This window comes from Mustela putorius, unplaced genomic scaffold (genome assembly GCF_011764305.1).
Source record: "Mustela putorius furo isolate JIRA1106 unplaced genomic scaffold, ASM1176430v1.1 tig00003853_pilon_pilon_pilon, whole genome shotgun sequence".
Classification (NCBI taxonomy): Eukaryota; Metazoa; Chordata; class Mammalia; order Carnivora; family Mustelidae; genus Mustela; species Mustela putorius.
Window position 1 is genome coordinate 36,693,221 of NW_025422005.1, and position 133,927 is coordinate 36,827,147.

Sequence of the window (133,927 nt, forward strand, 5' to 3'; positions counted from 1 at the left end):
CTGTAACCAATTGCATTTAAGAACAGGATATTTCCTTGATAAACTGGGAGGCCTAATCCCCTCACTGAATAGCCTTAAGAGCAGACGTTTAGAAGGTAGAAAATGCAAGAGAAGAGATTCTCCCTTAGAGGTTCTGTAACACCTTTGTTGTGCCAGGGAGACCCATTCCCTATTTCTGATCAGCTAAGCTACAGGATCATCAACTTGTGCTCTTTTAAGGAGCCAAGTCTGTGTAATGTGGTTAAGCAGCAAGGAACACAAAGCAGATAGAAAGGAACAGCAACGGGGAGAGGGCAGACAGCCTGGGGGACAGGCCACTGTTCATGACTTACATGGATAGTCAGAGCTACAGCTGGGTAGGAGAAAGGTAACGGGCAAGCAGGTGAGAATCTTGGGAAAGGTGAGATGGAGAAGGACAGACATCTGATGCACAAGGGGAGGAGAACAGGAGGCTGGCAGTGGGCAGAGTGAGAGCAGGAAGTAAGCAGAAGAGAGCAGACAGGAGAGACTGACAGGAAGACATGATGGCAGGCAGGAGGCTCTCAGGGCTCATTTTGTCCCCACAAGGGTTAGAGGAGCTTCCTGAGATGCAGGTGGATCCCATTCTTGGACATCAACATAATTCTTGGAGTGGGAACAGGGACCTTAAAAGGATGTGGTGCCAGCTCAAAGCGGAGCAGGGTCAGGGCCACTGCCACCTTCATCTCGTTCATGGCAAAAGTCTTCCCGATACAGTTCCTGGGTCAGGGAGGGAAAAGGAAATGAGAAGTGGCCTCAAACCCCCTGGTGGGAATAGCACATACAGGGCCCTCTTGCACGGACCCAGCCCAGTTCCCTTCCATCAGGACACACACACATCGCTACACCTACCCCACCTTGCTTATTTCACACTCTCCCCTTGACCTTTGACAAAGCCTACACTCTTCCAGGATTAGCTCCTACTCCTATCTGTGCTCTTAGTAGGCCTGAAATTCTGTTACAAGAAGGTCAGCACCTTGAGCCTCAGGACCAAGTCAAGGGATCACTAACATAGTTTATTATTAAGTTGTTCGCTCTCTGCAAAGCCAGTTCTGGTTTCACAATGGGGAGAGCAGGACAGGGCACCATAGGGGGTGGGCTGGGTCATCCTTTAGGCCCTAACCATCTGGGGCACACAGGGGTCCAGATTCTCAGAGTAAGGACAAGACAGAGCTGGGTAAGGAGATCATAATGGCACAGAGAAGCTTCTGCAGAGGCAGAGCCTTAGTGACGCTCAACCTGCTACACCATCTGCTTGCCAGGTTGGGTCCAGACTCCTGCCTCCCCCTCAGCCCCTCAGTCAACCAGCTGCTGTAGTCTTCCAATTCTACTGCAGAAATGTCTCTGCTGCCATCCTTCTACCTCCTCACCCAGACTTTTCTGTCTCCTGCCTCCATTCCCGCTCCTGAAGCCCCAGCCAAGCTCAGAGCCTCCCTCACCCTTCATCACAGGTACAACATGTCCACATGCCTCAGCTGACATCAAAGTCCTCTCTGGGCTGTTGGCTCACTCACTTGTCACCTGCTCAACTCCTTCTCCTCCCAGCTCAGCTCCTGCTGAGGAGATACCAGAGAATGCCCTCCCTCCTCCTCTGCCTGCCACATGCTCAAGGCTAAGGGCAATGCCAGGCTGTTTTCACCGCCACCTCTGCCCACTTTGCCTCTTCATTCCTGGACCCTGACATCACCCTAATAGTTTAATCAAGGACATATCACTTTCTAGAATAGGACATTGCCAGGAATATGGAACTTCCTACAGAGGGTCAATTAGTAATGAGCGAATGAAGATAAGAAAGAAGAAAGAAAGAAAGAAAGAAAGAAAGAAAGAAAGAAAGAAAGAAAGGAAGGAAGGAAAGAAATGATAGATAGATAGATAGATAGATAGATAGATAGATAGATAGATAGATGTCTCTTTTGAGTGGTGGCATATATTTCTTGACTGTGAACTCCTGGAAGCAAGAGCAGTATGCCATCTCATAGCAGAGGACTTGGCACACAGAGACAGGTTTAATAGGAAGTCTTATAATTGAATGATGTCTATTGAACTGAAAAAAAACCGTGAATGGAATAAAATATGAGTAATCATTAGTTCTGAGCTAGGAACTGAGCTGTGTATCCTTTTCCTGTCTCTACTGGCAGTCAGTTGACTTGTACCAATGTCTAGAGGAAGGTCTCAATCCCATCGAGAAACAAATCCTGGAGCCAGTATCTGGAAGCACAATTTGCTTAAAGATGTTGTGTGAAAGTGGACTGGAGGATATTATGCTGAGTGAAATAAGTCAAGCAGAGAGAAAGCCAATTATCACATGGCGTCACTTACTTGCAGAACATAAGGAATAACATGGAGGACAGTAGGAGAAGGAGAGGAAAAGTGAATTGGGGGAAATTGGAGGGGGATACAAACCATGAGAGACTGTGGACTCCGAGAAACAAACTGCAGGTTTTAGAGGGGAGAGGGATGCAGGGATGGCTGAGCCTTTTGGTGGATATTAAGGAGAGCACATATTGCATTGAGCACTGGATGTTGTACATAAGCCATGAATCATGGAGCACTGGGTCAAAAACTAATGATGTATTTTATGGTTACTAACATAACACAATAAAAAAATTGTTTTTAAAAAGAAAGTGGATTCATTTTGTATGTGAGGGATTGACAGATTCCTGTACTTGGAAAAAAAACAGTTTTCTAGTAACTACTTACAGAGTTTCCTGCAGTTACTATTTATAGAACACTTTCAGCAGCACTGGAAGATTTCATAGCAGCCACTCTGGACAATAGTCTTCCCACTGAACAGCCACTTCCGTGTGCTTTACATTTTACAGACCAGGTAATGTTTAAATGCCAATACAAAAAAGTGTCACATACAAAATAGTAGGTTTTCTTCAAAGGAGTTGATTGTCCTCAATTTTATGCTGCTTGCCAATGTTCACTACGTATACTGTGGAATATGATATGCCAGTCCCATTCAAATAAAGAATTTTGCCAACTGGAAAAGTTGTCAATGGTTATAAGAATATTAATGGGTAGTAAACATTTTGTTGAATGAGATTGAAAAAATAAAGAAGACAGCCATTGGTGTGAGACTTTGTTCAAACCATTTCTGTACACAACTGGAATGCTTATAAGAACCCAAAGGAAGTCCAAACACAGGCAAACATCACTGATACTATGAGTGTAGATAATGAATTAGGTACAAAAGACAGTGGCCTGGATTAGTGGTAATTGAAAAAGAAACATCTGAAATATTTTAAAGGCATCCTCCTAAAGTGAGAAAAATACTAGAATATACTGAACTTTGGAAAATTGTCACACTAAACTGTGGTTAACCATTGGGTAGAGCAACGGGTCCAAGTCTTCATGGCAAGCGATGATTGCCACCTTCTTTTTGAACGCAGAGACACACACCTCTTTCCCTACACACAATAATACAACACTAGTAACTGCAGACACTACAGATGAACAAAGAAAGTCACAAACATCAGGTATTCACTCAATTCACCCAAGTGATACCCCCACCCAAGTACAAGTGCTTCACCTTGATCCTCCTGAGAAGGGCAGGAAAGCATGGCTGTGTTGAGAGGAACCCGGTGCAAACCAGGAAGGGTCAAACACCTACAGAAGGAGCACTAGGGTAATGACAGGTGTAGTCAAGCTCTTCCTTCCAATCATCCAAGGGACAGCACCACCAAAGCTGGGACAGGAAAAGGGGTTGTTCAGCAGCAATCATCCCATCCTTTCCTCCCAAGGCCATCACACCTCTGCGTTTGGCCATATCTTTGGGTTGTGGTGAAGGGCATAAAAGGAGAGCAAGACTAAGAATCCAGTTGGGCAGAAGAAAGAAGACAGATCATACCTGCCTGTGGGGCCCAGGTTTACCCACACACAGTTTGGCAGCCACAGTGAGAGCCACTTCTCCTCACTATGAATGGAATGATGGTGTTACAGGAGAGGTGGGGCAGACATTGCCCAGCAGTTGTGCACATGTGCATAGATTAGTAGATTAACCATGACCAATCTGAAAAGCAGGGAAGAACTGGAGGCTTACTTTTTGAAGCATCTCAAGGGAAAACTCACATTTATCAAGTACCATCCATGAACCCTCAGGGAATATGCATGGGCTCCTCCATCCTCACAACAACCCTCCAATGAAGGCTCACATCTCCATTGTTCCATGAGATACATGAGGCTCAGAGAAGCTGAGCCACTTGCCTCTGACCACCCAGCTAGGATGTGATAGGGTTGGGATTCAGAGCAGAGAGGAGCCATAAGGCATCCTCTATCCATAGCAGGGATCTCAGATCTGGTCATTAGCTACTCTCTGCAATCAACCTGAGGGCTCGCCTGGAGACTGGACCATCTTAGCTATGATGATGAATTCTCTAATCTCTCTCATTAGCATAGAGCATATAAGGAAAAACCTCATCTCCCCCTGCCCCATCTGATTGTCTCTCATATCTCAGGGAATGAGAATATTAGCGCAAAACCCAAAGCCACATTCAGAGGCTGTCAGGTCTTTATTTCTTGGATTACTAACTCTGTGGGAAGCACACCATATACCTCATCTGAACAACAAAGGAAATCTTGATTTTTCTTGAGGGGCAAATGAGTCTGAAAGACATGCACAAACTGCTCCAGAACATGTCCATCACTGGGGCCACCCTTCTCCTTAGATCCAGTACAGGGACTGCATCGTGGGAGACTCTTACCACGAAGCTGTGTTACCTCATCCTCTAGGATCCCTCAAACCTGTGCAGCAGGGCCCCCAGAGGATCCTGTTTTAGCACAGCTGTATGCCTCCTTTCTGACTGCTTGTTCACCAAGCTAGTCGGCTTCCAGAAACTCCTGCTCCTGCATTGTGTCAGTAGTTCCTCTGGAGACCCCAAGGAGCTAGATGGTATTCTGCCTGGCTTGTCCTCTCACTGGATCACTCTGACACCCACTGGTATGTCAGCTTTCCAGACAACCACTTGGGACAGCCATCTCTCCCTAAGCAGGTCTGGCCAGGACCAGCTGAGACTCTGGTAGAGGCAGTGGTGCCCATAGTGGCAGTGGCAGTAACTCTGTAGGCTGATACTCAGTGTCTACTGGCTTTCAGGCTGTGGCCGCTCACACAGGCAGCATTCCATGACAGCCGTTTCACCTGGCTCCTCCTGGGAACTTGGGTCACAAAATATGTCCCCAAAGCGAGATACCAGGACAATGGACAGAAAATAAAGGGTCAGCACAGGCAATGAATTGTCAGGGTGCTGTGGGCTATGCTGGCCTGTGGTCTCCCTGAGACAGAAGGGAGGTTCAACATTATTTTGAAATTATTATCATTCCAGGTGAGGGTCTAGCTTGGCAGAGCCTGTTTTACCTTATAAGGATATTACTTATGTGATGCTCAAAATTATTATTTTTGAATTGCTCCCAATCAAACAAGTGTGAGGGATGACTGAAGGCATTTAACAGACTATTGAGAATTGTGATCTATTTAACTTGATATTATGCCAAGTATACTTTTATCAGATGACTTATGTACTCTTGAATTCAACTCTTTTGAGTGGTACATTTACATGAAGAAAAGAAGATGGAGACGATCTCGAAATTGTTAAACTAAGTGTATTTTAAAGATTTTATTTATTATTTGACAGACAGAGATCACAAGTGGGCAGAGAGGCAGGCAGAGAGAGAGGAGGAAGCAGGTTCCCTGCTGAAAAAAGACCCCTCCGACCCCCGACCCCATGCAGGCCTTGATCCCAGTATGCTGGGATCATGACCCGAGCCAAAGGCAGAGGCTTTAAACCACTGAGCCACCCAGGTGCCCCAAACTAAGTGAATTTTAAATTAATTCAAAACTGCCTATGATCTGGAGATCTTTTTATGGAATTTATATTTTTTTGCTATTCTCTGTTGTGATTGGAAACACCACAAAACGTGAAGCTCTACATCTGTCCCAACCTCTCCTTTCTTTTAGGTCAAGGCCTAGAAGATCCTAACCTCTCCCTCTTCTAGGAATGGGGTGGAGGGAGGCAGGGGGTGGTATAAAGAGTCCTCCCCATCTTTCCACTCTGGAATCCCTGTTCCCTTATCTGGTCATATCATAATTCTCTGCTTTTTCATAGCAAAGCTTTTTTGAGTTGACAATATTTTCTCCATAGTTAAAAATCATTGGCATGATTTTACCTTACCAGCCCACTTCATTTTGGCTTCTATATCTGTCACTTCAACAACTCTTTCTATGGTTATATCTGACTTCCATGTCACTAATTCCAAGAGACACATTTCAGCGTTGACCTCTGTTGTCTCAGGAGCACTTGACATCCATCATTCAACGTGTTTCAACAGTGTCTCCTTATATCCCACAATACCTGGTATTCCTCGTGTTCCTCCAATGTCTCTGTTTGCTCCTTTTCCTCATCTAGAAGCTCAAACTTCTTGGCAAAAATTTTTTTTTAAATATTGGAATCACTTAAGGTAACAGACCAACACTGCTAGACACATTTGATGGTTTGTGACGCACGGATTGTGTAATCCGAAGGAGTGGAGAGATGGGCACAACTAGTGTGGCACACAGGCAGCAAGGATGAAAAGAGAGTAAACCTTGGAATTCTCAGACTAGAGAGAAGGGGCTCAGGGCAAGCTGTCTTTTAAAATTCTTTTTATTGGGGCACCTGGGTGGCTCAGTGGGTTAAGCCTCTGTCTTCAGCTCAGGTCATGATCTCAGGGTCCTGGGATGGAGCCCCACATCAGGATCTCTGCTCAGCAGGGAGCCTGCTTCCTCCTCTCTCTCTCTACCTGCTTCTCTGCCTACTTGTGATCTCTCTCTGTCAAATAAATAAATAAAATCTTAAAAAAAATAAAATAAAATTCTTTTTATTTATTTTCTTTATTTGTAAGACCAGATGAGGTCTAAATAATCCATTGGGGTCTTTCCAGTCATAGCAGCTATCCATTATACCTTATCTATCTGTCCCCTCCCCCAGACAGTGAGCTGTCCCAAGGGGAAGCCTAGCCTCGATTCTTCTTTTCATCCTGCCATTGTCCAGCACTGGCTGGTATACAGGACACAGCAATGAGGGCAAGGATTGGCTCTATGTCTCCTTTCTGAACATTTCAATTCTCTTACTTCAGACTATTGTGGGAGAAAATACATGATGGAGCCATGTGGCCTGGGCCCTCTGCATGGAATTACTATGTAAATTCCACTGGTTCCTCAGTCTCTTAACAACTGCTTGCCAATGCCCTCAGCATCACCCCATCAGCTGCTCTGAATCCCCACCCCTCTAGGCACTCAGTCCTCTTTTTCCTGTCAGGGCAGAAGGTGCCTCAGAATCCTCTGAGAAAATTGAGGTTATCTGGCATCAGAGATGTAATCTGCCCACTCCCTCCCTCTATCCTGCCTCCTATGCCTCTAACATGTTGGTGTTCCTAGTTGGACCCCTTCAAAACTGCAACTAATGTGCTGCCAATTAAGAGCAGATTGAAGGGATCATTGCTCAGTCTTGATATTTTCATAAAACTGTTTGGGACTGGACATCTATGAAGTTTCTGTGCCCCATCCTATCCAGGTCATTCCTTCTATTCAGCACCCAGCTCACCCCTCGGCCCTGTTTTTGCCTCTCATTGCCCTTCTCTCAGCACCTTCCATCCTTCAGCTCTCTTAGCACCATCTCCCTTAGGAACAGTCCCCATGTTCCCCCACTGTGAAAATAGCTGTCATTTTACTTTATTCTTCCTCTGCTCACCTCCCTTCCTACCCCCTGTCTTATGCTTATTCTCTTAGTAGATGAGTCCCCTGATCTGGGATGTCTCCATTCCTTCACTGTCCTCTTGTTTTGTGGATCAGATAACTACATCTTATATTCCTCATCCTGCTCTTTCCTTAAAGTCCCCAATATGTCTCCCTAGTTCATAAATTGAGTAACTGTTTCTAAAATATCTATGTGTTTAGCCCAGAGCTGGGCTCCAAGGAAATCTGAGAGATGTGGGAAAAAAAAAAGTGTTTGCACTACCATGGACTTTTCAGACCTAATTAGGAACATAAGTTGAAAATGAAAAGAGATACATAACTAGGTTTCATAGGGTTGCACTGACTATGGAATGAGTCATAAACAAAAACATAAATAAATGAGTATCAAATGAGAGGTATGAAAATGAGTGTTTCCATTGTTCATAGGATGGATTCCCATGGGTTGGGTGGTTAGAGAAGCATTTATAGAGGAGGTAAGTCTTGAGGGCAGGTTCAAGAAAAGCAGAAGACACAAGGGATGGGACAGGGGATGGAGCAAGTGGAAAGAGTGATTGTTTTTGCTCTTTCTACCTCAGTGAAGAGAAACACAGAGATCAGCCTAGACTTCTTCCCTACAGGGGCCACATCCAGTCAGTTACCAACTCCAACAAAAACACTCTCCAGTATTTCTCCCACTTATTCTGCCTCTTTGTCCCATGGCACTCCCCCTCACCAGGCCACCATCACATCTTATCTGGATATTATAACAGCTTCAGAACTGGTCTTCTAGTGCCAGTTTTTCACCACCCCATAGACATATCATTTGCTCCTATAAATGTTAAGATCTTAGGATCTAGATTCTTGAGACTGACTGGATTCAAATCCTGGTCCCTCTTCTCACCCTCTGATGTCCTGGGCAAACTTCATAATCTCTCTGTGTGTCAGTTTCCATATATATACAATGGGGATAATGGTAATATCCACCTCAAGTTTTTATTATGAGGATTAAATGAGTTAATACATGTAAATCCCTTTAAAATAGTTCTTTAAATACTTTAAAATAGTACTTGGCATAAGCACACAGTAAATATTTGCCCACTATTATCTCCCAAATAGCTGTGATATACTACCTAACCATGTCACTTTCCATCTTAAATCCCTTCAGTGGATTACTATCACATTTTGTAAAGTCTGAAATCCTTACCTGGTCTGACCACATTGATGGGGTTTTTTCAGTGTCCCTATCCCCATCCAAGCAAGCAAATTCAATTCAGCCAGACCTGAAATCCTTACCTTGTCTGACCACATTGATGGGGCTTTTTCAGTGTCCCTATCCCCATCCTACAGCAAAGCAAATTCAATTCAGTGAACATTTGCACAGATATGCCAAGAGAAGGAAGGGATAGATGCTCTGCTGTTGGTCTACAAAATGGGATTTTTGAGTTGAAATAAGTTTTGAAAGCCAGTCTTTGGCCAGAATAAATATTTTTCTAGCTTCCTGTATGTCCCATTATCATGTCCTATTGGAGTAGGCTGTAGATTTTCGGTCTCAATCAAGGGTGAGAGGACACATAAGGAAAGTTTCTACTACATGAATGGAAATTGTGAATCCCCACCTCCACCTTCCAGCCTGGTGGACTAGGGTAAGAATTAGCAGAAGAGGTAAAGCCAGAGGTTAGGAAAGCATCTAATTTTTCCCCTCTAGGCTGAATTTCTGGAAATGAAGATTTGGATAGATTTTGCCTTGCTTCCTTTTGGAGAGGAACCAGAGTGAAAATGGCAGTGAAGCAGGGAGAAGAATTGAGCTAGCATCCTCAAGCCTTTCTTAGGCTCCTGGGTATAGTGCAAAAAGTGCTGATGTTTTTTCTTTTCTAAGGAAGGGCAGAGAATGCCAAAGATGGACCAGAACGTCTCAGGAGATATTAACATCTCCAGCAAGAGCCTGAGTAAGACTGGGACAGCTAAGGAGTCCCCAGGCCCTGACCCTGCTGGAAGAACTAACCAGAAGTTCACCAGTCCCACTCTACTACTTGTCAGTCAGCCCAGAGGACCCCAGGATGAGAGAAAGACTAGACGTCACAAAGCCAAGACCCACCTGGATCCTGAAAGCAGAGCATGGATCTGAGGTCCTCAGCTTGATCACCATGATGTGGTCATATGAAGGCCACCATACACTTGCTATGATTTGGAGAAGGGAGAGGGTGCCAAGAAAGAATCTGAGTTACTCAGAGGAGACTGCATAAACAAGAAGATTCTGAGACACAGTCCAATAACAATAGTTGAAGGATGGAGGTAGGTGGACATAGAAGAACTGTAACAGGTAAGGTGTGGGACATAATGGAACATACCAGGACCTGGTACTTAGTCTAGATGAAGTTATCACAATTAGAGTTTGTCTAAACTATTAACCCACCAAACAAAACCTGGAATGGAGACTGGGGTGGGGCTTAAGGAGTGGGAGCAGGGACAGGGAGGAGAATAGGGAGTTGTAGCAGAGATTGAGTTTATTGTTCAAAACGGTAAATCCAACACCTAACGTGCCTTTCTTAGCATAAATAAATGAATGAATAATTGAATTTTGGGCAAGGGGGACAGCAGCTTGGGAAGTCAGGTCTGCTGGATCCTAGTTCACCACCTAGTAAGTAATAAGTACCAAAACTGCATTAGTTTCTAATTATTTTGCTACATTTTCCTATTATCTATGCTCTCAAAGTTATGAATGTCTCTTGGATAGATCTGGCTTCATAGGCATGAAACAAGGCCCCATACTCAGAAGCATACTCACATGCTTGGTTTAATGCTTCTCTGTCATCATCTTGAAATTGTTAATGAATTTTTAGCAAGGGGCCTCACATTTTCATTTTGCCCTGGGATCCACAAATTATATAGTGGGCCCTGATCGTATCTGTAGCATCTTCTGTAGCTTGAAATAACACATGGTGGACATTGGCAAATGCTAAAAATCCGAGTGAAGATCAACTGTAAAACATTTACCGACACACCACTAGACAAGTCACACTATGTAAGTGTAATGATTACACATGTCCATTCCCAACTCCCAGATCCCTGTGGGTTCTGACAGAGTTTCAGAGAGGGAAAGGTTTTTGTGTTTGGGTTTTTGTTTTGTTTTTATTAACATATTAGCATATTAACATTTATCTGTGGCCTCAACCTTGGTATTATTTTGAAACCTAAATTCTGACCTCCCATAATTGAAAACTGTCACAGCTGAAGTGTGACACTCCAGAAGGGCATTAAGAAGTTGCCCTGTGGACTCTGAAAAACAATCTGAGGGTTTTGAAGGGGCGGGGGTGGGAGGTTGGGGGAACCAGGTGGTGGGTATTGGAGAGGGCACGGATTGCATGGAGCACTGGGTGTGGTGCAAAAACAATGGATACTGTTACGTTGAAAATAAATTTTAAAAATTAAAAAAAAATAAGTTGCCCGGTGTGGTGCATAAACAATGAATCTTGGAACACTGAAAAAATAAAATTAAAAACAAAACAAAAAAGTTGCCCTGAATGAAGATTCGCCTCAATTGATAAAGGGTTAGAAATCGGAGAACTCGAGACTGCCTCCTCTGGCCAAGCTGGCGCTTTCCCTCCCAGATGTCCTCCTCCCGGGGAAAGAGCGGAACTTGCTGGAGGGCACAGAGTCGCGGTGGGCTGGGCAATCCTCTTCAGGCGCTGGGCGGGGAAAGCCCATCCCCTCCGGAGCCCCGGAGGCCGCCTGCGACCGCGCAGCGCACAGCGATGGAGTCCTCCTGGCTCGAGACGCGCTGGGCGCGGCCCTTGTACCTGGCCTTCGTGTTCTGCCTGGCGCTGGGCCTGCTGCAGGCCATCAAGCTCTACTTGCGGAGGCTGCGGCTGCTGCGAGACCTGTGCCGCTTCCCCGCGCCTCCCATCCACTGGTTCTACGGGCACCAGAAGGTAATGGAAGGGAGGGACGGAGAAGGATGCTTCCGAGGATACCAGGCGGGCGGAGGGATGGGCTGCTTCCTCCCTTCCCTTTCATTGCTGCATCCTGCCCTCTCTGGCTCAGCCTGTGGCTCTCGGCATCTTTTCACTACTCTGGGCTTGCTCCCTCACCAGGTTGCAGGTAAAGAGAAACAAGCCTGGAGCCCCTGGATTGGAAGCTTGCGGGGGGCGGGGGTAGGGCGCTGCTGGGAGGACGTATGTAGAGACTGCCTACAGAAAAAGATCCTCCTGTAATATAGGGCAGTCTCTGTTGCTTCACCTATCTCTTGCATTTATGCACTGCATCTTAAAAATTCCACACGTTGGGGGAGGGTTTGTGCTATGGTGAGTGCTGTGAAGTGTATAAACCTGGCGATTCACAGACCTGTACCTCTGGGGCTAATAATACCTTATATGTTTATAAAAAATTTCTTTTAAAAGCCTTCCACACGAATCGCTTAAAAATAGTTATGTTACTCTAAATATTGCTTATTAACTGCAGAAAATAGGCAAAATAGAACACAATTAGTTGCCACCCTTAGTGCATTACAACCAGAGAAAATGAACTTTTCCCAAGATTTGGGGAAGTAAAGAGCAGCCCCCACCAATCACTCAGAAAGTGATGGCAAATTGAAATGTGTAAGAGGGAGACCTTTACTTTGTGGTCCTCTGTTGTCCAAATCCAGTCTCACCCCAGATTCCTTGTTTTATTCATTCAGCCAGGTTTGAGTGGAATTGTGTGATGGGTGCTGGGATTACAAGCAGAACGGTACCAGCCCTCAGAAGCCCAAGTCAGCCGGGGGAAAATTGGAGGGGGAGACGAACCATGAGAGACTGTGAACTCTGAGAAACAAATTGAGGGGTTTGGAGGGGAAGGGGGCTGGGGGATTGGATGAGCCTGGTGGTGGGTATTAAGGAGGGCACATATTGCATGGAGCACTGGGTGTGATGCATAAACAATGAATCGTGGAACACTGAAAAAATGAAATAAAGTTTAAATTTAAAAAAAAAGAAGAAGAAGAAGAAGAAGACCAAGTCAGATGCATACTTAAACCACAAAGAGAAAATGCAAATACAGGGTAATGAGTGCTTTGATAGAAGCCTAGGGACAGGGGATCTTGGAAGGAAATAGGCTTCTCTACCTAGGGAAGGAAGGAAAGTCTATGGAAATCTGGGCAGAATTTTAAAAGATGGCTGGTGTGGGGAGGGGGGTCCCCAGCAGAGCTAGTATATGATCCTTTGGCTCCCCCACTCCCAGTCGTTCTGCCCAAAAGCAACCACTCTCAACTGCTCTGCCTGTTTATTTCAATCCTTACTGGCAAAATAATATTACTATGTTGGGTTTCTTAATTTAATGATTTTAGATATCCTTTCATTAACTCTCTCATGATGGGAGTAATCACTTATACCTCATCTTTTACTGTCCCAATATAGTTACATTGTGTTTTTTGTTAAATAGAATAATTAATATTTAGATTATTTTGATTATGTAAATGTTTACTTACCACTGATCTAATGGTTGATTTTGTTTCTTTTCTCATAGAACTTTATTTCTCTCCTGGTGTTATTACCTTCCTCCTTTTCTCATATGCTGTTTTTCAAAATCTATCACTATTTTTCCCCAAATATTTTTAATAGATCTGTCAAATACATCTCAACAATATTTCCAAATATTGAAACATATTGAAAAGTCTGTCAGCCTATGTGCTTTTCTGGAGGCATTTCTCCCAACAACCTCACCTCCCCGATCGAAATCAATGTTCTCTAGGCTCGGTACCCAGATAATGTACTACCCTGTGTCCTATATTCTGTTTCCTGGATACTGCGTCTTTTCTTTTTCCTGATTTATTTCATCATTTTTATGGGTAGCTTCTTGAGATTGAGTGAAGGAATGTCAGGTGAATTTTTTGAGCTCTCGAATGGCTGAAAATGTCTGTTAAAATTCATAACTTAATTGATAGTTTGGCTGGGTATAGATTATACTTTGGATATAATTTTCTCTCAGAATTTTGAAGGCATCATTCCATTGTCTTCTACCTTTCAGGATGATGTTGAAAATTCTGATACCTTTCCAATTTTTTTCAGAACACATTTACTGTAGTACAATGTCCATAACATAAAATTTACCATCTTGGGGCACCTGGGTGGCTCAGTATGTTAAGCCTCTGCCTTCGGCTCAGGTCATAGTCTCAGGGTCCTGGGATCAAGCCCCTCATCGGGCTCTCTGCTCGGCGGGGAGACTGCTTCCTCATCTCTCTCTCTCTGCCTACTTGTGATCTCTGTCTGTCAAATAAATAAATAAAACCTTTTAAAAAATTTACCATCTTAACCATTTCTAAAAGGGCACAGTTCAGTGATATTAAATACATTCATAATGTTGTGCAGTCGTTAACACCATCCAACTCCATAACTCTTTTCATCTTGTAAAACTGAAATTCTGTGCCCATTAAACAATAGTTCCCCATTTCTATCTTTCCCCAGCCCCTGGCAAGCACCATTCTATTTTCTGTCTCTACAATTTTGACTAGTCTACAATTTTGACTACTACTATTTCATATAAGTGGAATCGTGTAGTATTTATCTTTTTGTAACTAGCTTATTTCACTTAGCATAATGTCCTCAGGATTCATCCATATTGTAGCATATGTCAGAATTGTCTTTTTTTTTTTAAATCTGAATAATATTTCACTGTGCCTATATACCTTATTTTGTTTATTCATCCATCAGGGGATGTGATTGGTTGTTTCTACATTTTAGCTGTTGTGAAGAAGGGTGTACAAAAATCTCTTTGACACCCTATTTACAATTCTTTTGGATAAGTACCTGGAAATGGGATTGCTGGATCATATGGTAATCCTATTTTTAATTTTCTGAGGAACCGCCACACTGTTTTCCACAGTGGAAGTACCATTTTACACTTCCACCAGAAGAGCACAGGGGTTCCAATTTCTCCACATTCTTACCAACACATGCTGTTTTCTTGGGGGGGGGGGTGTTTGTTTGTTTGTTTGTTTGTGTTTTGTTTTTTCTGACAGTTGTCCCAATGAATCAGAGGTAGTATCTTATACTTTTGATTTGCATTCTCCTAGTGATTAGTGATGTTAAGCATCTTTTCATGTGCTCAGTGCCATTTGTATGTCTTCTTTGGAGAAATGTCTAGTTAAGTTCCTTACCCATATTTGAATCAAGTTGTTTTCTGTTGTTGAGTTTTAGGAGATCTCTATGTATTTTGGATATTAACCACTTATCAGATATTTGCAAATATTTCTCCCATTCCATGTTTTTTACTTCTTACTCCATTTTACTGTCTTTTCATACACAAAATGTTTTAATTTTCATAAAGTCTAATTTGTATATTTTTTCCTGTGCATTTGGTTTCATATTCCAGAAATCACTGCCAGATCCAAAGTTTTTAAGAATTTGCTCTGTGTTTTCTTCTAAGAATTTTACAGTTTAAGGTCTTACATTTAGGTCTTTGAACCATTTTCCATTAATTTTTGTATATGGTGTTAAGTAAGGAAGGGCCCAACTTTATTCGTTACCATGTGGATATCCAGTTTTCCCAGCAACTTTTGTTGAAAAGACTGTCCCTTTCCCTGTCCTGCCACCTTTGTCAAACATCATTTGACCATATATTTGGGGGTTTATTTCTAGACTTTCTATTTTATTCCATTAGCCTGTATGTCTCTCTGTGCCAGAACCACACTGTTTTGATTACTGTAGCTCTGTAGTAAGTATTGAAATCAGGAAACATGAGTCCTTCAGTTTTGTTCTTCTTATTAAAGATGTTTTGGCTATTCAAGCTCCCTTGATGTTCCATATAAATTTTAGGATGGATTTTTCTATTTCCCATTAGATTAGAATTTTCATAGGGATTATATTGAATTGTAGATCACTTTGGGTAGTACTGACATCTTAATAATAAATCTTCCAATCCATAATCATGGAATGTATTTCCATTTGTTTATGTCTTTTTAAATTTCTTCAGAAATACTTAGTTCTCACTATATAAGTCTTTCACCTTGTTGGTTGGGAGTATTTGGTTTTCCAATACTTGGTTTCACCTCCTAAATAGTTTATTCTTTTTGATGCTATTGCAGATGGGCTTGTTTTCATTATTTTCTTTTCAGATAGTTTGTTAGAACATCAACTGGTTTTTGTGTAGAAAATGTAGATTTTCTACATTTTAGTGTAAAAATGCTGCTGACTGCCAAATCTAAGGTTAATTCTTTATGTTTTCTTCTTGGAGTTTTATAGTTCTAGCTCCTTCATTTAGATCTTTGATCCATTAAATTAATTTTTGCATGTTGTGTAAGGTAAGGGTCTAACTTTACTATTTTTTGTGGCTATCCATTTATCCCAGCACCATTAGTAGAAAAGACTATTTTCCCCTCATTGAACTGTTTGGAACCTGAGTTGGAAAAACCCAGTTCTTTTCCTGTGTTTCCCCTTTACTCTCACACTAGGACCATATTCACAACACTTCTGACACCAGGTGTTGGGTGAGTGCCCCCACCTCCAGGCTGCAATCAAGCAATCCTGTGAAACAATGCAATTCTGACACTGTCTACCCAGAGAAAGCATCAGATCTCACAGATTAAGAACTCAGGCCCACAAGACTACCCCCCACCCCATTTCAGATGCCAATGGCAAGTCCAGATGGTTACTGTGCTTCTGACCAATCACCTGTAAGTTGGAGATTCCTGTGACCTCTTCTTTGGATCTGGTTACTATGCTGGAACAGCTCACAAAACTCAGGAAAAAATTAATTTACTGTTTACCAGTTTATTATAAATGGATATGATAAAAGATACAGATGAACATGCAGTTCGAAGTGATGCATTGGGTAAGGTACGTGAGAAGGGGCACAGAGCTTCCGTGCCCTCTCCAGATGCATCACTCTACCAGTACCTCCACATGTTCACTAAACTAGAAGGTCTCCAAACCCTATACTTTTGTAATTCTTACAGAGGCTTCATCATGTAGGTATGATTGAACATTAATTCCATTTCTGGTCCCTCTCGCTCTCTGTAGAATGGGAACTGGGACTGAAGATTCCAAGTTTCTAATTATTGCTTGGTCTTTCTAATGAGGAGCCTCCATCCAAGAGCCCACCAAGAACCAGCTCATTGGAACAAAAGACACTGCAATCAGTTGACTGTAAACATGAAGTTTGTTTCTAGATTCTTAATTCTATTCTATTGATCTATATGTCTGTCCTTATGCCAATACCACACTGTCTTAATTATTTTTGCTTTGTAGTAAATTTTGAAATTGGGAATCATAAGTCTTCCTATTTTGTTCTTTCTTTTAAAGATTTTATTTCTGTGTGTGAGAGAAAGAGCATGAACAGGAGGGAAGGGGCAGAAGGAGAGGAAGAAGCAGACTCTTCTCTAAGCAGGGAGTCTGAGGCGGGACTCTATCCCAGGACCCTGGGATCATGACCTAAGCCGAAGGCAAACACTTAAACCTTAACCAGCTGAGCCACCCAGGTGCCCATATTTTGTTCTTTTTCAAGATTATTTATGTTATTCTGGATACCTCTAGTTTCCATATAAGTTTTAGAATCAGCTTGCCAATGTCTACAAAAAAGCCAGGTGTGATTCTGACAGGGATTACATTGAATCTATAGATCAGTCTGGAAAATATAGTCATGTTAACAATATTAAGTCTTCTGATCTGTGAACATGGGACATCTTTACATTTACTTGAGTATTTTCAAATTTCTTTCAACAATGTTTTATAGTTTTCAGAGTATAAATTTTACATTTATCTTTTTTAATTTGTTTCTGAATTTTTATTCTTTCTGATACTGTTATAGACAAAATGGTTTTATTTTTATTCAGATTATTTGCTGCATTCATAATGTTTTAAAGTCCATAACCTCTTGACTGTCAGTAAATTTCTTGTGTGTGTTTTAGAGAAGGGCCTCTACCAGAGTTTTATAGATGAAAGATGGCTAATATATCAAGCTGACTAATAATACCAACTAACTCTACCTGTTTACATTATTTTATTTTTTTTACCCATTATGTTTCTTTTGACAATTTGCCACTTAGATAGTCACAAGGAACAGCTGGAACTGTTTTCCTTAACCTCCCTAAGGTCCAGTTTGCTCAGATGTAAAATGTAGGTTCTAATCATATCAGCTTCATAGGGTTCCTGGTATAAAGATTAAATAATATAAATCATGGAAAGCCTGATCGTGACAGTACCTAGCTCATAGTAGTGCTTTGTAAGTGTTAGCTATTACTATTTGTCTGGGGACTAAGCATTTTCTGAATATCTCTAAGCAGTGTTTCCTAAATATATGTAAGACATATTTTCAAATGTATTAAGATAATATTGTGGATGAAGAAATATAAATCCATATATTATAGGAGTCACAATGGCTTTCCCTCCTTTTTTGCCCAGTCAGAAGTTAATAAAAGTATAAACAAATGCTTGTGGCTGAGGGTGTCCGTAACAATTTCTAACCTAAAGAAATAATCCTCATATTAAACTGTAATTTCCATGAGGGCAAAGACCTTGCCTGTCTTATCTTGCCCTACATCTCTACTGCCTGGCATATATAGTAAGCCCTTAATAAATACTCACTTGTCTATGGTTTACAAATGAATTAATGAAGGAACATTTGTTTTGTTGGGAGACTTCATTTGCATTGTCAGTGGGTGCTTGTCACTGGCTTGACTGTAGTTAGCAAAAATGAGTCTGTACCATTTCAGGAGCTAGGTTTCAAGAATCTCAACCTCCTCGGGGCCCTAAACTTTCCAGAGAATACTTCATGGGATAAAGGTGCTAACTGGTAACAGAGGAAATTGGGAGCCAAAATTTTCCACTTTTTTCTGAGAGTAAGACAAATCACATGGCAAACTCTGTATGGTTGGTCACACAAGGAAGAACTTGCCAGCCTTAGGGATTCTTTGCAAGTCATGACCCCCACAATCAGGTGTCACTGGGTACACCAGACACACACATACAGGTGCCCCACACACACTCTGGTTATACAAGAAGTGGATATAAATTTATCTTCTTGTCAATGATTTAGAGGAACTGTTTAAATGAGTCAGTAGTAACTTGCTTGCTCAGGCAAAAAGTTCATCTTTGATGGTGGTATTTGTACTCTGGTTTATAAATGTTGGAAGCTGAGAATTTTATTTAAACTTGCTTCAAGATTCACACACCTGTATAAATGAGCCATCTGCTGTTGTGAGGGAAAAGAATGGGATTTTCTTTGTAGATGGAGTGGGCAGGTTTTTAGGGAGAAGCTTTTACTATGAAGTCACAAGAAAGAATCACTCCTCAATAATTAGAAAAAGGAAAAGGGAGAGGAAATAGTGAGCTGGATCATGGGTTATATTCAGTCAACTATCAACTAGCTTCCTACATAGGAAAAATATCTCAGCTTCCAGACTCCACTCCAAATCAGAATGCATGACCTTGGCAGGTGAGGCAGATTCAGGTCTCTTCACCTTCTCATTCGGGAAAACAGCTTACCATAGATGTCATTTGACAGGGACTTATTCTGGGGATGCAACATACATTTACATTGAGAAGATAAATACACAGAACTTCATTAGGTGCTTGGGTGGCATACTCAGTTAAGTGTCTGACTCTTGGTTTCAGCTCAGATCATGATCTCAAGGATGTGAGAATGACTCCATGCTGAGCAGGGAGTCTACTTGAGATTCTCTCCTTCTCCCTCTCCCTCTGCCTCCCCTCAATTCTCTCTCTTTCTCTCAAATAAATAAATAAAATCTTTAAAAAAAAAAAAAAACAGAGATCACAAGTAGGCAGAGAGGCAGGCAGAGAGTGAGAGGGGAAAGCAGGTTCCCTGCTGAGCAGAGAGCCCAATGTGGGACTCGATCCCAGGACCCTGAGATCATGACCTGAGCCGAAGGCAGAGGCTTTAACCCACTGAGTCACCTAAGATTTATAATTTTAAATCTTTTTTAAAATTATACTCCAAGCTTGGACATGCCAAGGAAAGCATGTTTGTGTGAACTTATTGAGGCCCTACCTTCAGCTTGCCTCTGTAAGAGGAGAGGAATCCAGACTGGTTCCTCTAACTTCCTTCACTCTTTTTTTTTCACTACAGTTATTTCAGGATGGTAAAATGGAGAAATTTGAGGAGCTTGTCGAAAAATACCCTTGTGCCTTTCCTTGCTGGGTTGGGCCTTTTCAAGCATTTTTCTACATCTATGACCCAGACTACGCAAGGATTTTTTTGGGCAGAACAGGTAAGAAAAGGGATGAATCTCAGGAACCTAATCCTCCTAGGAGTGATATATAAAACTCACAGACAGGATTCTAATGAATTCCTGAGGCAAAGATTAGAACTCAGCCTTTAAGGGGCCTAGGGACACAATGATGGCTACCAGAGCGGGGGATGGGTAAAATAGGTGATGGGGATTAAGGAGTGAGTGCACTAGTTGTGATGAGCATAGGATGATGTATGGAATTGTCGAATCACTACATTCTACATCTGAAACTAATACAAATTAGTTTCACTGTGTTCACCATCCTGGAATTAAAAAAAAAGAAAGAGAGACCTGGAGAAAGTGGGAGAGGTTTCTGACCAATCCTGAAAGGGACTATAACATGCCACCCAGTCCCTTATCCACCTCAGACTCCCATGGGCCCTTGAGGATGTATCTTAAAGCCAGGCTGGCACCACCAGATCACCAAGGGCTTCCTTTGCCTCTTGGATTTGTGACTTCAGTATCAGTAATAATCCTCACCCCCAAACCCTGCTTGAGCGTAAGTTTTCAGGGGAATTCAGAAGTAGCTCAGCCTCTGGCGTTTCAGGATGTTAACCTGAATGCTAGGTCATTAATTTACCAGTATAACCTCTTGATGGTGGTTCCAATTTTGGTTTTTTGTTTGCATATGTTTGTTTCCTTTTGGGGCACAAGTCACCTAACATCCCTATCCAAGCCTTTTTCAAAGCCTCCGTGGTGGATCATCTCATAGCACAAAATTAAAATATTTGGTATTTGCTCCATCAGCTTTAACTAACTTAGTTTTAACTAAGAGCGTATATTCTAATCTTTCTTCCCTGTCCACTGTTTCCATTACTTCTAGTAAAACCTAATAAAGGAAAACAGCCTTTCCCTGAAACTCTATGTGTCCCGTGCCCTCAGCCCTGATTTGTTTCTTGCCCACCTCTTAAAGGACAAGAGCTGTAAAATACCTCCATGTTAGAATTCATGTGAACCCCAAGAGGCATTCGTCCCCCTTCCTCTGTGGTCTGCCAGCCCCTGCTCTAATCCCTAATCTATTTTCTAAGAAGGATATAATATAATGTCCCAAATCCTGTTCTGGAAATTTGGTAACCCTCAAGGCAATCTCTGTTTCTGTTGGAGAAAGTGTAAATAAAGGAAGAATCTGGGTTTGTGTTCCTGTCTGCCTCCTGGGCTTTGTTGTTCTCTGGTTCCTCAACCAAGACTTGTGGTCTTCCTATGCCTGCCAGGGCTATAAGGGGTGAGCCCTGGGCTCCCTTTTGCTAATTATGCTTAGTGCAGGCAAATGAAGAGAACCTTCACCAAGGTAATTCCCCTCTAATGTTGTCATTTGTTTCCTCTACTTGACTCTGCAGATCCCAAGTCCAAGTACCCACACAAGTTCTTGATTCCGTATCTTGGTAAGTATGTGCAAGAAAGCAGAGTGACTCACTCTCTCATCTGACGTCCCCTTACTATTGTAGAGCATTCCAAAGAAACAAATCAGAATGCTCAAAAGCATTTAAGAGGATGGTAGTTCTTTACTACAAGTTTTCTAAGGGGAAGATCAAGAGGGAGTGCTCAGCCAACACAACACAACTTACTAGGAACACTCTTTGTCCATTTTTCTCTCCAAAGTCTCATCTCAAGGCACATGTATGTGAATTGGTCCCATCTCTGTCTTTAAAACTGCAGCCTCATGTCTTAATTCTTTATTTTATCCTTTCTTCTCTCTTGTTTCTTGGTTCTCCCAAAAGAACCAAAACTTCCCCAGTGCACTTTTGCTCTGAAGTATAGTTTGACAGTATTTAATGAGCAGATAAATTAAGACTTTTAGTCATGTAATTAGTATTTATGTTAGACAAAGAAGGAAATAAATGAAAAAAAATTGTAGGTTTGGGGTTCAGAAGTATTTGGATTTGAGTACTGCTTCCCACTGACTAGTTGAATGTGATTTTGAGGAAAACATCTAATGAGTGTTACATCTCTGGGCCATTGTGAAGATTAAGTGAAGCACATATTTTCTACACTTAGTGTAAAGGCTGGCATTGGACCAGCGCTGGACCATGCACCCCAAGCCTGACATGTTGTAAGCTCTCAGTGAATGATGGAAATTACATAACAATAAACTTCAAGGTCATTTCAAAGCCAAATCGTTAATGATCTTTCTTGCAACAGAAGATTGTAAAACATTGGTCTTCATGAGTGTTTCCATTTCATATCATTTATAGGTGTAAAGCACAGGCTAGGACTCAGGAGGAGACATCTTGGGACAGAGTGGATATTCAGGTCTAGTTCCTTGCAAATTTTGCGTTTAAAGCATAGTTTATGGATTGATTTGGAGTCAAGAGGAGATGAATATTGTTGTGTTTCTACCACAAGCTAGAGGATGGTTTAGATGCCTCATATATACACCTTCAATTAATCTGCACAGCAACACAATGAAGTAGATGCTTGTTATCATACTTATCATTGAGAAAACAAAGGCTCAGGAAGATTAAGTGACTTACTCAGTTACTATACAGGTAGTAGCTGGTAATTTCAGGATTGGCACACTCATCAGGCTACAAAACTTGGAGTCTTCCTCACAATGTTAAATACATCCATCCCAGATGTATGTATCAAAACTCACTATATGAGCACTGCTCTGATTTCCACTCTGTTATGACTACCTGTGTGCCACAATCACCCCATGATGTTGTGTTCCTCACCTCTCCTTCTTCATTTCATCTAATAAAATGGCATGAGGTTTTGTTCCTTTTATTTCTCAAGGAAAAGGACTGCTGAGTCTAGATGGACCCCAGTGGTTCCAGCACCGTCGACTACTAACTCCTGGGTTCAGTGTTAATATCTTGAAATTATATGTTGAGGAAATGGCCCATTCTGTGAAAACAATGCTGGTAAGTGAAGGGACAAAAAGTGCTCTGGTGTGGTGCAGAATGCTTCCAACAAGGAATGGGTTTAACATGTGTACTGGGTAGTGAAAGTGAAAGTTGAGGGTGGTTCCTAGAAATTACCCAATGTTTAATTACCAGCTGAGCAAGAGGTGTCTATGTAAACTTCTGCTTTGGTTCTTTGGGTGATTAAATATGATAAAGATCTGGCCATCTGACTTAGATGTATTTTGAGACCCTGTGGCAGTAAACCAAGTACCAAGTAGTGAGATTCAGATGGTGAGTGCTATAAATGACAGGCAAGGGAACCAGGGCCAGCTATAGTGACTTCAGATTCAGAGGAGACTCAGATTTGCCAGGAAATGTATAGCTGGACTTGATTATGTAGATAATATGGGTAAGGGAATTCTGGGCAGAGTGAGTTAGCATGAACAAAGCATGGAAGTTAGAATGAACTTGCCTGATGGACACAAAGACCCTAGCAAAGTATAAGTGTCTACATGAAAGTTGCAGTTGTGAGTTTCTTCTTGTGGATAGTGGTGGATCATTAGGAGCTGACTTAAGCCTTTTCTTTTTTCTTTCTTTTTTTTTTTTTAAAGATTTTTATTTATTTGACAGAGACAGATCACAAGTAGGCAGAGAGGCAGGCAGACAGAGAAAGGAGGAGGCAGGCTCCCTGCTGAGCAGAGAGCCCAATGTGAGGCTCGATCCCAGGACCCTGGGATCATGACCTGAGCTGAAGGCAGAGGCTTTAACCACTAAGACACCCAGGCGCCCCTGACTTGAGCCTTTTCAAAGCAGCAGGAGAATGTTGGCAGGGCAATATTCCTGTGGGTGGTCTCTGATTGATACATGAGCTCATTCCAAAACTCCACTTGTACCTGGTATATTTTAGATTTTTAAATTTGTACTTTTTAAAAAATCAGACAAGTAATCCATTAATGAAAGTTTTATTAGAAACACTTCAAACCCCACAAACAAAGCTAGAGTTTCCCTCCATCTTTATTTGTAAACCCATCCCTTTTCCCAAGAGAGAACCACTGTTACCCAGTACCAGATTGGTTGGGTTGTCACAGAAACGGATTCAACCTAAGTGGCCCTGGTTGGAGTAAAAAAAAAACAACCCATGTCTCAGCTCTTGGCAGAGAACCAGAGGTGCAGGCGAGGGGGCATAGGGCGGAGGCCATGCTCCTTCCATTCCTGTGCTGCGCAGCATTGTGCACAACTGCAAATTAGCCAGTGGCGGTACTAGGTTTATCTCTGTTTCAATAAAACCCTTCCTCATTTCTCTGTCCCACCTATGCCTGAGACCCCATTCTTGGCTCCTATCCTCTGCTGAACTGTGCTCAAGTGCCTCCAGCCTTGAGCCCCCCACTCTTTGCTCCCATTTCTTCTAAATTTACTTTATTTACTCAGTAAAATTTACATAACTCAAGATGAAAGCAATTGAATAAACAATTGACATTTGGGTAAAAGCTTTTAAAAAAAAATCTCTGCCTTTTTCTTTAGACTTCAAAATGCATAACAGTCCTGAGCAATGGCATAGGTGCTCAACAAATGTAGGTTGAGTTCACTTTAACCATTCAGATTTATTTGTGTTTTACACAAAGAATGCTTATGATGACAAATACATTTTCAACAGGGAAATTTATGGCAGTTTCAGCCACAAAACATCTCGTGTCATGTGAGTAGGTCACTTGGGGAAAGAAGTGGACAGAGGCAGCACTGGACTGGAAGTCACTCCCCAAAGCTGTTCCTTTCATGGCTTCTCTCTGTCCCCCACTTCTGAATTGAAAATGGATAAAGAAGATCCATTCATATAATTTACACACACAATGGAAAATTACTCAGCCATCAGAAAGGATGAATATCTACCATTTGCATCAACATGGTTGGAACTAGAGGGGATTATGCTAAGTGAAAGAAGCCAAACAGAGAAAAACAAATATCATATGGTTTCACTCATATGTGGAACATAAGGAATAGTGGAGAGGACCATAGGGAGGGAAAACTGAAAATGGGAAGAAATCAGAGATGGAGACAAACCGTGAGAGACTCTGGACTCCAGGAAACAAATTGAGGGTTACAGAACCGGGGGGTGGGGTGACTGGGTATTAGGTATTAAGAAGGGCACATGTGCTGATGAGCACTGGTTGTTATACACAACTACTGAATTGTTGAACACTACATCAAAAACTATATGTTGACTAACTGAACATAATAAAAAATTTAAAACTAAAACCAACCTGAGTCAAGGGGCAAAAAAAAAAAAAAAAAGAAAGAAATGTGTTTGGTTTTTCAGTTTGGGTTTTTGTTTTGTTTTGTTTTAGAAAGAGGGTGGGAGGATCAGAGGGAGAGAGAGAATCTTAAGTGGGGCTTGATCTCATAAACCTGAGATCATGACCTGAGCCGAAATCATGTCACACACTTAACCAATTCAGCGACCCAGGTGCCCCTGAATTGAAAATGTTTTTTACAGTGTTCCAAGTTTAAGTGTGGCTATGGTGGTTGGCAGTAGTGATGGTGGGCTAGAGTGTCTAGCAATTTGGGGACTGAAGACGGAGGAAGCCCTGGGAAAATCCTTTGTAATTATAGGTCTGTTTTCCTAGGACTCCGATCTTCTTTAATGCCGTTATGGTAATAACTGAAAGGTCAAAGATACTTAACTCAGCCATTTACCAGACCTGGTTTGCTCCATGCTCCTTCTCTCCCAGCTGGGTGCAGTTTTTCTTTCCTCATGCCAAGTAAGCACTTGCTTAATTTACCTATTTGACCTCTGGCTCCTCCTAGGCCAGCACTCTACCGTACATCCTAAGATTAGGATCAGGGAGGAGCCTTTGGATAAAGGCAGTTTGATGATGATGATGATGTCCTTGATCTTGACTTCCTGTGCCAGGGTAAGTGGGAGAAGATTTGCAGCTCTCAGGACACAGTTGTAGAGGTCTATGAGCATATCAGCTTGATGACCCTGGACATACTTATGAAATGTGCTTTCAGCCAGGAGACCAACTGCCAGATAAGCAGGTCAGTGACAGCAAAGCAAAAAAGACACCTGTCCGCCATCATCTAAGTCATTCATTGACATATTATCCCTGCTTTCTCTTCTAGCACCCATGATCTTTATGTTAAAACAATGTTTGAAGCCAACAAAATCACCTTTTACCGCTTATACAGTTTCTTACATCACGACGACATCATTTTCAAGTTCAGCCCTCAGGGCCACCGCTTACAAGAGATGGCCAAAATTCTACATCAATACACAGGTATTTCTTGCATTTGGGTGGCCCAAGTCTATACACTGTCATAATTGCTTTGTATCTGTCTAGAGGAATAGGTCTCAGTGTGAAAAAAGAAAACATTCTTGTTCTTAATGGAGCTTTTATAGGGACAGTGCTGCTTTAGAAGATCTTACTCGATCCATAGTAGTGGTTCTGTTAGAAGTTTTCTATACCGTGTTCATTATGTACAATTGTTATTAATACAGATATAACAAGGGGACATTTAATATCCCAAAGCATACAGGGCATATGGCTTTTTGTGCAATGTTTGCAGGAGTAAGAACACACCAAAAACACTCAAGCAACATAGGAATGAATACGGGAGCAGAGTGAGCATGGACATGCATTCAAAAGAAGGGGGAGATTGGGTTTGGTGGGCATAGAGTTTCAATTACACAAGATGAATAATTTCTAGAGATCTGCCTGTAAGTTAACAGTACTGTATTGGGCATGTAAAAGTTTGCTAAGTGGGCAGATCTCATGTTAAGTGTTCTTACTATAATAAAAAATAAATAAATAAAAGAAGCTCCATTTGGCGTGCCTGGCTGGCTCCGTCAGTAGAGCATGTGACTCTTGATCTCTGGGTTTTAAGTTCAAGCCCCATGTTGGGCATAGAGGTTACTTAAAATAAAATCGTTTAAAAAAAAAAAAAAAGCTCCATTCAAAAATGGTTTTGGCAAGACTTATACATAAAAGTTGAAATAGATTAAGCCTTTTTTTTCAAGATTTATTCATATTAGAGACAGAGAGACAGAGAGAGCACAAGCAAGGGGAGAGGCAGAGAGAGAGAGGGAGAAGGAGGCCTCCCACTGAACCAGGAGCCCAATGCAGGGCTCGATCCCAGGACCCTGGAGATCATGACTTGAGCCAAAGGCAGACACTTAACCATCTGGGGCCCCCAGGCACCCCAAAAGATTCAGCTTTTTAAGCAATTCAACATTATTTTTCATCAACACCATAATAGAGAGTATTTATCAAGAAGTTAATGAATCCTTCCTTGGCTCCACGACTTAGTGGCAGTGTGACTTTGGGCAAGTTTACTTACTGCTTTGTCTCAGTGTCATCTGTAAAATGAGGATAAAAGGCAACCTATCTCCTAGGTTTGTGGTGATGATTAAATATGTTAACATACATAAAGCACTTAGACCATTGCCTCACACTGAATAAATGTTAAACATAAAATGTAGTTACTTTAGCAAACATATATGCCTCAAAGAAATTTACAAGACACACCAACACATGCACAGCTACACAAACATAGATACACAGGAATGTAGATATTATGAGGAGGACACTCAGGAAAGCAGGTTAGGTTAACAATTTAAGACACAGGGGTGCCTGGGTGGCTCAGTGGGTTAAAGCCTCTGCCTTTAGCTCAGGTCATGATCTCAGGGTCCTGGGATCGAGCCCTGCATTGGGCTCTCTGCTCAGTAGCAGGCCTGCTTCCTCCTCTCTCTCTGCCTGCCTCTCTGCCTACTTGTGATCTCTGTCTGTCAAATAAATAAATAAAATCTTAAAAAAAAAAACAGTTTAAGACACAGATGAACATTATATATAGCAGTAGTTCCAAACTTGTCCACATTGTGGCCCAACAGAATATTCTAAATTTGTATGGCTCATTAGAGTGGATCTGGGAACACCTATGAAGGGCTTGGTGAAAAAATTCTTTACTATTTCTTTATGTTACATAATTACGATGAAAAAACAAAATGCAGAGTATTGGGGGAAAATGTTAAATTTGTTCAAAATAAAACCTTTTCAAAATTCTTATTTTTTTGTTGTTAAATTTATTTTTTTTTATTGCATCTGGATTTTAAGTAGTAGTCACTAGCCTTCCCTTGTTCTAGGTTATCTCAGCCCTTGCTCTAATGACAGTTTGGGCTAGGTATGTCTTTATTATATGGGGAGCTGTTCTGTGCGGTGTAGGACTTCTAGCTGCATCCCTGATATCTACCCTCTCAGTGCCAGTAGGACTCTGATAGTTGTGGCAACTGAAAATGTCTCCAGACATCGCTCAATGTCCCCTGGGATCAAAATTATCTGCAGTTGGGCTGCCAGAGTGACTGAGTTAGTTAAGCACCCAACTCTTGATTTTGGCTCAGGTCATGATCTCAGGGTCGTGAAATTGAGCCCTATGTTGGGCTCTGCGCTGGGTGTGGAACCTGCTTAAGATTCTCTTCCTCTACCCTCCCACTTCCCCCACCCCCGCTTGTGCTCGCTCTCACCCTCTCTGTCTCTCTCAAAAAGTAAAAAACTATAATAAAACGTTTTTTAAAATAATCTGCAGCTTAGACCCACTGCCTTATACCCAAACTGTAGAGACGTTCATCCATGCTTTTCTTCGAGTGCTTGTGTGATTTTGTTCTTTTTGCATTTAGATCTCTGATCCCTTTACAGTTTATTCTTATGTATGGTTTGAAGTGTTGATCTAACTTTTCCAAATAGTTATCCAGTTGTCCTAACGCCATATATTAAAAAGTTCCATCTTTTCTGTGATATGTGTATCAATAAATATATATATCTCCCACGGAATATTACCCAGCCATAAAAATATTGAGATCTTGCCCTCTGCAACAACATGCGTCCATACCTAGAGGGCATTATGGAAGTCAAGTCAGACAAAGACAAATACCCATATGACCTCGCGCTCAGATGTTTTGATTTAAGAAACAAAACAAATGAACAAACAAAGAAAAAAGAGACAAAAAATCAGGCTCCTAAATATGGAGAACAAACTGGTATTTGCCAGAGGACAAGTGGATAAAGGGACGGATGAAGTAGATAAAAGGGATTAAGAGTATACTTACTCATCATGATAAACACTGAGCAATATGTAGGATTGCTGAATCATTATATTGTACACCTGAAACTAATATAATAATGTAATAATACTTCAATTAAAAATTTATTTTATTTTTTTTCATATTTTACATAATATTTTATTTTATTTTTATTTTTTTAATATTATTTTTTATAAACATATATTTTTATCCCCAGGGGTACAGGTCTGTGAATCACCAGGTTTACACACTTCACAGCACTCACCAAAACACATACCCTCCCCAATGTCCATAATACCACCCCCTTCTCCCAAACCCACTCCCCCCAATTTAATTTAATTTGAAAGCTCCATCTTTTCCAGTGATTTGAGATAACTTCCTTTATCAGATACTAAATTGAGATATGTCCTTGAGCTTATTTCTGGACTTTCTTTTCTATTCCATTGGTCTATTTGTTTATGTACTGAATCACAATGATTTACTTAAAAAGACTTTGTAGTATGTTGTTTTTTTGTGGTGTTGTTTCTTCTTCTTTTATTTATTTATTTATTTATTTTTAAACAAACTAGGGATGCCTGGGTGGCACAGTCAGTTAAATGTCCAACTATTGGTTTTGGCTCAGGTTGTGATTTCAGGGTCATGAGATCGAGCCCTGCTTAGGGCTCCCCACTCAGGATGGAGTCTGCCTGAGATTCTCTTTCCCCCTCTCTCAGCTCCTCTACCCCATGCTCACACACACACTCTCTCTCTCTCTCTCCTAAAATAAATTTAAAAATTAACAAGCTATTTTTCAGAGAGTTCTAGGTTTACAGGAAAATCAAGCAGAAAGTACAGAAAATTCTCATATGCTTTCTCCCTTCCTGGTGAAATCCGTAGTTTACATTAGTGTTCACTATTTATATTTGCACACTCTATGGGTTTTGAAAAATATATTAGGATATGTATACCCCTCTATTCCTAGTTTTCTGAGAGGTGTTTGTTTTTTTAAATCATAGACGGGTGTTAGATTGTGTTAGATCTTTTTTTCTGCATCTTTTGTGATGGTCCTATGATTGTTCCTCTTTAACTTATTGATGTGATAGATAACATTAATTGATTTTTGAATGTGGAACCAGACTTGCATATCTGGAATAAATCCCACTTGGTCATGGTGTATAATTCCTTCTATGCATTGTTGGATTCAATTGGCTAATATTTCGTTGAGGATTTTAGCATCTATTTCATGAGAGATACTGGTTTGTAGTTTTCCTTTCTTGTAATGTCTTTGTCTGGTTTTGATATTAGGATAACGACTGGCCTCATACACTGAATTAGAGAGTATTCCTCTGCTATTTTCTGGAAGAGATTGTAAAGAATTAGTATGATTTCTTCCTTAAATATTTGATAAAATAAACCAGTGAAGTCATTTAGACCTGGTCCTTCCTGTTTTGGGAAGGCTATTAATGATTGATTTAATTTCTTTAATAGATATAGGCCTATTTAGATTATCTATTTCTCTTGTTGAGTTTTGGTAGATTATGTCTTTCAAGAATTCAGTCCATTTCATGTTGGTTATCAAATTTATGGGCATACGCTTGTTTATAATATTCCTTTATTATCTTTTTTAATGCCCATAGAATCAGTACTGATGTCCCCTTTTTATTTCTGATATTAATAATTCGTGTCCTCTCTTTTTTTTTCTTGGTTAACCTGGCTAGAGATTTATCAATTTTATCCATCTTTTCAAAGAACCAATTTTTGGTTCATTGATTTTATCCCTTGATTTCCTATTTTCAGTTTCACTGATTTCTGTTCTAATTTTTATTTCCTTTTTTTTAATTTACTTTGGATTTAATGTGTTCTCTTTTTAGTTTCCTAAGGGATAAGATTATATTGCTGATTTTAGATCTTTCTTCTTTTCTAATATATTAATTCAAAGTTATAAAGTTCCCTCTATGATGAATTCACAGACCTGTGCCCCTGAAACAAATAATACATTTTATGTTAATTAAAAAAATAGAAAAATAAAGTTCCCTCTAAGTACTGCCTTCACTGTATTGCATAATTTTGATTAGTTGTATTTTAATTTTCATTTAGTTCAAAATATTTTAAAATTTTTCCCTTGATATTTCTTTGGCCCATGTGTTATTTAGTAATCTGTGGTTTACTCAATAACTATTTTGGAGTTTCCCAACTACCATTCTGTTATTGATTTCTACTCCATTGTGGTCTGAGAGCACACTGATATGATTTATGTTCTTTTAAAATTTAGGGTGTGTTTTATGGACCAAATGTGGTCTATCTTGGAGAATGTTCTCTGTTAGCTTGTAAAGGAAGTGTATTCTGCTGTTGTTGGATGATGTGTTCTATAGAAGTGAAATAGATCCAGTTGACTGAAGATATTGTTCAGTTCAACTATGTCCTTGCTGATTTTCTGACTATTGGATCTGTCCATTACTGACAGGGGAGTGTTGAAGTCTCCAACTATAAGAGTAGATTCATCTGTTTCTCCTTGGAGTCCTATTATTTTTTGCCTTACATGTTTGACACTCTGTTGCTCAGTGCATTCACATTTTTTTTAAAAAGATCGTATTTATTTATTCATTAGAGACACACAGAGAGAGGCAGAAGGAGAAGCAGGCTCCCCTCAGAGCAGAGAGCCTGATGCAGGACTGATGTGGAGCTCCATACCAGGACCCTAGGATCCTGACCTGAGTCAAAGGCAGATGCTTAACCGATGGAGCCACCCAGGCACCCAGGTGCTTTCACATTTTTTTTTAATTCTTTTTTTTTTTTAAGATTTTATTTATTTATTTGACAGACAGCGATCACAAGTAGGCAGAGAGTCAGGCAGAAAGAGAGGAGGAAGCAGGCCCCTGGCTGAGCAGGGAGCCCGATGGGGGACTCGATCCCAGCACCTGGGATCATGACCTGAGCTGAAGGCAGAGGCCCAACCCACTGAGCCACCCAGGCGCCCCTGGGTGCTTTCACATTAAAGATTGTTGTCTTTTTGGAGAATTGACCCCTTTATAATTATGTAATGCCTTTTTTATTCCTAATAATTTTTTCCCTAATATTTTTCCTTGCCTTAAAATCTGTTCTATCTGAAGTTAATATAGCTACTCCAGCATGGCATATCTTACTCTATTCCTTTTCTCTTAATCTATATGTATCTTGGTATTTTAACATGGATTCTTTTAGACAACATATAATTGTTTTTTTTAATCCATCTGTTTTTTAATTGATGTATTTAATCACCTCTTGATATATTTGTATATATAGTCACTATATTTGTTACTTCTTATTATTCTTTTTTTTTCCTTTTCCTTTTTGGTCTTCCACTCTTTTTCTGCCTTATCTTTTTTTTTTTTTCAAGATTTTATTTATTTATTTGACAGAGAGAGAAAGAAACCACAAGCAGGGGGAGTAGCAGGCAAAGGAAGAGGGAGAAACAGGCTCCCTGAGGAGCAGGGAGCCCAATGAGGGGCTCAATCCCAGGCAGTCGCTTAGCCAACTGAGCCACCCAGATGCCCCAACCTTGTCTGGTTTTAATTGTGTATTTTATATGATTACGTTTTTCTCCTCTCTTAGCAGATACATTTTACTTTTTTTTTAACCTTGTTTAGTGGTTGTCCTTGAGTGTGTAATATGTATTTAGAACTAATCCAAGCCCACTTTCAAATAATACTTGCAAGTACCTTATAACACGATATTCCCAACTTCCAATTTTTCCCCATCCCTTATAACATTGCTGTAATTTATTTTACTTCCCCAAAAGCTATAAAACTGAATACATTGTTGTTATTATTAGTTTAAACAGATTGTTATCTGTTAGGTCAATTAAAAGTAGGTAAACAAAAAGTTTTATTTTATCTTCATTTATTCTTTCCTTAATGTTTTTCTTTCTCTATGTAGATCAGAGCTTCTCACTTATTTTGCAAAGCAGGTTTAATGGTGACAAATTTCCTCAATTTTTGTCTGAGAAAGTCTTTATTTCTCTTTCATTTTTAAGGATAATTTGGAAGAATTCAAGGCTGATGGGTTTTTCCTTTTAACACTTTAAATATTTTATTCTACTCTCTTCTTTGCCTGGTTTCTGAAGAAAAGTCGAGTGTAATTTTTATCACTGCCTTGCTATAGGTAAAGTGTTTTCTCCCCATGATTTCTTTTGAGATTTTCTTTTTGTCTTTGATCTTCTGTAGTTTAAATAAAATGTGCATATTGACTTTTCGGTGTAGATTTTTTGATGTTTTCCTACTTAGTGTTCTATGCGTCTCTCGTACCTGTGATTTGGTGTCTATCATTAATTTTGGAAAGTTCTCAGTTGTTTGTTGTTTCATATACTAATTCCATTCCTTTCTCTTCTTCTTCTCTTTGGTTCTTTGTTTTTCATTTTTCTGGTGGGGACCATTCCTTGATGATCTTCTCTATTTCTTCTATGGAAATTAGTCTAAGTTTTCTCTCTCTACTGGGTTCAACTCAGGTATACTGAATTTTCTGTTTCAGCTAGGTTTTAAAATTTATTTGGAGAGAAATACTAATCTCATTATGCTAAAAAAAAATTTCTCTGATCTTTAAAAAATAATTTCTCTGGGAGCTCCTGACTGACACCCAACTCTTGATCTCAGAATTGGAATTTCAAGCCCCATCTGGTGTAGAGACCACTTTAAAAAAAAATAAACAATTTAAAATTTTAAAAATCTCTCTGTATTAATAGTTAGTTTCCCTTTGTCATTTCTTACTTCATATATTTGTGCATTCTCCCTCTTTTCCTGATTAAATTAGCTAGTGTGTGCCTGTTATGGATTTTTTTGGAAGAGCCAAAATTTTTTTTTTTTTTAGATTTTATTTATTTATTTGACAGAGAGAGATCACAAGTAGGCAGAGAGGCAGGCAGAGAGAGAGGAGGAAGCAGGCACCCTGCTGAGCAGAGAGCCTGATGTGGGACTCAATCCCAGGACCCTGAGATCATGACCTGAGCCGAAGGCAGCGGCTTAACCCACTGAGCCACCCAGGCGCCCCAAGAAGAGCCAAAATTTTGATTTATTAATTTGGTCTACTGTTTTTCTGTTCTCTACCAAACTAACTTTGCTATTTTCTTTATTTTTTGTACTCTCTGTTGGTTTATTTTGGTATTCTTTTTCTAGTTTTAAATTAGGATTTGATATATTTGCAGTAGTTCTCCCTCATCCATGGTTTTGCTTTCCATGATTTCAGTTACCCATGGGCAATTGTGGTCCAGAAGCAGATGATCCTTCTGATGTCTCATCAGAAAGTCAGTAGTAACCTAACTCTATGTCACATTGCTTGTATCTTTCCCTTCACTTCATCTCATCACATAGCTATTTTATCATCTCACATCATCACAAGAAGGAGGGTGATAGTACAATGAGTACTTTTGAAAAAGAGCAAGAGAACTTATTCACATAAATTTTATTACGACATATTTTTATAATTGTTTTATTTTTTGTTGTCATTGCTAATCTCTTACTGTGCCTAATTTATAAGTTAAACTTTATCATAAGTATGTATATATAAGAAAAAAAAACATATAGGGCTTGGTATTATCTGTGGCTTCAGGTATCCATTGGTGGTTTTGGTATATATCTCTGCAGGTAAGAGAGGACTACTGTATTTTATTCTTTCATTCTTTTCCTATTTTTTATTTGCTTTGTTAATCTATTTGTGTGTGTATTTGTCTGTTTTTTCTTTTTTTATTGTGCTAAAATACACAAAAGGTAAACTTTACCATCTTAACCATATTTTATTTTTTAATCATTTTTTATTTTTTAAAAGATTTTGTTCTTTTATTTTTTTGACAGAGAGAGAGCACAGGCAGGCAGAGTGGCAGGGAGAGGCAGAGGGAAAAGCAGGCTCCCCACTAAGCAGAGAGCCCAGTGTGGGCTCAGTCCCAGGACCCTGGGATCATGACCTGAGCCAAAGGCAGACGCTTAACTGACTGAGCCACTCAGATGCCCCAACCATATTTTAGATGTACAGTTTGGTGGTATTAAATACACTTCCACTGTTGTACAGCCATCACCATCGATCCCCATAAACCTATTTGTCTTGTAAAACTATAATTCTATACCAGTTAAACAGTAACTCTCTATTCTCCCCTCCCCTCAGTCCCTCACAATCACCATTGTACTTTTGTCTTTATGATTTGGGCTATTCTGAGTATCCTATAAATGGAATCTATGGGTATTCATCTTTTTGTAACTGGCTTATTTTGCTTAGCATGTCCTCAAGGTTTATCCATGCTGTAGCATATGTCAGAATTTCCTACTTTTTTAAGACTGAAAATATTCCATTCTATGCATATTCCATCACAGTTTGTTTATGCATTCATCCATCAATGGGCACTTGGGTTGCTTCCATATTTTAGCTTTTCTGAATAATGCTATTAGAAACATGCGTGTACAAATAACTCTTCAAGACTCTGCTTTCATTTCTTTTGAGGGTATATTCAGACATGGAATTGCTGGATCATGTGATAATTCTATTTTTTTATTGTTTGAGGAGCTGCCATATTGTTTTCCACAGCAATGGTAGCATTTTGCATTCACACCGATAGCATGCAAGAGGTTCTGTTTTCTCCAAATTCTTGCCAACACTTGTTTTCTGGGGTTTTTGATAGTAGCAATCCTAATAAGTCCGAGGTGGTATCTTATTGTAGTTTTGATTTGCATTTCCCTAATAATTAGTGATGTTGAACATCTTTTCTGTTCATGTGCTAATTAGCCATTCATACGTCTTCTTTGGAGAAATGTCCTCTTAAGTCCTTTACCCATTTTTGAATCAGGTATTTTTGGTGTTGTATTCTAGGAGTTCTTCATATATTCTGGATATGAATCCCTTTTCAGGCAGAAAATTCGCAAATATTTTCTCTCATTCTGTGGGTTGCCCTTTTACTCTATGGATACTGTTTTTAAATTTTCATGAAGTCATAATTTGCCTGCCTTTTCTTGTGTTACCTCTGTCTTGGGTGTCAGTGCAAGAAATTCTTACTAAATTCAGATTTTAAAGATTTTATTTATTTGTTTGACAGAGAAAGACACCGCAAGAGAGGGAACACAAGCAGGGGGAGTGGGAGCAAGAGAAGCAGGCTTCCTGCCAAGCAGGGAGCCTGATGACTCGATCCCAGGACCCTGGGACCATGACCCGAGCCAAAAGCAGACACTTAACAACTGAGCAACTCTGGTGCCCTCAATCTTGTGGCTTTTAACCCTATTTTTCTTTTTTTTTTTAAGATTTTATTTAATTATTTGACAGACAGAGATCACAAGTAGGCAGAGAGGCAGGCAGAGAGAGAGAGGAAGGGAAGCAGGCTCCCTGCTCAGCAGAGAGCCCGATGCGGGGCTCCATCCCAGGACCCTGAGACCATAACTTGAGCCTAAGGCAGAGGCTTAACCCACTGAGCCACCCAGGCACCCCAGTCCTATTTTTCTTTAAAGAATTTTATTGTTTGAGGGGCACCTGGGTGGCTCACTGGGTTAAGCCTCTTCCTTTGGCTCAGGTCATGATCCCAGGGTCCTGGGATCAAGCCCCACATCAGGCTCTCTGCTCAGTGGGGAGCCTACTTCCTCCTCTCCCTCTCTCTGCCTGCCTCTCCGCCTCCTTGTGATCTCTGTCTGTCAAATAAAAAAAAAAATTTTTGAAGAATTTTATTGTTTGAGGTCTCATAATTAGGTCCTTGATCTATTCTGAGTTAATTTTCAAATATGGTATTAGCTAAGGTCTAACTTCATTCTTTTGTATGTAAATATCCAGTTTTCCCAGAAACATTTGTTGAAAAGACTGTTCTTTACCCTATTGAATGGTTTTGGTATCCTTGTCGAAAATTATTTGACCATATATGTGAGGCTTTATTTCTGGGCTCTGTATTCCATTCTTGTATAGTATATGTCTATCTTTATGTTGATACCACACTCTTTTGATTACCATAGCTTTGTAGTAAGTTTTGAAATTAGGAAGAAATGTGAGTCCTTCAAGTTTTGTTCTTTTTCGGGATGGTTTTGACTCTGCAGTCCCTTGAGATTCCATAGAGTTTTAGAATGGCTTTTTATATTTCTGATTGCTGTGTGTGTTTAAGGCTATGAATTTTCTTTTGTTTATTGATTATATCTCATGTATTTTGATAAGTAATGATTTTTATCTTTTTTTTTCAGAAATTCTTTAATTTCAATTTTTATATCCCTTTTACTCAATAAGTGTTTAATAGATGATTTATAAATTTCTAGGTGAAAAGCTGTCTTTTTTTTATTTTTTTAAAATTTCTAAGTTTATTGTATTGCAATTAGAAAGTATTATCTGTAGTATTTCCATTTTACAGAACTTACTAATGTTTTCCTTGGTCTAATATGATCAAGTTCCATAAATGTTCCATGCACTTTTATGAAGAAGATAAATTCTCTATTATTGAGTATTTGTCTGATATTTTCACCCATATATTCTGCCTTATTATTTTGTTTAGATCTTCTGTATCTTATTTTTGTCCACTTGACCTATCCTGTACTGGGAGTGGTATATTGAAGACTCCTATTATTAGTGTGATTCTACCTACTTTTCCTTGCATTTCCTATAGTTTCTGCTTTAAATAGGCACTGCTGTGTTATTTGGTGTATTTATATGTTCATAAATATTATTGTGATATCATGAGTTTTTTTAAGATTGAATTTTTAAGTAATCTCTACACCCAATGTGGGGCTCAAACTAATAACCCTGAAATCAAGAGTCACATGCTCTACCAACCAACCCAGTCAGGTGCCCTATGATATCCTGACTTTTAACATTAAAAACTGACCTTCATGGAATGCCTGGGTGGCTCAGTCAGTCAAGTATCTGCCTTCGGCTGAGGTCATGATCCCAGGGTCCTAGGATGCAGTTCCACATCAGGCTCCTTTCTCAGCAGGGAGCCTGCTTCTCCCTCTGCCTGCTGCTCTGTCTGCTTGTGCTCTCTCTCTCTCTCTCTGACAAATAAATAAATAAAATCTTAAATAAAATAAATAAATAATAAAAACTGGCCTCTTTTCTAGTGAGTTTTTGTTCAAATTCTATTTTGTTTGATATCAGGATTGCAGCCCCAATTTTCTTACTACTTTCATTTCCGGTATATCCTCGTCCATCCCTTTATTTGTAGATATCTTCAACTGCTTTGTTTTATGTGTTTTTCTTAGATGTAGCACATAGCTCTGTTTTGCTTTATGAGTCAATTTGAAAACATGTTTACTGTAGTAAACAAGTCATTCCCATTCTTATTTGTTGAAATGCCTGACATGTTCGGACTCAACACTGTCGTATTTTTATGATTTACTATGTGTATTATATTATAGTTACTGTATGTATTCATTTCCCAAAGGCTTCCTGAACAAATCACCATTCACTGGTTCTGGGTGAACATGAATTTTGGGGGGACATTATTCAACTCAGTACACTGTGTTCCTTTCTCTATGTGGTATGTCTTCTTTGCTCTTTTAAAATATATCTTGTGATATTTAAGAAAGTATATTTTTTCCTCTGGCTACCCTAGTGTTTAGTCCTTCTATAAATCCTTCTTCTTTGCCTTATTTACACTTTTGCCGTCTGGCTTGTCGTTTTTACTATGGTAAATACAGGTAACATTTACCATCTGAATCTTTTTAAAGTATACAGATTAGTGCTAATAATTATATTCACATTATTGTGCCATCACCACCACCATCCATCTCCAGAACTCATTTCACCTTGCAAAATTGAAATTCCATATATAGTAAATGGCAATCCCTCTTTATACTCTTTTCTCGGGCCCTGGAAACCACCATTCCACTTTCTTCATCTACAAATTTGACTGCGTATTCTATCATACAGTATTTGTCGTTTGTGTCGGGTTCGTTGATGGTTTGTCAGCTTTTAGTAATTCCCTTTTATTTTCATTTATTACCTATACAATTATTAGTGTTCTTTTTTTTTTTTTCGAACTTCAGAGATGTATTAATCTGTGTAAACCCCAGCACAATACCCCAATGCGATTTCACGCGTTTAGAGGAGAAATACTTCTTGGATAAGTGGAAAATTGTGAGAATGGCTTCTGGAAGGCTTTCATTCTGAACAGCTTTATATTGAAACACTTCATTTAGAAGTCTGCATCTTCTTTCTTCAGTTTGCTGTGATCTACATTCACTGAGCCAAACGTGTATTAATCATGGGGGTCCAATTTTTTCAAGATCTGGAATATTCTTATCCCCACTGACATCTGGATTGAGCAACGCCAAGTGAATCTCCAGTGCCTCCCACTCCAATAAATATAAGGACGAGAATCAAGCTCAGATGCTTCTTGGTCTGACTGAGGATCTGGAGTAACATGGTTGCAGCAGAGGCCTCAGGTCCAGAGGGAAAAAAGATCAAATGTGCAAGGCCCCCAACAATTAGTGGTTATTCTACTTTCCCCTTTCTCCCTCCCTTCTCCTATTTTTAGTTGAATTATTTTCACTCTTAGTGTTTATGTGATATTCTTCTGTCCATGTGCCAATGCTTATTTTAGTCTGAGATTTAGAATTCCATCTATGAATTGCATGCCTCAGTTCTTTAATGAAGTTTTCCTAGTCATCTCATGGTTGGATGAAGCTCAGTCACTAGATACCTCAGGATGGGCTCATGAGCATAGTATTGTCTGAGTTCATGGAAGTTTATACCTGTTCTTTGGTAGACTTCATACTTGCTTGAATGACAGTTTTCCTAGATATAAAATATTTACTACTACTTTGTTTCCTTGAGTTTCTTGAAAATGCTCTAATCTTTTCCCAATGCAGGGTTTGAACTCACAACCTTGAGATCAAGACCTGAGCCAAAATCAAGAGTCATGGGACACCTGGGTGGCTCAGTGGGTTAAAGCCTCTGCCTTCGGCTCAGGTCATGATCCCAGGGTCCTGGGATCGGGCCCCACATCGGGCTCTCTGCTTAGCAGGGAGCCTGCTTCCCCCTCCCTCTCTCTCTGCCTGCCTCTCTGCCTACTTGTGATCTCTGTCTGTCAAATAAATAAATAAAAATCTTTAGAAACAAACAAACAAACAAAAAAAAAAATCAAGAGTCAGACACTTAACTAACTGAGCCACCCAGGCATCCTGAAAATGCTCTAATCTTGCTTTGATTTCTTTATTGTTCTTGAGGAGTATGATGCTGCCTTAATTTTCTTACCCTTGGAAGTCATTTGGTCTTTTTGTTTGGAGTCTCTGAGGATTTTCTTTTCTCTGTCTTCAATATTGAGTAGTTTTACTAGGGTATATATTGGTATTGGTTATTCTAACTTTTCTAACTGTTCTAACTTTTCCAAAGATAGGATTGGCCTCTTAAGGTGTACATTTAAATTTTGTTTCACTTCCAGAAAGTTTTCTTGAATTACAGTTTTAGTATTCTGTTTCGTATTTCTGTGGGGTTCTCTTTTAAGCCCCTTCAGTTATACAGAAGGTATAACTAATTTTTCTTTGCCTGTCTTCCATTTCATTTTATAACTTTTCCATGAAAATGAGATATTAGACTGAGAAAGAAAAGAATGTTTGACCATTTGCACCTGCATTTGAGACCATCTTTATTATATCGCCTGCCTACTTGTATAAAGACTATTCCAAATGTATTGTGTTTCTTTGATCAAAGTTTGTCATTTGATGGGAGAACAAACATCTGCAAAAATTAAATCTATTGAAATACAATGTACCCATTCTGAGATCAGGAAATTAGGTATGATTTGAAGCTACTTGTAGGCCATGGCTTGCTCTGTAATAATTTTACTTTAACCTTGCTGTCACTTTGCTAATCGGGAATTGTTATTCTGTCCCAGAAAACCTAATCCAGGATAGAAAGAAATTCCTGAAAGATGAAAAGAAGCATGGTAGTACTCAGAAGCAGAAGTACCAGGATTTTCTGGATGTTATACTTTCTGCCCAGGTAAATTTTTCAAATGTCTGAGGCTGCTCATATATGTAGTTAATTGTGCAGGTGAATGGATAAGTGAGGTGGAGGGAAGACAAGAGGAAAATTGATCAGCTAAATTTAACAATACTTTCGAACTGATGGGTTGGATCCATGCGGTTTCAGGTGAAGATAGAAGTCTGTAATTCTGTCACTAGAGGGAGTCGGACAAGACTACATTTTTTACTAATTAGACAGGACTTGGTGATTACTGCAAAGATACATGGCAGTGTAGGGAAGCACAGGAAAATGGGTCATAGCGTAAGTTGGTAAAATGATGAGGAGGAGGTGCTGGGGAATCTGCATAAATCTGGCAGGATGAATCAAGGAGCTCTTTGCAAGGCCTGCTTTCCTTATCTAATGTTGGTTCTCCTTTTTACTCTGGTCAAAGTGTGATTCCTACTATGTATTTGTTGAACTGACTTAAAATTGAAACTCTCGTATGAAACTCTAGTGGTCCCCCCCCAAGCCATTATCTTGGTTGGGGCTGCAGATATCTATAAACTGACATTGTAGAAACATCTCTCTACTATACCTTCCAGGCTGAAAATGGCAACAGCTTATCAGATACTGACCTAAGGTCTGAGATGAACACACTGATGTTGGCAGGGCACGACACCACAGCAGGGAGCATTTCCTGGCTCCTCTACTACCTGGCTCTGAACCCTGAGCATCAAGAGAGATGCCGGGAGGAGATCAGGGGCATCCTGGGGGACGGGTCTTCTATCACCTGGTAAGATCTGCATTCTTAAACATTTCATCTTGCTTCCCCTCCATGCGTTTTGCTTTATTCTCTCCTCTGGTACCTTGGTGACCATTGTGCTTCAAGATATGTGCCTGTAGAAACAGAACAGGCAGGCTACTATTCTGCCTGTTTTCTAGAGAGACCAAAATTATCCCTCTATCTTTGCCAAAGAAGTTCACTCATCCGTAAGTTAGCTGCTTCATTGTTTTTCTAATCGGTGTGTAATGTCCCATTTCTTTCACCTGGCTGGGTACGCTGGAAAAGGGGAATTGATCCCTAGACTTGCATTCAGAGTTTGAATGGTAAGACTCAGGTGCGTCTCCTCTCTGAGACCCCAGCAAGCACCCATATCATTTAAGCTCCTATTGTAGTCATTCCCTCCCATCTCCTTGTTTACTCCTCAGGACTGGCTCAAACTTTGAACATAGTACTAAAGGATACACACTGTAGTTAAGTACAGTGATTATGGACTGAGAACATTCTAAGTACTGAGGCACTTCAGAAATGTGCCACATTTGGTGTAGATCCTGCTCTCAATGAGCTTACACCCTGGGACAGGAGACCGCCCTCCGTATGAATAATTGCCATATAACCTGGTAAGGGTAGCGAGAGAGAGATGCGCTGGCTACTATAGAAAATCAGAAGACAGGCACCTGACCTGGTTTTGGGGACCCAAGGGGACTTCTTGGGAGAACTGATGCCCCAGCTGCCTCTTATAGGATGAGTTAGCCAGGTAGAAAATGTCAACACCATTTTGAAAGACTTTGAAATTATCTGGCTGTTCAAACAGTGCCCAGGTTATGGATTTGCCCTTGAGACACACTGTCTGACAGAAAAACAAACACATCTCTGATTCAAAACACATTCTTTACCCTAGGTAGATATTTCACTTACCATTGCTTTGATGGCCAAAGGGACAGAAAGATAGAAAGCATAAGGACTATCTAGCCCCAGGAGTAGGGAGGATACACCATATTTCAAATGGAAAGGTCAGCTCAGTTAGAATATTTGCAAGGGAAAATTTGGATTTATATAGCTATGGTAGAGCTCCTACTTTTTATAAGGAAGTAATAGTTATTTCCTACCATAAACTAAAGGTTTAATCTGTATAGCACAAAATATAGTGTTGATTAGTCATTTTTTATTCATTGATTAACATTAATTGGATATTTAACCTGTTTAGGGTGTATATGTATACAACCCCAATATTGGCCTTTCTCATTCTTGTCTGGCGTATGTGAAATGTAAAAACAATAAAGAAATCTTTGCCAGGTGAGCAAACAAAGTCTAAAGGATCTACTAAGTATGACTTATTTTAATGAGAGAAGGAAAAATAATTTTATATAAAATAAATTTTTATTCCATAATATGGCCCTCTACTCACATTTAATGAAATGTGTACATAGTATGCTGAAAATTTATAATTCTTTAAGACAGACAATAAAGCCACATTGCAAGGAGAAATTTCTGAAAAAACTGGCAAGTTGTTCAACGTCTCCATTTGACTTGTCAGCCGTTTCGGCATTGGGTTAAAATTCCTCTTTTTGGGGCACCTGGGTGGCTCAGTGGGTTAAGCCTCTGCCTTCGGCCCAGGTCATGATCCCAAGGTCCTGGGATCGAGCCCCGCGTCGGGCTCTCTGCTCAGCAGGGAGCCTGCTTCCCTTCCTCTCTCTCTGCCTGCCTCTCTGCATACTTGTGATCTCTGTCAAATAAATAAATAAAATCTTAAAAAAAAATTTTTTTTAATTCCTCTCTTCTTCTTGCACCAGGGCTAAGATGGACAACATTGTGTTTCTAAAATATGCAAAGTGCCAGACTAAGCAGAATTACCTTTTTTATTCTGAGCTTGAGGAGGAAAAAGCTCAAAATGAAAATTTCACACTGCTGAATGGTCAGAGCCTGCATTCAAAATAAGTAATCAGAAAAGCAAACAGAAATAGAATAAAGCAAATATACTGAATATATGCAGTCATTTTATGACTAGCTGATTGGCTAGGATTAAAAAAAAAAAAAAAAAACTTCATTCTTCTCCCTCTGATATTTCAGCCTTGTGTGAGACAAGTTCTTTTCATCTCTGGGGTGAAATCTTGAGTGAATCTCATAGAGTCCCCATCAAAAGAGCAGTCTCATTTCAGTAATGAAGCTGTCTGGTCCAGTGGAATAATGAAAAGTACAAATTCATATCCACTTGTATCCTCTCCCTCCATCCCAGATCAGCATTTCTTTGGGTCTGGAAGCCAGTGATGGGTGAGGGGTTTGTGGTTGGCTTTATTTTACTGAGCAGTTCCTCCCCAACCCAGTAGCTTCTGTTTCTGACCCTTCCAAAAGTGGTCCCAGGAGGGAGCCAGGAGGAGAAAGGGGTTGGTCCTATGGTGATTTGCCCTCTGAGCTGGATGGCTAGTGAGTGCTTCCTTTCACTCACAATGGGTACTGTAAGGTTTTTCCGACGAGATAAACACAACACCAGGCAAAGTGAGTGTAAGGCAAGGTTTATTAAAGGTTCTCTCCGGTGAAGTTTCAGGGCCCAGGTGAAGGGGAGCCGAGAAAGTTGCACCGGGAGGAGGTGGGCACCCTCGGGCGAGGTTCCGCAACTCTGGAAAGCAGAGTGGGGGAAGTCGCGCCCAGGGCAGGGAGGAGGGGGCTTTTAAGGGGTCTTGGGGAAAGCTCAGGGGTCTTTTGGCAAGTTTCCCTTATTTGGATATCCCTCCTGCTCATCGGGATCCCATTGGTCCACAGGAGCCCAGGGCGGGGGTCTCAGGTTCCTGCTTGGGCCTTTGTTCTCCTGTCTGAGCTCAGGTGGTGTGGCGGGAACTTTTGCCATCTTGGTCCTTTGTTCTCCTGTCCGAGCTCAGGTGGTGTGGCGGGAACTTTCGCCATCTTGGTCCTTTGTTCTCCTGTCCGAGTTCAGGTCTTGTGGCGGGAATTTTCGCCATCTTTGGTAGCCCTTCCTGCCAGCCCAACATTCCGACCTTTTGCTTAATATAATGGTGTCAGGGGCGTTGACTGGGTTCTGGCTACTTCCTGCTGACAGGGGGCGTCCTCATAAGGGTAGTCGGAAGTGGGCAGGCGAGAGTAGGGCTGGAGGAGGAGTTGATTGACAGATACTCGGGCAAGTTCTTGTAGGCGACCCTGCAAGTACCGGAAAAGACAGGGAGCAACTGAGATTAGAAGGAGGATTATGCATACAGGTCCCGCCAGAGGGAGCAGCCAGGTTACCCAGTTGTAGGGGTCCAGGCCCCAAGAGGACGTGTCTCGCCGCCGTGCTTAGATCCGATCCCTGAGTTCTTTGATCTTGGAAGTAACTATACCTGATTGGTTAACAAAGTAACAACATTCTTCATTTAAGAATAGGCAGGTCCCCCCTTTTTCGGCGGTCAGAAGGTCTAAGGCCCGTCGGTTCTGTAGAGCTAAGGCTGCCAGGCTGGTGACCTGGGTCTGTAGGGCTGTGAGGGAGTCAGCAACCCGTTCCATATCATCATTCAGAGCTTGGGAGAGTTTGTAATAAAAGTCTATGGAGGTTCCTATCCCTGCTGTCCCAGTTGCCACCCCTATGGCTACCCCTGCCCCTATTATGAATGGGAGGAAGACGGCCCTTTCTTCACGGTGTTGGGGGAATAGGATGGATAGCAGCTGGGATTCAGAGTAAATGGTGGTAGAAGGAGATAATAGGATGAATATACAGCCCAGGGAGTCGTTAGTGGTCAGACAGCGATAGATTCCCTGAGGGCAAGAGAGAAATATTCCCGAGGGAGTACAATACGGGAGGGAGGAGTTAGTGATGTTGGCAGCTGCAGTGGTGAGGGGGGAGGACACATTAATAATAGGTATGTTTTCCCCAATGGGGCCAATATGAACCGTGCTATTTGTGGTCGTGGAGTTGGGGAGTGGCCAATCCATAGGGAGGGGTATCCCTACAATATTAGAACGTGTTGAAAAAGGGAAACAGATCCAGCAGTCACTGTCACCGTTTTTCGACACATTTCGCCATAGGCTGTAACTAGAGTTCAGGAGGGCCACTGTCAGTTGTTCAGTGGTAGGGGATTTTTGGATGCTACCGAGATTAATGCCCTTATAGACCAGGTCGTTGGGGGGTTGGAGTCGTTTAGTCATGTCCCTGACTGCTGTTTTAATGTGCTCACGGCTAGCCTGGTCCTGGACCCCGCCCCCATCGGAGAGGCCGACCTGACCCAGATAGGTCCAGCACACTTTTCCAGACCTGGGGTAGATGTTGCAGGGGGCAATACCTCGTTTGGCTGTCACAAGGTCGGAGACCCAATAGGTTTTCTGGTCATACGTACAGGTTGTCGGTTCCTTTCCCCGGTAGCAGGTTGCAGGCATATAAGTAAAGGCTGAAAAATGGCGAGAAGTACCTGAACCCCTCATGCAGCTAGACTCACATGATTCCGCCTGGCTTGTCTGGATTCGAAGGAATATGAGAAGGGCCCCTAACCAAGCGGAGTTTGGTGGGGCCTGCCATCTGGGAGGTCCAATTAGTCTCTGTGGGTGCCCGCTTGAGATTGTTGATATGTACCCATGCAGAGTGCCCCAACAGTTTTGCAGCAGTTGGGGTGGTAAGGACAACTGTATAAGGCCCAGTCCACGGAGTTTGTAAGGAGTCTGGCCGCAAGCTTTTGAGGAGGACCTGGTCCCCAGGGGATAGATCTCGTATACCCCCTTCAGAAGCATGGTCGCTAGGGGCTGGAATGACAGTGTCAGCGTGAGCCCTTAAGAGAGCTCGGAGGAGAGTAAGATAAGGTAAATAGGATAAAAGAGGTGGGGAGATGGCCGGAAGGCTATGATTTATAAGCAAGGGCCGGCCGTATAGTAATTCGAATGGGCTTAAGCCCGAAGGCCCGCGGGGCGTAGCTCGGAGTCTGGTGAGAGCCAGGGGCAGAAGTGTGGGCCAGGAAAGACGGGTCTCTAGGGTAAGTTTGGTGAGTTGGGCTTTCAGCAGCCCGTTGGCCTTTTCTACCTTACCCGATGACTGTGGGTGGTATGGGATGTGAAGTTTCCAGGTTATGTTGAGGCTCTCCGCTACCTGCTGGGTTACACTGGAGATGAAGGCAGGTCCGTTGTCTGACTGGAGGGTCCGGGGCAATCCAAACCTCGGGATGATGATGTGCTCGATGAGTATTGTAGCCACTACATCTGCTGTTTCTCGAGCCGTAGGGTATGCCTCGATCCAACCTGTGAACGTATCAACCAAGGTTAATAGGTAGCGAAAGGTTTTTATGGCGAGGCATATGAGTGAAGTCCAGTTGCCAGTCTTCCCCGGGCTGATGCCCTCGGAGCTGATGGTTAGGCCCGGGTCTGCGGATTCCTCCTTGTGAATTCACAGCGGAACAGGTTTTGCAAGCCCTGTGGACAACTTCAATTACTTTAGATAAGGAAGGATGATAGAACAATGGCTGAAGAAATTGGGTGGAGAGCCTTTGGGCCAATATGGAGGGATCGGTGGATGTCAGTAATTAGGGTGTGCGCCAGATTGCCTGGCAGGGCAATCCTGTCCTGAATGTAGATCCACCCTTTATCTCCAATTTTTCCTCCCCGTGCATGGAGGGCTTGTGTTTCCTCTGTAGAGTAGGAAGGCTGGTGAGGGGTGTTAAGAAAGAGGATAGGAGACACAGGGGTACTTAGGGCCGTTTGTCTGGCCACTGAGTCTGCCCTGTTGTTGCCTAGGGAGACCAGATCCCTGGTTGTTTGGTGGCCTCGGCAGTGGACAATTGCTACCTCAGTGGGCAGACTAAGGGCCTCAAGCAACTTGGCAATGAGGGGCCCATTAGCTATAGGGGTGCCCTTGGTAGTTAGGAACCCCCGTTCTTGCCAAAGAGCAGAGTGTGTGTGAGTTATGAGGTAGGCATATTTAGAGTCAGTGTAAATGGTGACTCGTTGTCCCTTCGACAGGTGTAATGCCCTGGTGAGAGCTACGAGTTCAGCCTTCTGGGAAGTGGTTCCGATTGGGAGGGGAGCTGTCTCTAATACCGCATCCATAGTGACTACAGCATAAGCAGCGTGCCTCTGGCCATCTGAGGCCAGGAGGGAGCTGCCATCTACGAAGAGCACGCGGTCAGGGTTGGATAGTGGTTGATCAGAGAGACCGGGATGGGGAGGAGTGAGGTCTTCTATAAGTTGTAGGCAGGAGTGAACAGGTTCCGGGGTGGGTGAGGGTATAGGTAGTAAAGTCGCGGGGTTTAAGCGGGGGGAGGTAGAGAGAGAGATATAAGAGTTTTCTAGAAATAGCAGATGGAATAGTTGAAGACGGGAAGGAGTCAGATGGGCCAGAGATCGGTGGCTAAGGAGGTCTGTGAGTCGGTGGGGAGAGTAGACCGTGATAGGCTGCCCTAAGGTAAGTTTAAGGGCCTCCTTTGTAAGAGAAGCGGCTGCCGCTAGGGCTCTGAGGCAAGGTTTGCCATCCCCGGGCGGTGGCATCCAGTTGCTTGGATAGGTAGGCTATAGCCCTATGCGTAGGTCCCACCTGTTGTGTTAGGAGGCCGGTGGCAGAGCCGGAGCGCTCATCGGTGTAGAGATGGAACGGTTTAGAGATATCAGGTAGGGCTAAAACTGGCCTGGTGGTAAGACGGTCTCTCAGCTTAAGGAATGACTGACGGATTGAAGTGGGATCAGTCAGGGGACCCTGGGGGGTCTCTTTAGCTGCCTGGTACAGAGGACGGGCCAGGATAGAGAAATTTGGAATCCAATGTCTAAATAACCCGACCAACCCAAGAAAAGATAGTATCTCATCCGCCGTTTGGGGAGGTTGGAGTTCTTGGAGGAGTCTTATGCGGTCCCCAGTAAGGGACTTAGAAGTGGGAGTCAGGAGTATGCCCAGATAGGTAACCGAAGGGGCACACAATTGGGCTTTAGAGGGGGTGACTCAATATCCCTTGGCCCCCAGGAAATTAAGTAGGGTGGAAGTGTCGTCTTGGGAGACCGAGAGGGAGGGGCTACAGAGGAGGAGGTCATCCACATACTGTAGTAGAGTGCTGGCCTTAAGGGCGCACTGCTGTAAATCTGTAGTCAAGGCCTGGCCGAAAATGTGGGGGCTATCCCTGAACCCCTGGGGTAGGACAGTCCAAGTTAGTTGTCCAGAAACGTGTGTGTCGGGATCCTCCCAGGTGAAGGCAAAGAGAAAGTAAGAATCAGGGTGCAGGGGGATAGTGAAAAAGGCATCTTTTAGGTCCAGTACAGTGAAGTGAAAGGTGTTTGGAGGAACGCGAGACAATAGGGTGTGTAGGGTTAGGAACAACTGGGTGGAGGGGGACCACGGCCTCATTAATAAGCCTAAGGTCTTGCACCAGTCGATAAGCCCCTGAGGGCTTGCGTACTGGGAGGATAGGGGTGTTACAGGGAGAACTGATGGGGATCAGGAGTCCCTGACGTTTAAGCCGTTCTATGATAGGTTTCAGGCCCCGGCGGTGGGCTAAAGAAATAGGAAACTGAGCTCGAGAGGGAAACTTAGAGTTATCCTTAAGCTGTACTTTAACCGGGGTAAGGTGGGAAGCGATGATGGGCTCAGAGATGTCCCACACCTGAGGGGTCTACAGTAGGTAGGTCATCTGGAGCGGGGGTCGAGGGAGTGGAGAGGTGTAAGATGAGATGGGTTGAGGTGGAGGGAGGAGAAGAAGGTGAGAGACAGATAGTTGCCCTCAGTTTCCGGAGAATGTCCCTACCCAGTAGAGGGACCGGGCAGGAAGGAATGACTAGGAACGAGTGGGAGAAAGGGAACCCATCCAGGCTACAGGTAAGGGGAAGGGTCACCCTAGGGTTGGAGGAGGTCCCATCGATCCCCATAACAGTAATTGGTGAGGTTCGAGTAAGTCCCGAGTAGGAAGGCAGAACAGAGTAGGTAGCCCCCGTGTCCAGCAAAAAAGAGATGGACTTACCCGCTACCTGGAGCGTAACCCTGGGCTCGGCCTGGGTGAGAGGGGTGGCCGAGTCTGGGCTTCGTCAGTCGTCCTCCAATCCAAGCAGTTGAAAGGCCGGACTTACTGTCTCGGGGGGGTCCCCCACGTTGAGGCGCCGAAGATACCCCGAGGTTAGGGCAGTCGGATTTCCAGTGGCCCATCAAATGGCATTGAGGGCAAGGCCGAGTTGGCGGCTTTGGATTGGGGCACTGGCGAGCCCAGTGTCCCTCGGCCCCCGCATTTGAAACAGGCCCCCGGGGGGGGTGCGGTTGGTTGCCCCTCTCTGCTGGCTCCCAGAGCCGGCCGGCCGCAGGGCTGCTACCAAGGCTTGGGTCTGCAACTGAACCTTTTGCTGGAGTCTGGCTTGTCGTTTAAGCTCAGCCGCCTCCTCACGGGAATTAAAAACCTTAAATGCCATTTTCACCAAGTCAGAAATGGGGGTCTGAGGGCCCTCCTCAGCCTTCTTTAACTTTTTCCGTATATCCGGCGCCGATTGAGAAATAAAATGAGTAGCCAGTACCGTGGCCCCCGCAGGGGAGGCAGGATCCAAGCGAGTGTACTGGGTTAAGGCCTCAGTCAATCGGTTAAGAAACATAGCGGGGTTTTCGTCAGGGGCCTGGACAATCTCCCTGATCTTGTCATAATTAACGGCCTTATTAGAAGCTGCCCGCATGCCAGCTATGAGACATTGGACCATGCGGTCGCGGCGCCGGCGGCCATCTTGGCCATCCTGATAATCCCAACCTGGTTCTACGGCTGGGACTGCCTGGGCCCCAACTGGCATGGCAGCATCAGTGAGATGGACCTGGTCTGCGTGCTCCCAGGCAGCAGCCTGGATGCGTTCCCTCTCCTCTGTGGTGAGGGTGGTGGTCTGGACTACATGTAAATCATGCCAGGTGAGGTCATAGGCTTGGGCCAGATATTGGAATTCTTTAATATAGTTATCAGGACTGGCCGAAAAGGAGCCCAAACGCTTCTCAATTTGGGAAAGGTCCTGTAGAGAGAAGGGCGCATGAACTCGAACAACTCCCTCAGCTCCAGCAACCTCCCTTAGGGGGCAGACTAACTCAGGGGAGGGTTTTCGAGCCCTAGTGCGGGTGGAGATGGGAGGGGAGGCTGGAGGGGATGTAGGGGAAGGTTCCAGGGGGGCCGCATCAGGAGCAGACTCAGGTTTTGGGGGTTGAGGGGATGAGACGGGAGTTGAGGTGGAAGGGGTGGAAAGGGTGGAGGGGGTGGAAGGGACCGAAAGGGGGGTGATTGGAGCGGCGGGAGGATTAGGGGGCGTAGGGAGAGAGGGGCCTTGGGGTGGGGGATCGCGATAAGGAGGAGGAGGCAGAGGAGCCGGGACCCCTCTCGTCGGCGGGTGGGTAAAGCTCTCCGGAGGTTCAGAGAGGGGAGAATCAGAGAGGAGAGACGGGGAGGAGAGGTCCGGGTCTTTAGGAGCAGTGGGTGGCAGGGTAGGGGGGGGGAGGGGAGCGGGCCAGGAGGACCTGAGAGGTGGAGCAGTGAGAGCAGAGGGAGGGGCGAGAGCGCAGGGTCCAGAAAGCCTGGACATAAGGGACCTCGACCCATTTGCCCTGGCGTTTGCAGAAATTGCCTAGGTCCATGAGAATCTGATAGTCAAATGTGCCTTCCGGAGGCCACTGGGACTGATTGTCTAATTGGTATTGCGGCCAAGCGACGGTACAATAATGTATGAGACGTCGCCTACGCAAGTCCTGGTCCAGTTCCAGGGTCTTAAGATTGGCCAGCAGGCACCCTAGGGGTGTTTTAGAATCGAATTTGGATTGGGAGGTCCCCATGATTCGTTGCCAGGCAACCCGAGGGCTGGAGGAAGGCGTCCCCTCGTCCACCACTGGGTTGAGGAAAAACTGTATCGACTGCCGTAGAGGTAGGGACGTCTCCCAGCCTCTCGGAGTCACGGAGGTCACCTGGTGACCGGCGGGGTCCGCCCTGACGCGGCCGCGATTAAGGCAGGGCTTTCCGGAAGGGGGCGCAGAATCAGGGAAACTCACCACGGCTTCAGAAGTGGCGTTCGGAAAGGCAGGTCCAGTCCGGCTAGGGAAAGGAGAGAGCCTCCCCACTGGGGTGGGGGCTCAATCTCCTCCCGGGTTTCGGCACCAAATGTAAGGTTTTTCCGACGAGATAAACACAACACCAGGCAAAGTGAGTGTAAGGCAAGGTTTATTAAAGGTTCTCTCCGGTGAAGTTTCAGGGCCCAGGTGAAGGGGAGCCGAGAAAGTTGCACCGGGAGGAGGTGGGCACCCTCGGGCGAGGTTCCGCAACTCTGGAAAGCAGAGTGGGGGAAGTCGCGCCCAAGGCAGGGAGGAGGGGGCTTTTAAGGGGTCTTGGGGAAAGCTCAGGGGTCTTTTGGCAAGTTTCCCTTATTTGGATATCCCTCCTGCTCATCGGGATCCCATTGGTCCACAGGAGCCCAGGGCGGGGGTCTCAGGTTCCTGCTTGGGCCTTTGTTCTCCTGTCCGAGCTCAGGTGGTATGGCGGGAACTTTCGCCATCTTGGTCCTTTGTTCTCCTGTCCGAGCTCAGGTGGTGTGGCGGGAACTTTCGCCATCTTGGTCCTTTGTTCTCCTGTCCGAGTTCAGGTCTTGTGGCGGGAATTTTCGCCATCTTTGGTAGCCCTTCCTGCCAGCCCAACAGGTACGTCTGTGAGTCTCTTGGAGATTCCCTCACTGGACCTTTGCCATGGTGATTCACGGGGCAATGAGGGAATTCTTATCCTCAGAATTCCTTTCAAACTGGTTCTGAAGCTCTGACTCTTGCCAATTTATTGGCCCATAGAGCACACTGGAGTACTCCCGACTTGTTTGTTGCTGTTGCTCTCCCCCAACTCCCTGTCTGTTCTGAATCACAGACCTCTGTGATCTATCAGTCCTCTGTTTCCCAAACTCAGGGGATACATGTCAGATCATCAAAGTGACCCAAGGAGCCCTTCTTTGCCTAACATGGTTGGGAGACTCTCCTCTATTCTCCACAGCATTCGGGCATTCCAACAATGCTCTTTAAAGGATATATTTTTTTTATTCTCAAAACTCTTAAGCCCTCTCTCTTCAGTCCTCAGTCATTCTTTCTACATTCTTTCTACATTCTTGACTTACACGGTGAGCTAAGAGTTGCAAAACAGGTTTCAGAAATCTCCCTACCAAATCCTTTACCGGTAGATAAGCATCTTCCTTTATAATGGACACTTGTTTGGTCCCCTCTTCCTCTGGAACCTCAGCTGATCCTGAGGCAGAGTCTCACATTCTCACAGAGTCTCACATTACATAAGCCAATTACAAAATAACTTTAACCTAGAGATGATATTTACCAGGACCAAACACCAAAGAGGAAAAAAACATCATTATTTACAAACTAGATATGGAGACTGAGTTCCCTCCCTTCCTTCCCTTGTCCTCACAGGGACCAGCTGGGTGAAATGTCATACACCACAATGTGCATCAAGGAGTCACTCCGACTGGCGCCTCCAGTCCCATCCATTTCCAGAGAGCTCAGCAAGCCTATTACCTTCCCAGATGGACGCTCCCTGCCTGCAGGTCTTTGCATTCTTTTCTTAAGCAGTTCCTAGAGACAAGGGGATCCTAGCGACCACAGCGACAAAGACTGGCCTCAACAATCCTCAACTCTTAGAGGAGTCAAAAGACAAACCTAAGGAAGTCTGGCTTAGGGTGGGTGCCTACCAAGACCTCAGTGGGTAATTCTTTGATCAGATGTGGTTTCCAGACTTTCCCAAAACACATAGCAATTTGCAGAGAAGCTCTGTCCAGAACCTGGGTGGCTAGAATCCCAACTCAGGGTTTCTTCATTCACAGGGCATTGTTTCTAAAATAATCTTTGTTTGGCTTAGTTTGAGACCCAGGTGAGACTTCATGGGAGATGAGCATCATTATACTTATCTAGAAGACCCAAGGTGGGGTCTTTGGCGTTATTATCATCAAAATATTACTCTTATAAGTGTGCAGCACTTAATAGTTAACATGGAACCTTCAAACACATTATCTCATTTTCCTGCCCTTGAAACATGATCTTAACAGACATTTATATGGGGCTTCTCAGTTTACAAAGCACTTTGAAAGCACACTACACACATGGTATAGCCAAAAATTCACTGGAGACCCCAATGTGCAGATGAGCAGAATTAAAACTTGCATAGAGGCCCCACACCTCACCCAGTGTTCTTCATAGCACAGGTCTCTGAGCAGGGCGAGTGGAAGGCAGAAGGGTATCACATGAGATAGCCTTCACATGTCTGCTTTGGTGTTCTGTTAACTCTTGCCATTGGAAACAAGCTGACAGGATTGCTTGAAGCAAATACTAACAGCCTGTCACTGTGACTTTGTTGACAGATCCAGAATTAACTTACCAGAATTTTTTATGGTAATCAAATAATCTTCAAAATCTCTCTCCTCTTCTTTTTTTTTAACTTTTTATTTTTTATTAACATAATGTATTATTAACCCCAGGGGTACAGGTCTGTGAATCACCATTTACACACTTCACCTTCCCCAATGTCCATAACCCCACTTCCCTCTCCCTACCCTCTCCTCTTCTTTTTTGATCCCCAAACCATGTGGATACTTGCCAAAATTTCCTCCCTTCCACTTACGAACAGAACCAAAAGAAACTTGTCATTGGACCTACATGATGGAATTATGGTTCTGTTCTTCTGGACCCAAACTATCTCTGGTGAGTGCTATATTGTCCATTAACAGATATCATTCTGACATGATACCAACAGCTCCTGAAGATAGAATCAGGTATTAAATAAGTCATTGTTTTGAAAACTAAGGTGTCATTCAAGCCTCATCTTCCCATGGGTCCTTGACTGCTGACATCAGCTATGGCACACAAAACTCTACCAGGAGCTAGCTCATTCCCTTCAAGAAGAAAATTCTTATTGAAGAGTGGTGTAACAGTAGCTCTACCTCAACTTGTTCTACATCCTGTAGTCTTTTTTGTTTCTTTCCTTTCACAGGAATAACTGTGGTTCTCAACATTTGGGGCCTTCACCATAATCCTGCCATCTGGGAAAATCCAAAGGTATGACTGTCTTACATGTAAATACTTCAAAAACAAATGATGTGCAAGTAACTTTTTGTTAGCACAATGGGGATGTGGCAAATGACACAAAGCAAATAAAATAAACATAAAGACCAAAAATGTTCAGCTTTCCTCTTAAAGAAAAAACCTGTCCCCTCCCCCTATTCCTACTTTATGTTTGCTTTGAATGAACAGATGGACATAATGCCACATAATCTGCTTCCAAGCGCAATCTGTACTGCAGTCCATTTACTTAGCGAGCTCCGCCAAGCACTCACCTAGACATCTGCAAGAGTGTAGACTATCCATGTAGCCAGGCAGGCAACTCAAACTCTCTTCTGCTGGATGGAACCATGGAAATTCTGGCAGAAGACTGATGACACCCTCAAGTTGGGCACTTTGAGGAGAGTTTTATAAAGAAACTATTTACAAAGGTTTGGTAGGGTTTGTAAAAGCACCATGGAGCATACAACTGTTGAAGGGCTTCCCACCTCTGGTGAGGGTTACAATGATAGGAGAGAGATTGCTATGCTGGAAAAGATCCTGGGCAGGAGTTAGGCCTTCAGTAGAGCAGTCAGGCTCAGGAAGCTTGGTAGGGTGAGGTCCAGGGAATAAATAACCCAAAAGCTCTCCCCACCCACCTTCCAGATCACCAATGTCTTTTATCAGCCAAACCCAATAGAAAACTATATGGCTCCACTTCTTGGAGCCTAGAGCATAGCAGGAAAGAGAGAAGAGAGGATCTAGAGAGTTAAGAAGACATGTAGCTAACCATAGTGCTTGATTCAATGTTCTTAAACTCTAAATACTCATAACACCCACAGATATTTCCTTTCACATAAGTGGCTAGGGTTTAAGATATCTTATGTGTAACATGAAGTGGACTGCATGTCTCAGTTACAGTTGATCACGTAATCCCTTTGGCTAGACTTCTAAGTAGGTGCGTTCTTTTTTTAATGTTGAAATTAATTTTGAGTATAGTTGACATGCAATGTTCCATTAGTTTCGGGGGCACAACTTCGTGATTTGACAAGCTGATACCTGATGCTATGCTCACCCCAAGCGTGACCATCACTTGTTCCATTCCATCGCTATAACAGTGTAATTGATGATATTCCTTATGCTGTGCCTTTTACTCCTGTGACTTATTCATTCCATAACTGGAAGCCTGTATCTCCCTCTCCCCTTCACCGACTTTGTCCAACCCCCTACAATCATCAGTTTGTTCTCTGTATTTATAGGTCTAATTCTGCTTTGTGTTTGTTTATGCACTTGGTTTTTTCCTTTTTTTTTAGATTCGTCTTATGAGTGGACTCATACAGTATTTGTCTTTTTCAGTTTAACTTATTTCACTTACCATAATAGCTTCTAAGTCCATCCACGTTATTTGAAATGGTATGATCTCAAGCTTTTTGTGGCTGTGTAATATTCCATTCTATCCACCACATTTTCCTTATCCATTCTTTTTTTTTTTTAAGATTTTATTTAATTATTTGACAGAGAGAGATCACAAGCAGGCAGAGAGGCAGGCAGAGAGAGATGAAGGGAAGCAGGCCCCCTGCTGAGCAGAGAGCCCCATGCGGGACTTGATCCCAGGACCCCGGGATCATGACCTGAGCCGAAGGCAGTGGCTTAACCCACTGAGCCACCCAGGCGCCCCTCCTTATCCATTCTTTAATTGATGACGCTTAGGTTGCTTCCATATCTTCGCTATTATAAGTGAGTGCTACAATAAATTAGGGATGTATATATCTTCTCAAATTAGTGTTTTCATTTTCTTTGGATAAATTAAGTAAGTGCATTCTTACCACCAAAGTGAAAATAATATCACTGACCCTAACATTTCTGCTTTCTCCATACTTGGTCTCGGTAGCATATTAGTCTACTGGGAGACCAAACAAGGGCTGCAGGTCTAGAATTGCCCTGTCCAATGTGGTAGCTATTCACCACATTTGGCTATTGAGCACTTAAATTGTGGCTAATCAGAAATGAGACATGCTGGGAATGTAAAATACACACTGGCATTAGAGGACATAGTACAAAAATGTGAAATATTACCTTAATAATTATTATATTTAGCACATGTTGGAATGATAATTTTTTTCAAAATAAATTCTATTATTCAAATTATTTTCACGTTTTAAAAAATTTGACTACCTGGGACACCTAGGTGGCTCAGTCAGTTAAGTATCTGCTTTTCATTTGGGTCATGATCCCAGTGTGCTGGGATCCAGTCCCGCCTCAGACTCCTTGCTCAGTGAGCAGTCTGCTTCTCCCTCTGCCTCTTTCTTTCTTGTGCTCTCTCCCTCTCTGTTTTTCTCTATGACAAATAAATGAAATAAAATAATAAAAATGTGGCTACCAGAACACATCTGTGTTCTGGTACATATGTGGCTCATCATGTATTTCTGTTGTTTAGTGCTAAGTAGTAGCTTAAGAAATGCACTAATGGTGTTTGGGGGATGGTGGTGGGATTGCACTGTCATTTTAGGTCTTTGACCCCTTGAGGTTCTCCCAGGAGAATTCTGATCAGAGACACCCCCACTCCTTCTTACCATTCTCAGCTGGACCAAGGTAAGGACAATTTGAAGTTGTTAAAAATGCACAGAAATGTTTACTTGGAAACAGCACTCTTCCTTTGGTAACTCAACTCCATATATTCTCCAATGGAGTCCTATCTTCTCACCAGATTATGAGGTAGATCATGGTACTTATCTGAGCTCCTGAAAAGACCAGTTAGTTTCACAAAGGGCAAGGCCCTTCTCTGTCACATCCTATACAGCCATGCCTCAGAAAGTTACCCCACAATGCAAGAGAAACAATTGTTTTTCCCCTTAATTTCAAATTTATTGAGGTATAGTTGACAAACACAATTGTAAGGTATTTAAAACCTACAACATGGTGATTCACCTCTGCATACATTGTGAAAAGGTTCTTCCCCTTCACCAATTTCTCTCTTTGTGTGTGCGTGAGGATATTTAAGTTCTACTTTATTAGCAAATTGCAATCACACATTACAGTGTTACCAACTATAGTCACCACATTTTATACTACATCCTCACAGGAGAAACAATTCTATAAGCATCTCCAAGTGTCACCTTCTTTAGGGAGGGCATCACATTACAGCCTCTCGGTTCATGTTCTTGCAGGAGATAAGAGAAGTTCAAAACTCTCCTTGACGTTTAGTGTGAAAATGCTGCTTTACTGTGAACAGTAGATTTATTATTCTAGCACCTTAACAAAAGAGTCAGAAACAAATACCATTTCCTCAAGGTCTCTCTTTCTTTCCCTTGGTGTTTGCAGGAATTGTATTGGGCAGCATTTTGCCATGATTGAGCTAAAGGTGGCCATTGCCTTGATTCTACTCCACTTCAAGGTGGCTCCAGACCCCACCAGACCTCTTGTCTTCTTGCACCAGATGGTCCTCAAAGCCAAGAACGGGGTCCACTTACACCTGAAGAAACTCCCCTAATGTTACAGCCCAGGGTACAATGATTATATATGTATTTAAAGTTAAATTACAGCTATTGGGCCAAGAAAATGAAGAGAAATCAAAATATGGTGGGAGGGTTAGGGGTACGTGGGATGGGAGTCTTTGTGTAACTGTACATTACCCAAAACCATTTCTAGGTGATATCCTGTGTCACCCAGATCTGTTTCTGTATGATTTGGGGAGATTTTCCAGTCATTTCTGTTGTTAATGCTACATACCAAGAATTTTCCTAGGTGACTTCCATATATTTTCTGTTGCTTTTTAAAATAGTCTTTGGAATTATACAAGTAATACGTGCATGTATGCTCACAGTAAAAAATATCCAACATTCAAAAAGCATGCAGAGTAAAAAGTAAAAATCCCACATCACATACCCTACACCTGACCAAACCTACTCATTTTCCTAAAAACAGAATAGTTTTGTGTTAATTTTTTCAGAACGTTTCATATACATTTCATATATACATATGTATATATGTATTCTTACAGATGGGATCATATCCATAGTATTCTTGCTTTTTCACTATAAAAAATACATCTTATTCCTAATCATGGATTCATGATATTTTATAATATGAATGTATTATAATTCATTGAACTATTTTCTTATTATTGGATATTTAAATTATTTATGGTTTAAAGACATGCTTATTGGCCACTTGTATTTATTTTGTTGTCTGTGACTCATACATCATTTATGCTGCTTTTCCTATGGAGTTCTACATGAGTTCTCTATATTGTGGATGATAGTCCTTGACTGTAACATTTCTTTATAACTTTCCCCATTATTCTACTTTTATAAAACTGTATGGTGTCTGTTAGCATACAGAACTTCTAAATTTTCATGAAATAAGGTAAATAAACTTTTTTTTTATGGTTTCTGGGTTTCAATCTTGAATAAGAAAACCTCCATTTTGAAAATTATCTAGGTATTCTACATAGTTTCCTGGTGCTAACAACTCTTGTGAAGCCTGAGCAGGGATTTTTTAATAATTTCCAAATATTAATAATAATTATTATTATTATTATTTCCAGATTCATTACTCATTTGATTACATGTCCACTACATGTCAGATATTGTGATAATCATTCAGTGAATGAACAGGACCCTGCCCTCATGGAGCTGGTATCCTAAGCAGACAAATAATTACAATTTTCACTAAGTGCCTTGAAGGAAGTGAATGGGCTGAGCTAGACAGTAATGAAGGGGAGCTTACTTTAGACTGGGTTGTCTAGAAAATCTTAAGAAAGGGATATGTAAGTTGAGATCTCAAAGGAGAGAAGCTACACCTCTTAGACGCCCCTAGTGGCAAAATTATGGCAATTCGCTGGACAATTCAAATAGCCCCGAAACACTCCGGGTTTTGGAATGAATAAATCATGGGAATAAAAGGCACAGCGTGGCAAATAAAGTCCATGATACTGTAATAGCGTTGTCTAGTGACAGGTGGTAGTCACACTTGTGGTGAGCACATCATAACCTAGAGAGAAGTCGAATCACTATGTTGTACACCTGAAACTACACATGTAAACTTGCATGTCTGTGATACTCAAAAACATATTTTTTTGATAGCTGTGAAACAAACAGTAGAAGTATATTTCCTTTGCCAAGTAAAAGCAAACTGATCTTGCCCATCTGGATGGATAAGAAATGAAAATAAAGTCCTGGTCACATCTGTAACAGCTTACTATAACAAAATATTCCCTAATAGAGGAGCTTAAACAAGATAAAAATGTCTTTTTCTATCATATGAAAGTCATAAGGAGGTAGGTGGTCCAGAACTAGCAGGGTAGTTTGCTCTACAAGGTCATCAGAGGTCATCTAGACACTATATATCTTGTTCTCCAACTTCACTGCACAGCTGCCAATGAACAATTCAATGAATGATCTAAACTAAGCCGCTAGCTCCTGCCACCACATCTACCTTCAAGCAAGTGGGAGGAGAAGAAAAGGAATGGGAAGGCAGGTGCCCTTCCTTTTTAGGATATTGGCTGGAAATTGTACTCATCACTCTGCTCACAGCTCTGTGGACAACCCAGTCTCTCCTATAGTTGAAAGGGAAACTGGGAAATGTGGTCATTAGCTGGCAACCTTGTCTCAGCTTAATCTTCTATTTCTGTGGGAGTGGAGAGAAGATGTTGAAGGCACACTCTGCCAGAGTCACCTCTGCCACCAACAGCCTATCATTTAATCATGGGCTGGAACAGATCCTTTAAAATAGAAATAGTACCAGGGATAGTGCTAACCATGAAGGTGTCATCTCATTCAAAGTATAGTAATCAAGGGGCAGCTTTCAACAGGCCATACAGGTAAATTTATAAATACTCTGTCCCAAGCCAGAAATGGATGGGGTTGTCAAGCATCTTGAAGGAGCTACATTGTCCTGGATGAAATACTCTGACTTTTCTTGTCCCCTCAACTGGAAGATGTTTTGCTTATGCACATAAGCAAAAAAAAAAAAAAAAAAAAAAAATGTGCTCAGTTACTACAAGTCTAGAAAGGATAATGCACTCAGCGGAGTTGTAAGTAATATCAACTGTCATGTTTTTATTATTTACCTTTTGTAAATCATTGGCCTTTTTTTACTAATCTAAAGAAAATTATGGATCTTCTCCAGAAATGTGTATGTACCCCAAGCTCCAACAGAGTTTGTTGGTGATTCCATGATGTTGGTGGATTCCATGAGCCCAGGTCTGGACCCAAATGATAGCCCTTCCTCTGCCTTCATAACCTTAAGAACCTTAGCAGATGGCTGTGTCTAGTAATGGAGGTTCCCATTAGTTCAGAAGGCAAGTTATTGTATCCCCAGGCAGCTGTCACTGATAATAGTGTTTCAGTATACTGAACCAAAACCTTCCTTCTTATAACTTTCACCCATAGATAACAGCTCAAAATTTCTTTATCAATTTATAGTTTTCAGAGTCCTTTTACCACCATTACATAATTAGATCTATACCACCCCCTTTGTGATGTATGCATTGAAAATTATCATATTCACTTTCCCAATGAGGAAAGGAGTTTCAGCGAGATCAGGTGGCATATCCAAGGTCTCTTAGTCAATGAGTAGCAGACCTAGAACTCTAGAGCTTTGGCAATTCTTTAAGTAGTTAAGAGATAGTTCTCGTGAATTCCCAGGTACTTAGTGTTCCAGCACTATAGTTTCAGCAAATCTAACGTGGCCTTGCACTAACATCCACCACCATGGAGTCAAGATGCTGCGAATTGATTGTGTTCATGGCCATCATCCTGGAACTAACTTTCTTCTGTACCTACTCTAGTCTGGGACCCATTTAAGCTCTGGCATCTCTGTTCTATCTCTCCTTTACAATTCCGCTTCTGGTATTTGGATTTGACATTTGCATTTTGGATTATCTCTCCAACTCCTGACTGTCCTTTTCTCCTCAAAGAGGAGGCCTGAACTACACTCTCCTTCAGGTCTCATTCACCATTCAGTGGTCCAGTTGCTGGCTGATGCTTCAAGCAGGCCCCGTCTTATCCCCCTTGAATGGGGATCCTGATCCAGACCCCCAGCTCTGTCTACTTTTTCGCACACATCATCATCCTCATAGCCAACACTTTCCTGGTTTGTCTCTTCCTAACTCAAACCAATTTGACAACTTCTGTCTTAAAGCATGATGCCTGGAAATGAAAACAAGGATCCAAAGTATTATAAGCCTACTTCTTCTGGCATCTGAGACTGCCTCAAGCAGGGACACCAGTGGTATTTGGTGTCCCTACTTGTTTAGTCATTTTTAGTCAACACTCCAGAAACAAGAATCTCTTTGAGAACAACTGTAAGACCTGAAGAAAAGTGTCCACAGCTCTCTCTCCAATTTCTGGAGGGCATGCAAAAATGGTGGCCCCAGCACTGCAAATTCTTTTTTTTTTTTAAGAGTTTATTTATTTCTTTGTCAGAGAGAGAGAGAGCACGCGCACACAAGCAGGCAGAGTGGCAGGCAGAGGTGGAGAGAGAAGCGGGCTCCCTGCCGAGCAAGGAGCCTGATGCAGAACTCCATCCCAGGACCCTGGGCTCATGACCTGAGCTGAAGGCAGAGGCTTAAATGACAAAGCCACCCAGAGTCCCTGCAAATTCATTTAGAATAGAATGTGAGTATCTCCCCTGAATGGAGCAGCACAGCTTCCCTGACAAATTAAAATATCTAGTAAGGACACTGACCTTTTCCTTCTTCTCTCCTACAGTGACCCACTGTTATATGAATTACTGTGCTAGCCACCATTAAAGGCCACCCTCCCAAACGAATGTTTTGAGGTACACCTGCTCGCTAGAAACAGGCAGTGCTGAACAACCCACGCTTGCTTTTTCTCACTCAAGACTAATCATATTTGTTTGTGGAATATGGAGCTATACCTACCTGAAGACATCTAACTATAGATTGGCCCCACCTCTAACCACAGGTTGACATTTTCACTCTGTATATGCTACTGCACGGTAGGCACTCAAGACATACTTGTTTAACGAATGAATGAATTCATGAATGGAGAGTGAACAAATGAACTATGATCATGAGCTGGCGTCTAGCTCTGGCTGTTCTACTGACTGTCTAGCCCACAAACAGCTATATATTTTCAGAGAAAATAAATGTTGCAGCTCTGAGTCAGTTATGACATCAATCTTAGCCACAGCTCGGTGAGACATTGTGTAGCTTCTCATAGTCCTGCCTACTGCAGGGGACATTATTTATCTGCACTTCTCCTTCCCTCGTAGATATTTATGGAACACCTATACACCAGGCAGTGTTCTAGCCACTGGGGATGTTGTAAGGAATAAAAAGACCAAGACTCTCGAAGCTTATATTCAAGAGGGGACCCAAACAGTGAAAAAGTAAATGAATAAGTGAATACATTACTTAGGTTTAGGCTAGCTGTAATAACCAGGAAACCCCACCCCCCAAAAAACAAATACTGCCCCTCTCTGTGCCAGTCTATCCCTTTGGTTTATTTACTTCCCAAAGAGAGACTGCATTTACTCCCTCCTTGAGGATGACAACAAAAATCCTATCTCCCTGGATATCTAAAATCTCCAAGTGATTTCATTTCTCTTCATCAGGCCTGGATAGGACTTCTTGCGTTCTAAGGTTCTATGAAGTAAAAGACAAGTTCTCTTCACTTAATGATGGAGCAGAGACAGGAAAACTGAAATAAAAACTCTCGACCTGGGGCACCTGGGTGGCTCAGTGGGTTAAAGCCTCTGTCTTCGGCTCAGGTCATGATCAGGCTCCAAGGATTGAGCCCCACACCGAGCTATCTGCTCTGCAGGGAGCCTGCTTCCTCCTCTCTCTCTCTGCCTGCCTCTCTGCCTACTTGTGATCTCTGTCTGTCAAATAAATAAATAAATAAATAAATAATCTTAAAAAAAAATAAAAAACAGAAAACTCTCAACCTTAACCCAAAAGACTATTTCTCAGATGTTCTTGCTATTAAGTATGACGGTGTGACTGAGTTTAGGCCAATGGGATATGAGCCAAGCAAAAGTGATGTGATGATGAGATCACGCCATATTTGGATCATGGCAATGATTGGATCATTGCCATAAGCAAGCAAGTTGCTTGCTCTATCTAGATCTCCTCTCCCCTTCTCAAGAGCTGGAAGGATTTTGGTTGATTTTGATAACTGACCATTTGGGCCGCGTGTTTTTTCTCCTCCTGTACTTTAAATTCAACTTTTACATTTTAAATTCACCAAAAAAGGATGAGCCTGAGAAACCCTCAACTGCGATAAAAGGAAAATACCAGGCCCCTGCATGATCTCTTTACCCACAACTTTGCTACGTGGCCCTCATTGTGCTATATAATTTACACATCTCGCTAGCTATAAACCTTTATTTTTTCATGATTTCCCAATGGCTGTTCCTGAAAGGGGTATTTTATTCATAACAACCACAAGGGCTGTTCCAGCCACATCAGTTATTGATAGGCTGAGACCAGTGCAAAAACACTACCATACTTCCAGGGCACCTAACTGGCTCAATCAGTAGAACACATAACTCTTGATCTCAGGATTGTGAGTTCAAGCCCCACACTGATATAGAGCTTACTTAAAAAGAAAAGAAGAGTTAAAATCAATACTAAAAAAAAAAAGTCCCACCAAGACTACTATGTTCTCCTACCAAAACAAAACAAACTTTCATTAACTTTATTAATGATTCTAAAAACCACCCTTACTAAAGCTACAGAGCCATCTACTTCCCTCCCACCCTCACTCATCAGACTCAGTCAAAAAGTCTAGTTTCTAATTTTCTCTCAAATTCAACCCCTTTTCCCCATTTTTATTAGCAACACATTCATTCACTGATTCATTTATTGACTCTACTGTGGGCTAGGAATCATGTTATAAATTGAAGACATCAAAGATAATTCGGCATGGTTTTTGACTGAGAGGAGTTTTCAGTACAGTGAGGAAGAAGGTAAGTAAAACAATGTTTATAATACATTGTGAAGAGCATTTTCCTCAGATTTTCCCAGGGAGCAATGGGAGTCCAAGGAAGTGATTGCTAAGCCGCCATGTGTGGATGGGGATGGTAAGTCAGGTAAGACATGCTTCCCAAAGGAGGTGATTCCTCTTTTTGTAAACCCTTACTATCTGGTTGGGCTCCTTCATGAATACGACAAACCGCAATAGTACTTAGAATTAAGGAAATAATTTTCTGTGAGACTTCATGTTGCTAAGTGCTCGTCTCAACTAATCCAACATTACTAATAAAACTCCTACCTAAAGGATGTAGAAGGGATAATTGCCATGATATGGGCTCTGAGCTGGCCAGAGAACAACTCTCTACTCAATTGCCCTTAAGGGGCATTCTAAACTGGTGAGTGTTAGTAACATCTCTAAAGGTGTAAGGTTTAGTATCACCATGGAAATGACTACCCTCAGAGCTAATAATGAGATGGTAATAAAGACAGCTGTTGTATAATGAACACAATATGGGCAGAAACAGAATTACCAAGAGGATGATCTGGGAAGAGACCGGAAACATTTTTCATCCACAGGCTTCATAAGATAGAATGGAAAACCACCTCTAAAACTCTAATGTGGAGACTTGGAGTTTGAGTGCTGTCCATAAAGCTCTCCTGGGAGCTGGCCACTGCTGCTTACCATACATTGAGTTTTGATTATGCCAACCCGTTTCTCAGAAGACACTTCCAGTGCTGGTACAGACCTCAGGGAGTTCACAAAATATCAACCAAAGATCATCAAAAACCCTTAGAATTATTTTCCCTTCTAATATATTGGAGAGTACAGAGGGACACCACAAATGACTAGAAATGTGCCATGGGGGCAACAACAACTTTGGAAGACCCAACACTTACAATTAATATTTTATGACTTGATCCCCCAAAACCCTCATTTCAAAGAAACCTGTAGCCTTCAGTCCTTTGGTCTTTCTGTTGTTCTACAACTTTTACTGTCTTTTCTCTATTTCCTGCCATCTTCTTCCTTGTTTCTGGCTTCCTTCTCCTTTCCTTCTTTTACCTTTTCCTTCTGCCCTCTTTCTTCAATTGCTTTTCCTCCAAGAGTTGGTTTTATCTGCTCAAAGACTGAAGGAATTAAGTTTATTTTCTACTAAGTCACACTGCTGGGAACATAATTTCCTACAACAGACTTTCGACTCTAGTCACATGTAATTTGCCAACCTTTCCCCACATCACTGCCCCCCCCACTATTTACTGCATATCAGTTGCTGAATGTGACAGTTAATCTGATGTGCCAGTTTGATATAGGCCCCAGGTGCCAGACACTAGTCCAGGCATTAATCTGGGTGTGTCTGGGTGTGTCTAAGGGTGTTTCCAAATGAGCTTACCCCTTGAAAGGGCAGACTAAGGAGAACAGACTGCCCTCCCCAATGTGGGGGTGCATCATCCAATCAACTGGAGGCCTAAATAGAACAAAGAAGCTCAGTAAGAATAAGCACTTCCTGCCTGACTGCTGGGCTGGGATATCAATCTTTTCTAGCCTTCACACTTGGACTGAAAAATTGGCTCTTCTTGGGTCCTAAGCCTGCTGGTTTTCAGACTGGAACTACGCCATCAATTCATATGGCTCTCCTGTCTTCAGATTCAAGATGAAATACTGCACATTGCCTTTCCTGGGTCTCCAAAGTGCTGACTACATATCTTGAGACATCTCAGCCTCCATAACAGCATGAGCTAATTCCTTATTTTATATATATTTTTATATATGTATAAATATATATACATACAATGTTTTATATATATTATATATAATATATAGTGATATATAATATATACTATGAGATATAGTATATTTTATATCTATATCTATCTATATCTATATCTATATATTCTGTTTCTCTGGGGAAACTAGAATAAACCCTGGAATAAACACTCAAATCTGGGTTTTCATTGGTTTTATAATAGTTCAGTTCAACCACAGGCTAACCAGATTGTCTACCATTTTCACTCAGTTTTAACAGCTAAGGTCACCAAGACCCTTCGGGGTCAGACTAAAGTTGTAGCTAGGGTCTGGAGTTCTTGGAAAGCCAAAGTTAACATTCCTATTAACAGGAAGTCTCTCTGCTATGACTCCTACTTCACCTCTGCAATAATAATCAGGAAATTCTGAGCATACTTACATAACTCTTCCTACCTTTCAAGAGAAGTCTCAATAAACAGTCAAACAAAAGATTCCAGTTCAGGGATAGCTGGTCACCATCTCCCTTGCTCGCCCTAGCATCTTCCTCTGGAAATGCCTCTGAAGCCAAAAGCCTCTTAGGTCTCCCCATCCCAGGGTCGTACTGTCACCTACTGGTGCTGGCCTTTTCCATTCCTACACTCTCCTTCTCTCACAGCCCAGTCTCCTGTCAATGCTTTGTAGGATGAATGGTTTCTCAATGTTTAAGTAGGGCTTTTTCAGCATAAGGAAGACCATTTCTTCTTCATGGTCATTAAGTCCTGACACAAGCAGTGATAAAGATTGTCTGTTTACCTGATTGGTTTCGAGGAGGTGCCTTTTGGAATTTATAGCATGACTCTGCCTATCTTCTGTAAATGTTGGTTAATGCCTAATTTGATCTATTTCTAGATCATAATCTCATTCCACTGTTGGCCTCTAGGTGAATAGCTTTAAGTATTTGGTGGCTTTATTCTAAGAGGGCAGCTAAGTGACTCTGAGACAGTGTGAGCCTTTCAAGTCTTGCTTCCATGCTTTGTTGGACCAGTGCAGCATTAAATCTAGGTCCCATTCTGTCCCACTACTATGACAATCTCCCTCTGAGTACTTTACCTGGTGGCTTAAGAATTCTGAGGTTTTTTGCTCTCAGTGTGGGGAACATAAATATTCCCAGACCATGAGCCTTTGATTTTGCTCCTGCTAAGACACTGAGGTGTGCTTTCCCAGTCTTGGGTAACTTCCTTGGGTGCGTGCTGAGTAAGCTTCCTTTGGAACAATGAAATGCTTTCTTCTTGTCTCATCTTGCCTGCTCTTAACTATTTCAACAAGAGCTAATGACAGAGCCAAAACCTTTCTTGGTTCTGAAGCTAATGAATTTACTGAGTGAGACCACACACTTGTGCTGTCAGAAGCTTTCCATCTCCTGAATCAGGGTATCGCAATTTCTTCTCTATGACATAAACTGGCTCAAAGCACTTCATTTCCTTTAAGTATTTTGACTTGGGCTTCAAAATTGTGTTCACAGTTGAACAATATTATTTGAATTTATAGAGATTTATTATTGGTCTTGAATCTTTTTGACTCAAAGTATCATGTTTCACTTTTTTTTTAATTTCATTTATTTATTTGACAGAGATAGACACAGAGAGGGGGGAACACAGGCAGAGAGAGTGGGAGAGGGAGAAGCAGGCTTCCCGCCAAGCAGGGAGCCCAATGTGGGCCTCAATCCCAAGACCCTGGGATCATGACCCAAGCCGAACACAGACGCTTAATAACTGGGCTACCCAGGCTCCCCATATTTCACTTTTTAAATGGTGCTATTGTTCCAATCTACAGAGGAAAAACTTGTCCAGTGAGGACCTTTGGGCTAGGTGGTTTGCTGGGCATGACACCATGGCCAGAACTTCCTGGATCCCCTATGTTCTGGCTAAGCTAAGAGGTGCTCTTAGGACATCCTTGATCATCATCTTACCTTGTGAGTGTTTTGAAATTCATTCTAGAATAGTACTTTGTAAGTTGGAGTTGCTGAATAGCCCCTCTGATATGGTGAAAATGTCTGTAATCTTCTTCCCAGTAACTTATAATCCAGTCTTATCATAAGAAAAATATCAAATTCCATTAATGGGAAGTCTTAAAAAATACCTAACCAGAACTCCTCAAACTATCAAAGTCATCAAAAACAAATAGAGTCTGTGAAACTCCCGTAGCGCAGCCAAGAGGAGCCAGAGGAGACTTGACAACTAAATACAACGTGGTATCCTTAAATGGGACCTTGGAACAGAAAAGAGACATTAGGTAAAAACTAAGGAAATCTGAATAAAACTATTGACATTGGGGCGCCTGGGTGGCTCAGTGGGTTAAGCCGCTGCCTTCGGCTCAGGTCATGATCTCAGGGTCCTGGGATCGAGCCCCGCATGGGGCTCTCTGCTCTGCAGGGAGCCTGCTTCCCTCTGTCTCTCTCTGCCTGCCTCTCCATCTACTTGTGATTTCTCTCTGTCAAATAAATAAATAAAATCTTTAAAAAAAAAACTATTGACATTATTTAATAATAATGTATCAACAGTGGTTCATTAATTGTAAAAAATATATCACATTTTTGTAAAATGTCAATAATAGGAGAAACTAGGTGCAGGGTATGGAAACTCTATATTATCTTGTCAATTTCTCTATAAATATAAAACCATTCTAAAAATAAAGTCAATTAAAATAATCCTAGGGGATCTACAAAAAAGCTACCAAGAGGCACCTGGATGGCTCACTCGATTAAGCATCTGCCTTTGACTCAGGCCATGATCCCAGGGTCCTGGTATCAAGTTCCACATTAGTCTCCCTACTCAGCAGGGAATCTGCTTTTCCCTCTGCCTCTGTCCATCCCCACCCCACTCATGTTCTATCTTTCAAATAAATAAACAAATACAATCTTAGAAAGATAAAAACTACCAAAACTAATAACTAAGTTGGGAAGGTTACAAGATGGAAGGTTGTGCACCAAAGAATTATTTCATCAGACTTGGGATGTTCAAACCCTACACAAGCCAGAAAATAGACTGGCTTTTGACTGAGTCTTGGGAGATAAGCTCTTAGCTCTTCAAATACCTTGCCTCATGAGTGTCCTGGTACACCTGGAGCCTTGGACCTCACCAGGGAGTTTATGCTAACAATGTGATTTATAGTGGAGACCTTGGGTCATATTGTGTCATTTCCACCTCCTAAGAGGCTAGAGAGATTGAGTAACTAAGGTCAGTCACATTTTCCATTCTTAAATTCCTGAGTCCCAATAAAAATAAATCCCGGACACCAAGGCTAAGGCCAGCTCCCCTGGTCTGCCATTCTTTGTATGTGTTGTCATATATCATTGCTGGGAGAATCAGTGCTGTTCATTGACTCCAGTGGTAGAAGAGAGCATGAATCTCACTTCTGGTCTCTATGAGCCTGTTTCCATTGCTGATTTTAATGTACATCCTTTCACTGTAATAAACTATAATTGTGAGTAGAACAGCATTTCTAAATTCTCTGAGTTTTTCCAGTGAATCATCAAACCTGATGGTAGTTTTGGGAATCCCCAACACAAGGCCAATAGGTCAGCATACAAAAATCAGTTGTATTTGTAGATAGTAGCAATGAACAGCTGTAAAATGAAACTAGAAATGCAAGTCCATTTACAGTAGCAGCCCCAAGTATAAAACGTGTAGGAATGAATTTTACAAAAATATGTTCAAGCCTATAGACACAAACTACAAAACTTTGCTAAATAATTCTAGAATTTCCATTTAACTTTTCTTTCCATTTCACTTTCTATGGATTAAATTATTTGATGAAATTCTTCATTTTTCCCTCTATATTCTGAATACATCAGTCATAGTCATTTCAATGTCTCTGGCTACTCAATATCTGGGTCGCCCAGGGGACTATTTCTATTGTCTGAGGTTTTTTCTTTTGCTTTTTTGATCAATTGGACTGTTTCTTGGCATTTCGGCTGAGTTTTTATTTAATGCTGAACATTGTGTGTAAAGAATTGTAGGAGCTCTGGTAGGTTCACTGAAGAGGGAATTATCTTCTGGAAGTCAAACAGCATTTTGGTAGAGCCTCGTGATACAACTGATGGGAAGTGGGCAATTTGGACACACCATTTCCTTTCAGTGCTTTCAGGTGGCTTTACTTTGTAGTACTTATAATTATACTGTACATTTTTTTGTACCAAATCTCTCTACTTCAGAGCCCAAAGAAGCTCTAAAAGACATCATAAAATTTGAGCATCAGGGAGATGTAGAAAAAAGGGCCAGTAGACACTGATGGGCTTTTTGTGTGACGTGATCTTCATTTCTCTTTCCAGAACATGTGAGACAGGCCCATTACCTGAACTTCTTTGAACACATTTCCTAATGACCCTGAACACCATTATGAAGTGTGCTTTCAGGCACCAGGACAGTGCCTCCGTGAACAGGTCAGTGACTAAAGGAAGGACAGGAAGTAAACTCATTCACCACCAGCTATTCCCTCCATTAGCATGCTGCCCCACCTCCTCTCTTCCAGCATCTCCAAATTCTGCCTGGAAGTAGAGCTTAAAAGCAAACTCATCCACCGTGGCCAGCAGGCTTTTCTGCCTCACCATACCTGGTTTACAAATTCATCCTCAAAACCTCCACTTTAATACATATTGTCAAGTAGCCAATGAGCCTGCATATTCGTGTTGGGCTTTGCATTGCCTGAGACCTGCATAAAACAACCAGTTGCCTGAGACACAAATGCCAATGATGGACGCTTCTGCAGTGACGCTTGGACAACAGGGAGCGTACAGGTAGTTCTTGAGAAAGAAATGACAGCTAAAGTTGAGGCAGGGCAGGGCCAGTTGTAGATTCCCAAAGTCCTGTACTCCAGACAGGATTCTATCCATTAAGGCCGCCCCCACATCAAAGGTCACTCCACCCAGACTTCCAGCCTGGGCAGACTCCTCCCTCTGCTCCGGAAAAGGCGGGTTGCTGGTACAACATCCATCTTCCTAGGGACTGTGTAAGCTCTGCCATCTGGTGGCTAATCAAGATGTTACAAGCAGTGGGGAGAAAAGATAAGAGAAACAGACATTTGCAAAAAGAAAGCACTGTGTTCTGTGAATGAGCTTTGAGAAATTGTTCAGGCTCAAAGCAAACTGGAATCTTCTCCTTCCCCTTACTTGTTTATACTGTGGGAGAACTAATTAACTACAAATGGATCCAATCCTTACAGAAACCATTAGAAAGCATGTAACTTATTAGAGCCTTAGAAATGCTCATATTCTTGGAGTACCTGGCTGGTTCTGTCAGTGGAATGGGCAACTCTTGATCTTGGGGTTGTGAGTTCAAGCCCCATGTTGGATGCAGAGATTATTTAAAAAAGAAATCTTGAAAAAAAAAAAAAAAAAAAGAAATGCTCATATTCTTTGAAGGAGTCGTCCCACTCCTGGGTATTTGTAACTCCTGGTGTTTGTCCTGAGGAAGGGTGTTATTGCTTCAGAACTTTGATGGAAGAGGTGCAAGGATGAGGGTCATCCAGACGGAGGCACTGTCAGACTGTCACAGGCACTGTCAGAGATCCACGGGGAGTGGTCAGGAACCAGACCTCCAGCCCCACCCCAGACTGAGCTGGGACATCAGCAAAGGGTAGATGGAGAAAAAGAGACCTGGGAATGCAGTCATCTGGGAGGCACAATGGGGCTTCAGGGACGGGGAGACTAGGTTGTTCTTTCCAGGCAAATGAGAGCTCACTGGACTCTGCTATCTGTCAAACAAGCCTAGGTCTGCCCAACCCTGCTGGCTTGCAGACTAATCCTAAACCCTACTTGTTAAACAAGGACCTTTGCAAAGAGGTAAAAACTATTTTTTAAATAATTTTATTTATTTATTTGACAGAGAGAGAGAGAAAGCAAGACAGCACAAACTGGGAGAGCTGCAGAGAAAGAGGGAGAAGTAGGCTCTCCACTGAGCAAGAAGCCCGATGCAGGACTTGATCCCTGGACTCTGGGATCATGACCTGAGGCAAAAGCAGACACTAACTGACTGAGCCACCCAGGCACCCCAAAGTAAAACCATTTTTAATACCTTCAACTGGGCCAGGTGAAAAGAGGGAGCACAGGTGGGCACCAGCTGGTGGGCAATAGGACTATGTGCTGAGTGACTGGCAGGTACTGGGCATGGCAAGTGTGGGGCTACCGCATGCCAGATCTTTGCCTAGGGCCTTATGCTGGACTCTCACTACAAATATGAAGCAGATCCTCTTTTTAAAAAGAGGATCCATTTAAGGAAAGGAAAGCTAAGTTCTAGTGGCGTGAAGTGATTGGCTTAAGGTCATGCAACGGATTTAATTGGCAGAGCTGGGACTCACTGACATATTCAGTCACTCAACAAACACCAAGCCCTTGCTCTATGCAGGGATTATGCCAGATGTCCTGGGGATGTCCTGCTCTCCAGGAACTCACAGACATGGAACATGAAGAGGGAAAGCGGTGTCAGAGAGCCAACCTGAAGGACGTGAGGCTGGCAGAAGGAACACGAGCCGTCGACATAAACAACAGGCACGAAGATGTGAAGCCCTGTGGGAGAAGAGGGAACGGGAGGCTGGAGAACTTCATGCAGTGTCAAGTGTGCCCTCAAGAGCAGGAGCACAGAAGCTGGAGAAGTAGGACGGCAAGTCACAGAGGGACCTCAGTGTGGCCATCTACTGGCTGCTCAGGATACTGCAGGAACAAAGAAAAAAATAATGCCGGAGGTTGCGGACACTCACCCACTATTTACTATATGTTTTCTGTGCATGCATGAGCTCATTTACTCTTCACCGCAACCCAGTAAGATGGGCATCATTCTACCCCTGATTTTCAGATCCAGGCACTGAGGTACCTTTGTTATGAATTTCCCCAACATCACACCAATATAAAGTTGGCAGGGAGGGATTTGCCCAAGAAAGCCTGGCTTCAAGCCCATGCCCACAGACACGAAGCTGCACCTGCCCAGAGCAGTGGGGATTGCCTTGCAGGTGTAAAGGGCTGGGTCCCACCTGGCTGTGTTTGGGAAAAGTCTCTCTTGTGGCAGCATGGAGGCTGGTGAGAGCATGCAATGTGAGTGAAAACAGGGAGACAGGAAAACTGGCTGCAAACATCCAGGCGAGCTGGAGGCCAGAAGCAGGGGAGCAGGAGTGGGACTGAGGGAGGGGAATTTAGCGTGAAGAGATGGGTGTCTGTCCTGGGCAGAGGAGTAGCGGTACTGCCAACAAGGACAGGGGACCCAGGTTGGCAAAATATTGGGATTCCATTTGGACCTAAGGTGCCCAAGGAATGGTGCAGGAGGCAACTGGAATGGGACTGATTTGGAAGTTGGTACTTTGTGGCGGTGATGGGAAAGAACTGAGTGGATGAGGCTCCCCCATGTCATTCCTTCAACAAACATGTCCTGGGGACCCCAGTATTCTGAGCCTATGCTGGGCACCCAGACACTACAATACACAAGACAGATGCATCTCTGCCTCATGGAATGCCAACTTCACTGTCTTGTCCAGAGCGCAATCCCATGACCAAAGTGAGCCCACCATCCTGTGGGAACCCAGCAAGGGAGGGCAGGGGGTCAGGAGCAGTGCCCCAGAGAAAATGGCCATGATCCTATTTGGTTGAAAGTGGAAGGATCAGATAAACCAACACACCTTGCGACAAGAAGATGGGACTCTGGGGGCGCCTGGGTGGCTCAGTGGTTTAAGCCTCTGCCTTCAGCTTGGGTCATGATCTCAGGGTCCTGGGATCAAGCCCCGCATCGGGCTCTCTGCTCGGCAGGGAGCCTGCTTCCCCCTCTCTCTCTGCCTGCCTCTCTGCCTACTTGTGATCTCTCTCTGTCTATCAAATAAATAAATAAAAATCTTAAAAAAAGAAGAAGAAGAAGAAGATGGGACTCTGGCGCCCTTGGCGAGAGTTGTCTCAGCAGTGTTCGAGGCCAGGAGGCTGAGGAGCAAGTGGGAAGGATAGAGGCAGAAATGGCAAATGCGGACTAGTCCTTTTTGATACCCGAAGCAATCCCTCTTCCCTCTCCCAGCATCTTTCCAAATGTGCTGTAAGCTTTGTAATAGCAAACACCCTATTTTCTTCAGCTCCCCATTTCACACACACACACACACAAACACACAGGGTGTACACTGGGGTAGAATTAGCAATGGATTTTAAGTCAAAAGCCTAGAGCCCAATGCCTTTAGCTAGCGCAATGCCTCTAGTTAGGCCTGTGCCACTCAAGTCTCCTCCTTTTCTGAGTCTGCATTTCCTCCCCAGGAAAATGGGTCCAGTTATGTAGGGTCAGAATGGGGCTTGAGTCACAAAGCATTCTCCCTGCCACACAGAAACCTCAGCTTCTGTGTGAACACCAGCACCACCGCCACACTAACACTGCATATGCAGGGAAAGCCCTTCCCAGTCTCTTGTTCCAGCTTGTTAGGTCTTGGGGCCTGGAAGATGCTTCCATCAGCTTCTCCCCCTCCCTCTTTGTCCCCCTCCCTTCTGCTTGCTGGAGCTCCCTCTCCTCCCCGACGCTTTCCCCACCTTAACAGCACCTGTCCTCACCACCTCTGTCCCACACGTGGGCTCACAGCGAGAACTAGTCAAGAGCCTGGTTATTCATTTGCAAAGTCCGCATGCAGAACTGTACCAGCCTCAGTGATGCCGAACGAACCCATGTAGCCAGCTCCTTTATGCTGGGGCCTCCAGAGGTCCAGAAGAGCAGCTGTGTCCAGCATGTTCTGTCCTCACCAGCCATGCAGAGCCTCTAGCGGCCTCTCACCCCAACTTGGTACATGACCTCAGGCTTCAGATTCCATAGTACAGCATTAGTAACCTGGCCTAAATGATTCTAAGGGTTTTGCTAGCTCTGGCACACTGTGATCTTGCACGCAATTCAGCCCATCCTGGAATACTAGTAGAAATTTAAAAAAAAAAAACAACCCAGCAGCTAACTTTCATTGTACATGAACTATGTACTAGGCACTGTTCAACGTGTTTTTTTTTTTAAGATTTTTATTTATTTATTTGACAGGGAGAAATCACAAGTAGATGGAGAGGCAGGCAGAGAGAGAGAGAGGGAAGCAGGCTCTCCGCTGAGCAGAGAGCCCGATGCGGGACTCGATCCCAGGACTCCGAGATCATGACCTGAGCGGAAGGCAGCGGCTTAACCCACTGAGCCACCCAGGCACCCTGTTCAACGTGTTTTGTGCATTGTTTCTTTTCATCTTGACACCATCTCTTACCAGACAGATACCATTTACTGGCCCCAGTTTACAGGAGAATGAACTGTATGTAGCCTGATAAGTTGAGTTCACTTATCCAAGGTCACTTGATACAACGTGTCTGAGCACTGCTGTCTGCAGGCTGCCTGACCCAGACCTGGCTCTTAACCTCCCAGGCGATGTCCAACTCTGGTACAACTACTAACCCAACCATGCACTCACTTTGCCCTCCAGCCCATCCCTGCACATGCCCAGGGCCTCCTCAATTCCGCATGCCCATAAATGTGTCCTCGCCACCCCCCCCACACACACACACTGCTGCTTGTCCCCTCGCACCTGTCATTCTCAGTGCCACTCACTAGGCTGTATGGGGCCTTGGTGGATTGGAAAAAGGCTCCCCTGCCCTTCACACAGACACGGGCCCAAACTAGCTTGCAAGGCCTGGTTAGTGGAGATGTGGCCTGCACAGCCCAGCGCAATGTCCCAGGCTCCACCACCTCCCAACTTGCTCAGAACAATACCAGAACACCAGAACTCCTCCTTAACTTGTTTCTCTTTCCTCCCCTCTCTCTCATATCAAAGCTCTCTCTATTTTGCTTTTCCAGGGGGTCTCCTGGGATAGATGAGCAAGGTGCAGGCACAACTGGGGGACAGCGGTGGGGGGGGGCGTGGGGAGGGTTCTGGAGCCATGCCGTGGGAAAGCCTCTGGTACAGCACTTAAGGGGGAAGAGTGCAGCCTGAAGCTCGAGTTCAAAAGTACTCTGCTGATCTGCTCTTCCTATTGAGCATGGAGCCACCAGATGGCAGCCAAGGCCATAGGCACACAGAGAAGGCGCAGGAGGGGTGGGGGGGAGTATGGATGTTCAGGGGGCTCATCACTGACCCCATCACTTTCAATCAGAGAACAGGAAAGAATGAGTACTTGTGTGTTTCATGTGCCCGTGTGTTTTTCTGCACCTGTGTGTGCTAAGGGTATGGACAAGCACACACCTGGACAAACAGCTGGGTTTAACCTCTTCCTTCCTTTGGGTTTTCTCACCACACCTGGAGCTTCCCTTCTTCTGAGACCAGCCCTGTCCTGGGTGCTGATGATGCAGAGGGAAGTGACCCCATTCCTGCCCTGCAGGAGCTCCCAGGCCTGGCAAGCAAACAGACCACAGGGTGGTGTGTCCAGAGATGGCTGGAACAGCCCAGAGGAAGGCCCGGCAGTGGCAGGGGCAATAAGGGCATACATGATCTCCATTTCCTCCCCGCAGCCTTTCAGGGAAAACCCAACAGAATCAATCCTACTGGCAAGTCAGTGGCACAACTGATAGGCGAGGCGGTCCACAAGGTGAGGCACAGAGCTGGAATATGAGCCAGAGTCTGTAGGATTCTCAAGTTCATGATCTTGGCCAATGCGTGCACTTGTGGGGACTGGAAATGGGGGAGGAGAGCCAAGCTGGGGGGGGGGGGTCCAAGCCCCAGGCCAGACCTGGAGAATAGGCAGATGCCTCCCCTCCTGGTCCCAGAGCAAGTTCTGACAGCTCCAACTACCTCACTCATGGGTGAACTTGGTCCAAGGGGACAAGGCAGAGGGCGTGTGACTGGAATCACCACTGGAGTGCCACTCGGCACTCCCGCCTCCAGTTGTACCCTAAGCGGGGGGATGCCACCTCTGCAGAGCAGTAGTCTTGATCTGATGGCTCCTTGAAGCAGTCTTTCTGCTCAGGTTACTCTGAGCCTAAGGGAAATCATCTTGAAAAATATTCCAACCACTCGACACTCTGTCCTAGAACAGGTGACCCTCGAGATAGAATTCCACAGCCCTGTTTTTGAAACCAACTCCAGATTGGAAGTTCCTCTTGGAGTCTAACTGAAGTAAGGCACTCCAAAATCTACCTCCAATTCAGCAGTTGCCGATCGGAGCCCTTAGTGCCTGAGTCTGGATGTAATCTATAGATAACGCTGTGAAATTCACAAGTTCTAGGTAGAGAAAGAAAAAGGTGCGAGCCCTGTTCCGGGAAAAGCAAGACTATCCTCTAGTAGTAAGAGAATCTCCCGGCCCTTCAGGCAGGGTCTGGGCGGCCTGAGCATTCCGGCCAGAGAACGAGTGAAGGGATCAGCGGGAGATGATGCCACGCGAAGAAGAGAGACGCCAGTGAGGCAGGCCGAGGGACGTCCCGGGCCAAGGGACCAGCACGGTGCCGCTCGGGCAGGTGGGGCGCGCAGGGGAACCCATCGGATACAGAGGAAGGAAACAAGGGGAAAGACGAGATGGTGAGTACTAGCTCGGGGTGGAGGAAAGAGGAGGAGGAGACTAGAAGAAGGAGATAAAGACAGGCCAAGAGGTGCACTCAGGGAGACAGAGATCCACAAAGGCCGGGAGAGCAAAGGAGGAGACCCGGGATGAGTGGGAGAAAAGAGCCGGGAGGGAGCCGGAAGTCGTGAAGGCCCACCCACCGGCCAGCCCACCGCTCCAGCGGCGCGGTCCCTCCTCCTGTCACTCAAGGAGATGAGAATCCCCTCCCTCAGGGCTGGCGGGGGAGGGGCTCAACTCCCTCCCCGCCCCAGCTCAGAGGCTCAGTTCCCCAGGCCCCCTGATCGCCGCCCCCTTGGGACTGGCTGTGCAGCCCCGATAGATGGTGGGGGGCCCAGCTGGTGTGTTATCAGCCTCCTCCAGGAGCGAGCCTGAGCCACTCGGCGGCTGCCAGCCTGAGATTAGGCCCCGGAGGGTCATTAAGCACCGCCCTGGCCCGGGCCCAGCCTCTTTTCCCTCCCTCCCTCTGGCCAGGCTGGCAGGTGGGAACAGGCGATAAGGGCTGGGGGCTCTGGGGCCGGCAGGTCCATGCCCCCTGCCCCCTGCCAGGGCAGGAACATGGGGTGGGGGGAAGGTCAATAGCAGCCCAGCACCTGCAAGGATCCCCGAGTTCCCACCACCCTGCGTCCTCTACCGTAGAGAGGGGGCTAAGGCTGCTCCCAGAGAGGCAGAGGCAGGGAAGAGGGGGCAGAAACCAGGCAGGACAGCGACTGCCACCGGCCCTTGCTAGGCAGCCTCACAGGGGAGAGAGGCCAGGCTTCACTGGTTGCAAGGAGGCCAAGGGATGGTGGCTCTGCCCTCTACCTGGGAGGGTGTGTTGGGCCAGGCTTGAACCCAACCCAAGCCCTCAGGGACAACTCAGGGCCGCAGTGGGAGGGAGGGAATGGAGGTTTGTGCAAGGAGAATCAATCCAAGCAGCGGAAAGGTTCACACAAGGAGGCTGGAAAGGAAGAAGAGGGTGTTTGTGCCTTAGCAGAGGCCCTCTAGTAACCTCTGTCCCTCCTCCAGTAAGTTAGAGGCTGTGCAGGCTGGCCTCCTGGTTCTGCCCTCTGGTCTAGTCAAGGAGGACTTCCTAGAGGAAGGGGAACCTTAGCAGAGCCAAGAAAAAGGACTATGCAGAGTTGGAACTGGCAGCAGTGAGTGAGAAGGCATCTGCCCACAAGAGCACGGCCACAATTCACTGAGCTGAGGCTCAGAGAGGGGAAGCAACTTGTCTTGAGTCACACAACAGGCAAGGGAAGGCTTGGGGCAAAGACCCTGCCTTCACTCTGCACAGGACTCTTCCTTCTGCTGCAAGCTACAAATTACAACTCAGTGGCAAGAAAGGATAAGTCAGGTCTTAGATGGGTCTTCCCTGGAACATTTGTCTGAAACCCCAGAACAGCAGGGCAAAGGTTACAGTGGGGAAGTGAGGGGGCCATGACTGGTTGGGACAGTCAGCAGAGGGAGATCTTTAGGACAAGGTGGACTGCCTTCTACCCTCTACCTCTACCTTCCACACTCATTTGGATCTGGGATTGCTCCTGGCTAGGTCTGTCTCAGGCTGTCACCCCATATTCTGTCTGTTCCCGGAAGAGTGACAGTCACAGGGACGAGGGGCCTGCACGGTCAGCCAGCCCAATGACTGGGTGGCCTCCTCCCACCTCCCTCCCCCCTGCTTCATTCCCCCTGGGACTCAGTTCCCTGACTCCACCCACCCCTCAGGACAGGGAGTCAGGGGCAAGACTGAGAATGATTCTACTCTAGTTTTGTGATGAAACTGACCACCACCACCCCCCCAAGAGAGGAAGCTGAGCTCAGAGAGGACTGTGACTCCCAAAGTTACCTCGTAAGGCTGCAGGGGACGGGGACTCAAAGCTGGGCTCCCTGCGTCCTAGCGCAAGCTCTGAGAACCTCTTATACTCCAAGTACATCCCAAGTACTGCTAGAGCTGCCTGGATGAGGGACGAGTGAGTGACCTACAAAGCCAGGCAGCACAGAGGATAGGGACAGGCATCAGTACTGAACAAAGAAGGGCCCAGAATCACTTCACCCTGTGAAGGGTAATCAGGGAGGGGCACTGGCAGGAGGGTCTCTGCCTGGAACAAGGGCTGGAGTAGGTGAGCTCCCTACCCCAAGGGGGCTCCCAGAGAGGATTTCCTGGGTAATCCTCCAAAGCCACCATGAGGATGGCTTGGAGAGGTGAAGGTCATGACTCAGAAAGCAAGACTGGGCCTGGCTCTAAGCCTGAGGGGCGGTGTCTGAACCCTGGGAACATCAGGCTTGGAAATACAAAACATCTTTATTTCACAGAAATGAGAGCCATTTCCACGGTTAAGAGGGAGAGGATGTGAGGCAGGGTTGGAGGTGATGAGCTGACTGTCCTCTTCAGAAGGGTCTTCTGAATTAAATTGGGAGGGAGACCTGGCAGGAACCCCTAGGGCCACTGCTGAGTCCCAACCCGGACACAGCTCTGACTTCGGCTGGTGACAGTTGGAGGGAAGGTAGGCAGTGTGGAGCTGGAGAGTTGGCCCCTTCCTGTAGGTTCCTGCACAAAGAAGGAGTGGCTGGCTTGGGCGGTGAGCTGGGCATCCATCACAGGCAGCTGGGGTCAGGGCTGGGGGCCACAGGCAAGTGGCGGTCACATGGGGGTGCTCCGGACCTTGCCCTCCTCCTCCTCGGGGACATTCTCATAGGCATTCTCATGCTCACTCGAGCTGAAAGAGGATGACAGGGATCATCACCCCCTCCGTGCTCTATCCTGCTGCACCTGTGACAGCAGTATCTTCCCGAATAAATGTACTTGAGTGCCAGAAGAGAGTTCCCCTGCCCACATCTTGTCCCAGGTGCACCTGTGACTAGAGGCCTCTCAGCAGCCCTTCCTGAGCCCCCATCTCTCTCCTAGGCTAAGCCGCTCCCCCACTGGACCCCCCACTGAACACCCCCCTCACGGAGCCCATCTCCCCACAGAACTGCCTCCCCAACTCATCCCTCCAGAGTCCCATTCCTTCCTTGAGTCCCTCTGCCCGACCGCACCCCTCCACCCCTCCGTATGAGTCCCAGTCCCCTGGCTGAGCCCCTTCCCCTGCCAATCCCATCCTCTTACTGGGCCTTCTCCCCAACTCAGCTGGTGGTCCCCCAGGAGCCCTGCATCTTCACAAAGCCCCCACTGCACCCCTCCCTCCTCCCTTCACTGAGCCCTGCCCCACATGAGTCCTCCTCCCCCTCCCACCCCACTTCTCAGAAGCACCCGGTCCTTCTGGAGCACAGGGTGGTGGGTCAGCCCCGTAGGGCCCTCACCTGAAGTTGGCCGCCATCGAGGAGTACCTTCCATCTGTTCCTACCAGGATTCCATCTGCCTTGTTTCCAACGGTCATGACCGTGTTCACGGGCTCCCTGTGGATGAGGCTCATCAGTAGGGCCCCCTGGGTCCCTACCCTCTTGTTCTCCCTCCTTCCCCCTGTCCAGGCAGGTGCTCTTCCAGGCACTGTTTCTCACAAGTCCAAGGGCAGCGGCTGGGCCCTGGCAGAAGCCCGTCTCTCCAGCCGGGCCCCTGTCAGTGGTCTGATTCTGGCCCTGCTCCACGGGCCTGCACACCCTTCCTGCTAAGGTGGGGGGCCTCAGGTCCCAGGCTGAGATTTGCAGAAGAATTATCCAAGCCCTCTCCCCAACCACCACTCAGCCTCCCTCTGTGATCCTCCTTCTGGCTTCAGCTCAAGACCCAACAGGCTTTGGTGTCTGCCCCACCACGTCCACGTGGCTCTCCCTGCACCGGGTGTGGACACAGTCCACCTCCACTCAAGGCAGAGCTTAGCTCAGGTGAAAAAATGAGGCTTCTTCCTGACCAAAAGCTCAGCACTCTGGCCACTGCTTATGCCCTTCCTGGGTCACCACACGGGCACCTCAGACTCAGTATGTCCCAAGCTAACTCCTCAGCTGCCTCCAGATCTGCCTCGGGGGCTCCGTGTCTCTGTGAGCAGTACCACCAGAAGCCTGGACCCATCCCTATCCTTCCTTCCTCTTGCGCACAGCGGTCCCCCTCCAGCAAGTCCTGGGGACCGGCCCCCTACACAGCTCTCAGACAGGTCCCCTCTCTATGCCCTCTGCTGCCTCCAGAGGCCAGACTCTCTCCTGACCTCAAGCTTGTGGTGGGGAGGTCATTGCCCTTCTCGTCTGCCCCTCCCCCATGCATGTACCTGGGGCCCCCAGTTGTGCTCAGGCCACTCCTCAACTCAAGACCAGCATGCAAGCTTTCACGGGATTCTTCCTGCAGGAAGGATAAAGCCCAAAGTTCGGGGCATCGGTTGCTGCTAGGCCCAGGTCCTGCCTACCTCGCTGGTCTCTCTGTGGTCCTCCCTATGCCTCTCTCCACCCATGAGGCTCATGGCTCCTCATGGGGCCACGTGGGGCCTCAGCTGGCCCCCAGGGCACTGGGCCCCCCTCATGAGAGACAGTGGCAGGGGCAGCCTGGGTTGGGGAGCACGGAGTGGACTGCATTTCACTACAGCCCCGCATGGTGACTGCTCCTTGCCATCTTGTCTGGGAGCCTGGGGGCACCGCGGTGTCTGTCCTGCTGACACCCTGGACCCCAGGATGTGGCACAGCACCTGACCCTGAAGAATGATGGAACCTTCCTTCCCAGAGGTTTTCACACCCCCATCACAAGTGGGGCCAGTGTTCTGACTCTACAGAGAGAGAGAGACATTGAGATCTGGGGGAAGCTCACCATGAACAAGCACGGAGCCACGGGGACTGCCAGAGCCCAGTCTGGCAGTCACAGAGCCTCAGCCCTGGTCCCAGACACCTTTGGCCTCAGTGTCACTTCCACATGATGACAGACTGGCTGCTGGGCTTCCGAGGCCCTTCTCAGCACGACTAGAGCAGTGGCATGGCCCTGGGGCCCACCCTGCCAGCACCAGCCCAAACCCCGGGGCTCCCCAGAGACCCCAGGGACGGTACTCACGGCTCTTCCTGACACCAGAAGCGGTTGACAGCAAAGGCGATTGCGACCAGCACCAGGAATACAGCCACAGCGATTAGGCCCTGCATCCAGGGTTGCAGGCTCCCCAGACCTGGAAAGAGGGGCGTGGTCACTGCAGCAGGCTAGGGGCTCCAAGTACAAAACAGGGGAGGGAAGGGCCTCATGCCCCAAAGGCTAGAGCCTGTGTCAGAGGCCATCGGCCTGCCAGTGGCCAGGACCAGACGAGACATTCCGGGGCAGCCAGGGTGGCCAGGAGGACCCACCTGATTCCCCACTGAGCTCAGAAAGGGATGACAGTGGGAAAACAGACATTCAAAAAAGGAATGAGATGCCTAGGAGAGACAGCCCTAAGCCCCCGCCCACCCCTCCACGTGGGTCCCATGCAGGGCCCCATAGGGAGTGTCTGGGCCCCAGGGACCAAAGGGCAGCCCTCTGGACAACTGGCCCAGGCCCTGCCAGCCGTGTGTCTCTCCCCTTCTCCCTGACTTCCATAAGGCTGGCGAGGCCAGAGCTGATAGGACTGGGCTAGCATCTGGAAGATCCTGTTCTATAATGAGATTTCTCTGGCACTGGTTAGGGCGCGGGAGTGGAGAACAAGCATGGCAGCTTAGCTAGGGGCACCCGGAGAGAGGGGTGGGACTGAACACCTTTGGAAAAGCAAGACAGAAGGACAAGTTCTCCTCCAGGTCGGGGGGCCAGGAAAAAAGCCTTAAAACCTGAGCCCCTTTTATCTCCTCCGGCTGGATGCCTACAGGACTAGGCCAGAGACCAGGCTGAGACCCCCCCCCCCATTCATCACCTTCTTTCCTTCTTGACCTTTGACACCAGCTTCAACCCTCAAGGTTTCTCAAAATCTCTGCCCTCAGCCACTGGCAGCCCCAAAGGGCTCTCCCCTCCCCCAGGCATCACTGTGCTCTGTGAGCTTGTGAGCGCTTAACCCCCGCAGAGAACAGAAATGCGGGAGCAGGTGGGTGTCAGGAGGAGACAGAGGCCAACAGAAGGCCCTCAGAGGTCTTCGGTCCAGACCAAGACACATGCAGACCTGGTGCCACCCTGTATTTAGAGGGGCCTGGGCTGGGCATCGGAAACCTCATTCTGCCTCACTCTCATTCAAAGTCCTTCCGTCAGTCTACCCTAAAGCTCTCCTGCTGCTGTGAAGGCCCCACCCCTTCTCTGAGATTCCTCTGAGCCTGCCAGGTACAGAGAAGAGGGGAGGGGCCTGGGGCCGGATCCGCGGATCAGCGTGGTTACAGACTTACAGACTTGCCCAAACAAAGTACTTTGGACTCACTGTTTCCTCAGTCTGTCTGTCTGTCCCTCAGTCTGTCTGTCTGTCCGTGGTTACTTAAGGATGGGGAGTTAGGGCTCCAGCCCTGGGAGGCCCCTCCCTGCCTCCTCTAGACCCTGCAGCCAACTCCCTCCAGACACCCAGGGAACCCCTGGACCCTGCTCCTCCATCCACGTGGCTCTGAAGTGAGCAGAGAGTACAGGGGGCAGAGCCTGTGGCAAGAGAGAGGTGACCTGAGCCCTGTCCCTGAAAGACTGCAAGTCCCTCCCGAGTGATCTCAAACTTTCCCATTGAAGTTCTTTCTGGCTTATCTCTTCACTCAGGCAAAGACCCTGAGGGCAGTTCTGGGAACCCAAACTCTGCCTTCAAGCAGTACGGATGGCCCCGAGCCAGCAAGACCCCCAAAGCAAAGACAGACTTGACCTTCCTGGCCTATTTGCATGGACCCACCTACTTCTGCCCCACAGTTTTCTTAGAGAAACCTGGAAGTATTTTTGACACTTTGCAGACAGTCCTGGAGATGCTAGTCTGCTGTCTTCCTGGGGTTGACCTCCACTGAAATAAACCCTGTTTGTTTTACCGCCCGTTTCCCTGCATTTGGATTTTGTCAGGAGCCAGGGGCCGAACGTGGTCTGTGTGGGGCCCCCAGAGCCAGGGCTCATGCACCTGGCTACATCTCTTCTCCCACTGCTGTGTGATCCACTCAAGTCTCTCAACCCCTCTGATCTTCAGATCAGAGGGCTTCCGAGACTGGGAGGCAGAGGGGAAGTGGACCCGCATGTTAGCTCAGGGTCCCTGTGAAGCTACTCGGGGAGCATCTTTGCTGGTCCCCTCTGCACCAAATCCCACCTGCAGAGCCCCCAGACTTGGGAGGCGGATGGGGCCCTGCAGCTGAGGGCGGACAGCAGATCTCTGGGGTGTGGTGCCTCCCTGCTGTGCAGCCTTCCCACGCCCTCACCTGGGTAGGCAGGGCAGCTCTATTGTCCTCACTTTATGGAGGAGAAAACGGAGTGTCACAAAGGGGCAGTGATTTTTCTCCCAGCCACACAGCCAGACAGAGGGAGAGCTCAGATTTCTGAAGTGGGCCACCCTGGGGCACTGGTCCCTACCCCACCCTAGCCCAGGAAGTTGAAACAATGAGGACTTCAGCCAGAGACCCGGGCCCAGCCTTGACAACATGCTCCCTCCCCTGGGACAAGCCTGCCCTATGAGGGACCCCTCGGGCCCACTCCCTGAACCCCTATCCTCAGGACCCCACCATCTCTCAGGCAATTCCTGCTCCTAGAGCTTGGGTGTCAACTCCTCTAGGGCTCCAGTCCAAGCCCACACATTTCCCTGCTGCCCACATTCCTCACTCTTGGAAAACAAGTCCCAGACAGAAGCCTTGCTGGGGGGGGGGGGGGTCTCTGCCTTTGGAGGTGCCTCCAGCGAGCCCAGTCCCTGCTTCACCTTCCCAGTTGTAGGTGTCCAGAGTGGTGAGGGAAGCCAGACAAGCACCCCATGCACCCCTGGGTCAGCAGCACCCAGCCCAGCCCCCCTCGCCATAGCCACCAGTCCTGGGCTACCTTGCTGACAGCTGGCTGGCGGCACTGCCGTGAACAGGACAGCAAGGAGCAGGATGAGGGCTGACATGGCTGCGGAAGCTTCTGCGCCTTCTCTCGGGCTGCTGGTTTCTGGGCTTCTGGAGCAGTTGTAAGGCCTGGGAGCGTCCGCCTGGAAACGGCTGGCTCAGTCTGGCCCTGGAGGAGAGGAGCTAGTAAGGAAAAAGGCGAGGGAGGAAGGAAGGGAGGTGGAGAGAAACTGCCCTCCCTCCCATGGTAATGAGCTTCCAGGCCTGGCCTTCCAGGTCGGTGCCCTGCCCACTCGAGCTGGCATTCGAGGTCATCTTTCAAAGGTTGGATAAGAAAGCAGGTCTGGGGACCTGGGAGACGGTGAGGGGAGTTGGTGTCTCACCTCCAAGCCCTAGGCCTCCCCAGTTTTTTGTGTCAGTTCTCTTTTCCTGGCAGGGGGCCTGGGCTCTGAGGAGTGACACATTATGGTTCCTATGGGCAGGGTGCCTTGGAAGGCTGACAGTGGGATTAAGAAATCTGCGGTCTGCCGAGAAGCAGGAGCTTGGGGAAAACCCCAGAGGCTAGGGAAAGGTCAAAACTGACCCTCCCCGCCGCAGCCCATCCCATTTCCTATTCTTTAGCTCACCTGTCCCTCCCTAGCCAGGCCAGACCTTGGGGTTTCTGTCCCTCCATCCCTGGCCTAGCCTCGTAGCTCTATAATCTACCCTGTCCTGTGGGGATCATGCCAGAGGGCCTGAGGGGCCCTGTCCCCAGCCTTCCCTACCCACCCAGGTGCCCTGGTCCTGTTCAGCTGTCCTCTCAGCCCCAGATGTGGCTTCTGGAAGGTGGATAGAAGCTCCCTGGGACAAGATCGAGGCTCAGTCAGAGACCATTATACACATCTCCCGATCTACCTCCAACATCACAGGGAGACAAGGGAGAGCCCTGCTGTGGAGGCGAAGGAAAGACATCCCCACATGGAAAGATCCAACATGGGGTCCTGAACCCCTGGGCCCTCAAACACTGGGATCACATGGATCCACCTGGCCCTCCAGCTCAGGCACTAAGAATGACCCAAAGACCTGTTGAGGCCTGGGCCAGAGGGTCACGCTGGGTCTCCCTGCCTCACTCCTCCCCAGAAAGCCAAAGAGGCTGAGAGGCTGACTCCACAGACACTAGGAAAGAAGGACCCGGCATCCTGAGGCAAAGTCTCAGAAACGGAGGGTCCCCAGAAGTCAGGGCTGGAAGTCCCTCCACAACCTTCCTGCACGGAAGCCACTGAACTGCTGTTCACAGGACCCTGTGGGCCACCCTTTCCATTGCAGGATGGCTCTGCCAGTGGCAGCCATCGGATGTCATGCCTCACCCCTTCTCCTTATGTACGCAGGTTCAAGGACAGTATGCACTTTCGAGGGCAGAGCACCCAGTATCATCTGAAGACGGGGTGCCTTGGCTTGGACTTGAATGACACATACACGTATGTCTTGTTCTCCCTCCATAACCCCCAGTTGGGTGTCCTCAGAACCTTCTGGCACAAAGTTTGGCGAGCATAGGCACCATTCATGTTAATGAACAGCCAGGGAATCACCTATTGGAATGCAAGGAATGGAGTTGAACTTACTAAACAGCAGGACGCCTTCTTGGACAGCCTAAAGCCGGGCAGTCAGGTGGGCACTTCTGCATTTGAGAAAACACTTCTGGTCCCAGGGTGGGGAATGAGTGGGGTGGGCAAGGGCTGGAGAAAAGGGGCTACTGGCCGGGGGTGGGGGGCATACAGCAGCCCCGCACCCAGCACTGTGGCAGCACAGGGCCAAGCGGCTGTGCATCTGAGCCCTGGTCAGGGGATGGAGTGGACAGGACGCAGTTTCTGGACGCAGTGACCAGCCAGCAGGGAGTGGCTGGTCAGACAGGGAGTTGCCAAGGGTGATGCCCAGAGCTTCTGAAGGAACCAGAGCAAGTTTCAGAAGCAATGGGGGGATGGTGAGCTTCAGGCTCAGGAGTATGATGCTCGTGGTGTCTGTGTACCCTCCGGAAGGAAATAGGAGGAAGGCAGCAGGATCTGGGGTCTGGAGTAAAGAGCTAGATCTGGGAGACATGGGTAGCACAGCATGGGTAACTGAGGCACAGGAATGTATGGTCTCCCCAGGGCGGTGTGTGTGTGTGTGTGTGTGTGTGTGTGTGCGTGGTTTGGTGTCTGTGTGTGTATGGTGTGTGTGTAGCGTGTGTGTGGTGTCTGGTATATTATGTGGTTGTGCAATGTGTGTATATATGTGTGTATGTGTGTGCGTGTGTGCATGTGTGGTATATGTGTATGTGCAGTGTAATGTGTGTGTGGTATGTGTGTATGGTGTGTGTCTATGTGTGGTGTATGGTGTCCATGGTGTGTGTACATGTGTGTGTGGTGTTTGTGTGGTATGGGTGTGGTGTGTGGTATGTGTGTGTGTGTAGCAAGAGAAGAGCAGGAGAAAGGAGAGAAGTGAGGAGCAGGACACAACTCCAATGATAAGGGTCTTTAAAAAGGAAGAGGAGCAGGTTAGAGCAGGAGGAAGAAACCTCAGAAGAGTGAGATGTCCCAGAAACCCAGGAAGGAGAGATCCAGTAAGAGCTGGGGGTTGGGGGGGTGCTTGTCAGCACTGTGACCCCCTCTTAAGGACTGCCCCCCAGAAGTAGCTCAGCCTCTCCCATTAGTCCCAGGGTATCTGGTCCTTGCTCCCTCATCCAAGCATCCCCCCTTCCCTAAAGAATACGGAGAAGGACAAGGATTCCAGGGGCCCAGTCTGGCCGTCTGGTTTTGGGGTAGTGGGGGAGGAGGATGAGCAGGAAGGACATCAGGTGACCAACAGGAGGAAAACACACCTCCCAGGTCAAAGTCCCAAGCTTTAGCGCAAAACAAGTTGTTCCGGAAAAGAGGGGTGTGGGTGGACACTTGGCTTTGAGGCTGGTCTCTGCTCACTGGGCGTCCTCATCCAGCTGGGGAGGGGGGGTCACCTCCCCACCTGTATGGACATGACCCTGGGTCCCCATGGTAACAAATTGGGCCCCCTGCTGCTTTGGTGTGAGCCCAAGATCTAGACTCAGACCTCAGGGTGTCACAGGGCTGGACTCTGTGTCCTCATCCCTGAGCTGCTGTTCCATCAACACTCAGTTCCTCCCTCCTGGTCCCAGATCAGCTCTCCCCCCGCCCCCCGGAATCATCAGCCCCCCTTGGACAGGTCCTCCATCTAGCTAGACCTTGTGTGACGGATTACCCTTCAGAAAAGCCAGTGTAGGCCTAGACTTTCCAGAAGGGGCCTTCTCCCAACCCCAGCCACCTGCCATTACAGTTGTTGCCAGCAGGTGGCAGAGTCCAGCTCCGAGCCCAGCCAGGTTGGGGAGGAAGGGAGGGGGCCGGTTTGGCGCTGAAGATTCGGCAACTTCCCCTCCCTCCAGCCCCCCACTTCCGCCCCTTTCCGTGGGTGGCTTGGAGGAAGAGAGGGTGGACACGGACATGTAAACAGTCAGCCATGCTGGGAACAGGGCCCATGGCATGCTCAGGGCTGTGCTGGAGAGCAACACAGACGACTAAATTGTTGAGGAAGGCGTCCTGGAGGAGGCAACAGCTTCAGAAAGAGATCCGGGCAGAGAGAGGACAAGCAGGGAGGCATTGGAGAAGGGTGTTTAGAGCACAGAAACAAAAGCTTTTTCTTACTCATCCTCATAGTATTTCAGTCTCTTTAATGTCTTTGCTGCAAGCCTGAGAGCTCCAGGATACCTTGTTTTATTCCTTCAAGCAGATCCTGCTTAAACCCTTTTAGGGCTTCCAACAGCCCTTAAGATAATATGCAAACTTCTTAGCATAAGCTTAAAGATCCCACAAGCTGCCCTGGTGCCCCCTCTTCAGCCCCATCTGGCCCCAGTGCTTCCTCTCTCTTCCTAAGAGTAGCCATGCCCTTGCCCACATCAGGGCCACTACTCTTCCTCTCCTACTTGCCTGGTGGACTCCAACCCATCCTCCAGGTCTTTTCCTAAATGTCACTTTTCTTCAAGGGACTTTCCTTGACCTCCCCTTTCCCCCGTCTGAAGTCACTCTCCTGAGTCTCCCCTGCTCATTTCTTCACAGCCATGATCATGAGTGCAATTACATATTGACTTGTGTGCTTATTTGTTTAATATCTGTCTCCCCAGGGAGAAGGCATCATAACCACGTCACCCCCAGTACACCCAAACTGAGCACAGTACATGAGCACACACTGAACAAATACTTTATGAAATAAGTCTCAGTAGACCTAATCCCTACCTCTGGACTAGCCAAAGCTGGAGCTCAGGGAATAATTACTGAATAAAGTAAGAATTTTAGCTCTTTTCGGATCCTTGTTTTTCTCTATCCTCTAGCTGTGATGGTGGAGCCTCACAGGTCTGATTCATCCCTGTGTCACATTGCTCAGAGAAGTTGGAGCTACCCAACCCGGAATGAGAATGAACTCTCCATCCCTAGAGGTGTGCAAGCAGAGGCCCAGAGCTAGGTCACCCAATGGGAACATCTACAAAAGGGGTTCTGGCCCTTCCAGTTCCCAAGGCTTGTGATTCTGTGACTCTGTTAATACACTAAGATGCATACTTACATTTTTAATCAGGTTCTGAGGACGTGGGCTGGTTAGGACTGTGGTAAGCCTCTCTCCCCTCAGACTCAGTACTTCTCTTACCTGGCTCCCCTTCACTTAGCATTCCTATCACAAGGGCCCATGGGCAAAACCTAGGGGTTCATGAACTGGCACAGGGAAAATATTATATCTGCATTTCACTAACCTCTAGCTGAAATTGACCATTTTCTTTCTTTTTTTTTTTTTAAGATTTCATTTATTTAATTGTCAGCAACAGAGAGCACAAGCAAGGTGAGCAGGAGAGGGAGAAGCAAAGTTCCCCTGAGCAGGGAGCCCAATGTAGGGCTTGATTCCAGGACCCCAAGATCATGACCTGAGCCAAAGGCAGACACTTAACCCACGGAGCCCCCCAGGCACCCCGAAATTGACCATTTTCTTTCATTAAGAATGAAGGCAACATGGGGCGCCCAGGTGGCTCAGTGGGTTAAAGCCTCTGCCTTCAGCTCAGGTCGTGATCTCAGGGTCCTGGGATCGAGCCCCGCATCGGGCTCTCTGCTCAGCAGGGAGCCTGCTTCCCCCTCTCTCTCTCTCTCTGCCTGCCTTTCTGCCTACTTGTGATCTGTCTGTCAAATAAATATGTCAAAAAAAAAAAAAAAAAAAAGAATGAAGGAAGGCAACAGGGTCAGCTGGCTGGCTCAGTTGGTGCAACTCTTGATCTCGAGGTGGTGAGTTTGAGCCCCATGCTGGGTGTAGAGCTTACTTAAAAATGAAAAAAAAAAAAAAAAAGAAAAAAAAATCTAAAAAAAAAAAAAGAATGAAGACAACAAACCACAGTCTCTCTGCATTATTTCCGTATCACCATACACCATTGGTGCAAACATCTGGATACATCCCTTGTGCTCAACACTATGGAAGTATAGGAGTCACTAGGACTCCATTCCCACTAGATCTTATTATTTAATACATTATAAAAATACACATAAGTTACCATACTATAACCTTATATTTTTGATATTTTAATAACTACATTTCAATACAATTGGTTTCCTCTTCCTTTACACATTTAAAAAGATTACTCTGAGATGGGTGTCCATGGGGTGCCTCAGACCACCCATGGGTCTCACAGCACAAAGCAGGACTCAGCAGGAGCCCAGGGCAGGTCTGCTCAAAGCAATGCCACATGAACTCATGGTCAGGTCTGGAGAAAGACTGGCACTTCCTGGACAGGGGCTTCCTGGGACTTAGAGCAGGGGGCCATGGTCAGGTTGAATGGGTGATCACCCCCGTACAGGGCCCCATCCCTGGAAGCTGGAAGGGGCGAAAAGGACAAGCCTTGAAGCGCCCAAGCCAAGGAATGTACTGGCTGTGACTCCTGGGTCCTAGGCGACCCCACTGGGCCAGTGAGATTTATGACCAGGACCCCCCAGTTGGGGAAAATCAATCACCTTCTCCTGCTGCTTACTCACTCAGCCAAGAAACTAAAGGGCTGACCCTCTGCCAAGAGCTCAGCTGCCGGCAGAGGTCCCAAGGCCCAATCATTGTGCGATGGTTCCAGCGCAGCCCTGTTCCCTGCCCACCATTGTGGGCTCCAGCCGTGGGACTGCACTGTGGGTGCTTGTGTCTAGAATCACAGTGTCCCCTGGCCTAAACACTCATCTTGAATGCTGTGATCTTGTTCCTCATTTTTCACCTCGGGAAGCTGTGACTCAGAGAGGAGCAGTCAGGGATGCCTGAGTGGCTCAGTGGGTTAAGCCTGGGCCTTCGGCTCAGGTCATGATCTCAGGGTCCCAGGATCGAGCACTGCATCAGGCTCTCTGTTCAGCAGGGAGCCTGCTTCCCTCCTCTCTCTCTGCCTGCTGCTTTGCTACTTATGATCTCTCTCTCTGTGTCAAATAAATAAATAAAATCTTAAAAAAAAAAAAAAGAAAGAAAAGAAAGGGACAGCCACTAATTGAAGGTCACACAGTAAGTTAGTAGGAGAGATAGGGCTCTCTGTGCTGGTCAGTTTCCCAAATAGGCTTCTGGCTTTGCTTTCATTCATTCACTCAACAAATTTGGTGTCTACCATGGGCCTGGAAATACAGTAACGACTAAGATAGGGCTTGTGTTATACAATTATCTGATTAATTATCTAATTACCATTCACCCTTGAGCAACATGTGTTTGAACGCTTGGGTCCACTTATATGTGGACTTTTTTCAGTAGATACAGTACAGCACTGTAAATGTATTTTCTTCTCTTTAATTTTTTTTTAAGATTTTATTTATTTATTTATTTGACAGACAGAGATTACAAGTAGGCAGAGAGGCAGGCAGAGAGAGAGAGAGAGAGAGAGAGAGGGAGGAAGGGAAGTAGGCTCCCTGCTGAGCAGAGAGCCCTATGTGGAGCTTGATCTCAGAACCCTGGGATCATGACCTGAGCTGAAGGCAGAGGCTTTAACCCACTGAGCCACCCAGGCACCCCTGTAAATGTATTTTCTTTGTGATTTGTGATTTTCTTTTCTCTAATTTATTTATGTTATTATATGAATACAGTATATAATCCATACACAAGAGCTGTGTATCAACTGCTCATGTTATCAGTAAGGCTTCTGGTCAACAGTAGGATATGAGTAGTTAAGTTTTGGGGGAGTCAAAAGTTACATGTGGATTTTTGGCCATGCCCGGGTAGGGGTGGTCAGTGTCCCTATCCCTCATGTTGTTCAAGGGTAAGCTGTAATCTAATTGTACCAGACTTGTTAAAGGAGATGGAAGAGGGCCAAGGGGACCCCCTCCACTGTAGGAAATCAAGAAAAGATAGTATTAATATTAACATTAAGTCTAAAGTTCATTCATTCATTTGTTGGTTTGTTCAACCAACATTTATTGAATGTCTCCCATGGACCAGTCCCTCTCTGAGATGCAAGGATACAGCAATGAACAAAAGAAAGTCAAGATCTGACTTCTCACAAAGCATACTTATATTTTAGAGGGGTTACCCAGGAAACAAATAAATCGATAAAAAATGGTCATAGGGCAGGAGGGGAAAGACACGACGGGATCAGGAGAATGGGGTGCTGGCAGAGAGGGCTGGGCTAGTTCACATAGACTCATCAAGGAAGACTCCTCTAAGAGTCAACACTTGAGCAGAGCGCTGAGGTGAGGAAGCCAGACGTCCAGCTGTCAGAGAGGAGCCCATTGAAGGCATGGAGAGCTGACAGCCAGGGCAGATGTCTGGAGGAAGGGGCATGAGGACAGTGTGAGCATGGCCAATCAAGAAGTGATGGCAGGAGAGGAGGTTTGAAAGACCACTGGAAGGGCACCTGGGTGGCTCAGTTGGTTAAGCCTCTGCCTTTGGCTCATGTCATGATCCCAGGGTCCTGGGACTGAGCCCCGCATCGGGGTCCCTGCTCCGCAGCAAGCCTGCTTCTCCCTCTCCACTCTCCCTGCTAGTATTCCCTCTCTCTTTCTCCCTCTCTCTCTCTCCCTGTGTCAAATAAATAAATAATCTTTTTGAAAAAGAAAGGCCGCTGGAGAGCCACGCATCTGGACCCTTGCAAGGACTTCAGACTGTACGGACTCCAGCTCTGAATCAGAGCCAAGAAGCTATAGGCTCTGAGCACAGAAGACAAGATGCGGCCGCTGTGTTGAGAGAAGACCTTGGAAAACAAGAAGAGCAGGAGCAGGGAGACGGGTCGGGAAGCCACCACAGGACCACGGGTGAGGTGGCTTGGGTCAAGGAAACAGCTGGGGAAATAGGGATGCAGGATTTGAATCTAGGGGACAGCCAACATGATATGGAATAGGAGGGGAAAAGAGAAGCCAAGGATGGTTTCAAGGTTTTGAGTCTGCTCAGTTACAATAGACAGATGGGGAAGGTCCGGCAGAGGCAGGATTCATGCGTTTTGTCCGGAGAGGAGTACCTGAGTCAGGAGTTCAGAGGTGTGGTCCGGGCTAGAGATGTGTATCTGGGAGCTGTCAGGCAGTGACGGGGGCAGGGCGTGGGGCTCCCCCAGGACATGGGGAGAGAAGATCGGAAGTACCAGTCATCCAGGGAAGAGCTGATGGGAAAGCGTGCAGATAGGAGGAGCTATTGGGGAATCAGCCCATCCGGAGAGCAGGGGGTGATGGGGAAAATGGTCTTGATGGCCTTGTAGGAGCTATTAAGAGGTTTGGTCTTTCCCTTACACACCATTATAGTGTTTTAGGCAAGGACATGGCATGGATCGTCTTGCGTTTCAGGTAGGTCTCTCCAACCACAGCTTGGGGGTGTTGGGTAGACAAAGCAGGGAGCAGTTAGCAAGCTGGGGGTGGGGGTCAGGGGGAGCCAGAAGACAGGAGGCCCGGCTGGGTTAGAGCAGCATGTGGAGAAAAGGGGGAAGACAGAAGAGCAATTTAAGGGTACAACTAGCAGACTGAGGTGCCTTGCTGGATGTGAAGAGGGAGGGATTGGGAAGGGTGGTGTCCAAGGAGCACCTAGTCCTCCCTCTCAGATAACACAGCAGGTTGGGGGTAAGGGGAGACCATTCATTTAACGAGACTCTGAGACAAGTAAAGAACAATGAGCCGAATCCTGGGCCCTAGTGTGGGCGGGCTGAGTTCCCAGCAGCCATAGAACATCTCCGGAGGCAGCTTGGGGTGTGGGAGAGATCTGAGCAGGAAGTAATGGCTTAGAGGGGCTAATGCGGCTGGGATAGGGAAGGATGAGCTGGAAGGCTAGGACCCAGCCCTAAGAAATGCCTAGGTAAATGCACAGAGAGTAGGTCTCCATCCCGAAAGGAAAATAAAGAAGGAATACATATCCCCTTCACACTTCTTATCATCAAAGTACCAGCATCAGGCATGTCTCATATTTCAGGGCCTTTGGAGTCATATAACTGATTTTATTTCACCCTGAATAAAACTGTTTTCTTGGGGCAACTGGGTGGCTCAGTCGGTTAAAGCCTCTGCCTTTGGCTCAGGTCATGATCCCACGGTCCTGGAATCAAGCCCCGCATGGGGCTCTCTGCTCAGCAGAAAGCCTGCTTACCCCCCTCTCTCTCTCTGCCTGCCTCTCTGCCTACTTGTGATCTCTGTCTATCAAATAAATAAATAAATAAATCTTAAAAAAAAAAACAAAAAACCTGTTTTCTTCCCTTGATACTAATTTTGCCATTAGTCTATTACATATTTAGAGAAGCTGAGATTTTCAGCCTGAAAATGAGTCTCTGTCTCTAAATATCTGCAGGGCTGCCCTAGACCAGAGAAAAATTGTGCTCTGTTTCCTCTAAGCACAGAGCTGGGGGATGAGAAGAGTCACAGAGAGACTGCGTTTAGTTCACTGAGAGAAAGCCTATCTTGAAGAGTATCTAGTGATAGCAAAGAAGAGCCTGAAAGGGTATGAGCTCCACATCACTAGAGGTATACAAGTTGGAGCTGCGAGCTTGCAGAGACAGTTAGCGCACAGGAATGGGACGGGGCGGGGGGAGGGGGTGAATGGGCTCAATGCTGAAGTCTCTGGGGCCCAGGAGGAATGAGCTGGGGGTCAAGACCCTCACCCACCACTATTTGTGAGACCTGAGCAAGACTCCTTCCCTGAGCCTCTGTGTCCCAGCAATGCTGCACAGGATTGGCTGGAGGGTAAAGCATTGACCCCTAGTAGCAGTAGATGTTGGATAAATGTTGGGAGCACCCAGATCTAAACACAGCACCCAGTGTTTGAGGCCCTGTCCCAAACCAGGCCTTTTTCAGAACGGAGACCTCAGCAGGGCAGTGAGAGACATTATGGGCACATTCTGCTGGCCACATGGTCACCATCTCTAACTCAGTGTAGAGCAAGCCACACCCAAGCCGTCTGAACATCTCCTGTTTGGAGCTTTTATCGGAGTCAGACTTAGACCTTCAACATGAAAGGTCTTTTAAAGTCTAGAGCTCTGGGACGCCTGGGTGGTTCAGTTGGCTACGCTTTTGACTTTGGTTCAGGTCATGATCTCAGGGTCTTGGGATCAAGCAGGGAGCCTACTTCTCCCTCTGTGTGCTCTGCCTGCCACTCCTGCTGCCTGTGCTGTCTCTCTCTCTCTCTCATTCTGATAAATAAATAAATAAAATCTTTAAAAAAAAAGTTTGGAGCTGCATGCAAAAGTTAAATCAATCATAATTTCATAATTGGAAAAAACAGATTTTTTAAAAGATTTTATTTTTCAGTAATCTCTACACCCAACATGGGGCTCAAACTCATAACCCTGAGATCAAGAGTCGCACACTCTTCTGATTGAGCCAGCCAGGCACCCCACAAAATAGATTTTGGTTTTGTTTTGTTTTGTTTTTAAGATTTTATTTATTTGACAGAGATCACAAGCAGGCAGAGAGGCAGGCAGGAGAGAGAGGGGGGGAAGCAAGCTGGGATCATGACCTGAGCTGAAGGCAGAGGCTTTAACCCACTGAGCCACCCAGGCGCCCCTAGATTTTATTTTTTAAAGGGAGGAAATACAACAAAATATTCGTTGGTGATCTGGGTTCAGTTTGTGGTTTTTGTTTTGTTTTTTTTTTTTTTTAAAGATTTTATTTATTTATTTGACAGAGAGAGAGATCACAAGTAGGCAGGGAGGCAGGCAGAGAGAGGAGGAAGCAGGCTTTCTGTGGAGCAGAGAGCCCCATGTGGGGCTCGATCCCAGGACCCTGGGATCATGACCTGAACCGAAGGCAGAGGCTTTAACCCACTGAGCCACCCAGGCGCCCCTTGTTTTGTTTTATTTTGTTTGCTTCTCTTTCTGCTCTTTCCAGAGTTGCTATAACAACAACAACAAAAAATATTTGTTGGAAGAGGAGAAAAAAACAACTTATAGTTTAAAAACAAACAAAATAAATATGCTTTAAAAAGCAAAATCAAGGGACGCCTGGGTGGCTCAGTTGGTTAAGCAGCTGCCTTCAGCTCGGGTCATGATCCCAGCGTCCTGGGATCGAGTCCCGCATCGGGCTCCTTGCTCAGCGGGGAGCCTGCTTCTCCCTCTGCCTCTGCCTGCCATTCTGTCTGCCTGTGCTCGCTCTCTCCCCCCCTCTCTCTCTGATAAATAAATAAAATCTTTAAAAAAAAAAAAAAAAAGCAAAATCAAGTCACGTTTCTGATTTTTAAGCAGGGCTCTTAAATAGCCTGAAGTTAACCCTGAGCCTCTCTCCGCCAAAGAATCTGTCTCCGGCCAGGCAGGAGCACTCGGACTCTACGGCAGAGCACAGTCTGCCTATTTTCTGGCGAATGGGAGCCTGTCCCCCTCGTGCTCTTCTAGAAAGGACTCCCAGGTGCTGGGACACACATAGGAAGCATTGGGACCTGCCCTCCAGCTCAGTCCAGAAAGATATGTAACATTGGCAGGGCACTGGGATAGGTGCTGTGGACACGACTTAACTTAATCCTTACCATATGAGGTGAGTGCAATCCCCATTAGCAACAAGAATCCAGAGGTTCAGAGAAATTAAACTCAGTAAGTGTATCCAGATTTTGAATTCACACTTATTTGATGCACTCGAGTATTACATTAAACTTCCTCCTTACATTAAAAAAAAAAAAAAAATCAATGACTAAAAAGCAGTGAGTGCCATGAAGGAAGTATACAATTGGAACCTCAGAGAAGCAGCCATTAAACTCCCCAGGGGGAAGAAAAGATCAGGGAAGTCTTCCAGGAAGAGGTGTCATTTGAGTTGAGCTCTGAAGGATGGGTAGGAATTTACCCATATCCAATAATATCCAATCTGACAGGGTGGATATTCAGTGGATATTTTTAATTATAAGAACTAGTAAAGATTTTTATCTGAATTTACAGATGAAATAACACAATGTTTGGGATTTGCTTCATAATAATCCATTTTGTAGACAGGGTGTGTGGGGAGGGATGGAAGCGTAGACAAAACAAGATTGCCCATGTGGGTGATTGTTGAAGTTGGCGATGGATTCATGCCATTTATTATATTATGCTCTTCATTTTCATATAGATTTGGAAATGCCCTTAATAGAATGAAGGTAATGATCCCTTTGTGCCCACTCACCATGAGGATCTGATGAAATAATTCAGTAAATATTTATTGAGTACCTATGTGAGCCCACACACTCTGGGCGTGACAGAGCCCCCAGTGACCAGGGACACACTGTCACAGCACTGACTTACTCACAGTTACGGAGATGAGGCCCTGACTCAAATATGGGCTGATGGCAAGCAGCACCCAGATACAGTTCAAGGAGCTCTGAGTTCAGAAGTAGGGGAGACACCCATCCCTGGGGGACAGGGGATCCAGCAGGTGCAGCATCTGAGCCTCTGGGGAAAAGTTGAACACACAAAAGTACACCTGCCTTGGGGCATTCGGGGAGGGCATCTCAGCCACGGAAAAGCTCAGAGGTGGGAAGTGAGAGACGATGCACGATTACACGATTACACGTGGGATACCTGGGGAGCCCTTAAGGGTGGATGGAAGGCAGAGAATGCCCCAGAGTTTCTTCTCATTCCCATCTAGAGCTAGCATGATTTTTTTAGGACGTTCCCTGCTCCACGCATTTTACCCACCCACCTTCCCTCCCTGAAATTCTGGCCACACCCCCAGAGCACTGGGAGCCATCAGAGTGAGTGACAGCAGGCTAATCACAGCCACTTGGGTCTGAGGAGGCCCCTTGCCTCTCTCTGAGGACCCTCCAGCAAGGACAAGTGCGGGACAAAAGCCAAGCCTACCCCCCCTCGCCTGCCACTGCCCTCATTAGCATCATACAGAAAACCTGCCAGCCGGCTCCCGGCAACTGGACAGGCCAGCCCTGGCTTTGGCTGGGCCCCAACCAAGCAGATGTGGACCCTGAAGGGCCCTGTGGGCCACCCTGTCCCCCCCCCCCCCAAAAATAACTAAACACACCAGGCAACCACCTCCCTGTCCTGCCCGCCCCACTGCACCGCCCCCGGAATCTGTGGAGGCTGCCAGAAAGCCAAATGCAGCGGCCGAACCCTGCACAGTGACGCCTAGGGTCTTAGAGACCTCAACTTGTACCTGTCATTAGATGCAGGCTCAAATCCTAGCCCCGCAGACCATGGCAGTCAGAGCCTACCAGTCCCTAGTTTAGACAGCTGCTTTAGAATGTGCCACCGCCAGACCACAGAGTCACGGCTTCCCAGGACTTAAGTCTCCAGACTGGCCCGGCAGGTACTGGCTCCAGAGCTCTGAGGTCCCAGGTGGGCCTGGGTGAGATTGCCTGGGGGCTTAGGGCTGGGAGTGCCTGTGTCTGTCTGGGTCCCACCTATTCAGGGGTAATGGAGAGGGGCGTGAGAGTGATGGGGAGGCCTGATAGCCCATTGAACACGCAGCTCCCGGGAGACTGCTGCAGAGAGGGGCGGAGCCCGAGAGAAGGAACCGTGGCTAGCCTGTGTGGGAACGGCCAGAGGGCAGAAGGCCCAGCCTCCCGGGATCCTTCAGAGCCTGGGACCCAGGAGCACCACAGGTCCCAGGCTGCAGGCAGTGAGCTGGGAAGGGCTGAGGACCCTGGGCTCCCAGGTCTCAGCTGGCTGAGCTGTCACTGGGCATGGGGTGGGAAAGAGTTTTCCACCCTGGTCCCGGAGGTCCACAGGGTCTCAGAAAGGCAAGGGTCTGTCGCGGGACCTAGTTATGGGATGAGGGGGTGGGGGCTGCCTAGGGAGAAGGGACGTTATCTTCAAACCACCATCTGCATCAGTGAGGCTGAGTCAGGGGAAATTGTGTATCCCCCATATCAGGGAACTCACAGAATAGCATATGACCCAACCTCCCCTCCCACAAGGTGTGGGGGAGCCCCTGATTTCCCCGCAGGGTAGTCCCATCCTGATGGCCCAGAACTGAGCCGAGCCTCTCTGCAGCCATCCCAGCAGCATTTAGGGGTTCGCCTACATTGGGGTGAGCAAACTGGCTCCCTGAACAGCCTGGGGGAGAATCGCAGCTGGGCTTCTCTCTCAGCTACATGACCTCGAGCAAATCATTCAACCTGTCTGACGTCATCTGTAAAATGGGAGTGACTATCCTGCTGCAGGGGGTTGTCAGGAGGAGTCAGTGAGACAGCAGAGTCGAAAGCCCAGCCCTTTGATGTAAACTGGATGGTGAACCCAGGGGAGGCTAACCTTCAGTGACCCGCGTCCTCTTCCCAAGCTTCCCAGATCTGGGGGTGGGGTCCCTCATTCTCTGTCTGTGAAAATCTGCTCTTCCCTGGGAGTTTAGCATCATAACAAGTCTAAATTTAAGTTAATTCAAATTAAACAAACTTAGAATTCAGGTACTCTGTTGCACTAGCCACATTTTAAGAGCTTGAGAGACACGGGGGCTTAGTGGCTATCGCACTGGACAGGGCAGACATAGAACACGTCCACCATTCCAGAAAGCTCAACTGGGCAGCACTGGACTCAAGGCAGGAGACAGCTCCAGGTTGGGAGTTAGGAGATCTGGGTTCTAGCTCCAGCTTGGAATTGGTTCAGGCTGCTTAAACAAGTCCCTTTTCCTCTCGGAGCCTCAGTTTCTCCATCTGTACAGCCTATCCCACACTCCGAGCAAGGCAGAACACGGTCAGTGTTTGATGAGGACCTTTCGATTGATTCTATTCCCCCACTGCCTTGGATCAGGCTCCTCTGGAAACAGGTGAGTATGTGGATGGCTGATGGGGAGGCTGAGGGACCCACCTGCCCAGCCCCAGGCTCCAGCAGCTCCAGATAATACTCCCTGGAGTCTAAAGTTTGTCAGGTGAGCCTCCCTGAGTCTCAGCACCTCAGACCTTTGTCTCCAGGTCACCAAAGCTGGAGCCAGGGGGCAGGCCTCACTGAGGACCAAAGAGTATCTTTCCATAGACTTATGCGGGCCTGAGAAGCTGGCAGACCCCGAACTCATCCCTCCTGAAGCAGGCAGGGCCACGGGGAGGACGCAGCCTCATGGAAGGCAGCCCAAAGGGGAGGGGAGGCACAGAGTGGAGAGTCAGAAATGCGCTATCAGCACTGCCCGTCCTCCCCACTTCCTCTCTTGAACGGATCACATCCTGTTATTGTGTGGACAGAGAAGGCCAGGGGCTGGGGAGGGAGGCAGGGTTCCGACTAAGTGAGTGTGGAGGGAAAAGAGGAGATGGAGGGAATGTCACAGTGGGCATCAGGTTACCCTGACTGCCTGGTGTAGGTTCAGGGAGGGAGAGGCCTGGACATGGGTGGGATAAACCAGGAAAGGCAGCTGGGCCACAAAAAGAGCCTGACCTTTGGAGTCAGACTTACCTGGCTTGAAGTTCCAAGACTGACACAGATTGTACTGCTGTGGATCTTGGGTAAATCACCTACCCTTTCTGAGCTTCAGTTTTGTCATCTGCAAAGTGAAGCTACTAATTCTCATCTCCCAGGGCTGGCATGGGATTTCAAAAGAATCTACATTGAGTGCTTGTGTGTTATAGAAAGAGCTGTTATTATTGCTAGAAATGGGGTTGGGATAGGGTTATACCTGGGGATGGCAGAAGAGAGAAAGAGGGCAGAGGGGGGGAGTGGAAACATTAATTATTCCTCTGGACTTGCAGCATGCTGGCAAGGAGCTTACCCTGTCCCTGTCAGGAGCCCGGGGGCTCAGGGGCTCAGAGGTTGGGTGGAGAGTGTATGGAGCGGAACAGGTACAGAGCCCTACAACCCCAGAAGAAAGTGTTGGGAGAGAGGAATCCAGGGACCAGGGGAGACCCTGGAGGCCCAGAGTAATGTTTGCTGAATTGGAAAGAACCTGAGGTGGAGGCTGGGCACGTTTCTTGAAGAATGCCATATCCTGTAATCCAGGTGCCTTTGCAGGGAGGCTCAGCCTGTCTCAAGCCCCGGGCATCTCCTCTCAGTGGCGGATGTGAGTTGCTCCAGTGATGCTGGTCCTCCCTCCTGGGGGCCGTACTCCTGACCAGCCCGCCAGGAATCAGACAGGGCCCTCTTTCTATCTTCTGCCATCCCCACAATCTGTAGCAGTCTTGGAACTTCAAGCCAGGTAAGTCTGACCCCAAAAGCCAGGGGTTTTTTTGCAGCCCAGCTGCATTTCCTGGTTTATCCCACCCATGTCCTAGTCTCACCCTTCCTGAACCAACACCACGTCGACTGCCCTCACGGCCTATCCTCAAGCTGAGCCCATTGGTTTGGGCAAGCTCCCCTGTGCCCACACTCATTGCCCATGGTCCTGGGCAGATTGCTGGACAAGCTGAGCTGTTAGCTTCCCTGCAGCACAACCCAGGCCTATCTGCTCGCCAAACGCCAACTACTTATTGGCTGTTTCTTCTTCCGCTCTTGAACATCAGTGAGCATTGGCTCTGGACTCAGACCTCACTTCAAATCCTGCAAAAGCTATGTGAAACCCCAGCCCCTCTCTAGGCCTCATTTCCTTCTCTGGACAACAGAGAGAATGTCCGGGGGATCCTGACTTACTTGGTTCCTTATTGTGACTCATGATGGCCGCTGCTGGACACTATGTGCAGCCCCATGGCACGTCCTCAGTATGCTGCACAGAGGCACTTACTGGACTTGTGTGGGGCCGTGGGACCAGAGGGGGCACCTTCAGTTTTTTGCAAGTAGAGAAGGGGCAGTGGGCAACATAAGGAGGCAAGGTTGCCATGAGGACTTGGATAAACTGCTTCCTGATCTTCACCAGCTGCTGGGGCCCAGCCAGAAAAACCGCACACCCTACCTCCCCACCAACAGAAGCAACCGAAGGGACAGAGCGGTCCATTTGTCCCTAACCAACCCAGGACTGTGGTATTAGGTGGGGGTTGAGGAACATTGCAGGAGGGGTGTTTGTAGGGATGTTTGTAGGGATGACCCAGCCTCCCACCCATCCATCCCAACCCCCCTCTCTTCCATGCTGGCCTCAACACTGAGCTAGGACATTCTATACATTAGAACCTCTTCATACAGTAAATATTGAATAATTTGAAAAATAAAATAATTGAAATAATAAATAATTATATAAATAAATAAATATAAAATAAAATAATTGAAAATATTGAATGGGTCCCACGCTCGGTCTTCCAGGGCCCTCAGGAGGCCTAGAGACACATGACCCTTGAGGGGCTCATGTTTGAGTGGGGAAGCAGACAAGGGGGCAAACATTAGCCAGCACAGAGGGAAGGAAGGCCCCACCATGTCAGGGCAGTCTTCTGGATGCTGGAGACAAGTTAGCCAGATGAATGGAAGATGGACAAGATAATAGCAACAAAAAGTGCAAAACTGGTTGTTTAAAAAAAAAAAAAAAAGGCAACGGGACAGAAAGGAGAGTCCAGCAGGAGCAGAGAAAACAAAGGGCAGAAGGGCAAGAACACGGTCCCTTCCCTGAGGTGGGCACAGGATGCCCTGGGAGGCAGGAAGCCTAGTCCTGCCCTGCTTGCCACTGTTGTCACCATTCCAGAGATGTGTGGCCCTGGGAAGACTCCCTTCCTCTTTGGGCCTCAGTCTTCCCACCTGGAGATGGAGACATTAGCCCAAAGGATCCCCAAGGGCCTGGCCCACCTGGGCAGTCAATAGCCTCACAGCCTCTGCCTGGTGGTCACAGAGTCAGCTCCTCCTGACCTCTCTGGAGGTGGACTGCCTTGCCTTCTCCTGGGAAAGGTCCTTCCGGAAATGGGTGTTCCTCCCTTCTCATTCTCCTCCCCTCATGCTCTTCTGGCCAGAGCATCTGTGACCACTGTGTTGGGCTTGGCTAACCACTTCCTCAACTCCAAACCCCCTTTTATCATAGGCTCTGAAATTGCTGTCTTGTGCACATACTCTCTCTCTCCCTGCCACCCTGCCTGCCTTTCCCCCTAGGACTAAGTCTCATCATCCCGTCCCCACAAGGGCCTCCTTGCCCCAGGCCAGGGAGAAGCACACTTGGAGTCTTCCAAAAGCCCAGAAACTTCTCTCTGGGCCAGGGCATGATCCCAAGCTCTGCCAAGCCTTGGCCCTCCTAGCTACAGGTGGAAGCTTCCTAGGACAGGGGCCACCAAGATCCAAGCCTGGTGAGATAAGCAAGGCTGACCCCAAAGGAGCCCGAGTTATCCATGGGCCCCTTGAGTTCCCCTCTGAACTCATCTTTTTTCCCTAATACTAATCAGCTTCTAATGTGCTGTATCTTTACTACATCAATCCCATAATCAATGTATTTCATATGTTCACAGGTATCTGATCTGTGTGTTTACCGTCTGTCTCCCTGCTAGAATTCAAGCAACACAAGAACAGGGATGTTGGTTTTCTTCACTGCTGGATCTCCAGTACCTAGAATAACACCTGGCCCATTGGAGGGGCTCAAAAAATATTGTTAAATAAAAAGATTGGCTCTCCATTAGAAATTCTGACCTACTGAGCTCCCTGAAGTTCCAACGGTCCATTTGCGGGACCCCACCCTCCTCTTCCACCCTCCCCCTCACCTCCCCTCTTTGCCTGGAACCCGGAGTCCCTGCCTGTACGGGCCTTCCCATTCCTGAGCCTCCATTCACTGATCACTAACCCGAAAGCCTCAGCCTATCCCCGAGCCCCATGTGAGTCCTGCACCCCCAGACCCTAAAGAGCCAGGCATAATAGAGGCAGCATCCCTTTGAGTCATGAGGGCCCCTGGGATCCTGCTCTGCTGAGAACTTAGTCTGTCCTGAACCAATGATAAAAGCAACCAGCCCAGCCATGGAGCCTGAACCCAACACGTACAGGGGACCATCTGTGGGGTGGCCCCGAGCCAAAAGTGTGGGTACACGATGCTAAGAAGAGTCCCCCACTCAGAGGTCTGGCAGAGCGAAAAGAATGGAACCTTCATAGGAGGAGCCTCCGGGTGGTGGGTGGTGAGTGGGATCCCACCCCGAGAGGACAGCTGAGCTCTGGAGTTCCCTCCATTTCGGGAGAGACAGACTCTTACCAGGCCCCTTCCTTTTAATGTCCCAACTCCCAGGCGTGGGGGGTATAAGCTGCAAGGACAGAGTCCAAGCCCGTCTGTAAAACTTTTATTTAGAAATCTTCCCAATATATCCTTATATATATACACACATCATCACCACAAGGGTTGTGTTGCTAAAGAGTCACGCCCACAGTGTTGGCCTCCGGGCTGTACAAAGGTCAAGGTACCTGGAGCGGTTACTCCTCTTCTGCCGAAAAATGCAGAGACCAACACAACCCATCACGTACAGTACAACAGAGACGGAAAGTGCTGGGCCCGCCCACAGGAACAACGCTCTATGTACAGGGGCAGGGGCGAGCCTTCGGCGGGGGAGGGGTCACGTACCATCGGAATCACAAGTACGACCAGACCATCCCCAAAGGCCGAGATAGTTGTCGGCTGACTACAGATGCTGGGCCCTTTGCTCTGTTTTTGGAAAAGAAGAAAGGTTGTACCATCTTGTCGTTTGTCACCGCCAATAAAAGCATAAGAATTTTCCTGAAAAGATGCGAATCCCTCCAGTTCTTACAATCATCTCTGTTCTCGATTTTTTTCCCCTTTTACATCTTTTCCCTTGGCACAGGTATTACTCTTGGAAGGTTGCCATTTCTTCATAGGTGACGAGGCAGAGGAAGGAGTGTGGTGGGTGGGGCGAGGGGGGTGCAGATGAACATTAAAATTGTGGATCTTCAGTCAGTCTTACAAAAACACGAGGCTTTTGCCTATCCCTACCCAGGCCCGTGGCGGGAAGCTGTGTTATGTCTTACATATTCTCTGCCCATATCTTTTTCCATTCTCACTCCTCGACCTCTCCTTGGAAAGAGACACAAGTGAGGTCAATCTGGAGAAATGAGGACAATCCGGATAACTCAGGTAAAAGTGGTTTGGAACCTAAATTACCCAGATCCTGCGCAGTCAGTCAGACTGGCCCACTGCCCAGGCCCTGGACTCAGGATAAGAAACCCCATTGCAGGAATGATGCTGAGGTTGAAAGAGTTCTTTCTGGTCTCAAAATGCTTCTAATTTCATGAATTCACTTGGAATGGAATCCACAGCCCTAGTGGACAGGCCAAGCCAGGGTATTTTATGAGAAACGGACACTGAGAGAGGGATAACTTATCCACGTCATTCTGCAAGTCTGAGAGAAGAGGAAGCCAGAAGCCTGAGTTCCTGATAGAACGAGCGATCCGTCTCCTAAAACCTCTCCATCCATCCATACTGTGGCCACTGTTCACTCCCAGGTCAAATTAATCCACCGGGAAACAAATGCAGCTTTAGGACCGAGGATAGGAGCTCCCTCGTTACACAGATGGGATTCCTCACAGGAGATTCCAAGCATTGGAAAGAAAACAAGCCTAATGTTCAGCAAAATAGGATGCTGGGGATCTGAAATGGACAGAGAGTCTGAGTGCTAAAGGATTACCACGTTGCTCCCCTACTCACAAACTAGACCTCACAACTTAAGAGGGAGGGGACGGAGCCAGGTTTGTGCCCTGTGAGCACAGGGCTGTGCTCAAGGCCCTTCACTGGGTGGGACTGTCTTCCTTCTAACCTCAAAGACAGAATCTGGTGGGAGGTGGCTGCGGTGACTTGAGGGTACAATGACACGTGTATAGGGCTTGTGCGGGGTTTGTTCCATGGGTGTGGAACGCATGTCACAGGCAGGCCTGGCCTTAAGAAAACCATGTCCCACCACCTGGATTGACACAAGAGATCAAAAAGGGGCAGTGGTCCACTCTACAAAAAAATTCTTCACTTTACAAAAGGACTTGCAGTAGTATTTCTTTAAAAGATGAAGGATGAGGGTTCGATTTACAAAAATTTCATGTACAGCTCTCAGAGCAGGGTGCTCCTGTGGCGGTAAGCCAACCTTCCATACACACCCTAGATGACTCGGAGTTGTAGAATGCAGGGGTGCTGGAGATTCTGCTGCGTGAATGTGCACTTGTCTGGGTCTCAACCAGGTCTCTGATTGGTTTTCCCCCTGCCCTCCAAGTGGGGCTACAGCCTGGGTCTTATCAAGACCTAAAGATCCCACCAATAACTAAAGTCAAGCAAAAATCCCAAATGCCAGGAATTTGCAGGACAGGGTTTGTGCTCAGCTGGGTTCAGACCAAGCCATCAGCAGACACACACCCTGGAGAAGAGCATCAGAGGACCCACAGACGGGGCTGCACATCCACACTAAGCAGGGGTGCATGGCCATCGGCACATGGCCATCAGCACACAGCCATTGGCTTGCCACCAGAACAGCGGCGGGGAGTGGAGAGTACAGGCAGGCTGCTCTGAGACACTGCCAGGATTCGAACCCAAAGCCCAAAGAGCTCTGGTTCAATTTCACACTCACCATTCTCCCTCTCCCTGCCTTCATGAGGCCTGCCAAGGCAGGCTCTCAGCTACAGACTCAGTCCCCAAAAGGATTAGGAAGGCAAGTCTCAGTGGGGAGAAAGCAGAGCTTTGATCCCCGGGGCAAGCAGTAAGGGCTACTGGGTTTTCTGACCCTCTGGCCCAGCTAGTTGAGAGCAAGCTGTCCACTGGCCATCTTCTTCAACCAGGCCCTATAGAAGGCACCTCGAGGCTTGTGACTGTCTACGGCAGCTGGCAAGCTGGGTGGACCGACATGGGCCTGGGTGAAGATGGGGCTCACCCAGAAATGGGCGGCGACTGGGTACCTATGTATTTGGACAGAGTGGCCACACAGGCCACACCAGCCAGCTTGGGAGGGGTTAAAGGCAAGGCAGAGGCTGCTGGATGTTGCCGGGGAGAGCTGACAACCCCAGGTCTTGGCAAAGACAGGGCCCCTAAGCTCCAGGACAAAAGCAGTGTCAGTCCAGCTTCTTACTGGAGAAGTCTTAGGGATTGGGGGAAAGGGGAAGACTGTGCCGTCTTCATAAAAAGTACCTACCACTTTGCTCCATTTTTCTGTTCTCCCACTGAGGCAGGAGTCAGGGAAGCTGCCCCGGGGGCAGTTAGGGCTCTGCCAAGTTCAGACACCAAGGAAAGCTCATCGAGTCCATTGCCCTGCTTCAGAGCTGCCCAATCCTCACCCCACCTGCCCTGAAGCCCACAGGCCCAGCGGCCTGAAGGTGCCCTCCCGGCTGGTCCTGAACGGTCCCGGCCCCATCACCGAGGACCTGCTCCATCAGCGGCTGGCAGCATGGCGGGATGGAGGCTGCGGGCTGTGTGCTTGGGGGCCGGCTCTTCCGTGTAGCTGTCCGGGCTGGCCGCCCCATCCAGTGAGCTGCCGCAGCTGGAGTTCGGGGACAGCACGTCCTGCAGGAGGTCATCAGGAGGTGCACCGCCCCCTCCACCACCTCCTCCACCACCAGCCCCCACCACGGGGTCCTTGCCAGGCTTGGCCCGCTGGGTACCCTCCTCCTCCTGGTCATTGAGCAGCTTGGCCAGGAAGTTGATGTACTTCATGGCCAAGCGGAGGATCTCGTTCTTGCTAAGCTTCTTGTCTGGGGGATGTGTGGGGATCAGCTTGCGGAGCTCAGCAAAGGCCCCATTCACATTCTGCTGCCGCCATCGTTCTCGGCTGTTGGTGAAGATGCGTCGCACTACTTTGGTGTGGGGACCTGGAGGTAGGAGGACAAGAGTTTAAAAAAAAGAGATGAATGTCCCCCAAGGCACCTTTTCCTGTACAGAAGAAGAGAAACTATCCTTTGGAAAACTTGGGAAACCTAGAATGCCTTCTTGCTTTTTACTTAGAAAACTCCTGCGGCGCCTGGGTGGCTCAGTGGGTTGAGCCGCTGCTACGGCTCAGGTCATGATCTCAGGGTGCTGGGATTGAGTCCCGCATCGGGCTCTCTGCTCAGCAGGGAGCCTGCTTCCTCCTCTCTCTCTCTGCCTGCCTCTCTGCCTACTTGTGATCTCTCTCTGTCAAATAAATAAATAAAATCTTTAAAAAAAAGAAAGAAAGAAAGAAAGAAAACTCCTGGGGTGCCTGGGTGGCTCAGTCATTAAGCATCTGCCTTCAGCTCAGGTCATGATCCCAGGGCCCTGGGATCGACCCCCGCACTGGGCTCCCTGCTCAATGGGAAGCCTGCCTTCTCCCTCTTCCACGACCTCTGCTTGTGTTCCCTCTCGCATTGTCCCTCTCTGTCAAATAAATAAATAAAATCTTTACCAAAAGAAAGAAAACTCCTACTCAGCCTTCAAACCCCCATTCATCTGTTTCCTCCACTCGGGGGATTTCCCTCAACTTGTCGGGCCAGACCTCACCAATAACCATGGCCCTACAACTCCTTGATCTCCATCATCTTTTTTTTTTAAACATTTATTTACTTATTTGAGAGAGAGAAAGACAGCATGTACACACACGTGTGCACAGATCCGACTGGGGAGGAAGGGGTGGGGCAGAGGAAGAAAAAGAGAGAGTCTTTTGAACAGTCCTGTGCTGAGTGTGGAGCCTGATGAGGGGCTCAATCTCACAACCCGGAGATCACAACCTGAGCAGAAACCAAGAATCAGACACTTAACTGACTGAGCCACCCAGGCACCCTTCTGGGACTTTTGACCATTAGTGTCTATGCATGTCTCCCTCTTGGGGCTGTGAGGCATTTGAGGACAGGGACCTTATGTTATTCATTCATTGTGCCAAGAGGCCATACAGCCCTAGTGAGAAAGACAAACTCTGGAGCCAGACTTTCTGGACTGAATCCCTGACTAGGACTCACTAGACAGTTACTCGGCGCAGGTTACTTAAACTCTCTGTGCTTTAGCTTAGTCATCTGTAAAACGGAGATAATACAAGAGTAACTGAAATCATGAGACTGTCACATGGATTGAACAGCTACCACAGGTAAAGTTCTTAATACAAACCTGCCTCAGATTAAACATTCAGTAAATGGCAGCTATCGTCACCCATCCATCAGTTACATACTAATAACTGGGTACCGTGCCGGACACCGTGCCAGGCACTAAGGGGAATAGGGTCCCTGTCCTCATGGAGCATACCTTTTAATGGTGATGACAGATGATGAACAAGTAGCAAACAAATAAAGAAACAGGAGGCTGAATGTAGTAACAGATGGAAAGGAGCTACTACGTTTAGCTGAGGTGGTTGGGGATGGCATATTGGAGAAGGAGACATCTATAAGGTAAGAACTTGAGCTGAAGAAGAGCCAGCCAAGCCCAGGTAGGGAAGACAGACTACCATGGGCAAAGGCCCTAAGCTGGAAAATGGCCCAAGCCAACCTGGCTAATTAGTGTGGGTGTGATCAGAGTAGACTGGTTCCAGGCCCCACAGGTCTCTGCAGTAAGTGTGGGAGAACTCTATTCTAAGAGTGATGGAAAACAGGCTTGGCTGATCATGCTGGCGGGGATGGGGGGCGGGGGAATGGAGTAGAGAGCACAGACAAGAGGGAAAACAACCTACCCTGTGGGCTCTCTCCCCAAGAAAAGAAATGGAGAGATGGGCCACGCAAGGCTCGAAACAGGTGTCTGAGGGCTGCCTCAGTCTCTCCATGTCTACTGATGACAGACTAGACCGAAATTCAGACTAGATTCATGTCCTGAGCCTTGTGAAGCAGTAACAGACCCATGCATGTTTTGAGCACCTATGGTATTCAAAGCACTGCACTCAATGTCCCAGTCCGACCTGGCATTCCCAAAGCCAGAGAAAACAGAAGAGGGCCCTCCTGATGCTCCTGAGCTCCTGGGCTGAGGTGGCCGCTCCCCTCCCAACACTGAGGCCAGCCCAGCGCCGGGCTCCCAGTGGTCACCAGGAAGCTCCATGCACTGAAAGAATTCCTAGGCTGGGGATATTTGTTCGCCCTCTTCAACCTCAGAAAGGGGAAGCTAGGATAGGGGAAAACAGGAGAGGAGGGGTCAAGGCCTCCCCTTGGTCCTACAGCTTGCTTCACTGCTAAGGAGAGACAAGGATGGCTCACCCAGGCACGGACACTGGCATGGACACACATACACATGGATGCACACATGCATGTATATACATATACATATAAATATACATATACATATACACACATATACACACACACCACCTCTCAGGGAGGACAACGTACCCCCTGCCTGATAACGTCTGCAAGCTGATTTTCCAAACCCCAACAGGCCCAGGGCCCAGCTGACTCTTTGCCAAAGACCAGCCCCAGACTGGGAAAAAACAGACACCTGCCGGCCGGCCTCCCCTGGGCTGCCTGCCGCAGAGGAAATAACTCTCTGTTCTCTGGCCTCCGGGCCAGACAGAGGGCCATCCCTCAACTGTGACATGAGGAGGTCCATCCCTGCTCCACGGCTAATGCTGGCTGACCTGGAGGGAGCAACTAGTTGGGGAAGAGACATGACAATTGCTGTCACGGCTGTAGCGAGACAGAACTCCGAAAGGAGCACCTACCCCCAGCCAGGCCCTAAAAACACTTTACCCCACTGTACTCTCTCAGCAAGCTGTGAGGAAGCTACTACTCTCCCCACTTTCCAAACGAGGAAACAGAGAATCAGGAAAGTTCAGCAGTAGGAATCCACACCAAGTCCCAACTTCAGCCCTTCCATTAGTTCCACCTCTATGGATTCTTTTTGGTGAAATCTCTGATTCCAAAGTCTCATGGACCTACTCTGTACCTTGCCCCCCCACACACACACACCTTCCTCTTCACCTCCATTTCTGTCTATTCCTCTCTGGCAGCTTCCCAGAGAACTCCCCACCTCTCTACACCTTCCTCTTCCCCAAGTCTGTCTATCCCTCTGTGTCCTCCGCCTCTCTGGGGCCAGGCACTGAGTAGGTGCTCAGTAAATATTGGTGACATTTATTAGTAATGGCTTCCCTGTAGTTCGGCACTCCCCCCAAAACCTCAACTCCTGTCCCCTTCTCCTCCTTCCTCTTCTCTGTGGCTGGCTGATTCTCCTATCTTCTGCCCTCTCTTCCCTGGGGAACTTTGTGGCTGGTCCTGCCTACTCTCGTTTGATATACCTCCCTCCCCTCTCTAACCCAGCAGCACTGACAACCCACCACCCTTCCCTCTTGGACCTACACGCCTCAAGTCCCTGGCTAGTTAGGTCCTATAAGGTCTGTTCCTTGTCCAGATTCTAGGCCCTCTCCCCTCCAGAACACCACAGAGGACTCCCCTCCAGAAGCTCCAGCTTTATACATATCCCTCCTGCTGGCTCCTTGAATAAATCCCAGTCCGGCTTCAAATCCTCAGGTGTCCTTCCTACAGGGGTCCCAGGCCTCAGTGGAGCTGACACACGGGCAGTAGCTCCAGGGATTTGCTCCAAGTTCCGGGCTCTGAAGGGCCTGCTCTCCCGCCACCTGGTGTTGGGTCTCATCTACTACATGGGAAGAGGGCCAGGATACTCCAAATTTCCCATTCATCCAACCCCTTTCCCAAGTTCAGCGCGAAAGACTATTCAGGTAGTTCACAACAGTAGTGCTGGGGACCTTCTAGAGGATGCGGGGAGGGCAGGGTAGATTCTGTGATGTCGGGACGGGAACTCCAGGTCTCAGCCCTGGGTATGGAACAGGGGACAAGAGGGCCCCACAATAATGGGACCTAGGACAAGGGCCTTAGCTGTCCAATTCCAGGCAGAGAGCAGACTCCAGATTCCAAAAAGGACTTGGGAGGAGGTGCAAGAAATCCCTGAGGGTCTTCTGCCCTCCCCCTGGGATTCTTGCCAAATGTGGAAATGGAGCTACAGTGGGGACTGCAACTGACCCTAGAGATTTGGGCTAAATGCTGCAGTGTGTCCTCACTGCCATGTACCCTCTTCCCAGGAGCGTGAGGATGGCACCCCCCCAGCCCCACCCATGACTTCCCCTTGACCCAGGTCAGTTGCAGGGCAAAGACTCTCCTTCCAAGGCAGCCAACCCATCTACGTGAGACACCTGTGGTGTATAGTCCCTGAAGATCCCACCTTTGGGGCTCTAACCAGCACGAGGGGTGAGTACAAAGGGAGAGGCAGGTAGACTCACCATCAGTAATCTCCATCTCATAAGGGGAGGGTCTCCTCTTCACTCGATTATTGGTGGTGAACATAGGGAAGGCATCTGGCTCCCCAAAGAACCCACTGTGGGAGGGAGCAGGCAGATCACAAGATCACATGTAGGTGGAGGGGAGAAAGCCTCCTGAGGGATCCTCCCCACAGGTTCCTCAGCCCTCTCCCCCTAGAAAACAAGGGTAACCCTGCTCCCTTCATACCTGGGTTTGGGATGCAAGGAGCATCACACACAGACACCCAAACACACCCACAGAATGCTGCTACTCTCTCTCCTCCGTGAGACAAACAAGGGAAGAAGGGGCCACACACCCACACACCCCTCCCCCCCCCCCACACACACACAGTCAGAAATGAACACATGGAGCATACGCAAAATTGAATACACACACCCCACCGGCAGACATACGCCCCTTCCCAGAAGTGAGCACACAATCCACAGACACCTACCCTCCCAAACAGGTACCCACACAGGCAGGGAGTCGCATTCACACCTGATGGTGGGCAATTTGCACCTCACAGGGCATGGGGTCCCTTTTCCCACAAATCACCCCCACCTTTGCCCTGGCCCCCAGGGGGCCTGTGCACAGACAACAGAAAGAAAACCTCCCTCCACTGACCACTGCTTACACCCCCACCACCACCACCACCACTCTGGGATCTCAACAGCTTCCTCCTCAAGGTCTCCCATAGACTCACTAACTGCCCCACATTGTCAACCCCTGCTTCATCTTCCTGTCTCCACCCCAAACCTACCTCCATCTCCCCACCATCTCAGTGGCCCCAGCAGGGGAACGGACACCTTAACAGGAGTGGGGTACAGACCCCAGCCGGAGACGGAAGCTAAGGGCATAGGGGCTCAGAAGGGGAGGAAGGAATCCGCTCCCCACATAGGCCCTGTAGCGGTTTCAGGGGAGGGAGCCCTCTTGCAACCTCAGATCCCTATCTCTTACCTGTCCACCGAGGACGGCAGCTTCCAGAAGAATTGCACGGTGAGTGCATTCAGACACATTCTTGCTCACACTCAAGCATTCTTGCTCACACTTGGTCCACACGACACCCCAGCACGCGCGCGCGCGCACACACACACAGACACACACACACACCCCATACAGCGCGGCCAGCGTGCTTCTGCTCACTGGCAGCCACAGCCCGCACTCCCGAAGGCGTGGACCCACTCTCGGGCTTCCGCACACCCATGCACTCTGCACCCCCCAGCCGGCCCCGCGCACACGCACACGCCCGCAGAGGACCCCCAGTCGCTGGCGCTCGGACTCTGGCGCGCGGGCTTTTCCGCCCTTGGGTTCATAGCACCCCCTCTCTTCCTGCGCTCCCGCCACTCCGCGCCGTCGGGAGGAAGGCGGTGGCTCCGAGGGGCAGGAGGGACGCCTGGGCCGAGGGCTCCCCCCAACCCCGCCCGCCCGTCCCGCCAGTCCCTCCCGTCCCGGTCCCGCCGCGGCGCTGACCTGCCGAGCGAGGCCAGCGGCTGGCTGAGGCTGTAGAGCAGCGCGCGGCCGGGGGCGGCGGGGGCCGCCAGCGCGGGCGGGCTCAGCTGCACCATGCGGCCGTCGCCGGGCAGCTCCGCGGGGGCCGAGGCGGGCGCGGGCCCCGGAGGTCTGCACAGCTCGGTGGTGGGCACCCGATGGCGCGCTTCGGCCGCCGCAGCCGCGTCGCGGCCCTTTAAGTCCCGCGCGGCGCCGCCCCCACCAGCGGGGCCGCCCCCCGGACCGCTGCGCGCGCCCAGCTCGATGACCGGGGGCTCCGCGGGGGCCGCGCGGCTCGTCTCCTTGGCGACGCCGTTCAGCAGGACCAGGTGCGGGGGGGCCATGCGGGCCTCGGCCGCGGCAGCGTCCCGTCCCTCGAGCGGGGGGTCACTGTGGGCCGCCTCGCTGGGCGGCCGCTCCGTCATCCTGCGGGCAGACAGACAGACAAGCGGACGCCCGCTATTACAACCGCCCCCAGCCCACCGAGGGGTGGGTGAAGGGCAGAGAGAAATTCGCGCACCGAGACGTGGGAAGAGGCGGACTTAGTGCCACATGGACACACGCCCCCCCCCCCCCCCGCCCCACCCCGGGGCCTGAAGGCAGGAGGGAAAGAGGGACTATGGTTTGGGAGAAGAGAGAGGGTGTCTGGGAGACACAGAGACCCAAGAGATGGAAAAAGACGACAGGCACTGGAAGAAAAGGAATACAGCCAGCGAAAGAAAACAGAAGGGGGGGAAAAGGAGGAAGGAAATGTAGAAAGAGGCGAGAAAGAACTAACATCGTGTCCCCCTGCTCAGGCCGCAAGGGAAGAGGAGGGAACAAATCCCCTGACCGTGTTCCTCCCGCCCCCCCTTTTGGTTTTGGCGGGGGAAACTGGCGCGAAGGTGGGGTGCTTTTCGAACCTCCCTTGCCTCTCAACAAGTAGAGACCTCAGGGAATGGAGGCTGCAGGGCCCCGGGTCCTCTGTGCCACAGCTGGCAGAAACTCCTGCCCTCCTTTTCAACACATATTCACGCCCCCCCCCCCCCCGCAGGGAGTGTCCGTCTGCACTAAGCAAATACACCGGGTATTCTACACAGCTGCTGGAAACCCCAGTGGCCCTTTACTCCCCACCATACCAGAGATGAGACTCGTGGGAGAGATGATCCTAGCCCTAATCCCCCTCCCCCTCCACATTCCACCTCTTTGAGCTCAGCAGGACTCAGAAATGAGGTGCAGTGTGGAAAGGAGGCTTGGCTAAGTGGATGTGGAACCCAGGCATTCAGAGCACCCCCAGGCCACTGGGCGTCTCAGCTCCCACCCTTGAGTGGGAAGAGATATCATGAAGGCCCTTGAATTCTTCCATCCCCCTCTCCTGCCTCTGGTCTAGTCTGGGAAATGGGAGCAATACCTCATTAATGCATTTAAAAGCACGTTCAAATGCTCAAGTAAACATTATTATTGGCAAGGAGACCCAGCCAGCGAGGGGACTGCCTTGCCCAAGGTCACGTGAACCTATTTGCCACAGAGCCACAGAGCAAGACCAGAACTACGATCTCACTCTGTCTACATTATCCTCCTGTATACACCCTCCTAAGTATATTGCTGGGGCTGCGGACACTCCTTTTCTCCAAAACCATACTCCAGGGTGACCAAAGAGGCTCTACTCTCCACTAACACTTGCTGGTAGAGGGGTGGAGGCTTCCATCACCCAGCTTGGATGCCCATGGAGCCGGGCCCCAAAAGAATAAAAACCAAAAAACCAGGAGACTCTGGGTCTGGAGTCTGGGAGTGCTTTTGAGTTGTTTTAATAAAATAAACACACACACATACACAGACACAGATATACACATATATAATCAAATCAATAGGCTTTATAAGATGTTGAAAATGGGGTTTCTCGTCTCAAAATTAGATGATTGGGATATTTCATAGCAGAAAATACACAAAAATCAAGCCCAAGCAGATTCCGTCTAATCATTCATGGCAGCTGCGCTGCCACTGCACCACTCTGGACCGGGGCTGGCCTGAGAAACGTCCTCCCACCCCAGAAGAGAGACCTGACCTTCTGAAACCTCCTTCAGAGCTCAGCAAAATTGCCACACACAAGCTGACAGAGAATTGCCATTTGGATTGCGCTTTTGCCCTGGGTCTGCCAACTCCATGGGCTCACCAGGAAATAAGAGAATTCTCCAAGACCTGGTGAAAAGAGCCACAAAGGCAGTGGGTCCTCAAGGCTTCACTGGAAGTGAGTTTACGACTATGGCGGAAACAATAGATCCGTATCCACAGAATGGGACTGCCAAGACACTGCACCAGAGGTTTACTAGTCCAGTCTTCCTGGCTCCCCTGCAGCAGGGAAATGCACCAGTAATATACTACCATGTGGTCAAATATAATATACTATAATATATATATAATATAATATACTATCCTTTGACCAATGTGGTCAAAGCGACAAGCCCCAAAGTCCTGGCACCCTACCTTACTGTCCTCACACACCATTGTGTGCCCAGTGACACCTGCTTCAGCCACAGCTTCTAACTCAGTAACAAACAAACTGTGCGCGCGGCAAGCTCTCCTTATGACACATTTATACCCTCTGATTAATTCCAAGTCTTCATGTAGGCACGGATCCCGGGGGGCAAGAGGATCACATATTCCAAATGAGTTGACCCTGGCCCCAAATGCCCTCCCCAGCCACCTATAAATATCTATATCTCACAGGTTCCCTGTGATAAACCTATATGATTGGTTCCCAGGGTCTGTGGCCGACCTCTCCCCACCCATCCCCGGACCTTAGGAAAACCTAGCGGGCTGTTCAGCAACCAGGATCACCCAGGGGAGGGGTCCATGCTCTAGAAAAAGCCAACAGAGCACTCATAAGTACCTTTGGTTGTAGGGGACTAAACCCCATCACTTGGCTTCGTTAAGATTACTGGAAGGAAAGCCTAAGTGATATTTGTTTGTTCATTTGTTTTTATTTGGGGAAGATAAGAGAGTGGGGAGAAGCTTTTGAACAGAATGACACTAGACTATTTGACCAGTACAAGTCCTCTGTCTTTGTGTCACCCAGAACCAGCTCGAAGCCCCCAACACCGGATCCTCATCTCCTGTTGCCAGATGGCCGCAACATTTCCGCTTATGTCTGAGCAAGACGGGGATCCCAGGAGCTCCTGGGGGGCAGGCACTAGGTTTCGGGCAGCTCCCAATGCCCGGCAGGGGAAAATTTCTCCTATGAAAACAGCCTCTCCTGGTATGAGTTAAGAGCTAGCTGGCTTCCTGTCCTTCATAATGCACCCACACCCGAATGACCCCCTGGGGGAGCCCCAGGCCTGCTGGAGAACCAAAAGCACCAGTGAAGAGAGCCACCTTTCCAGCCACTAGGAGACAGCGAGAGAGTGAGAGAGCGGAGGGGTGCTCCAGCACAGCCCCACCCTAGGCCTTAGGCCCCAGTCAAGGCCCACCCGAGTTGGGACTGCGCTAGCTAGCCGGGGTGGCTGGGCCTTCTTCCTGCCAGCGGCCCAGGCACACACAGCCTGCACCATCCGGATATAGCTGCGCCAAAGTTAGGAGCCTTGTGAAACACCCACAGAACCAGGACTGATGGGAGCGGCCTGGGGAACTAGGTCTGGCTAGGTGTTTTTACCCAGGATCAAAATGAAAAGGGCTTTAGAAGTCACAGAGACACCGATACCAGATTCCCAGCTCTGGGTTCATCCCCTCCCCCAGTTGTAGACTGGACTGTCCTCTGTCCTAAGCTTCCCCCACCCCAGGCCGGAACCCAAGGTCTTCCTGGACGCTGTTTCCACTAATACTGTTCCCCAAAACTCACCTGGGGCATATTTAGAGAAACCGGCCCCTCTGAATAGGATCTCCACTCCGCCGCCGCCGGAGAGGGGCGGGAGCCAAGGTCCAAGCTGCGGACGGGGATCTTTGCTTTTCCCCTCTCTCGCTGAGAGACCAGCAGTTAGGCCACGGTGTGGTCCAGAGCAGTCTGCCGCGCCCAAAGCCAGTTTCCAGGAAAGATGGGGGTGGAGAGAAAGAGGGAGGGCGAGAGGGAGGGAGAGAGAGAAATGGGGGTCAATGGCTGGGAATTACCTCCTGTCCTCACCAAGCAGCCCAGGGAATTGCAAATGCCTTTCTGCCCCCACCCTGCAGGTGTTTGAAGATTCCCCCCAGGCCCCTTAAAAAAGAACCCTACACTTGACCAATCAGGAATAACTATTTACTCCAACAACAACAAGGAGCTTAAGGTCTACACCGACCGCGGGAACAATTTCGGGCCCTCCGACGGGGTTGTCTGGCTCAGTGTGGCCGAGTTTGTTTTCTAAGCACTGACGGGTCTATGCGGTTGGCTTGGGAACCCGAGGCAGGCCGGATCAGCTGCCGAAACGCCTAGCGCCACTGGGTGGGTAAATGTGTGTTGGAAAAGGGGAATCCGGTTTTCAGACCCTGATCTGTAGGGCAGAACGTCCAAGGTCCCCATTCTCTCCACGCCCACCTTTAGTGCAAAACGAAACCAGAACCCGATTGTAAAGGCTCCTTTCCCACAGGAATGGAGTCAGAACAGCACGGATCCAAGAGGATGGGGGTGGCAAATATCTGATCTATCTAGGTCCCCTCTTTTCTTCCTACCAATGAGAGAAAGAAAGAGAGAGAGAAAGAAAGAAAAAAGAAAGAAAAGAAAAGCCTGCCGCCACCTTCCTTTCAACCATCTCCACACAATGATTTTAATTTTTTCAGTGTTCAGAGTACAGGAGAATTCTAATAATTCCTTGCAGCAATAAACAAGGCAAAGGCAAGAAGGATAAAGTCCAATACTGCTCCCCAGTGTGTAAGACAGGGGGATCTAGGTTGCATTTTTTTCTTCTCCAAAGGGTTTTATTTAATTTGTTTTGCCTAAATTGTCCAGTTTATGATTACACATCGAAATCCTGGATTAATTCCAAAGGACTCCTTTTTGCTCTGGCTTTGGTGGAAATATAGGAATAATTCTTCCCTGGGGTTTCAGTCCAATGCGGGAGATTTTCTTTCTCCTCTTCCAATCTAGATGGTGGGGGAGGGGGGAATCCACTCATTCCTGTGTCTTAGGTTCGAGTTAATTTTTGCTTTATGAAAGCGTCTCTGTGCCCTGTTCCTCTCTCCATTTTCTCTCCCTACCTCAAACCCAGTAACTTAAAAAAAAATAGAGCTGGCTGTGGGGGACCGGGTTGCTTTGTTATCGCTCCTAAGAAGCTAAATGGTTGGACAAGCCACTTCGCTACTCAACGATTACTTTAATTAAATAGAATGATGATGATGATGATGATGATGACATTAATAACCACAATAACTGGCAAAACAAAATCCATTTTTATACAGCGAGGGCAGCACTGATCCATCCCTCCACAAAGCCTGGCTCTGGTCACCCATGCGACGGATACCTGACCCACACCGCAATGTCGCTCACCCGCTCACCCGGGGAAGGGATGGAAAAGTGTCCTTTTAGATTAACCCGAGGGGCCCCACCCCAGGAGCGAAACCCGGAGAATGCGCCCATTGTCTTCTCCAGGCCTCTCCCGCAGACCCCGCGGAGGTACCTGCGAAACTGACCAGAAATGGATGAAGCCTGGGTGCGGCGGAAACCGAAGCCAGCGGCTACCGGCGTGAAGGCGCGGGCCTCGGCGAGCGCTGCTCAGCTTCGAGCCTGGAAGAACCTCCCACTCGCTAACAAACCCCTCAAACACCGAGGCACCGACCGGCCTCTGGACAGAGCAGCCGCGGATAGCGCTCCGTCGGCCCATCCAAGCCAACACTGGATTCCGAATACATCATAATTTGGAATAAAATGTGAAATCCCTCTCCCCGCCCCCTTGCCGCCTCCTCAACTTGCGGTTCCATCTCCAGCTCGCCCTCCCCTCCACCCCCCACCGATCTGCAAATACACTTCTAAAGGACACAAGCACACAGGCACACAACCCAGCACGGACAGGACCACACACGGTCCAGCCCCACAGAAGGGAAGCAAAGTAAACACAACCCAGCGCTGCCCTCCAAGCCGACATGGTCAGGCCCGCACACTGGCCAACACGATACAACGAAATCAGAACGCAATCGCTCGTGGACACACATCTAACGTAATCAGGATCACATATGTCCGACACAACAACGAAACCACCCAAATACAGTCGCAAAAGCCACACAACCCAACACGCAGAGCCAGACTCTTGTCGAGAAGGAAAAACGAGCATAATCGTATACAGCGATGAAAACGCAGGAGGGCTCAAAGAATCCAAATCAACAGCCCAAAGACCGCGGACACCATCACACTCAGACACACAGCGCTTCGCCTGGAAGACCACACTCGGAAGAAGTCAGCATTGCCGACGGCTCGCACACGCACTCACAATCCCACCGCATGCACACAACCACCAAGAAGAAATGAAAACCAACCACCGCCTCGCGCATTTCTGTATATTGCGTAAGGAAAAAGGGGAAGGAAGGAAGAGAGTCTCCGAGGCGGGAGGGGCGGCGGCGGCGAGCGGAGGGCGTCCGTGGAAAATGCCCCCCATCGAAAGAAACACAGGGAAAAGGAGCGAAGCCCTCTTCTGCGAGCGGGGAATAGAAGAGAAGAACTGATGGGGAGTTCCGCGGGGGGCCGCAGGTTGCTTTCCCCTAGAAAAAGGCCGGAATGCTCACGTTTTGCTGCTACGGGGGGATGCGTGTGGCCATTTTGAGGCCTGGTCCTTGGAGCGGAGGCCCGCCCCCGCCCCCGTCCCCGTCCCAGTCCGCCCGCGCGCCCGGGCTCCTCCAGCGACGCGCGCTAATCCCGCTCACGTTCTGGGCCTCGTTAGCATGGGCCGAGGCGCGCCGGGGCCGTGTGCGCCGCCGAGATAAGGCACTGCCGCGGGTCCGCTCGCCCCCGATAAGCGCCTCGGCCATTATGGGCCAAATGATTCATTTTAATTTGGCAATTTCACCGGAGGGAGTGGAGACTGGTTGTGCGGCGCTGGGGCCGGCTTCGGAATGCGCCACGGAGACAGTTAGGCGCGCAGTCTAGGACTCGGCGAGTCCAGCCCCATTTCTGATCCCGAAGCCTCTCGGGAACCGGGCACCGCAACCTCAGTCCCTGGGCCTTCCAGACACCTTTCTAAGGCGGCTTTCACCCCAGAACCCTGTCCCTGCCTTTGACACCCAAACCATCACTCCCCAACCTTTCCCTGGCATTCATTCTCCAGTGTCCTAGACACCCGCATTTCAAAGGGCAGTTCCTCATCCCAGAAAGCTCCCCGCTTCTCCCTACCCCCCTCACCCTCCTCAGCCCTGGCTCTATTCTGCGCTAAAATGGAGCGTGCTTCCCTCTAGGGCCATAAACTGAACTCACATCCACGGGCTCTGGGGAGGGACAACTGTTGTCAACGGAGCGATTTAAATGTCCCTTCTGCGGAGTTCCAGGCTAAGCCCGGAACCTGGGAACGTCCCAACCCCCATAATATTTTAAACATTTTAATCTTGCTATGGGAGCACCATTCTAAGCACTCTACAAACACAGATTCCTTTCCTTCTCATAAACAATCCTAAAAAGCAGGTGTTATTATTATCCTCCATTTAGAGATGAAGAAACTGTGGCAAGGACAGTCAAAGAAACTTAACCCAGGTGACAGACCTAGTACTCGGTGGAGCCTGGGTTTGAAACAAATTTGGCCTCAGAGTCCTCTCGGGAGCCCAGGTGACGAAAAAGGGCAGCTAAAGTCTAGGCTGGGAGGAGAGATCTGGGCTCAACTCGTTAGAAGGACCAAGATCTTACTGCGGAGTAGAAATCTGGGTTCAGTGTCAAGTGGGCAACTGGGACTTAGCCCAGGGAAAGCACCTGCTTTCATTCTTTTATGGTGAAGTGGAAACAGCACAAGCCCAAATCCTGCAAGTCACTTGGCTCTTAACCTCCATTTACTTGTCTGTAAAATGGGGAGATAATACCTACCTGATACTATAATAATAAAAAAAAAAAAAAAGTCAGTGGTGAGGGGCTTGGGTGGTGAAGTCTGTTGAGTGAGGGACTCAATTTCAGCGCGGGTGGTGAGATGGAGCCCCGTGTCAGGCTGTACGCTCAGTGTGGAGTCAGCTTGAGATTCCCTCTCCCTCTCCTTCTGCTCCTCTCACTCTCTTTCTTTCTCTCTCTCAAATAAATAAATCTTACACAAAAAGGTGGGGGGTAGAATAAGGGGTTAGAATAAGAATCTATGGAAGCTCACCCAGCCCAGAGCCCAGCACGACACCATATGCACATGGCATGGGAATTCTGGTTCTTGTTATACGGAAGGAAATTAAGGCACAGAGAGATAGGACTTGGCCAAAGTTCACAGTGATTGGAGGAAAAGCTGAGAGCCAAACTCAAGTATCCAGTTCCCAGTCCACAAGTCTACCCAACATGCCAGGATGCTTGGTCCTTCCAGAGCTCTGGTCTGGTGCCTGAGAACTAGGGAAAAGCCCCTCACCTGGTCCCAGACTGAGTCCCAGTCAAGGATGGAGCCCAGAGTGTGGTCACAGTCTGAGTCCTGGCCCCTTCTTGCCATCAGGATGACTCTGTGTGAAGATATGGTTGATTCAGCGCAGGCTGTCCCTTCAGTTCCTTTTGTGCTCTCTGGTGGAAGTCAGGGTGTCCTGTGGATCCAGGTAACATCTACAGAATCTCATGGGAGAAGGGCCATCCTTGGTCTGCAGAAAAGAGTTTAATTCCTGGACTTGCCACAAGTCGTCCCCTGGCTCAGCCACACCCGCCTTCGGCAGGGACCTTGAGGAGGGGTCCCTGGGTCTATTAAGCCCCATCTCTTGCTTTCTCCCCATGGCCCCGGCCCTGCCTCACCCACTGGTATTAAATCGAGCCCTCCCTCATGCCCTAGCTACCGCTGCTCCTTCTCCCTTAATGGCCCTCTCACCTCTCATCCATCTTTCACGACTCAGCCTTTTGGCCACTTCCTCCCTGAAGCCTCCCTGCAGTGGGGTTGGCTTCCCTCTCTCCCTCTTCTGGTCCCCTTTGCTTTTGCTGGCAGTATCACTTAACTGAAAGTGTGGGAGTCATGTAATTTGGAGTTCCAAGCCCAGTGCTGTCATCCTTGAGCAAGTCAGTTCACCTCTGAGCCCTTGCAAATAGGTGCTGGCTATTCCCATCAGAAAGCCCAGCCAGGGAGCACTTCCCTGAGAAAATGATGCCTGGACTGAGATCTAAGAGTGGGATCCAGGAGCACCTGGGTGGCTCAGCCAGTGAAGCAGCTGCCTTCCCGCTCTGGTCATGATTCTAGGAAACTGGCTTTCTGGGATTGAGCCTTGAATGGAAGGGAGCCTGCTTCTCCCTCTCTCTGCCTGTGCGTGTGTGTGCTCTCTCTCGCTCTCTCTCTGTCAAATAAAATCTTTATTTTTAAAAAAGATTTATGTATTTATTTGACAGAGAGAGACACAGCTAGAGAGGGAACACAAGCAGAGGGAATGGGAGAGGGAGAAGCAGGCTTCCTGCTGAGCAAGGAGCCCGATATGGGACATGATCCCAGGACCCTGGGATCATGACCTGAGCCAAAGGCAGACGCTTACAACTGAGCCACCCAGGTGCCCCAAATAAAATCTTAAAAAAAAAAAATCTTATTATAGAAAATTAAAAAAATAAGCATGCAATCTGAGGGTGGGTAGAAGAGTGAACATCTAGAGCCTTCCACGTGGGACAAGGGCTGAAGCAGAAGAGCCTTAAGTTCATGCAAGGAACAGAAGAGTTTAGTCTGGTTGGAGCAAGCCTGTGGTCATTTTAAAGGATTGGGGGGAGGCGTTTTGTTTATTTGGTTTGAGAGTGGGCATAGTCCTACATAGGATCAGATTTGCATTTCTGGAAAGCTCTTTGGCTGCAAGGTGGAGAAGGGGTGTGGGTGGGTAGAAAGTGGGAAGACTAGTTCTGACATACAGTGGTCCAACTGGAGGGTGGTGGACTGAAGCTGATGAAGATGGCATGTATTTAGGATACAAAACTGAATTTTTAAGAATATGGTTTAGGAGAGGAGGGAGAAGGAGAAATCCAGGAACCCTCTGGCTTTCTGGTTTTCCTTTGCCTAGATGTTGGTGTCATTCCTGGAGATGGGGGCCTGGAGTAAAAGGGACAGAGGGAGAGAATCCGCATTTGGTTTTGAAGGTGTTGGAGGCATCTGCAGGCTCTCGGATTCTCTTATGGGGCATTAAATGACTCTACCAGGTTGTAGGGAAGGAACAACGGACAGAGGCAAAGCTCTTGTGAGCCAGCCCCATGGCAGAGAATGTGCCCAGGCATCGGTCGGTTGGGGAGGTGACGCTCACCACCCACCTCTGTTCGTAAAGCTCCAGATTGTGACAGTCTGGCAACCATCCCGGACCTGTCCCCCACCCCCACCCCGGCCTGGAGCTGGGGGCTCGTGACGTGTACACCCTCCCCCCAAGCCCTGTTTCCGACGGTCGGTGGAAAAACGGAAACTGCGCACTGAGCGGGGCACCGCCCGAAATAGCATCTGGTGCCTGTCGGTCAGCGCGCTGTCCGAGCGTCCAGGAGCGAGTGACGTGGCCCATGGCCCCGCCAGGAAATGCCACCCCTCCTCCGCCGGCCCCAAGCAGGGGCCTTGGGCCGGCAGGAAACCCGGAGCGCCTGGGCTGGGGGGGCGGGGTGAAGGGAGGAGGGGAGGTTGGGACCCAGACAGGTCAGTCTGGAGTCTGGTCCTGGAGGGGAGCAGCCTGGAGGGAACAGCCTCGCGGGGTTTAGTGCCTGCGGCTCTGGTGGCCACTCCCCGTTCTGTCCCTCACCTCCCTCCATACCCCTACCAAAGGCTGGGTTCTTCCTAAACCCCAAATTTGAAGCTTTAATTTTTTTCAAGTGTTTCCTCCTACCCGGTTCTGGGTTCTAGCGGATCTTTGAGCTTCCCCCCCCCCCCCCCCGCCTCCGCCCCCGAGCTTGTTTTCCGGAGGGAAGGCTGGAGGTGTGCGTGCTGGTGGGCAGCCTGGTTTCCTTCCAAGACATACAGGTGGTGGTGCCATGTAGCAGATACTGGTCTAAGCACTTCAAAAGTGTTAACTCAGATGATCCTACAACAACCCAGAGAAATAGGAGCTGCCATGACCTCCATTTTGTAGGTAGCCAACTGAGGCACAGAAGCTGAGCAACTTTGCGAGCCACGTGTTCAAGGTTAAGAGGGACTGGAGGAGGTGTCATGGTTTCCCCCTCCCAGTTCCCTGCGGTCTCCCTTCGTTCCTTGCTCTGAGAGATACCTCGCCCTGCCCGCAAGCAGGCCTGAAACGGAATTCCAAGCTGAAAGGTGGGGAGAGACCTCTCTGTGCTACCAAATCCCAGCACAGCTGCCACGGCTCCCTGGGACATAAAGGGCATCCCTCTAATTTCACATTCTCAAAGTAGACCATCAGCATCACCTGGGAACTTGCTAGAAATGCAAATTCCCAGGCCCTGCCCCAGATCTGATACATGGGAGACTCTGGACCCTGAAGTCTGCATTTCAACAGGCCATCCAGGTAATTCGCATGCTACCCCAACTTTGAGAACTGCTGCTCTGGTTTGCTGCTGTTGCCTGCAGGTGGCCCTTGAAAGGGCCACCAGAAGACCCTTGAAAACACTGTGCTTCCTAATGCTTTGAAGCCATATCCCTCTCCCTGTCCCACAGCCCTTACAGGAGCATTCAGAAGAGAAGGGGTGCTCTCCAGAGGCAATGGGTTAGTGTCTTAACTCTGTCCTCACAAGCAGAGTTGCCCAGACAGCTCTGCCATCCACAGGTTTGCTCCTAGAGCCATTGGAAAAGGATAGTGTGTGTGCTGGGCTCCCGCCCTCCCCCACCCCCACCAGCCCTCTCGCTAGCAAATAGTGGCTGGTGGTCACTGACCCAGGCCCAGGACTTAGGGTATGCGTACATACCTGTGGGTGGGCCCCTTGGGCCGCTGGAAAGGGCTCTAGGTCCTGAGCACCTGCTATGTTTGCCTGCACCACTCCCTGCTTCTGCCTCCCCTCTGCCATGTCCTCTCCCTTAGCCCTGCCAGGCTGCCAGTGTGACTCCAGCTTTAGATTTGAGGAAGCAGGAGCAGCTCACCCAAGGTCACTCAGCTGGTTGGCACCCATCTTGGCTTGGACCCGATGGCCTCGTCATTCCTGCTAGCTATAATGGTGTATTTGCTACTGAGAGAACTACTTCATAAACGAGGACAGGGGATAGCACTGTGATAATGACCCACTTTAAATCCTTTGTGACCCTAAATATTAAAAAGAAATAGCTAAAACAATTTAAAAGACAATTTAAAATTTAAAAGACTGACAATAGCGCTGCCCGGGTCGCTCGGTTGTTTAAGTGTCTGACTCTTGATCTCTGCTCATGTCGTGATCTCAGGTCGTGAGATCAAGCCCCATGATGGGTCCCATGCTCAACATGGGATTCTCTCTGTCCCTCTGCCTCTCCCAAAATAAATAAAATATTTTTTAAAAGTAAAAGACTGATAATAGCAAGGAATGACGAGGAGGCAGAGCAACTGGAGTTCTCATATGTTGAAGGGAAATGTGCAAAAATCACTCACCCACTTTGAAGAACTCTTTGGCAGTTCCTTATAAATATACAGTTTATAGACATATACTTACTTGGGACAATTGAGAAGTATATGTCCCCAAGAACTCTAGGACCCAATTCTCACAGACGCTTTAGTCGTAACAGCTAAAACCCAGAAACATTCCAAATGCCCATGAATAGGTGAATGGATCAAGTGTGGTGCAGTCATGCAATAGAACACAACTCAGCAGTTACAAAAACCAAAGTACTGGTACACGCAAGAATATGAAATCGTCCCCAAAACATTATGCTCAGTGCAAGAGGACGGGCCCAAAAAGTATACTTGCATCCGATTCCATTTATAGAGAACTCAAGAAAAGGCAAAGCTAATCTGTAAGGACAGAGTTCAGATCAGGGGTGACAGGAGAGATGACAGCAAAGAGGCAGAGGGGAGCTCTCTGGGGAATGAAAATATTCTATACCTTTTTTCATGGTGCTGCTTTTACAAGCCTATGTGTGTCAAAAGTCAAAAATCTGTACACTTCAAATGGGTGCATTTCATTGTATATAAATCATGCCTCCGTAAAGTTGATTACAAACATTTTAAGGCTTCAGTCTTATCCTGTCCGGGACGCCATCCCTGATCCATCCTGTGCTGACACCCCCTCTTGCTGTCCTCGTTAGCGTGCCCCAGAGCCCTCCGGGACAGCCTGACAGCCTGACACTTGTTGCTTAGGGCCAGACCCCGGAGCAGGGTAGATATCTGAGGACAGGAGAGGAACTGAATTGATGGTGTTTGCAAAAGTGACAGACACATCTGCCAGGAAGTAAGGTCACTTCCTCTGACCCTCAGTTTCCCCATCTCTAATAGGGGGGCGAGGGGACCACAAGAACTCCCTCCCTTTTATCTCTTATCATCTCTTTCACTCTGCTGTCTCTATCTCAAACTCTCACTCTTTGGGTCTGCTCTTCTTTCTGTCTCTGCCTTTAATCTGGCTCTCATCTTCGCCTCCTTCCTCTTTCTGGGTCTCCACTCAGGCTCTCAGTGACAACTCCAGTGCCCCCACGAGGAACCTGCTTCCCCGTCTCCCACCCTAGCAAATCAGACCCGTAGCGTCAAGTCGGTCGGCCAGCAAACTGGGGCAGCAGCACGGGAGTGACGACAAGGATGTGAAGGGTAGGGGAGCGTTTTTTAAAAGATACCATTAATAAATACATAAATAAATAAATAAAAGATGCCATTAAGGAGACACACAGGCCTACCCGGCTCTCTCACACAGCTCTGAGTCCCCAGGAAAAGCCGTGGCAAGAAGCCCTGTCACCTGCATGGCCCTGTGTGGCCTGCATTGTGTGTGTCCAGCCTGGAACCTACTCACAGGACTGAGCCTGATGGCTTGGATAAGAATATGTGATTGAAGGTCAACCGCATGGGGCTCAAGTTCCTCCTCAAGTACTTAGTCGCTGGTGGCTCTAAGAAAGTCACTGCACTTTTCCCTATCTCTGTTTCCTCATCTCTAAAATGGGGGTAAGGGGACAACTGGGAGGCTCAGTCAATTAAGCATCTCCCTTCGGCTCAGATCATGATCTCAGGGTTCCGGGATTGAGTCCCGAGTTGGGCTCCCTGCTCAGCGGGGGGGCCTGCTTCTCTCTCTGCCTCTGCCTCTGCTCCTCTCCTGGCTTGTGCTCTCTCTAAAAAATAAATAAAATAGAAATAAAACAAAATGGGGGTAAAAGTAACGCATGATTCACAAGGTTGTTGGAAACACTATGAGACATATATAAAGAGCTTAGCACATAGCTGAGCACAATTTAATAAATAGAAGCTACAGTTTTTGTTGTGAGCCTCTACTCCACACAAGGCCCTGGGTTCAGACCTACAGATACTAAGACGGGAGAGAAAGACACAGAAGCAAGTATCACAGTGCAGCTTCACACATGTTCTTCCAGAGAGGGGTATGCAAGATGCTTTGGGAACCCAGGAGAGACTGTGTGAGTGTGTGTGTCTGTCTGTCTGTCTGCACGTGCGTGTTGGATGCTCTCACTGGGAATGATCAGGCTAGACTCTGCAAAACTGGTGTCATCTATCTTGGACTGTGAGTAGCCCGGTCAGATGAGGGGAAGTGCATTAGTAGGTGCAAAGGCCCAGTGGTGGGAAGAGAAAGGGTACTTATGGGGACAGTGAGAAGCGCAGTATGATTGTCCCTCAAGTTATACGAAGGGGCTTTGTGGTCGATAAGGCAAGAACAGCGGGCCAGGGCTATCCAAAATGCATGCCTGCCCAGCTTCATCATTCCTTTAGTCCACATTTGCAAAGTGTCTAGTTTGTGCCAGACAATATCGTAAGTGCCCGGAAACCTATTCCCTTTCTTGGATAGCATGCTCTGCGCTAGGTTAAGAAGTCTGGCTTCCTTCTCATTCGATTACTGAAAGCTGTGGTGGAAGAGCAACTCTCCACCCTCTCTGGAACTGTTTCCTCATCTGTATAGTGGGCATGGCTCCTGCTTATTTGTTCATTTTAAACAAACACTTTTGAACAGTAATTTTGGGCCCTGTGGGGACTGCCAAGGATATGAGAGGACCCAGAGTCCACCTGGGCTACCTGCCAGGAGCTGAGGCTTATGTCTATGAGGTTCGGGAGAATGGAAAAGAGCCAACTGGAATCTTATCCATGATCTCAGGCCTTCAGCACAAGGCGGAGTATTTTGGTTTTCCCGGGTCAGTTCTACCCTGGTCTTGTTTCCCCAGGACTGTACACTGGGGTCCTGCAACACTGGGTGGCAGAGGGAGAGGGACAAGGTGACACCAAGGAGATCTCCTTAGGCAGACTGAGGGAGCCAAGGACTTTGGCTTCCCTGGGACTTCCTGGAGAGCAGAAGTTCCTGCCTCTAGCTTTTTCCCCCATGTCCCTTAAACATCCCTCTAATACAGTGCCAAACACCGATAGCAGGGGGATTCTGTACCCCCAATGAGCCCCTTGGAGACAGGGACCAGGTCTGATTTGTCTATGCCCCAACGTATCATAGAGACAGAGTAGCAGCCTGCAACTGTATGTTGAAGGATGAAGAGTAGCACAACTGGAGAAAGAAATCGAGGGAGAAGGACACCACCCAGCAGGAACTTAGGCCATGAACTTAGAGGAAGCCCAGCTGGCCAGCACCCCCGGCCCTAGAAACCAGTCACAGGAATGTGCAAATGTGTCCTGTATGGTCCTTACTAGGAGAGAGAAATGACTCTACAAGGACGCAAGCTGTGAGTCACAGCCCCTTCCTGGGGAAGCCCAGGAAATGTGGGCCTTCATGTGGATGGGGCTCCTGAAGGCCTGGTCTCTGGTCTCTGCGTGTACTCTCTGTGCTCAGTGGGGAGGGAGCACAGGTGGGGAGGGGGTTTTGAGTGTCACAGCGCAGGCCTCTTCAGCATGATTCTGGGGGTTTGGAGCAAACCCCTCATCAGGAGTGACTCAGCTATGGTCCATGTACCTGCTTCCTTTCCAAGAAGCATCTATGACCTTGCATCATCTTATCAAGGTAGGAACATGGGCTATAGGGAACTGAAAGTCGTGCTTCCTTCAAGTGCCTGCTGTTGCCAAAGGATGAAGAGGAGGAGAAAAAGGGGAAGGGAAGGATAACATGGGCTCTGAAGCTAGACAGGCCTGAGTTCAAATCCCAACTTCACTTGTGCGACCTTGCGCACATCACTTTACCACTGAGTCTCCACTTCCTCTCAGGGAGAATCCTGACACAGTGCTCAGGTTAAGAGCAATGGCTCTGGAGCCAGACTGCCAGATTTGAATCCTTGTTCTTCCTGTTGACTGTGTGACCTTGGGGGAAAGTTACTTAACCTCTCTGTTCCTAATTTCTAGCCCATGACATAAGGAATAGTAAAAGTATCTGCCTCTTAACATTTGTCCTGAGGACTCAGTTAACAAATGTAGAGGGCTTAGAACAGAGCAAGTGCGTTCAGTAAACTGTTGTTACTTCACTGAGGACGATGTGTGTCTGCAGGTGAAACTACACATTTGCTCCCGTCACTTGGCAGGATTATCGTGAGGTCTAAATGAGGTTCTGAGTAGGACTTGGATAGATATGAATAAGATTTGCACGTGTGTGTCTAGGCACGCAAAAATGCATTTGTACAACAGCAGGGTCTTCTAACAGGGTCTTTGCTTCCTTGGTTATGCTCCCCGGGGTCTAGCACAAGGCCCCAGATATAGCAGGGATGGTCAGTAGACCCTGTCCCTGTGACTCTTCACTGGACAAGGGGATCATATGTGGTCCCTGACCTTGAGGAGCTCCCAGTCATGGGGACACATAGCCAACATACTTGTTGGTTGTAATAGATCTGTAAGAGGACAAAGAGAGGATCAGAGAGAGAATTAATTATGTAAAGTCAAAGGAGTAAAATTTCAGGTCCACAACAGGATTTTGGGAAGGTTTCCTATAGGATGAGGAGGGCATGTGGGGCAGGGTAGTTTTTAGGCTGTGTTTTGAAGGATATACACAGGGCTTTGAACCCATGGAGGGTTTGGGCGAAGGAAGCCATGTGAGCAAACCAAGCAGGCTGGGAAGTGTGTGTGTGTGTGTGTGTGTGTGTGTGTTTATGTGTACAGACGCTGCCTTTTTTTTCCCTTTATGGTATAAAGGAAAAGTAGGAAGGGCCTAGGTTGTTGCTTGATACCTAACTTACCGATTCAGATACCATGGCATATGGTAGTATGGTCCGGAGTCCTGAATTTTGGTCCCAGCTCTGTGCTTACTAAGTGTGTGATCTTGAGCAAGTCCCTTTTCAGGACCCCAATGTCCTCATTTGTACAAGGAAGACCAAATGATTTCTGAGGGCCCTGCAGCTATGACACACTCAGATACCTGACATCATCTTTTCCATTGTTTCTTTAATTAGTCCCTCTCGTCCTCCTAGCCTCAGACCGCCCATGAAGAGGCAGGACACAGAGCTCTCCCCAAATCCATCCTTTTCCTGGAGTTCAGCCTCTGACCAGGAAGTGGAAAACAGGATTTCCTCTGAGGATGTTCTCTGTGACCCAGACAGTTCCGGTTTGGGGGATGGGGAGGAGATAGGGAATTTCACCCATGCTTCCAAACCATAAAGCCCCTTTTTATGGGTTTGAGGTTTCCTTCCATGCTGGACTTTGAACTCCTTAAATACAGGGACTACATAATTCAGAGCTAGAGAAAGACATGTTGATACCCCTTACAACAGGTATCACTCAACATTTTGGTGGAGAAAATGAAATTTTCTTTTTCATTTTAAATTGTGAAATATATTAAGCATTATAAAAAGTAGGGAAATTTCCTTTTCCTTATCTGTGACTGTGGAAATCCTTCAAAATCCTTCAAGGCCTAACTCCAATGCTGTCTCTTGCAGAAGCCTCTCCCTCCTCTGGACTTGCAAACCGCTCCTCACACCTTGTATTTCTGCATCATTGTTTCATAATCACAGAATGCCAGATAGATAGGCTAACCCTTCACCTCAAAAATTGGGAAACAGAAGCCTAGTGATAAGAGGTGACTTGCCCAAAGTCATAGAATTTAGGGCAGAGTAACAAGAGAAACTCAACTGTTGCTGACTCAGTGAAGTATTCTTCCTACTTGCATGTTTTCTCCTTTGGTTTCCTGACCCCAATTCCTTCCTCCAATGCTGTGCCTCTTCGTATCTCCAGGCTTCCAAACAAGCTGTTCTTTCTATCAGAAATAATATTTCTTTCCCTTTTCTTCCCTATTCTTCCTACAAGTTTCTGGAAAAATCTAGAACATTCTCAGAATTACCCCACCTCCCAGCTCCTCTTCATATACCCTCACACATCATAGAGTTTTTTTTTTTTTTTTAAATGAGTGCTGACCTCACTGTATTGCTAATATTTGCAGGACTCTCCCCGGTTAGACTGAGATCCTACATGGGCAAGTTTGTCCTGTTAATCACCTTGTGCTCAGCATCTAGTTGAGTGCCCAGCAGAATCAACGCTGGATACCTGTTGAATGATTAGGAGTAAAACAGGTGCTGGTGGGGAGAGGAAGAATGAAGAAGCTGTTGCTGGTCTGGATGCTATGGAAGAAGACAAGGCTGATGTTCTCGTTAACTATATGTATGACCTTGACCCAGTTGTACCTTATCTGTGTCTTTCTCATTATGTGTAAAAAGAGGCTAATGATGCCTTCCATCCATGATTCAATCTGGTTTTGGATGTGAGGATTGTATGAGGAAGTATGTCAGAAAGCACGTTGAAAAATCCAAAGCAGTCTACAAACCCAAGACACTACTATTAAATTTATTTCACAGGCACAAAGCCCTCTCAGTTAATCTAGGGAAGTAGAAAAGGTTCTGGCCTCATAACATCTAGAAAATAAAAGCACAGAAAATTCTTTTGTTTCTCTAATTTTCTGGAGCTCATAGAGTAGACTCAGTCGACTACCATGATGTAAAATCATTGACGTGAACTCTAACATTGACAGAGCTGGGGTTTTCTACTTCAGGACTGTTGAGTAGAAAATAGTAATTTTTGGTCTTGGCTTAAGGGCCAGAGGACTCCTTCTTGGGGCCAAATGAGGCAGGGCAGCTTGGAGGATAGCACATACCCAAAACAGCATTGACTGCAGCATTTGGAATCATTCATTCAGCTCAACATATTTCTTGTAGGAAGCTCTTCTGGAATTCCTCAGGCCTCAGAGAAGTTGGATTTCTCAGTGGCTTAGTAAGAGCTTGGACTCTGGGATTGTCCTTGAGCTTGCATCTCTGCTAGCAACTTACTTAGGTCAATTATCTCCTTCAGGCTATTCCCTTAACTGTGAGAATAACAGTCATCAGCTGGGGTCAGCAAGGACACTTAAATGAATCGATCAATGCATGTGGAGTACTCTGCACAGCACCCAGTAAACACAGGGGCCCTAAAAAGATGGAAGCTGTCATGATTACGCTTCTGTGATCCTTCCAGTCTCCATCACTCCTTTCAGCGTTTCACCGGTCTCATACTGTGGTATGACTCTTTCTGGGGTGTATCTCTTTTCCTTAGTCTTCACAGCTGGCCAAAGGCAAGGTTTATGTCTAATATGTCTGTATCTACTTCTGTGCAGGTTAGCACGGGAAGAGTAAGGCAGAGGATAA

At 47.0% G+C, this 133,927-nt stretch overlaps 4 protein-coding genes and 1 pseudogene across 8 annotated transcripts; 1 reads left to right on the plus strand and 4 right to left on the minus strand.

Moving 5' to 3' along the window:
* Nucleotides 1-569: 569 nt before the first annotated feature.
* LOC123387266 (cytochrome P450 4A12A-like) lies at nt 570-6,282 on the minus strand. The gene is made up of 4 exons (XM_045063428.1): nt 6,189-6,282; nt 3,775-3,830; nt 3,554-3,630; nt 570-738 (listed from the first exon to the last, which is right to left on the minus strand). Exons 1-4 carry the CDS (start codon nt 6,280-6,282, stop codon nt 570-572), a joined length of 396 nt encoding a protein of 131 aa, XP_044919363.1.
* A 5,038-nt stretch (nt 6,283-11,320) lies between these two features.
* On the plus strand, nt 11,321-58,860 carry LOC101672065 (cytochrome P450 4X1). Its single transcript, XM_004740369.3, has 12 exons — nt 11,321-11,658; nt 19,784-19,925; nt 21,284-21,328; nt 22,680-22,807; nt 25,698-25,825; nt 25,910-26,064; nt 40,654-40,760; nt 41,327-41,517; nt 52,853-52,986; nt 54,426-54,490; nt 56,982-57,064; nt 57,794-58,860. The coding sequence occupies exons 1-12, from the start codon at nt 11,338-11,340 to the stop codon at nt 57,960-57,962; spliced, it is 1,668 nt and encodes a 555-aa protein (XP_004740426.2). The 5' UTR covers nt 11,321-11,337; the 3' UTR covers nt 57,963-58,860.
* On the minus strand, nt 38,953-39,182 carry LOC123387336 (annotated as a pseudogene).
* Nucleotides 58,861-79,918: 21,058 nt separating the features above from the next.
* PDZK1IP1 (PDZK1 interacting protein 1) lies at nt 79,919-85,967 on the minus strand. Its single transcript, XM_004740368.3, has 5 exons — nt 85,858-85,967; nt 85,470-85,643; nt 82,599-82,707; nt 80,936-81,031; nt 79,919-80,352 (listed from the first exon to the last, which is right to left on the minus strand). The coding sequence occupies exons 2-5, from the start codon at nt 85,534-85,536 to the stop codon at nt 80,277-80,279; spliced, it is 348 nt and encodes a 115-aa protein (XP_004740425.1). The 5' UTR covers nt 85,537-85,643; nt 85,858-85,967; the 3' UTR covers nt 79,919-80,276.
* Nucleotides 85,968-104,926: 18,959 nt separating this feature from the next.
* Nucleotides 104,927-121,091, minus strand: TAL1 (TAL bHLH transcription factor 1, erythroid differentiation factor). 5 transcript variants are annotated; one of them, XM_045064481.1, is made up of 5 exons: nt 120,969-121,089; nt 118,123-118,284; nt 114,291-114,734; nt 112,802-112,896; nt 104,927-108,452 (listed from the first exon to the last, which is right to left on the minus strand). In XM_045064481.1, the coding sequence occupies exons 3-5, from the start codon at nt 114,731-114,733 to the stop codon at nt 107,998-108,000; spliced, it is 993 nt and encodes a 330-aa protein (XP_044920416.1). In that variant the 5' UTR covers nt 114,734; nt 118,123-118,284; nt 120,969-121,089; the 3' UTR covers nt 104,927-107,997. The 5 variants fall into 5 exon arrangements, with proteins under 5 accessions (XP_044920416.1, XP_044920414.1, XP_044920417.1 ...); XM_045064479.1 differs by lacking the exon at nt 120,969-121,089 and adding an exon at nt 119,883-120,165; XM_045064482.1 differs by lacking the exon at nt 120,969-121,089 and adding an exon at nt 119,870-120,165.
* Between the last annotated feature and the right edge of the window lie 12,836 nt (nt 121,092-133,927).

Bases quoted from the DNA above. Each gene is read 5' to 3' on its own strand.
- PDZK1IP1 (XM_004740368.3), bottom strand. From the start codon at position 85,536: ATGTCAGCCCTCATCCTGCTCCTTGCTGTCCTGTTCACGGCAGTGCCG. The intron at 82,708-85,469 runs GTAGCCCAGGAC...CCCTCTTTCCAG, and splicing joins GCCAGCCAGCTGTCAGCAAG to GTCTGGGGAGCCTGCAACCC. The intron at 80,353-80,935 runs GTGAGGGCCCTA...ATCCTCTTTCAG, and splicing joins TCGATGGCGGCCAACTTCAG to CTCGAGTGAGCATGAGAATG.
- LOC123387266 (XM_045063428.1), bottom strand. From the start codon at position 6,282: ATGTGTCTCTTGGAATTAGTGACATGGAAGTCAGATATAACCATAGAA. The intron at 3,831-6,188 runs GTAAGGTAAAAT...CTGGATTCTTAG, and splicing joins AGCCAAAATGAAGTGGGCTG to TCTTGCTCTCCTTTTATGCC. The intron at 3,631-3,774 runs GTGTGATGGCCT...CTCCTTCTGTAG, and splicing joins AGATATGGCCAAACGCAGAG to GTGTTTGACCCTTCCTGGTT.
- TAL1 (XM_045064483.1), bottom strand. From the start codon at position 114,733: ATGACGGAGCGGCCGCCCAGCGAGGCGGCCCACAGTGACCCCCCGCTC. The intron at 112,897-114,290 runs GTCAGCGCCGCG...TCCCTCCCACAG, and splicing joins CCGCTGGCCTCGCTCGGCAG to TGGGTTCTTTGGGGAGCCAG. The intron at 108,453-112,801 runs GTGAGTCTACCT...TCCTACCTCCAG, and splicing joins TGAGATGGAGATTACTGATG to GTCCCCACACCAAAGTAGTG.
- LOC101672065 (XM_004740369.3), top strand. From the start codon at position 11,338: ATGTCCTCCTCCCGGGGAAAGAGCGGAACTTGCTGGAGGGCACAGAGT. The intron at 19,926-21,283 runs GTAAGAAAAGGG...TTGACTCTGCAG, and splicing joins GATTTTTTTGGGCAGAACAG to ATCCCAAGTCCAAGTACCCA. The intron at 40,761-41,326 runs GTAAATTTTTCA...TATACCTTCCAG, and splicing joins ATGTTATACTTTCTGCCCAG to GCTGAAAATGGCAACAGCTT.